This window comes from Chenopodium album, chromosome 25, assembly GCF_948465745.1.
Source record: "Chenopodium album chromosome 25, dcCheAlbu1.1, whole genome shotgun sequence".
In the NCBI taxonomy this organism is placed as follows: domain Eukaryota; kingdom Viridiplantae; phylum Streptophyta; class Magnoliopsida; order Caryophyllales; family Amaranthaceae; genus Chenopodium; species Chenopodium album.
In genome coordinates, this window is record NC_137858.1 from 20,510,675 (window position 1) to 20,635,833 (window position 125,159).

The 125,159-nt window shown below is 35.9% G+C and overlaps 7 protein-coding genes and 1 pseudogene across 7 annotated transcripts; 6 read left to right on the forward strand and 2 right to left on the reverse strand.

Moving 5' to 3' along the window:
- The first annotated feature begins 17,380 nt into the window (after positions 1-17,380).
- LOC145613858 (uncharacterized) lies at positions 17,381-18,100 on the forward strand. Its single transcript, XM_081668900.1, has 2 exons — positions 17,381-17,857; positions 17,927-18,100. Exons 1-2 carry the CDS (start codon positions 17,381-17,383, stop codon positions 18,098-18,100), a joined length of 651 nt encoding a protein of 216 aa, XP_081525026.1.
- A 19,824-nt stretch (positions 18,101-37,924) lies between these two features.
- On the forward strand, positions 37,925-38,377 carry LOC145613861 (putative mitochondrial protein AtMg00310). Its single transcript, XM_081668902.1, has one exon. The coding sequence runs from the start codon at positions 37,925-37,927 to the stop codon at positions 38,375-38,377; it is 453 nt and encodes a 150-aa protein (XP_081525028.1).
- Positions 38,378-38,518: 141 nt separating this feature from the next.
- Positions 38,519-39,478, forward strand: LOC145613862 (uncharacterized). Its single transcript, XM_081668903.1, has one exon. It carries the CDS (start codon positions 38,519-38,521, stop codon positions 39,476-39,478), a length of 960 nt encoding a protein of 319 aa, XP_081525029.1.
- Positions 39,479-39,579: 101 nt separating this feature from the next.
- LOC145613084 (isocitrate dehydrogenase [NADP]-like) lies at positions 39,580-52,327 on the forward strand. The gene is made up of 15 exons (XM_081668139.1): positions 39,580-39,862; positions 39,951-39,994; positions 40,145-40,254; positions 42,842-42,879; positions 47,358-47,435; positions 48,756-48,809; positions 48,894-48,995; positions 49,134-49,222; positions 49,330-49,433; positions 49,532-49,600; positions 49,688-49,803; positions 50,614-50,648; positions 50,731-50,873; positions 51,747-51,869; positions 52,069-52,327. Exons 1-15 carry the CDS (start codon positions 39,634-39,636, stop codon positions 52,157-52,159), a joined length of 1,425 nt encoding a protein of 474 aa, XP_081524265.1. The 5' UTR covers positions 39,580-39,633; the 3' UTR covers positions 52,160-52,327.
- Positions 52,328-62,026: 9,699 nt separating this feature from the next.
- On the forward strand, positions 62,027-79,421 carry LOC145615692 (kinesin-like protein KIN-4A). The gene is made up of 26 exons (XM_081670749.1): positions 62,027-62,601; positions 65,041-65,187; positions 65,280-65,429; positions 65,724-65,971; positions 67,659-67,846; positions 67,932-68,056; positions 68,730-68,766; positions 69,497-69,588; positions 69,741-69,851; positions 69,931-70,044; positions 70,226-70,316; positions 70,553-70,665; positions 72,164-72,262; positions 72,361-72,474; positions 72,568-72,684; positions 72,758-72,838; positions 73,050-73,121; positions 73,797-73,890; positions 74,297-74,328; positions 74,432-74,529; positions 74,622-74,720; positions 74,869-75,090; positions 75,607-75,769; positions 76,228-76,380; positions 76,468-76,763; positions 78,880-79,421. The coding sequence occupies exons 1-25, from the start codon at positions 62,467-62,469 to the stop codon at positions 76,678-76,680; spliced, it is 3,108 nt and encodes a 1,035-aa protein (XP_081526875.1). The 5' UTR covers positions 62,027-62,466; the 3' UTR covers positions 76,681-76,763; positions 78,880-79,421.
- A 164-nt stretch (positions 79,422-79,585) lies between these two features.
- On the reverse strand, positions 79,586-85,136 carry LOC145615693 (uncharacterized). Its single transcript, XM_081670750.1, has 2 exons — positions 84,787-85,136; positions 79,586-80,266 (listed from the first exon to the last, which is right to left on the reverse strand). The coding sequence occupies exons 1-2, from the start codon at positions 84,961-84,963 to the stop codon at positions 79,871-79,873; spliced, it is 573 nt and encodes a 190-aa protein (XP_081526876.1). The 5' UTR covers positions 84,964-85,136; the 3' UTR covers positions 79,586-79,870.
- Positions 85,137-99,803: 14,667 nt separating this feature from the next.
- LOC145614620 (putative inactive receptor kinase At5g67200) lies at positions 99,804-104,542 on the forward strand. Its single transcript, XM_081669684.1, has 2 exons — positions 99,804-101,448; positions 103,343-104,542. Exons 1-2 carry the CDS (start codon positions 100,041-100,043, stop codon positions 103,918-103,920), a joined length of 1,986 nt encoding a protein of 661 aa, XP_081525810.1. The 5' UTR covers positions 99,804-100,040; the 3' UTR covers positions 103,921-104,542.
- Positions 104,543-104,764: 222 nt separating this feature from the next.
- On the reverse strand, positions 104,765-106,358 carry LOC145615353 (uncharacterized protein At4g06744 pseudogene; annotated as a pseudogene).
- Positions 106,359-125,159: the final 18,801 nt, after the last annotated feature.

Consider the following 125,159-nt stretch of genomic DNA (forward strand, 5'->3'; position numbering starts at 1 on the left):
GAAACATGAATGCCAAGTGAGTGATAGACCGCATGATCGAGATTGCCCACACTTATAAAAAAAATGCGAATATGAAAAAATGCAAAAGCAAAAAAAGAAGAGCAAAAAAAAAAAAATAGAGCTCAAAAATGAGAAAACCTCAAGCATAAAAATAAAAAAAGATTCAAAAGCAAGGTTGCACACCTTGGGGGGCTTATTCAGGGTCTTGAGCCTTTATCCTCTTTTTCTCTAACCTTTAGCCTAACCACGTTACAACCCTTAAAAAAGACCTTTTTGAGGTATACACACACTTGTGCGAGGTTCGGCTAGAGCTACGTTTGGCCTAATTCCTAACGGATACGTAGGCAACCTCATATTGAGGTGCGGCCATAATAAAAATGCATTCATTTTCACATTCACACACTTACACCATGATCATATCAAGGGATTTCCAATGCTCATCCCTATTCACTTAGAGCTAGACTTGGGGGCTTGATCCTTACATCATTAGCCTACCTAGCCTAAGAGTCATCATTATTTGACTCTTATCAAATAATACTTTTCCATACACTTAGCCTTTGCAGCCTAGCTTTAGTGTCACTTTCACACACATCACAGATACATGACCAAATAGACTTCCAATTAGGAACCTTTTGTCATGAAATCTTAACATAACGTTGAAGCATGCTTTGTCATATCACACATCACTCATCACTTATAATCATCATTGTATCAAAGTATGAAGTGCTTAGCCTCTGTGCCTAAGTTACCTAAATGCTTTCATAATCGAGTTAACTAAAATAGTTTAGGATGAATTAATCCTTACACCTTGAGGGATAGTATCAAATGCATATACTTGACTAAGCTCATTCAACATGCACCATCAAACACTTTGATTCTTTTTCGGGAGAAAGTCGGTACCCTCCACAAAAATGACGGAAAATTTTTTCTTTTTTGCATTTCGAGTCGCACACTACACGAGTCATGTACATTGAGTCATGTCGTGTCAATTCACCTTGGGTCAACCTCAAATCAGTCATAAGCCTTAGGTTAACCCTAAGAAACACATCAAGCCTTAGGTCAATCCTAAGAAAAACACCAGCAAAGTCTTTTGGCAATTCTTTTGATTTTTACAGGATACAACCATTCAGCAAAGCTCCTGTTCGCAGCCAACCGAACGATCGCAACAAACATTCAAGCATCAAGCTCTTTTGTTCAGAGACGCGTGGATATATCATCAAGCTCTTTTGTTCAGAGACGCGTGGACATATCATCAAAGCTCTATTGTTCAGAGACGCGTGGACATATCATCAAGCTCTTTTGTTCAGAGACGCGTGGACATATCATCAAAGCTCTATAGTTCAGAGACGCGTGGACATCTCATTCTATCAAGCTCCATTGTTCAGAGACGAGTGAACATTCCTCAAAAAAGACTCCATTGTTCAGAGACGAGTGAACAATCCTCAAAAAAGACTCCATTGTTCAGAGACGAGTGAACATCAACAACAGCAAGATGGCGTTCTCTAGCTTGTAGAAGGTCGTCAAAAAGCAACAGAGATGGTTACCTTCAGAGACGTGTGCTCGACGGTGCAAGATACGCGTTTCTTAACTCTTTTATCTGTTTAACTAATGATTTGTTTTACAGGTATCGGCGTTATAAGAATGATTTGGAATCGCAGAACGTTTTGAATCATTCTCCGTCCCTATCGCTACTTTGACTTTCGTTTTCGAAACATAAGTTTCTCCAAACTCAGTCAAAGTGGGGGCTTCTGTAGACACCAAATTGTGTCTCCCCAAAACCAAACCCAGTGATGAATGCCTTGCGCGTTGTGTTATTATCGAATTAGGTGAAAGTGGTTCGAAAGTCAAGTGTTGCGGTTTAGTTTTAATTAAATTCTTTTCTCTCTGTTTTTGAAAATGACCTTATTTATTTGAAAACGTCCATTTCAGTTTATTTTGGTCCATAATAAGGATCCAATAATGGTGTAGATGGATGGGGCTTTAAAAGACCTTTCCAACGATATATTATAGGCCCGATTTCGATGAATATTGAGGAAGTTATGGCCAGAATACTAAACTGGGCCCGGTTATTTATTTTAATACGGCCCAATGATCTGGAGGAGGGCCCGATATTAATTATTATTCCTAAAATTATTAGGATTAATTATAGTTTTCTAGAAGTTTCTAGAAGTTTCTAGAAAGTTCCTTTTAATTCTAATATTGTTAGATTTAATAATTAATTATCTTTAAAAGATTTTTATTTGGAATAAAATATGGTTTTATCATCTTAAAAATATATTTTATCTTCTGTACGAATTCCGTAGATCAAGTTGATTAAAGATCGGATTCCGCGTGAAGAAAAACGCGCTAATACAGGCTGTCGCCAAACGACAACCCTGTCGCCGCGCGACAGACCCTGTCGCCGCGCGACAGAGTTAATTCCTGGCGACAGCGTGGAGTTTTATTCCTTATCAAATTCTATGATTTTCCGGATTATTTTCATTATAAATAGCGTCCGAATCCCTGTTTTCAAAATCATCAAAAAATCAACTTTCACAATCAATTCTCTCTATCAACTCTCATCCTCAATTCTCTCTATTCTCTATTCTCTCATCAAGAATTACTTAATTCTTTTCTTTCTCTCTCTTTCTAAACAACCTTTTTTCAAATAAAATATTCCGCATTCACAAGATCTTGAGTCTCTTAGCCAAGTTCGAAGTTGCCTTCGCCCTAGACGTGCAAGGTTGATAATTTCTGAGGGTTTGGTCCAAAACTAGTCAAAACTTTATTTAATTTGATTTCAATTTGATTCTTTAATTATTGTTTATTTTCATTGAAGTTTACTAACTTGTGTATTTTGTTATTAGAAAGAGGTACGAGGTTTCAAAGTAAGTAGATTAGCTTACTCCCTATTTCTTTCACAATGTAGATTGCATGCTTATTATTGTTTACGATTCCTAGTATCATGTTAGGATGCTTTTAATGCTTCCTAGTATCATGTTAGGATGCTTTTAATGCTTTCTAGTATCATGTTAGGATGTTTTTAATGCTTTCTAGAATCATGTTTAGGATGCCTTTACTCTTTCTAATATCATATTAGTACCATGTTAGGTTTAAAGCTTTGATCTTTATTGTTTAGTGACATGCTAGGATTTGTTATTAATCTTGTTAGTATCATGCCTAGAATCTTGCTATTATATTTAAGCTTTATTATGCCTTATCATGCTATTATCATCATTATTATATATTATTTATGTTGCTTGATTATATTTTGTTATTGCTTGATCACACCTTTTATGATTGTTAAAGGGAATTTGTACTTGAAATCACGCTTAATAAGATAATTATCAATTTGGTTTAGGCTAATGTGATTTTAACTCAAGTGATCGCCAATAATAGTTTTATTTGTGCATTAATATTCAACCAACATAGATAAACAGGGTAGGTTTAATATAATGTTTGTATGTTATTCGAAAAGCGCACATGAATACGAGCAGAACAAAGTAGAGGCCTATTTTATAGGGCGGGTCCTTTCTTTTGTAGATTGGATTCGTACCCTCATCCCCGGACCCTGTTTGGTTCAAGACCTTATGGAGTAGTTGATGGTCCTTTTGGATTGTCTTTTGGGTTTACAAGTTCCTAAAACTTGTTGGCGACTCTTTTTGCTCTTTGTCTTTCCCTTTGGAACGCCACCGTACTTTAGTGTATGATCACAGTGGGGTTCAAGTTTGGGGTTATCGTAATGCTTGAAATATTCCCTACAATAACGATCACCTTTCTTTCGAACAGTATGTGTAGGGAACATTTAAAGTAAATGACATAATTAATATTGTGTTATACAAAAAATAGGTTATGGATGCATTTGCAGTTTATACAAACAACGAAGACTCCAGTACTGCAGATTATGGATTTTATGTCTTTAGGCCATCATTTTTGGTAAGCAATTTGTGTTGTATATAACCAAATTCAAATACTAAGCTACTGTTTTATAGTTGGCTTATTTAACTTTTACATCATTGACTTATGTTTCCAGTGCAACCTACTGGAAGAGGATTCAAAACCTAAGCCTGTTGTAGAACAACTCTTGATCAATGAATCTGAATTGATCAACAACTATTTCTTGACTGGAGGGAGAAAATTCAAGGACAAGTGGAAGGTGTGTCTTTACTCCTAACTATATGTTAACATTAGAAAAGACAAACTGTGTTATTCATTGATCTTTCCAAACCCAAATTCTATAGATTGGTTGTGTATGCTAACTGGATCAGAACTTGTGGATTTGTGTTTCATATGGGACACAGGTGATTATGCCCATATTTGTCGATGGAGGATGGTGTGTGTACGTTGTCAATGTGGAAAGGAAAAAAGTATTTATAATTGATTTCCAAAACACGGCTGAAGAGGATGAGGATGAAGAAGACAAAAGGCATGAGGATAGGATATTGGTGTTGGTAAGCAGGCTAATTATGTGGTGAACCAGTTTCATGTAAAAAACATTGGATAATCTCCTAAGACCCAATATTGATTGCTAATTTGTTTTTTTTTTATTTTTTTTAATTCTATAAAAAAATTGAATAGGGAAAATACTTTAAGCAGCTTCTTGGACTGACAATCGATGCACTATTGGAAGGTCCGTCACCAGACGTTGAAACCTATAAGTTTGTCAAGTGTGAGGACATACCAACAGCAAAATCAGTCCATGAGACGGGCATGCTTTGTATCCTGTTCCTATTCAGTCAAACCCAGTCTGTTTTCTCATGGCTTCGTGTGAGTATTTTTTTCATTAAAATGTTTAGGTTTCTTATTTTTACTAACAAAATATTTACATAGAAATGTCGAAATGTTCCTCTTATTTGTAGATGTATGAAAACAATGATCTCCTGTTTCGAAAATTCATGATGTGGAGGATGCTAATGGCGACGTGCAATGAAGTCAGGAACAACCTAGATGGTCTACTTTTGTAGATTTGGGGTCATATGAAGTATGAACAATTTATTTTCTATGTTTCAAGTCAAATCGAACTAGGTAATTTCTTTAAGCAGAAACTTTGAACTTTATATTGGTTGTCGTTTTTTTTAAAACAAGGGAGTAGTCTAAACTATTTAACATTTCCTCCACTATCCTTTATTAAACAGCATCACTATGAATTTCAACAAAGCATAGTATTATATTTGGAGTCATATTTTCATTTGTAGAATCATATTATAAATCAGCATAATGTCACTTGGTTGCATAAGCAATACACAATGAAATGCATAAAATTACAATTACACACAGCCACCTATCAACAGTTGTTTTATCCATCATCTTGATTTGCAGGTCCATGTTTGCCTTTTCAATATTGAACAATTTGAGAACCAATGACTCGGAATCACTCTTCATCTCTAATATTTTCTCCCGCAACATGTTATTTTCTACCTTATACTTGTCTACCTCGCACTTCAACAACATGCATTATTCCTTTAGTTGTGTCAATTCACTCCTTAAATTATTAGATTCAACCTCGTTTGCTTCATCTTCCCAACAAAAATAGCCACAGTCATCATCCTATGCATGGGAATCAATTCAATTTTAGGCGTATACAAAATAACTGAATTTTTTAAGAAAAAAAAATTAGGGAAATAACCTAACCTTCCAATATGAACAGCGGTAAAATTTCCGTCCGGCGTTAGATGTTTTTTGCACACTAGTTTCTTGGCTGGTAGATTATGCTTGCATGAATGTAAGCCAGAGTCATCAAGGTGGTAAGAAGAAGTGTATGATTCATTATTGGAGGAAGTTTCTTCATTTAAAGTCATCTTAACATTCAATGTTTATATGTGTGTGATTGAAGCTTTGTCTTTAAGCCCTGATTATGTGAATGTCATTCAATTCTAGCAGAAGAGTAATTTATAGACAAGGCTGTTGACCGTTGATGATTCAAATATAACAAGTGACCGTTGGAAAAAAAATAATATTTTATTCCCATGATACATCAAATCAGATTCGTGTTTAAAGTATCATTCTATCATTTACAGTATACATACAACTAATACAATACATTAGTGTACACAGTTTTGATATAACGTATACAACAACAGAGCCTACAACTTTGAGGGTACACTATTGTGAGAACATATACCTACACATAACTAATGAAATTTGTCGTAATCAACATTGCGGAGTGTAATTCCCATATTTCGTTGGGTATGGCTTTCCATAAACAACACCTTCAACGCCCTGTGAAACCAATGGTGTATGGTTAATAATTTGTTAGCTGTCAAAACGAAACTAATTAACAACTTTATTTGGTAATATAACTAGGTTGCAATAATCTTGTAAATACCTTTGATTTTCCATAACGACCTTGGTGAATGTGGTCTGATTTTATTGCCTTATCAACACTGTCTTCACAAATCCTACATCCATTAGCTTTCCAGTCTACGATACTTGCATGCCTTATCCGGTCTAGGTAAATAATCCGCATCAAATAACAATAGGAAATCATCGGCTGTTTCTTGATTGAAGGATTAATTGCACAACATATCTTTCTTTGTTAAGGAAACTTACCACGAGTAAAAGTGCTCCGCAACCTAGCACCTCCCAATTATCACTGTACTTGGTAAGCCACTCCAACATGTACTTACCCCAATTATATTCATACGCATTACTAGCGTTATTCAGATAATATACATGGGAAGAACTTATCCAAGTTTTATTATCCATTGGACAAAGCAAGACGCCCAGTGTGTACAGCAGAAAGTGTTGCTTGAACATTGACTTGTTATGTTTCTCAGACCGTATTTTCTGATACACCTTAGAACGTTTTACGGCACCGCGCAGCGAATTCTCCTTGTAAATTTTTTTCAGTAGTTTGAATTCTTCGTAGTAAGCCTTCTCTGGATAAAAAAAGATGTCCCCACCATTGTCTCCTAAAACCCATCCCACCATTTCATTATCCACAACAGTTGTCAAGTCCTCCCTTATTTTAAGTGAATGGGTTACAGGATCAAACCTTGAAACAATCCATCTAATAAAGGATTGATCAATCTTTGTAACGGACAGATTAAGCAAGTTGCCAAAACCCATTTCCACGACCCAGTTTCTTTGATCCTCATTCAACTTCCCAATTAGTTTAACAAAAGAACTAAGGTTCTTGTAGACACCACCAGGCTGTCACAATAAGCATGTTTAATTATTTTAACGAACTAAAACTGTTGGTGAAATCAAAACATAATTTATATTCACAGGTGTCTATGATCAAAAATTATTGTTGGAATCAGATCAATAATAGCAATATGATATTAAGTTACACAGCAACAAAAATAATCTGTTAAAAAACCCCCTACGACATACACCAACATAAAAACTAAACTTTACAAATTACGGTCATGGCAATTACAAAAAATGTGTACCTTTGGTAATGTTGTGGCATCAATTTCTGATTGTTCTAGTATTTGATTAACTACCACATGTTTTACCCTTTTACGACAGGCCACATGCTTCTTCCTTCTTCGAACATCTGCCTTCAAAGGTTGTTTATGTATGATATATACATTAATCATTCGACTGGTGAATGCCACCTCTTTTAATTTGTTAAATCCGTCTCCATCCACCAGATCCAGCAATTCGTCATTCAAACATTTCGGAGGACCATATTTTATTCCATAAACATCATACCCAAACCCATCAATTAACGCCATCAATCTCTCGGCTGCGAACTCATTTTCGATAAATTCAACGGTGAAGGATTCACCATGTTTGTAACAAAGTTCAGGATAAAAAATAAGCTTGCCACCGTGGAAGACGTTAAACACTGCACTAGTAACTTCACCCATCTAAACTTGACGACGTATATGTTTCAATTCAATTAAAAAATTGGAGACTTAATTGAATACATGGTACTAAATAACCTAACCACCATTGTAATTGAAAGTATAAACAACTCAAAAAATGAAATAATTAAGTGGAAAACAGTGATGCAATGCATCCATGTAATTTGTCAGGGGAAGAACAAAAATATATTGTACAATATGAAATTCTCCATGAAATTTTCAATAATATAAACCAGTTGTTTGGGCCATCTAAGAAATACATGGTTTGAGCCCATTTATATTGATTTCGATTTAAAAAAAAATGAAACAGCTGTCCCAGCACCAGGAATCGAACCCTGGACGTGAGTAATTCAACAACATACATAACTATATTAGCTACGGGTATCAGCACGGTAATTGGACGTTCAAAATATGTATTAATGGCTATTAACGCTACAATGGTATAAATACTTGAAAAATGTCCTTGGGATGTAGGGATCGAACCGAGCACTACGGAAATGGAGAACGCTATCACTATCAATTTCGTAAAGGGTATCAGCACAAACATTTTCGTAAAACAAATCTATTTAACAACAAATAAAGTGTGGGTCGACTTTTCACATACGATAATAACAAAAATGATATTTTAAACTAAATTATAAAACTGAGATATTTTCCGCTGTGACGGTGCCTGTAAATATACAAGATACTCAACCAAATCAGAATTCATGGTTATAATGAACTCAAAATCAGTAATCACCTTGATATCCCCATCGCCGGCAACAGGATAATTACAAAACATGCACAAATCGATGACAGAGAACAAGCGACTATGGTTGTAAGTATTCCGGCCAACATCACAAACTTTTCCAGCGACTACTACGGTGGGGATTTGTTTGATGAAAAAAAAACAATTAATTGGTAGGTAGGAAGTTCAAGTTTAGTTTGAAATTTGAATTAAAACCCTTTCAAAATTTTCAGAAAATTTCATTTTAATTTGAATTGAAAAAATTTGGGCCCACAAAAAAAGATGCCATTTCACCCAATGAAAATGGAGTGTGCAAGATCCATTTACACACTGAGTGTGAATATACTGGCTCCCAAAAAATCGAGTAAAAAGTGTTGTACTCTATCCATTTCAGGATGATGTTCCTGTTTCGTAAATCAATGCAAATTTTTCTCCAACTTTGACTACAAATATCTTTAATCTCACATTAGCAAAAATTATAAAAGCTAGATATTAATAATCTACTCACCTAGACAAATCAAACTAGATCCCACATGACTATATATATTCTTATAGATTAAAAGAAATTTAGAAGATCCTCTCTTTCTTAAAAAAGTCAAAGATTTCAAACAAGAACATCATTGTGGAACGGAGGGAGTAATACGGATCGTATTGCGTATTATGAACGGGATACCGCCAAACATCACCGTTTAGCTTCCCGTGCAAGAGTAAATATTGCCGCTCAGAACATAATGCTCGATTAGACATTTCACTACATGTTTAATATATCGAGTAAACACTATTCATGCAAGGGTACTATAAATCCCCGCATAATTTGAAGGGAAACATACACAACAATTATCGGAGTATCTAAAAGATTTCTTTTGACCTCTTTGAAATCCTTTATTGTAAAACACGTTATCATCAGCACCAATTTGCTCAAATTACTCAAGAGGTAGTTTTATTGCTTTTTCAAATTTTAAATTTAAATCCAACTATCAAATTATTCATTACTCAAAATTGGTACGAACACCAATATTGTTATGGGTAAATTCTGTAAGTCAAAGTCAAGGATAGCCAACCAATGTCAACGACGGGATCAAGCTTTGACAAAGACGAAGACTTGAAGAAGAGAAGCCAGTTTCGACGCACGAAAGGTGCACCAACTGCTATCTTATTTTCTAGGAAGAGATAAACGTGGGAGACTAAGTCCCTACCCAACTAGACACAACCGTTAGTGGGCTGAACTGAAATAAAGATATTGAGCAGCTAACTCTGAAAATCAAGGAAGAAGATCTTATCACCTTGCAACGGCTAGGGATTAACCCTAAGCACCACCTATATGAAGGGAAGGCATCATCAAACAAAAGACACACTGCAACCTAGCTGTAAGGAGGGTGTTCCCAACATAGGGGATCCTTCTCCTTAAATGCCCATGGCCCTTTAAAAGCCTAAGAATTTACACTTGTTAGGGTGTATTAGGATTTGAATTCCTGAGCGTTTGGAGGACCTTGAATTAGAATTGATCATGTCATCACGCTTTTTTACAAGAAACAAGTAGGAGTCGCCAATGAGTTTTAGGGAAACTCATAAACCTCGTTCATGCCTTTTTCCCAAGTAGAGTTCAAGGGATAATTAGCACGAATCGTAAGTTTACCATGCCCAAATTGGTCTACATAAACCATAAATGAGTTCGGGATCGAAGGTACTAAAATAACGTTCCCTTTAGAGAAGAATCGCTATTCTAGGCCTAGTGCGGCCTCTACTAGCTCTTCCTTTTCCACAATTTCATCACCAAACAATACATGCAATGTGATACCTAAAACTAAGTTATTTGATTTTATTTACATGCATCAATCACGTAGGAATTACATCGCAAAGTCGTTATTCTTTATTTAATTCAAATTCGTGAAAGAAACAAAATAAACAAGATTTTCCTTGGCTTAGGTGATCAATCAACAATTAATTATTCAATTCTATTCTTTTTTAACGCAAGATACTATGTGGAATTGATTAATTAAAAATCCGTTTAAAGTGACCAAACAACACTAATTAATTGATTAAAGTTCTTTTAAACAATAAAAATAAATATGATTGATCTAAGTGCTCGGGATTTACCACTTCTCTTTGCTAGATCTCCGTTTAGAACACTTATGGACTCCTTCTTGTTCGGGAACTTCCACTGTAATAACAAGTATAAAAGGGGTGAGTTTTAGGACAAGAGGGTTTAGTAGCACACAAGTTCACAAAGTTTCTGCCAGAGTTTTAGGTTAATTTCTGTCTGTTTGAGCCTCGTATTAAACCTCTATTTATAGGGAATGGGTGCGATTAGGGTTTTGAACATTCTGCCGTAGCAAGTGTCGCGTGCATCTGGATGAGTTGCGCTCGGCATCCCAGCGCAAGTAATTTGGTTGCGCTGCTATAGGCAGCGCAACTGAATGTCTTGCGCGCGGCATTATGGTAAGATTCGAATCTTCCGCAAGCGCATCACTAGCAGTTGCATTGGGTGTCGCGCGCAACTGAATTAGTTGCGCGCGCCAGACCAGCGTGACTCATTGAGATGCACGCGGATTTTCCGCGGCAGCATTAATTTTTAACCTAGGCGCCTCTAAATCCGTCATTTTTAGGTCTTAAGCTCGAGCTTAAGCCTAATTATGATCGGGCTTAGTTAATTGGACCTTGTTGCATTTGTTTTGGGTTAGGCTAGTCATTTTTGTGTCTTTGGGATTTAATCAGTCATTCATAAGTATTCTTCACATTGATCTAACACGAAGATGGTTTTATTTATCGTCATTGCACTTCCTGTCGGGACAAGAGGCCAAAAGCAGATGTCTATAGTTAGCCCCCACTTTGATCGAGTCTAGAATAGACGAGGAACAAAGTAGTCAAGGAAATAAATCCGAGACTTAATCTGCAAAGTTCTTAAAGAGTAGAGAATCTTTCAGAAATGTTTAAGGTTGTCGAAACGATCCCTGATTCGCTAAGTGTTTGAGACAAGTAGCTATTAAGGCTAGAAAAAGTTATTTCTAGTCTTAACGCGCTAAAGAATCTAGATCGATCCTTTGTATTTGTCGAACACTTTTACAAGTAAAGGTGTAATAGGTGATGTTAAGTCATGAGAAGAGACTGGTTTAAAAAAGAGTAAAAGGGGATAATTTCCTCTCAATCATGTCATCGTTTGTCTAAAGTCTCTCGATATGTCATTGAAACTTTAGCTTGATTTTAACAAAGTATAAAGATGATAAAAGGGGTGTTCGGCTTTCGCAGCCTAACATTTGAATAAAGTTCTTGACAATTTGCTCATCAAAACGCAATACTCGGTGTCCACAAGATAGAAATACATGTCTCGGGCATATATCCAAATCCAGTGAGAGAGAAGAAAATCAGCAACTCTCTCAGCAGTTTTGTCCACAAGATGAGAACACGCGTCTCTGGGGGCACGTGCCTACATAGGTGCGTCATCGTTTTTTCACTCTTTATACAAGGGGTGGACGACACCCTAACTGTCCAACAAGCTAGTAAGCTCACTAACTGTCGTATTTGCTTTCTTTATACAGGGGGTGGACGACACCCTAACTGTTTGGTAAGCCACTAAGCTCACTAACTACCGTATTTGCTTCCAATCAATTAAGAAGTGTCTGTTCTCAAATGGTTTGGTGCGCCTGTCGACTCGTGAGCTAACACCTAAAGTAAAGTAAGGAAATTCTACCTTTTAGGTACGAGTGGTAGATCACGTAGAGTTGGGAAGAGGTGAAATTTTACGCAACACCTACGCCATACACTTTTACGCCGCATGAACGTCATCCTTTTTGCTGTGGACACCAAAAAGAAAGAAAAGAACGTGACATTTCTGAAGTCAGTACAGTAAAATGATAAACCTGTCTATGCGAGCTTTTACAAAAAGCACCACTACGGAACGTCTTAAGACACTCTTACGAAAAACGTCCAAAACGTATGCTTAAGGAAGGCCCAAAGCACGGTGTGCATGCGGGAAAATGCAAAAAAACTATCAAAGAAGAAAATAAACAATAAAATGCAAAGCATATTAAAGAGATTTTGATAATTTGCGTGCCATTACGTCTAACAACGAGCAAAAACTGTTGAAAATAATCAAACGGGTCAAAATCTGGATACCGGTCATTGCACTCGACATTTAAATCAGCAAAAAGAAATCGCTGAGCGCGATTTTCAGTTTGCATTCTCTCTCTTATTCCTTCACCATTTTCGACCCTTTCTCTTTCTAGAAAGCTTAGTTTTTTGCAATTTTGGAAGCCAAAGGAAGTAGATCTCGTCCTCTACTCATATTTTCCATAATGTAAGTTTTTTGCCAAAATTTGTTTGATTTTGAACTTAATTGGGACGATTTTCGAACCATAAAACCCCAAATTTCGAATTTGGGGGTTTTTTTATTCGGTCCATTTTCTTGAAATTGTTTGTTCCATATTGTTATGCTATATTGAAGGAGTTTTGCAACAAATTTCATGAAAAATGGTTAAGTATTGAACCTTGTATGAGCATTTCTTCGTTTAAGTGCGTTTTGCGACTTTTCTTCAAATTTGGTTCGATTTTTGTTGTTTTGCTTGCTCATTTTGGTTATACTTGCTAATTATGAAGTAAATTATAGTATTAGAACTAATTTTATCTTCATAAGTAATGTTTTAAATATTTTTAATCCGAAAAATTGGGTCGAAGTATACTCTTAGCTTATTCTTGCCATATTGGAACTTCAAGATTGTTTGGTAGACGATAATTGTGTTTATGTTACTATTGTTCGTCTAAGAGTAATTGATTCTTTGAGATTTAGGAATATAATTTCTTGAATGCTTAGTTGAAACTGGTATAGGATGGCTTTTGTGGGTACTAGAAGCCCCCATTTACTGAGTTTAACTGCAAGTATAGTAGCCCCCAAGTATAGGTAGCATTCGATTTTTGTGTTTTCTCCTATCGGCAGACGTTATGCTGTCGAAATGGGTCTAGAACAAGTATATCACCTTAGTTTAGTCTTTAGCAAGAAAAATAAACTAATAAGGAATTTTATCCGTTCGTAGCATGGATTCGCCTCCATTTGTTGATGCTGAGGAGGTTTTAAGAGGACCCGTACATGACAAGGTAATTTTCCCTCGAAAGAGAGTAACACGTCCTCGTGAGGAGGTTCGAGAGCGACACGTCGAAGTTGATCGACGTCGCTAGGAGGATGTGGTCTGGGAGGCTCCTCCCAACTGGGACTCTAGGGTCCTTAAGTGGGACCTATACCATCACGTTTCGATCAGGAGTTGGCGCGGCATAGTGAGTTCTTTTGCGTCTCCATTTTTTGTTTCTCTCCTTTACATAATCAAACCATAATAATAACTATTTAATAACAAAATTTAATAAAGATTAAAACTTGAAATAATATATAGAGAAAGAAAGAAGGAAAGAGAGCAGAAGAATATACAACACCCACGGCTGGCAGCAGGTGCGACGGTGGTGGTGGTTTCGGGCGGCAGGTGCAGCGGTGGTCGTGGTAGCAGAGTAGCGAAAACCTTTTTTTGTTCTTCCAAGTGTACATGAATGTATAGGGGAAGCAAGTAGAATTTGTTTTTTTATATATATAATACTATTTGTGAATCCGTAGGTAGTAGTAGTAATAGTAGTGTAGACACCTAAAAATGTCTCCCCAAAAACCAAACCCGATGATGAACAACCTTTCACCACCATTATTGGTCGGGTTGAGAATTTAATCTTTGGAGTGCTTAAATCCATGTTCATTCCCAATACATTTCATAAACCAATCCAATTCCTAGCCCATTTCCCAAATCATAACTTGTTTTTCTCTTTTCGTGCCTTTAAACCCAAAATAATTCATTTTGTGTCCTTTAAAATCATTCATTTCTTGTCCTTTTTATAAAAACGTTTAGATTAGTTTATTTTGGTCCATAATCTGGGTCCAATTACTGAATATTTGGATGGGGCTTGAAAAGAAAAGAGCTTTCTAATGATATACTATAAGCCCAAATCCGAGTTATAACGAATAAGTTATGGCTAAAATACTAAATTGAGTCCAAACCGAACCAAAGCCCCCCTTACCTACGATCCAATGATCATGTGGAGGGTCCAAAGGATTTAGGGCCTGTTCATATTTATTAAACTGAGCTGAACTGAACTGAACTGATTGGAGCTAAACTGAACTGGACTGAACTGAACTGAGCTGAACTGAAAAATTAAAATGCATAAAAATATATGAAAATGTTTATGAAAATTAATGATAACTCTGTATTTTAAATTATTATATTTTAAATTATTAAATTATTAAATTATTAAATTTTTGTTTATTATATTTTAAATATATATATATATATAAATAAAAAGAATTTTTTAATATTTTACTGTAGTCAATAGCATATGCTACGGTTTCTCAAACAAAAAAAAAACTTTCTTTAATTATAAAAAAATCGTTTCTTTAAATTTTCTCTTGAGTAACCAATTTCAGCGATCCCTCCTCTCAAGTCTCAACTATCAAGGAGCAAGGTTTCTTTCAAATTTCTCGAGCGAATTACTAAATTGTTCTGCTAAACAAGGTTTGATCTAATCCCTTTAATTTCCATGCCGAATTATGTTTTTGTGGTCTGAGTTTGTTGTGATTTGTTGTGGATTTTAACATTGAATTAACTTTAATTGTCGAATTTTGCTAAACCCATACCCAATGTCATTTTTTTGTTCTTGAATATTATGGAAGCCATGAAAAAATTATGAATGTAGCCATGAAAAAATAAGTATAGATCCATTAGTATTTGCATTTGGTGTTGTATTGCCATCGTTGCATGTTCCACCTAAAAATTCAATATGCTACTGTTGTGATTTGATATGCTTCCATAATTTCATATTTTAACATGGCTCAAAGAATTTGTTGTGATTTGATATGCTTCCATAATTTCATATTTTTACATGGCTCAAAGAATTTCTCATGAAGCAGAGCATCCAACCAAACGAAGACCCACCTGATTAAAATCAGCAAATAATAAGCCATCAAAAATTTAATAATTTGTGCAAAGCTGATTTGGTGTATTTATATTGAAGTCAATTGCATGTTATTTTTGTAGTCAATCGCATGTTATTTTTGTGCAAAGAACAACGATAATACAACATGTTAAAATCCAATATTTAATTAAACCATTAGCCATCAAAGTAAAATTTAATAATTAAAGAAAGACCCACCATAAATTAGAATTAGAAAAACAGAGTATTACTACAAGAGAGAGAAAGAGAAATGGAAAACAGAGTATTATAAGAGTGAGTGACTGAAAAAGAGTAATAAGAGTGAGTGAGTGAGCAGAGAGCAGTATACGAAAAGAAATTGTGAAAGAGAGTAATAAGAGTGAGTGAGTGAATGATAGTACCCACAATGCATTAATACGTATACTAATAATGTAGTATAGTAATATTAATTTCATGTGTTTCTCTACTTATAATATAATTGTAGTATAGTAATATTAATTGTAAGTACTTAAACTTGTATTTATAAAATTAGTATACCCTTAATTTTATTGCTAGTTAGTTATTTTAGAAGCGTTGGAGTTGTCATGCAGTTTGTGCTTTAATATATATTCTTTCACTTTGGATGTTGTTTAGCCATATCTTGTTTGCAATGAGTACCGAACGGGCATCTTTCACTTCGGATGTTGTGACCATACTTTTGGGAATTCTGCCGGACCATGTCTCCCCAGCTGGTGGGAAAACTGATTGGGATGTTGTTGCTAGAACTTTAAACACCCGAACTGGAAGAACTTTACACCCCTTTCTATTATGAATTGGTTCACGAATATGAAAAAGAAACACAAAGCTTGGAATGAATTAAAGAACTGGACTGGTATTGGATGGAGCAATAATAATTGCCCTGAAGTTGATGTTCATTCTGAAAAATGGCAAGCCTTTGTTAAGGTATTTGTTAACTATTCTTATTATTTAATTTGAATATTATAGACATATATTTTTCCCTTCAACTAATATACTTCTGTAAAACGTTATCTTTTTTCAGCGATATAGATCCATAGCAAATACTTTTCTTAAGATTCCATTAGAGAATGAGGCGGAATGGGATAACATTTTGATTAGTGGGTATGCAAAGGGTGATAGATCTTTTACACCAGCATCACTTGGGATAAAACTGAAACAGAAGGAAGTTTTGAGTGTTGAAGCTAAAGCATCTTGTGTGATAATGATCATGAAATTAGAACCCACAACAATGACATCCAGGCTTGTATCGTTCCTAGTGAAACAAAAAAGCGAAAAGACCTTGACAATCAGCCCTCTAGGATATCTAGTAAAAGGTCCAGGGAAGAGGATATTGATGCATGTCTTGATCAATTGAAGCGATCCTCTCTAAGTCAATCTTCTAAACCCAAAAACCCTTTTGATGAAGTTCTCAATATCTTGGAGTCTATGGGGATTGTTGAAAAGTATGGGGAAGCTTTTGTTGTGGATATTCTTGATAGCTTTCGTAGTATTCCCGGTGCTATCGATCTTTTCTCCTCTTTGCGTTCTGATGGAGGGAGACTTCATTTCTTAAGGAAGCATTGTAAACTTGAAGATGATGCGTATAAGCCAGACACTTCATTTACTTCATTGCTTGAGGAAGGATTCTATGAAAACTAGTATTTTAAGTTGAAATAATTGTGTAACTTTATGGCTAGTTTTATGTTTATGATCATATTTTCATTATGGATTTCAGTTACAACTTATGTTTGTGTAATATGATCGGATGATTTCGTCTAAATTATTTATATTATGTGTGTTTGTATTAACTTTTGTTACCATTATGAGTCCAAGTTATTTCTTTTGAATTCCTCGTTTTTTTAAGCTTGTCTAAAGCAATTTGCAATAAATGTTTTGTCAGTTGTGTAGAATGGATGATGATTTGGTGGAAGAAAGTTTGACACGTATAGAATTGCATGAGCTAAGGAGATTGACGTCCCTAGTTGAACGGGTACCTTTGCATGTTGGTGGGAAAACTGGAAGTCAATGGATACATAGGATGCTGACAGGCCATCATAATTTGTGCAAAGAACAACTTCGGCTTAGTAGAGAAATATTTATAAGTCTTGCTAATACTCTTAGAGAACAACAATTGTTGAGAGATGGTAATGGTAAACATGTAGGCATTGAGGAGCAACTGGGGATATGTTTGTACATGCTTGCCAAACCTGCTTCCGTTCGTGATGTTGCTGAAAGATTTCAACACAGTATAGCTACTATTTTGAAGTATTTCCACGAGGTATTAGAGGCATTGCAGACATTAACTCAAATAATTCGACCATATCAAAGTTTGAATGAAACACCTCCTGAAATTCAAAATAACAACAAATACTGGCCTTTCTTTAAGGTACTTATTCACATTAAATTTACCTACATGTATAATGTCCATGTAATGACCATATACTTTTGTTCGTAGGATTGTGTTGGTGCCATAGACGGTACCCTTATACATGCAGTTGTTGCTGATGCTGTAGGCAAGGCCTTTAGAGATCGAAAAGGGGGCAAATCATGGAATGTGATGGTTGTGTGTTCACATAACATGTTGTTTACTCACATCAATGTAGGTTATGAAGGCAGTGCACATGTGTAGACACATAAAAATGTCTCCCCAAAACCAAACCCGATGATGAACAACCTTTCACCGCCATTATTGGTCGGGTTCAGTATTTAATCCCGAGAGTGCTTAAAAAATCGTATTTTATGAAATTCGTATTTTCGAACAGTCCATGGATTAGTCTTGATGATTGCTAAAAGCATAGATTTAATGTCAGCCCAAACCTCTTTTTTTATTTTATTGTCTTATTATTTATTTTTGGCCCAAACCTTTTATTTATTTCTTTTACTTATTTTCTTATTTTAGCCCAAATAATAATAAATCAGAAAATGGCCCGAAATTATCAATCGGCACTTAAAATGCTGAACGAAATTAGGGTTAAAAAAAGAATTTAGACGGAAAAACGGACAAAAAAACCTCCTGCATCACGGCAACAATTAACCGTGACACGGGAAAATCTCCCGTCTAACGGTGGGATTTCCCGTGTCACGGGACATCTGCTGTGACACGGGGGCATTACGTGTCTTTTCTGCGTAATCCCTAACGCGTTTTCTTCCCCGTTTGCTAAAAACATCCCGCGTCACTCAAAAATTGCACCGTGTCACGGGAATGGTTCCCGTCTGACGGTGGAACTTCCCGTGTCACGGTACAGTTTACCGTGTCGCGGGATACTTTTTTAGGGTTTTTATCATTTTAGGGTTCCGTGTGTTCCCTCAGCACATTTTTTCTATAAATACCCCCTCATTTCTGATGTACGGGGCATCAATCACCTCTCTTATTTTCTCTTCTAGGTTCTAGCCTAAACACTAGCCTACCCTTCTCTCTCAAAATACCTTCCTTAACCACTCCAAGGAGTCCGTACTTTACCCGAGGTTCTATCCTTAAACCACGGCGTGAAAGGTAGAACTGTTTGAGGGTTTGGCCCCAAATCAATTCTATTTAATTTAATTTGATTCCATTTTAATTATTGTTTTATTAATTTTCCTTGAAGTTACTAACGCGTTTATTGTTTTTATAGTAACAAGCAAACAAAATCAAAGTAAGGAATCATGTTCCTTTTATTTCTATTATTTTTCTAACGGTTTTATATTGTTGGATTTATTGTTGAATTGCTTCCAATATTAATGTTGATTCTATTATTGTTATTATGATCACCATATTGCATGTTTAAAGGGAATATGTAATTGAATTTCACGCCTAATAAGATAATTTGGACAACCGGTTTAGGTTCCTTTTTAATCTTGTTGTTTAATCAAGTGATCACAATATTTTAGAATTATATGTTACATTAATATTCAACCAATTTAGTATAATAATAGTTTGGAGCGAATTGAATTTTGTTTGTATGCCTTTGAGATCGCAGGAATACTTTTCACAATAAGAATCGAGTAGAGGCCAATACGGGCGAATTTGACTCCATGGCTCACTTCGTACCATCATCCCCAATCCTCCTTTCGTGGTTCCGAACCATATGGAGTTAGTAATCTCATGGATTATGAATGGGGTGTAACCTTCACGGGTTAATCGTTTTTGCCTTTCGTTGTCCCTTTTCGTGGTTGCCTTATAATGATCCGTGAACTGTTTACAAGTTCCTTAAAAACTTGTTGGCGGCTCCCTACTTTGCTTTGTCCCTAACCGTTGTCCCTAATCGTAATGTCAATTCACACTTCCTATGAGTGCCAAGCATATTCACAACATGCTATAACGTAGGCGCACTTCAAACGACGCCTAAAATTTGGCGACTCCACTGGGGAGGATTCTTGGTTATTTATCGATTTGAGTGATCGGTATTTAATTGAGATGAGTGGATGAGACTTGAAAGATTCTTGAATTGTATTCCTGCGATTTAATTGGCATCGTCACATATGCATATGCATATTGGTTACCTATTTTTCCACAATAGTACGTATTCTACGTACGTGGCTAGCCCAGGGGATTTAAGCTCTATCAACCCAAAAACGCTCATGGCAATAAGGGTTCATCCGAGTTTTTAAATCCACCCAAACCATGGAGTCGAGTTCGATTTCATCACGAACTCGCGGAGCCGCCCGTTGGCATACACCCTCAAGGGAGGCTGCCTTGCTAACGCGTCCAAACTCTTAACCATGGTACCCTTTGACACCCAAATAAGCTTGACCACCGTGGAACATAGATCTTGACTTTAGGTTGTGAACTTCATTGCATCATTCGTGACAATGTGCTTATGTGTGAATATTTTTATTTTTTTTCTCTTTTTTTTTCTTATCTAACCCTCCCTTTTTTATTAGAGTCGAGTCATAGATTTTTTTTTTTTTTTAAAAAAAATTTTGAGTCTACCCGGATTTTTATTCCGGTATACTGCACAAGCGTCAACTTGTTTTGATCATAGCCGAAGTTCTAGAAAGAGTTACGTGTCGTGCAACCTATGGATCTGTAGCCCCGAGTTTTATCTGTCATTGGGCCTTAGTTTCGTCCCAATCAGAATCACAGATACAAAGTTATAACCGATATACTACAGCCTGTCCAATTTAGGTGTCTTTTTAGTGTGCAACCTTTTTATTTTTATTTTTTCTTTCATGTCAAGCTAGTCTTAGCCAAGTCCTTTAATCCGTGTCAACTCGTATAACATAGGATTATAGATTTTTATTTATTTATACCCATGAGTCCTAACTCTTCTAGAATTCCACTCGTCTTCCTAGTTTCTTGTGATTATTGTGCTAACCTTAACATGTGTTCTTTGTCTTTGATTGTGGTTGATCTTTATTTATGACTAACGATTGCCAATGGACTGTTTTCACTTAGTAAATAGCATAAAAATTAAAATTGGACAAAATTAATCAAGTTAATTTGTCTTTTAGTCTTCCATGCTATTTGGTCTTTGCGTCCTTCATTTTTTTTTCACTACGTCCTCATGTCTAGCCATGCGATCATACCACGAGTCTTAATAAACTCACCTAATCACACATGTTGAGTCGTTGCACACACTTTGTCTTCGAGTAATGCACTATATTGTTTATGATCATATACTATGACCATGCATGCGTCGTTTTCCGTCGTAATAGGAATGAGTTGAGTATTTCCCATTGGTTTTGAAAATTCTTTCATACACTCTTCCTTTCCAATCCGAGTATTGAGTCATTGCATTAAGTGAGCTCATTTTGTTCCATATATAGTACTCGAGTTCAAGAATCACTAGGCAAGAGTTGGATTAATAAGGGGAACGTTTCTTCTTTTCTTCTAATCAAAGCATCAGCAATAACAAATTTCTTGTCCTTCTTGGCGATAACAAGTAATTCATAAGCATCCATGAAGACGAAGCACAAGACAAGTTTCCCATACAAGATTTCATACTTTTTTTCTTCTTTTGTTTCAACCCTTTCCCCTAATGAGTCTGGCATAGGTTCCCCTTATCCATGTGTATTGTCTATGTGTCATGTTTCTTACCTTTTCCATCAATGAGCATTTCTTTCCTTTGCTTGATCATGTCATTCAGCAAAAAAAAAAAAAAAAAAAAAAAAAGAAACAATTGCCGAACTAAACACATCAAGGTACACCAATGATTTGAGGCACCTTTGCAACCCTGTCATTCCCCTTAAACCATTTCAATCACATATCCATTTCTTCATCAACCACTTTGAGCCTCATCTAACATTTGGCCTTTATTTCTTCAACCCACATTCACATAACCCTGGGATGGGAAGGTGTACAATTTGTGTAACATTCAAAAAGCAAGTTCAAATTAAAAAAAAATAAGTAAATAAAAAAAAACAATGTCTAAAGGCAAGTGTTCCAATGTCTTTCATATGAACACGTCTCGAATTGCGTCTCTCATCGAGTGCTTTGTACCGTGCCTGAGAAACATGAATGCTAAGTGAGTGATGGACCGCATGATCCGGGATTGCCTACATTGATTCAAATGACCAAAAAAAAAAAAAAAAAAAAAAAAAAAAAAAAAAAAAGAAGAAGAAGTTCAAAGCAAAAAAATATGTGAAAAATAAAACTTGCAAAGTTTTCAAATACACAATTACACATCTCGGGGGGTTTCTCTCGGGTCTTGAGCCTTTTACCCCTTTCTTCCTTAAACCATTAGCTTAAACACATTACAACCCTTGAAAGACCTCTTTGAGGTGTACACACACTTGTGCAAAGTTCGCTTAGAGCTACGTTCGGCCTGATTCCTAACGGATACGTAGGCAACCTTACATTGAGGTGCGGCCACATTCATATTCATATCCATGCATGATCAAGTCATATCCAATGCTTATCCTTACCCATATAAATCTAGACTTGGGGGCTTTAACCCACGTCGCTTAGCTTACCCAGCCTAAAGAGTCACCATCTTTGACTCCTCTCGTATCTTTCCATCACCATAACCTTTGCAGCCAGCCTTAGTATCACTTTCACACACATCACTCACACATACATGGCCATATCATCACCCTTCCCTTTAGGAACCCTTTTTCATGAAATCTTCTTTCAACACAGTGCATGTTTCATCATCTTTCAAGGCACCATTCACTGTAAGAAACATTGTATATGTGCTTAGCTTCCAGACCTAAGAAATATTCATTGTTTCATGTATAGCATATCGTGCTTAGCTTCCTCACCTAAGCGACATTTATTAAAGATCTGTAATCATATGAGGCATATCATGCTTAGCTCCTTGACCTAAGCAACTTTCGTTGTTTCATGCAATCACCAGGTATACGTGCTTAGCTTCCAGACCTAAGCGACGTTCAAGATCGTTTCTTTACACTATATATGATGTTTAGCTCCATGACCTAAGTTCATTCATCTATCGTGTCACATGATGTAATTGTCCTTAGCCTCCTAGCCTAAGAACATTCATCATGCATATATTATTATTAAGACAAGAAATTTAAGTTGACAAGAAGAAAATCCATGTGATTTATCTCACTTCGCTCAATGAGGAAGCTCAAAACTTTTTCCTTTTTTTCATGTCTTTTCTTTTGGGGAAGTTCAAAAACTTTTTCAAAATTTTCAAATCGAGGGAATTTAAAAAACAAAACTTTTTTTTCACGTCTTTCTTTTTCGGGAGAAAGTCAGTACCCTTCACTCGTCTCATGACAAAAATGATGGAAAATTTTTTCTTTTTGCATTGTTGATTGCTTGTGTTTGCTCATACATTTAAATCATACTTATAAACACACAATCACAAGTCATACACATGTCATGTCGTGTCAAGTCAAACTTGGTCAAGTTAGTTGGTCGAGTCAATCATAGTCTATACAAGTCCCTTGGCAAATTTTATTTTGCAGGTCTCATCTAAAGCCCACGTTCGGGGACAAGCGGACCATTTACAGCCCACGTCCGGGGACAAGCGGACCATTAACAGCCCACGTACGGGGACAAGCGGACCATCTACAGCCCACGTCCGGGGACAAGCGGACCATCTACAGCCCACGTCCGGGGACAAGCGGACCATCTATAGCCCACGTTCGGGGACAAGCGAACCAACTACAGCCCACGTTCGGGGACAATTGAACCATCATCAACCAACTACAGCCCACGTTCGGGGACAATTGAACCATCATCATTTTAGTGATCATCTCCCAAGCGAAGACGATTCACGGCACAAGGTTCTCGATACACAAAGACTTGCAATTTCATCATCAGACAAGTTTTTCCTCAAGCATGGAAAATGTCATCTCTCGACTTTCTTCAAGCATGGAAAGTATCTCAACCGGTGGGTTTCTTCAAGCATAGAAAACTACCAACATCATCTGTCGACTTTCCTCAAGCATGGAAAGTATCATCCGGTGGATTCCTTCAAGCATAGGAAGCTACCAAACTCATTTGTCACCGATACACTGGTGTCAGATACGTATTCTATCCCTTTACTCTTTTATCTGTGGAACTAAAATTTTTCTGCAGGTATCGGCGTATATAGAGTAATTTAGGATCGCAGAACGTCTTAAATCATTCTCCATCCCTATCGACTACTTTGACTATCGTTTTCGAAATTCACGTTTCTACAAACTCAGTCAAAGTGGGGGGCTTCTGTAGACACCTAAAAATGTCTCCCCAAAACCAAACCCGATGATGAACAACCTTTCACCGCCATTATTAGTCGGGTTCAATATTTAATCCCGAGAGTGCTTAAAAAATCGTATTTTATTAAATTCGTATTTTCGAACAGTCCATGGATTAGTCTTGATGATTGCTAAAAGCATAGTTTTAATGTCAGCCCAAACCTCTTTTTTATTTTATTGTCTTATTATTTATTTTTGGCCCAAACCTTTTATTTATTTCATTTACTTATTTTCTTATTTTAGCCTAAATAATAATAAATCAGAAAATGACCCGAAATTATCAATCGGCACTTAAAATGCTGAACGAAATTAGGGTTAAAAAAATGAATTTAGACGGAAAAACGGACAAAAAAACCTCCCGCGTCACGGCAACAGTTAACCGTGACACGGGAAAATCTCCTGTCTAACGGTGGGATTTACCGTGTCACGGGACACCTGCTGTGACACGGGGATATTACGTGTCTTTTCCGCGTAAACCCTAACGCGTTTTCTTCCCCGTTTGCTAAAAACATCCCGCGTCACTCAAAAATTGCACCGTGTCACGGGAATGGTTCCCGTCTGACGGTGGAACTTCCCGTGTCACGGTACAGTTTACCGTGTCGCGGGATACTTTTTTAGGGTTTTTATCATTTTAGGGTTCCGTGTGTTCCCTCAGCACTTTTTTTCTATAAATACCCCCTCATTTCTGATGTACGGGGCATCAATCAGCTCTCTCATTTTCTTTTCTAGGTTCTAGCCTAAACACTAGCCTACCCTTCTCTCTCAAAATACCTTCCTTAAGCACTCCCAAGAGTTTGTACTTTACCCGAGGTTCTATCCTTAAACCACGGCGTGAAAGGTAGAACTGTTTGAGGGTTTGGCCCCAAATCAATTCTATTTAATTTAATTTGATTCCATTTTAATTATTGTTTTATTAATTTTCCTTGAAGTTACAAACGCGTTTATTGTTTTTATAGTAACAAGCAAACAAAATCAAAGTAAGGAATCATGTTCCTTTTATTTCTATTATTTTTCTAACGGTTTTATATTGTTGGATTTATTGTTGAATTGCTTCCAATATTAATGTTGATTCTATTATTGTTATTATGATCACCATATTTCATGTTTAAAGGGAATATGTAATTGAATATCACGCCTAATAAGATAATTTGGACAACAGGTTTAGGTTCTTTTTTAATCTTGTTGTTTAATCAAGTGATCACAATATTTTAGAATTATATGTTGCATTAATATTCAACCAATTTAGTATAATAATAGTTTGGAGCAAATTGAATTTTGTTTGTATGCCTTTGAGATCGCAGGAATACTTTTCACAATAAGAATCGAGTAGAGGCCAATACGGGCAAATGTGACTCCATGACTCACTTCGTACCATCATCCTCGATCCTCCTTTCGTGGTTCCGAACCATATGGAGTTAGTAATCTCATGGATTATGAATGGGGTGTAACCTTCACGGGTCAATCATTGTTGCCTTTCGTTGTCCCTTTTCATGGTTGCCTTATAATGATCCGTGAATGGTTTACAAGTTCCTTAAAAACTTGTTGGCGGCTCCCTACTTTGCTTTGTCCCTAATCGTTGTCCCTAATCGTAATGTCAATTCACACTTCTTATGAGTGCCAAGCATATTCACAACATGCTTTTTACATAGGCGCACTTCATACGACGCCTACAACATGATACAACTGTTTGGAGGCGAAGTTTAGAAGATGCAATAATGGGAATCCCTCATCCACCGTCTGGTACAAACTAAGTTACACTGCGATGAATAAGATAGAAAAATGCATTACTTTGGTTAACTAACATTATGATTGTTGTACAGGAAAATACTATGTGGTCGATTCAGCGTATCCTAATACACTCGGGTACTTGAGTCCACATGGAGGACCTGATGTGAGGTATCATTTGCCTGATTTCAAGAGAACAGGTCCTCCACGAGGAAAGATTGAGCAATTCAATTACTTACACTCTTCTTGTCGAAATGTAATTGAGAGAATTTTTGCGGTTCTGAAAAATAGGTGGAAGGTTCTACAACCTAATTCGATGCCGCAAATGGACTTTTGTTATCAGTTGCTAATAATCGTTGCTTGTTGTACTCTACACAATTTTGTTCGTTTACATGAACTAGGGATTCCATTCACGCACCAAGTTGAAGTCATGGGACCAACAGTAGATCATACTATGTACGATGATAACAGAAAAGCAGCTATGGATATTGTACGAAACCAAATAACTGATCAAATATGGGAGTCAATTCAGAGGAATGCCGAGGTAATGGAGCAACTTAATGAAGAAGAAGAAGACGAAGAACTAACCGATTATGAAAGCTAGTAACTGTTGTGTAGTACTCTCATTTTGTCAATGAGTTCAACTATAAAAAAAAACATGTGACCATTTTGAACGACGAATATAATTTAAAATAATAATAATAATAATAATAATAATAACAACAACAACAACAATAATAATAATAATATTATTATTATTATTGTTGTTGTTGTTGTTGTTATTATTATTATTATTATTATTATTATTATTATTATTATTATTATTATTATTATTGTCGTTGTAATATGCTAAAACATCTAAAATAAAAAAATAAGAATTGAGCTGAACTGAACTGAACTGAACTGAACTGATTAGAGCTAAACTGAACTGAACTGAACTGATTGGAGCTGAACTGAACTGAACTGAAATAAACTGAACTGAACTGAACTGAGAATAAGTAAATATGAACAGGCCCTTAATCCCACTCCTAATCCAATTAGGATTAATTGGAAGCTTCTATAAGTTTCTAAAAGATCTTAATTATCCTTTTTGAAAAGATAAGATTGAAGAGTTTGAAATGGAATAAAACTTTTCTTTTTGAAAGTCCTAATTCTATTCGAATTGAAAGACGTTCAGAGATAGTCAGATGTTATTTTCGTTTTTCATAGTTTTTATCTAAATCTTACAGGGTTGGATTATCTTTCCAATGATATATTACAATATTAATTCCGAGCTATAACGAAAAAGATATGAATGAAATATGAAACTCTATCCAAAACTGACACCCTCTCACTATTTCGGTCATATCTTTTAGGAAAATTTCACATTTGGTACTAGGGAAAGGACTCTAATTCACATTTGCTACCCCTTTAATTTTTTATTTTATATTGCTACCACCTAAATCAGAGTATTTTAAAAATCACTACCACTTAACGGAATCCGTTAGGATTTCCGTTAAGTTAATTAAAGAAAAAAATTAAAAACATAAATTAAAAAATCAAAAAAAAAAAATTAAATACCACCTTCCCCCATCCCCTGCCACCCCTTCCCTCCCCCCTGTCGGCGGCCGTACTTGCAGCCCCGACCACCGGAATCCGCCCCCTCAGCCCCATTCCCCCCACCGAAATCGACCCCCTCCCCTTCCCCTATCGTTTTCGGCCTTCCCTAACCCCAAACCACTCGTCCACCACCCCCAAAACCACCCAAACCAAATTTAGGGTTTCGTTTCCGGCTCGATTCAGGCTGGGGTGGGGGAAATCGGTCGTTTTCGGCTCGATTTAGGTTGAGGAAAGGGGAAATCAGATTTGATTTTCGCTAATTTTTGGGTTTTCATGTTAATTTGTTTGATTTTTGGTTAATTTGGTTTACAGGTGGCTTTTGTGGTGGCTGATTTGGGTTTTCGTGGGAAAGGGGTGTGAATCCGGGGTGGGTTGGAGTTTTCGTGGTGGATGGAGTTGTTTTCAAGGAGATTCGGGGTGGCTGGAGGTGTTTTTGAGGTGGCTGAAGGTGATTCGGGGTGGCTGGTAGTATTTAGGGTGGGCGGTGGTGGTGGGTAAAGGTGAATAGGGTTAGCAGTGGTGGTGGGTTGGTGCCGTTTCCGGCTCGATTCCGGTTGGCTTGATGTTGGGGCTGGTGTTTAATGGTTGGGGGTGGCTGTTTTGGGTGGGGGAAGGGTGGTGTCGGGGCTGGTGTTTAAGGGTGGGGGTGGGGGCAGCGAGGAAGGGATAAGGGAAGGTGGTGGGGTTGTCACCGGCGCCGACAGGGGGTAGGGAGGTTGCTGGGTTTTTGAAAAAAAATCATGGTGGTCGAAGGTGGCAAACGGGGAGGTAGTGAGGGTGTCCGAGGAAGGAGGGGTGGCAGTGAGGGTGGTTGATGTCACTAACGGAAATTGTAACGGAAAGTGTTAAGTGGTAGCAAAATTAAAATTATGTGATTTTGTGTGGTAGTAATATAAAATAAAAATATTAAAGGGGTAGCAAATGTAAATTAGGGTCCTTTCCCTGGTAGCAAATGTGAAATTTTCCTATCTTTTATTCTACAAAATATTTTAATCTGATTCTAATTGGGTTAGAAAGTAGACTTCAAGAGCTTTCCAACGACATATTTTTGATCTTATTCCGATTTCTGAATCAAAAGATATGATAAAAATAAAAACCGCAAAAACTGTTGTCTATCGTAAGAGTTTTATTCCGATTCGAACTCTATCTTTTCTTGAATCCTCGACCCTCTTTTTTCGCTATAAATAGAGTTCATATCAGCCCTTTTTCAATCATCAACAAGCTTGATCACCAAATCATTCTCTTTTCCTCTCTTATACACCAAAAATCATTCTCTCTTCCTCTCTTCTACACCAAAAATCATTCTCTCTTCCTCTCTTCTACACCAAAAATCATTCTCTCCCTACACCAAAAATATTCTCTCCTCTCTCTCTTGCTCTAGCCTAAACCCTAGCCACCCTATTCTCTCATTTTATATCCCTTAAGCACTCTAAGGAGTCCATACAATACCGAAGTTCTATACTTAAACCAAGGGGTGAAAGGTATAATTAACTGAGGGTTTGGACCAAAATAACTCTACATTTTATTTAATTTAATTTCATTTGATTTATATTTTTATTGAAGTTACAAATTGTTTATTAATGATGTAGCAATTCAAGAAAACGCGGAAAGTGAGTAATTAATCACTAAATTACTCTTATTATTATTTCTTATTGCTAATATCATGATTAGGATTATTATTTGATTTGACTAACCATTTATTGTTGAATTGCTTCCAGTATTAATATTGATTTCTATTATATTGATCACCATATTGCATGTTTAAGGGGAATATGTAATTGAATATAATGCTTAATAAGATAATTTGGACATCCGGTTTAGGTTCCTTTTTAATCTTGTTATTTAATCAAGTGATCACTAATAATTAGAATTATGTGTTGTATTAATATTCAACCTATTTAGCATAATAATAGTTTGGAGCGAATATTTTGTTTGTATGCCTTTGAGATCACAGGAATGCTTTTCATTGTAAGAATCGAGTATAGGCCAATACGGGCGAATGTGACTCCATGACTCACTTCGTACCATCATCCCCGATCCTCCTTTCGTGTTCCGAACCATATGGAGTTAGTAATCTCATGGATTATGAATGGGGTGTAACCTTCACGGGTCAATCGTTGTTGCCTATCATTGTCCCTTAATCGTGGTTGCCTTAAATGATCCATGAACGATTTACAAGTTCCTTAAAAACTTGTTGGCGGCTCCCTACTTTCCTTGTCCCTAATCGTGTCCCTAATCGTAATGTCAATTCCCACTTCCTATGAGTGCCAAGCATATTCACAACATGCTTTAAGGTAGGTGCACTTCAAACGACGCTACAAGTAGTATTTAGAAGAAATCTTTGTGGGTTTTAGTGGGGAGTTAATGAATTGGTTTAAAGGCTTTAATGTTGTTAATGGGTTTTCTTAATCCTAGTAGGACTAGGATTCTTACTTGGGCTCATTAATAGGTTTTAGGACATAGGAATATTTAGTACAAATAGATTAGTAAAATTAAATTATTTCTCATTTCAGTATTTATCTTTAAATGTACATAAATAATTGCTTAAATAATATAAAACTAATTTACACATATTTATAAAAAATATATATATATTATCATAATTACAATAAAAATATAATTATTAATTTCACAAAATTGTGGGGGATTACAGGTTCCATATGCCTCATGGGTGCTATGAGAATGACAGCACATAAAGAAAAACTAGAAGTCCGCTACCTTTCAGCAATAAGAGTGAAGGAGCCAGAGAAGAAGGCAACATCGAAGAAACAAGCTCGCACCAGAAACTCAGAGAAGTGGGAGATGAAGCCCAATGAGTCGGCAACATCCCAGATACACCCCCGTCAAAACCAGAATCAGACACCCGGTTCGATGTAAAGAGCGACGAGCCCAGCGACACCAAAGGAGAACCTCCCAAGAGAGAGGCAAAACAGCGGTCGAGCAAACAACGCAGGTCACCTGCAAGGGATCACAAAGAAAATGGTCACCTAAGAGGCACCAACCACAACTTGAAGCTCTCAACCTCAGTCTCCATGAAGCAGCTCCACAACAGATGATCGAGGAAGCAGCTCTCCATCGGAAACAACAAGATTCAGCTCCCAGGAGCAAATTCATAGATGAAGTTCTCAACAAGTTGTTCAAGCAGAGTCACCCCAGAGACAAGCTCCTCGACAACAACGAAGATCCAGCTCCAGAGTCATGGAGATTCAAGAAGTCAGCCGCATCAACGGCACACCAAAGACACAAGATAGTTAGGATTTTCTTATTTTGACTAAGTCTGCAACCTTTATACCTATGAAAAACACTTGGTCTATGGATCAGTTGGGAAGGGCATATGTGAAGTTTGTGGTGAAGTATCATGGAGTGCCTACAGATATCATTTCAGATCGTGATTCGAGGTTCTATTCTAACTTTTGGAAAAGTTTACAAAAGGCCGTGGGAACAAAGCTACTGATGAGTACAGCTTTTCACCCTGCAACTGATGTTCAGACTGAACGGACCATACAGACCTTGGAGGACACGTTGAGAGCATGTGTATTGGAGTATCAAGGTTCATGGGAAGACCACTTAGACTTGATTGAGTTTTCATATAATAATAGCCATCATGCAAGCATTGGAATGGCCCCATTTGAGGCCTTGTATGGAAGGAAATGTAGGAGCCCAGTTTGTTGGAGTGACATAAGTGAAACTGTTGTACTTGGGCCTGAAATGATCGAGGAAACTGTTAAGCAAGTGAAGTTGATCCAGGAGAAAATCAAAGCAGCCCAAGATAGACAGAAAAGTTATGCTGATGAGAAGCGCAGAGATGTAGAGTTCCAAGTAGGAGAGAAGGTGTTGCTAAAGAAATCTCCTATGAAGGGGGTAATGAGATTTGGGAAGAGGGGGAAGTTGAGCCCAAAGTACATTGGGCCATACGAGATTCTTCAGAAAGTTGGTAAAGTAGCATATAAGTTGGATTTACCCAACGAGTTGGAAAGGGTGCACAATGTCTTTCATGTGAGTCAGATCCGCAAGTATGTTCCTGATGAGAGACAATTGAGCTAGATGAGAGTTTGACCTATGAAGAAAGACCGGTGAGGATTTTAGATAGTAAAGTTAGAAGCACCAGAAACAAGGATGTGAAGATTGCCAAGGTTCTATGGTCGAACCATAAGGTTGAGGAAGCAACTTGGGAGGCTGAGGCAGAAATGCGTAAAAAGTACCCTAACCTTTTTATGGTGAGTGGTTAAGTTACGGGGACGTAACTTCCTTTTAAGGGGGGCAGAATGCAATTGAGTTTCGCGCTTTCCTTTTATGTCTTTATTAAGTGAATCTTTTGATTCAAGTCCTTAGCTTGTGCATGAACTTACTAAATTTTAACTAACCCAAACTAATTCAGAATATTAAATTGAGGTATTATATGTTTCTAAGTTTCGGGACGAAACTTATTTTAAGGGGGGTAGACTGTAATACCCCAAAATTTTGAAAAACAATAATAAATAAATATTTTAATAATTTATTCAATTATTTGAATTAGGAGCCAAAATTAATTTTTGGCGCCAAAAATAAGTATCTAATTATTTATTTTAGTACTTTAAATCAATAATAATTAATTATTTTGGTTAGTTCATATTTAATGATGTACAACTATTTTAGTTTGATATTATATAATATATTTTTACTTCATTATCAAATCATTATCTTAAACCAAAAAAAAAAAAAAAAAAAAAAAAAAAAAAAAAACAATTTGGCCGTGAGTCAGTTAGTTAAAGCCAAATGAATTGCTTACTTATCTTTACCTTAAACCTCTTAAATTATCCTTCTTAACCAAATTAACATCTATCTTACTTCCGTCTCTAATCCTTTTCATTAGATTTTCCCATATGAATTAACTTAGACTAAATTGCACTCATATTTATTTAACTAACTTACATTTATCATGTTCCCATGCTAATCTCAATCCTCCTTTAACTCTATCTTACTACCCCTTAAACACTATAAATAGACCCTTAATTCTTCCCATTTATTCACACCAAATCAGAAATTAAATTCTCTTCTCTACTCTCTATCTCATCACATCCTCTTCTTACTCTATCTAGCTTAAATAAACTCTACAACCCGCAACCAAGTTGCTGCCACCGAACAACTACCCCTTCCGCCACCAACGACCACCCAACTAGCCTGCTACCAACCTTCTGTCGTGACTTGCTATCAAGGTGGTGCAGTGTCACGTTCCTTCCTTCACCCTTCTTTTTTTTTTTGCCACAAGTTTTGATTATTATACTATGATTATTATTACTAATATTATTCCTTTAAGAAGCTAATGAATTATTTACCACTTTGATACTAATAGCACTATTTTGATAAAGGTTAATTTTTAGGTAGTTCATGCACAATAGAATGGTGTTTTTGGTTTTGTGTTATTTTGTTAACCTGATATTAATTAAGGTTATTTTATTTGTGTAGGAGGAGTCTCTCGATCGTGGTCAAGTTTAGTAGTCGTACCTTTTTGTTCTCGTGATCAAGGTACGTATATGTGGCTAGGTCCTTGATCGATACAATGCGTGTTTTGGTAAATGTTTGTTTGGATGATTGTTTGAATAAACGTATGAATATTTAAGTTAACGATTTTCATGATAAGTTGAAATATATAATTTTACGATTTAACGGCTTAATCTTTAAAAGTGTTGATCGATTTAATAAAAGTTGTTGATTTATAAATCACTTAATTTAATTAATTTGCAGCTCATTATGAGCCTGAGTATTTGGTATTTTAATTGTCCCTCTACCCGGGACTGGTTAAGTAAGACCATGAGCTTTGTATGATCTGGTCTTTCCTCGAGTATAGTATAACTTGCTTGGGGGGTGTGCACACTTAGGTGAGGAAAATTGGTTTGGAATTATATTTTTAAAATTGGGAAATTTATAAACTGGAAATCTGTTGGTTTGGAAAGCTTTTATTGATGAACATTACTACCCTTGGAAGGTTTAAATTTTAGAAAGTCTAATTTCGAATGTGACTTGTGACAAGTTAAATTAAAATGGTTATTTCGAAAGCATGTTTGCCTAATAAAAGTATTTACATACCTTGCACTTATACGTACTTAGCGTTTTTGCTAATCTGTTTTCCTTTTTGTTTTGGTTCGCTAAGTATTTCGGTAAGCAGTCTTGATTTCAGGTGTGGAGCTGTTCGTGCGCATACTAGAGTCGGGATTGGGATCACATAGTTAGGAATTAATTTTATTTATGTATGGACAAGTTTTTATTGGTTTATTTTGAAATAGTTATTATGGTTATTCATATTATTAATAAAAGTTAGTTATTTTTTCGCTGCAATTTGAGTACTTAATTAAGCCTTACGTTTTCACGTGGCGGTAATACGCCCAAGTCTATCTCTACAGTATTTGTATATGTATAAATATAGTATTTACATAGAGGGAGATTTGGGGGTGTTATAAAGTGGTATCAGATTTCAGGGTCTAAGAATGATTAAAATTGAGAAATAAAACTTATGGGTTGAGTTAAGATGGGCATATAGGATAGATAGAGTTTCGCATTTTCGAAAGTAAAATTATTTTCTATAAAAACTATTTTCTTATTTGGAAAGATGATTGAAAAAAAAGGATGCTCGGGTTCTCTTTGGAGGCATATAATGGGTACGACTCTCTGTCTAGGAAAGGCTCTCCTCGACGCTGTAGGTAACTTTCCTGGGAGACGCGGGCTCGACCGTCCAATATCAAGAATCGAGTACATTATTATTTTCGAAAACAAAATGAATTGAAATTATTTGATTTTTGAAACAGCTAATGTGCATTAGTCTAAGTATAAATAGGGTCGTCTAGTTATTTGTGTGTTTATGGAATTTTAGTTCCACTGGTATTCATTTTGGATTTATCCTTGAGGAAATTTAAATTGCTTACTTAAATAGTTTGTATTATCTCAGATGATGGCCTGGAAACTGTTAGAGGACATTTCTTTGATCGAAGGCTAGTAAAATCGAATGTTATCTCTGTGCGTGACTTTATAACAAACATTGTTTGGCGTGCTACTAATATAAAAAGACACAGGAATATGAAATTTATGATTGAGGAACCATGGATCATCCTACTGGCCTTAGTTCACTTACCCAACACACCTAAATATGATATATTAATAAAAAAAAGTATAAGAATTTAATTTAACCTAATGGGTTGTGGAACATAGATGCCTATATGCATGAAGGAAAGTGGCCATGAACTTCAACCAATTTTAAGGCAGACTTACATTTTACTGAAGTTGAATGGAGCCAACCCCCAAGACCAGTAGTTGCTGAAATTCCGCTTCAACTTACACCTCGAGAAATACAAAACTTGAATAATCTAAACCATGATATGCCACCCTTACCACCTCCACGTTTGCACCTCGACTATACATCATCAGATGACTCAGAAATCCCTCACCCAAGTGACTTTGAATCCCCACCTCATTTCCCTGAACCCCTTATCCCAAGAGGTCAAGTATCTAGTCCAAACCACAGCACAAACTGTAAACCTAACCCCTATGTTAGCCCGAACCGTAATTCTAGCTATGGATCTTGCCGTAGCCCAACTTACAGTGAATATAATCCCACCTTTTTGCTTGAACCTAACCAAAATCCAACCCACATGGCTAAACTTTTAGATCCTGATTCCCCTCAACTTTCCACGGGAAACACAGGTGACGTGGCCAGAAAAGATGATCCAGCAAGCTAAGACCAAGAGTAGAACTTCAGAATAACAATTGATTGGTTTCTTCTATTAGTAGCAAGTTACGTTGTTTTGTTTTGTAAGCCAAATAGTGGCCCTTATGAATTCTTAGTGACAAGATTATTTGTTTTAATAAGCCTATGTGGCTAAGTATGAAGTTTCAATTATTAATAAGAATTCTATGGAATTTTCTTTATATAATAAAATGTGTATTTGTTGTTCAAAGTTATTCAGGATGTCTTTGTGAGCCGGAAATAGTAGACGCACTGGTTCCAAAATGAGCGCTACTCTTAGGAGGCTAACTACCATTGCTGAGAACATGAGCCAACTTGTGAGTCAAGTAACGACTTGGATCAGTTTGGGGAAGTTTTTAAGAGGGTGGCAGCTGCAAAGCCACCCACTTACCTTGGGAAGGAGGATCCTGCTAGTTTGGAGAATTGGATAAGGGAATTTGACAAGCTGTTTGATGTCATTAACTGTCTTGAAGAATTAAAGGTTAATAATGCTGTGTATTACTTGAGGGAAGAAGCTGATCTGTGGTGGAGTCAAAATAGGGCTAGGCTTTTGGAAACCCCTAACTTTGGAACACTGACCAAGTAATCTCTATAATATTGATCGAGTAACCCCTATAACACTGATCGAGTAACCCTATAACACTGAAGAAGTAACTCCGACCCAGTAACCCTTATAACACTAACGACGTAACCCCTATTACACTAACGACATAACCCCTATAATGGATAGTCACACATATAAAATTTTGTACTATCGATGACAAATAAGGTGAAGGGAACAAGATCCTTACGCTCTCGGATACCGAATATCCGAAACCTCAAAATAATTATGGAAAGGTTAGATCGGGCCTATTGTAACTTGTCCTTTAAAGACCTTTACTCGGAAGCGTTAGTATGGAACTTTCCTTTCTTTGTCTCTGATCATGGACCGATCCTATTTGATTCTCTGCCAAGGAAACTGGAACGTAAGAATAGGCCATATAGAGTGGAAGCCTGGGCATTAAACTACATTGAAGCATATCAATTAGTTACTGAGGCCTGGAAGGAAGAAGCAAGAGGATCGAGGATGTACTGCCTTCAACAAAAAATTAAAGCAACGAGGCGAAGCTTGAAATCCTGGTGTTTGAACTTCAGGGATGAACGCAAAGTGAACTGGGAAAAGATAAATGACTCTTTGGCAAAATTACAAGAATCGGACATGATAGAGGAGGAATGCATTCGGGAGAAGGATTTGAGAAGACATTTTAAGGAAGAGGTGAAGATTAAAAATTCTTTCTGGAAACAAAGAGCTCAGGGGAAATGGGAAAACCTAGGAGATAAACCAACTTCTTTTTTTTTTAGGGCTGTCAAGGGAAGGAAATTGAAGAATGAAATAAGAGTGCTGCAGCTTGATGATGATAATTGGTGTTCTGATCCTGATCAGATTAAACAGGAGTTTGTTAGGTTCTTTAAAACCATCTACTGTAAGGATGAAATGGAGGAGTCAAGGTCATTGGAGGGATTAAATGCATTATCTGGAGAATGGCTCCGTCACCTTCCTCAACTGTCAGATTCGCATATTGGCCACCTGAACAGAGACTTTTCAAGAGAGGAGGTAAAGAAGGCAGCGTTTGGTATGAAACCTTTGAAAGCCCCAGGTCCGGATGGATGCCCTCCAGTACTTTTCCAGAAATGCTGGGATATTATGGGGGAAGATTTATTTCAGGCGGTGAATAGCTTCTTCTCTGAGGGATATATTCTAAAAGAATGGAATAAGACGTTTATATGTCTAATCCCAAAAGAGGAGAATGCTAAGAAAGTGGATTTGTTCAGACCAATTGGGTTGTGCAACACAGTCTACAAGGTGATTGCGAAGTGCTTAGTTAATAGATTGAAGCCGATTTTGCAGGATTTAGTAGGAGAAAATCAGAATGCGTTTGTTCCAGGAAGGTTGATGAGCGATAGTGCACTAATAGGACATGAATTAATTCACTTTGTGAAAGGAAGGAAAAAGAAGGATGGGAATTTTGCAGGAGTAATGAAGGTGGATCTCAACAAAGCGTATGATAGGGTGAGCTGGGGCTTTATCATTGATGTTCTAAAAACCATGATGTTCCCAGAGAAATGGATAAAGTGGATAGAATAGTGTATTACAACTGTTAGTTACGCAGTCCTGGTGAATGGTGATCAGTCTGAGTGGTTCACTCCAAATGCAGGCTTGCGGCAGGGAGATCCTTTATCTCCTTACTTATTCATCCTTTGCATGGAAGTCCTTTCCCGAAGGCTATCCTGGCTCCAGCAGTAGGGAAGGATTAGTGGAATCAAGGCTGGCAGGAAGTGTCCAACTATTTCTCATCTTTTTTTCGCAGATGACGCCTTGATGTTCTTCAAGCTAAGTTTAGAAGTATGTGGAGAATTAAAATGCGCTCTGGACGAGTTCTGCGAGATCTCAGGTGAAATAGTTAGTGCAAAAAAATCCTTTGTTATGTTCAGCCCAAATACGCCATCAACCTTTGTGAAGATTTTTAGGAAATCACTTGGCATGTCGAGCAAAAGCTCTTTTGGAACATATCTGGGTTGCCCGATGGATGTGGATGGCAGGAACCTTTCCCAGTTTGATCAATTGGTAGAAAAATCTCAAAGAAATTACTCTCGTGGAAGTTCACATCGTTATCCCAAGCGGGAAGGTTATTACTGGTCAACTCAGTCTTAGTCGCCACGCTATGTCATATCTTGACCATTTTCTTGCTACCTAAAAAAATTCTGAGCAAAATTGGATCACTGTGTTTGAAATTCTTCTGGGCGGGGATGAAGGATAAAAGGCCAATATACTGGAAGCGAAGGGAGGTGCTGGAAAAGCATAAGGTGGAGGGGGGCTTAGGATTGAGGAATGTATTGAGGCTTAACCAGGCTATGATCCTTAAACAAGCATGGAGGGTACATAACAACAGGAGCAGCCTAGTAGGAAGACTCCTCACAGGAAGATATGGAGGTTCACCAATAGAAAGAGGAGTGGAGAATAGGGTTCCAAGTACATGCTCCTGGGCGTTTAGAGGAATGACAAAAACAGCAATTCTCATGAGGGAGGGCTTCTGGTACAAAATAGGGAAGGGTAACAGAGTGAGGCTTGAAGATCACAGGTGGACAAAAGCTGGATCTGTACATATGAAACCAAACGTTTCTGAGGCAGACATGAGAACTTTCAACAAAGTCTCTGACCTAATTTCTGAGAGAGGAGAATGGAAGATTGGGATTATCTAGAGACTCTTTCGTGCTGAGACAGTGAATCAAATCCTTTCCATTTCCCCGGCGTCGGGCTTGGAAGACAAGATTCTCTGGGGGGAAACACACAATGGAGGTTACACAGTTAAGTCGGGATACAGATGGCTACAGGGGCAGCACATGGAAGGGGGAGATGTCTGGTTCTGGAAAACTTACTGGAAACTAGGAGTCCCGCCAAAATGGTTACTGTTAGGATGGAAAATCATGAACAATGCGATCAGCTGTAGCGCAGAGCTTGCTAAAAGAGGAATAGGTGTCCCCACGAAATGCGTTCTGTGTGACAAAGAGCATGAAACATCAGATCACCTCTTCAGAGATTGTGAGACAGTTAAGAGGATTTGGGCTTGTAGTAGTCTGGGAATCAGGATTGATAAGGAGCTAATCGGAGTGGGTGCGTGGATGAAAAACTACCTAACCTATGCTTTCAAAAGAAAGGATGATATCCCACACTTCCCGGAAAGCTTCCTGGCCACCGTATGGTGTGTATGGAAACACAGGAATGAAGTCCTTTTCAAAAAGGACAGAGCTTCACCTGATCGGATCGTGAGTCTGATAGGAGATGCAATGGAAATATTATCAAGTGAAGCAAGGAAGAAAGTCCTGGTCAAAGACAACCACGACCCCCTGGAGCAGGATAATGGAGAGCTAAATTACTGGCATCGAGGCACGCCCATCCACCAGGAGGTTGCATTGGTTAAGGTTGATGGGGCATGGAAAAAGGCATCGGGGAGGCTTGACTCAGCAGGAATTGGGTGGGTCATCACAAGGGATGGTTCCCGGACTCAGAAAGGATGTAAGCGGGTGGTAAGTGGGTCGGCCTTGCAGAGTGAGCTACTAGCGATTAAAGAAGGAATAAGTAGAGCAAGCCTGCATTACAACCAAATCGAAATCAAAACGGACAACAAACTCTGTGTCGAAGTTATCAGGAAACCTTCACAAGCACCTAAAGAACTGCAGAGCTTGGCGTCGGATATCCAAAACATTTGCTCAAACCTCTCCTATTTTTGTTGTTGTTATGTTCCTAGGACTGCTACTTCTACAGCCCATGATCTGGCTATGCAGGCCAGGAAACAGGGCTAGATTTAGTAGTTAGGTTTCTCTTGTTTCCCAGCTGTCAAAAAAAAAATAAATAAATAAAAAGATTTGTAAGAACCCAAGGCCAGCCTCGTCTCGCTACTCACCCACCTTAGTTTATCTCTCCTGCTTTTTTACCATCGTATTTCCAGCCGACTAAAATGCTTCGACTTCGAATTAGCGCCACCCCTGGCACGGCGTTTCTGCAATCGTCTTCTATTTTTCACTCTTCTTCTTCCAATTCCAATTTATTCAACAAAGTAATCACTTCCAAAAACCTCCATTTTCGACGCTTCAATTTCTCTTCCCTTCGCTGCTTTTCTTCTTCGGCTATGGCTGCCACCCCTGTCGAACGTATCAAAGTTCAGAACCCTATTGTTGAAATGGATGGTAATTTTATTTATTTTTTTTTCAATCATGTTTTGTAATTGTAGATAATGATTACTTGATGATACTTGTTATTTTGATTGAATTTCAGGTGATGAAATGACGAGAATTATATGGAAATTGATCAAAGATAAGGTATGAAATCTCAATTTGCTGTCTTCTTACGGATATATGATTTTGCTGGCAGTTTCGTTTTGTTTACGTTGTTATTGAATTGACTTTCGCACTTTTTTCGGTTCATTTTTTCGTTCATGTATAATCTTAGAATTGTATTTCAATGAACAGCTTATTTTTCCATTTGTGGATTTGGATATTAAATACTATGATCTGGGAATTCTTAATCGCGACGCAACGGATGATAAGGTCACTGTGGAAAGTGCAGAAGCGACCCTCAAGTATGTGGCCATTGTTGTTGTAATTCTCGCAATCTCGAGTTTTTTAATGTCCAGGATGTATATGTTACTTGTATGGTTTTGACTGATGTTGCTGCTTGGGTGTAATTACAATACCCCCTCACTTTACACCATTAGGTTGAATGACTTGAAGCCATTGCTGAACATGCTTCTGACTTTAGAAATTTGTGTTTTGTGCTAAATTTGACTCAGAAAAAATGTACATTGAAATAATCCTATTATTATGAAATAAAATTGTTTTTAGTTCATATATTTCATAATAAACTAGTTTATAGAGTGTTGTTGGCCTTGTTGCTATTGGTATGTCAAATAAGATATTCATGTTAAATGATGTAGCATAAGAAAGAAGTTCGAGAATATAATCATGCCTATAGAAACAGAAAGATTAAGAAGATTCTGATAAGACTAATTAAGACATCATTTTGTACCTGAATAGTCAAACCATTGCTGAACATGCTTTTGACTTTGAAAATCTGTGTTTTGTGCTAAATTTGACTTGTTCGATATGGGAAGTGGTAAGACAAAATGTACATTGACATAATCCTATTAAGGCCTTGTTCACTTCACTTCATTTATTTTGAACTTAAATTGTTTTTATGTGTTAAACTAGATTAAACTATCAAATATTGTTTGCAACTGATTTTATTATTTTTGTTTTGACTTTGGCCTTGTTTGGTAAAGAGCTTTTTAAAGAGCTTTTAGCTTATTTTGCCCAGTTAGATGTTTGACAAATTAAAAAAGCTAATTTGGGTGTTTGGTAAATAGCTTATTAAAAAAGCTTTTTGAGCTTAAAAAACTCTTTTAGAAAAAGCTCATTATAAGATCTTTTAAAAATTAGCTTATTGAAAAATTAGCTTTTTGTCTCTTAAATACACTAAAACAGCTAACATTTAACAGCTATTTACCAAACACTTTTACACAATCGGCTAATTATAACTAGCTAGTCAAACCAACTAATACAATCAGCTATTCAAATCAACTAATACAATGAGCTATATCAATTAGCTACCATCAAATTACCAAAATAGGGCCTTTTTATGTTTGATTGAAGCTGAATTTTTCTGAATCATTTATGTATTTTGATTTATGAAGCTACTGATTCTTCTGATTGAATCTATTTTCTACTGATTTAAACTTATTTTTAATAGTCAAACTGATTTTTTTTCTTATTATTATTATTATTATTTACATATAATAACTTATTTTTACTGAATAATACTTTTTAAGGTGAAGTGAACAACGACTAACTGATATATGATATATGCTAATGGTTGGACCTCACAGAAGAACTTTTACGGGACTCGTTTTTTCGACCATGACACATCTCACCTACTCAGAGAAGGGGGGGGGGGGGGGGAGGGTGATGCAGGACAAGTAGGGATGGCAACGGGTCAGACTCTCGGAGCGGATTATGCTAAATCCGACTCCGATCCAACAGGAATTCGGAGGTTAAATCCGACTCCGACTCCGACTTCAATATCCGACCTCCGACTCCGATTCGACCCAACTCCGAGTTTTTTTTCATTATTCAATATACTTTGAGATGTTGGGCTATTTGGGCCTTTGCATCCCACACTCAATGCTACCATGACCCACACAAAAATCCACTATCTATTGGAGTCGGAGTCGGATAATCCGTCAAAGTCGGATATTTGTCGGAGTTGGATTTTTTTCTCGGATTTTTTGTAGGATCCGACTCCGTCCGACTCGGAGTCGGATTATTTTAATGGAGTCGAACTCGGATTACTTTTTTCTCGGACTCGGGGCGGATTATTTACCTCGGATCGGGGCAGAGTAGGGTCGGATCCGGATTGGATTGCCAGCCCTAAGGACAAGTGTGGAATATTATTCTGGGATTAGAGATATATACTTTCGTGCAACAGATATAGAGTAAGGCCCTGTTCTCTTCACCTTAAAAAAATAATATTAAATAAAAATAAGTTCAGTTCAGTAAAATCAATTTCAGTTAAAATAATTTTAGTTCAGTAAAAATAAGTTAAGTAAAATTCAGTTTTCTTAAAGAAGAATTATAATAGAAAATCAGTAAAAAAATAATTTCAGTTCAGTAAAATTAATTTCAGTTCAGTAAAAAATAATTTCAGTTCAGCAAAAATAATTTCAGTTCAGTAACCAAAAATTAAGGTGAAGAGAACGGGGCCTAATGTCCACAATGCAAAGAGGGAGGTTAAAGGTGAATGTGCCACCAAAAGATGTGTAATTATTATTAATTAGCCTTCTGGAAATGTTAGAAATAATGCTAGTTATACTAGTCATGCTCCATTTAATGCTCCACTATTAATCGACATCAAATTTATGATATTATGATTAAGTTCTGGTCATTTAAAGTTGACTTTCCTCGGCTTGAAATCAGATTTCAATCAGCTAATTTTTGTTGATAAATTGTTTCGAGATTTAGGGCTAAGTTTACTGTTCTTTGACATGGTTATTTTCTAAATATTTTAAACACTTTTTGTATATATATAGGAGGTTGAGGTTAATCTTATACATATCTCAAGGTCTGTGTGAAAGGCTGCTCATGTGTACCCCAATGACAATTTTATGTGTGCAGGTATAATGTTGCAATTAAATGTGCTACAATAACTCCTGGTTAGTTTTCTCATGGCTTTTGATTTTTCTGTCGCAAGGACATGTCACTCTGGGCTGTATATTTGTGATAAGATATGTGATAATTGTATTTCAGTAAGATTGATTATTAATTTCAGTGTTACTACAGCTTGTTTAAATGGTTTTCCTTGTTTCATGCAATCAAAGCGTTCACTTCCTGTGTCATTTAACTATGTAAGTAGTATATTGATTATTCCATGTTTGAAGCAATCATGTTTGGATCTAGTTGTAATGTTGTATGCTTGAACTATGAGCAGTTACATGTTGATGGTCCATAGATTCTTTTCTAGGAAGCTACGACACTTCTTTTATCAAAATGCATACTACTAAGACATTTATTAAAGGTTTCTTTGGAGCTTCATTGGTATAAAGGTAGGGACTTGAAGAAGTTCAGGATACCTCCCCTATGAACATACCAACTACAGAAATATAAAGATAAGAAATTCACAAACAAATTATGATTGGATGCTTGTAAAATTATAGTCATTAATATATGCCCTTTAGCACTTCTACTCGAGAATATTTTGTTACATCACTTTCTTGAAAATAACAATACTTCCTTCGTTCTCTAGTAATTGCAGCTTTTGGACTTTTACACCAATCACACTCCTCATTGGCCATCTTATCTGATTTATAAGTAAGAGCAATTGTAGTTGATATATACTTTCAAATTATCAATAATTTTACGGAAAGATAATCGTAATGTTATTGGTCATAGTTGTGCATTGGCAAGCGTGAAACTCCAAATACTACAATTATAAAAGAGTGGAGAATTTTTTTTTTTTTTTTCTTTATGAAATTTGTTATTTTTCAAATTCTGTAAAAATCGCTTTCTTTCTCCACATTCTTTCATGAATGCACATGATTCAAGAATTCAATAGAACTAACTACAGAAATATCAATACATAAGAAGATGAACTATGGTACAAGTCTTCTGGAGCTACATTACAGCGTCACTTCAAGTAATTTGAAGTTGATCAAAGATGACAGATCCAAGTAGGTGAATTACAAAATTTTTATAACCAAGCTAACAATCGCTCTTAGATTTCATTTACAACATCTCATCAACTCAACATCTCATTAACTTGGAGTCGAGTTATAAAGAAATTGCAATTGTCCATCTTAAGTGCTTTTAATAATTTGTTGCTTTTCCTATAAACAATACAAAGAAAGAGAAAAAAATAACCCTTGTGTTGTGGTTCTAACTGGCCCAAGCACACATAGACACTCTAGATGAAGAGTGAGATGTAGCATCCCATCTGCCATATAGGAAGAAATGATATGAGCTAAAAGTCTAGAATTTGATAAAACCTTCAATTACTTATGTGAACTTGCTTGAATTTGGAACCCTAAATCAATTGCCTGAATTCGATAAATCCCTAATTGCCGCATAGTGGGTACTACTAATATTCAATTCCTATCCCTGGCTTTATTGGCCATGGCCATTCTTGGTTAATTAACCCATTTTATCCTCGTTATTCCCACTTTTCCTCTGTGTTTTTTTTTTTTTTCCCCTTGCTGTTTCAATTTGCTCCAAACTGCCAATCATGCTCCTTATGATCTCTAATTTGTCTTTAGTTGTTCTTTCATTATAGGACTTTTTACTAAAGTGAAAATGGGATTTCTATTCTTCACCTATAAATGAAATGTTTTCAATATCCCTCCCACCTTGAAGAAATGTATAGGTAAGTACCATTTGCACTTTGAGATCCCTTTTCCATTCCTATCAGTAGTTAGTGTTGTTACCAGGATCTGTAATCATTACATCATTTACCGTGAGATCATCAAAATATTAATTGTATCACTTATCGGTATTTATAGAGTATTTACGAAGAATTTGCTGAAAATAATCATTTTGCAGTCTGCTTTAGAATATATATAATGATCTTGACTTTTGTTACCTAGATTTTTTTTCCCTTCACCTTAACTTCATAGAGATTTGCTGTACATGTATCCATCAAATAGTGTTCAATTCACGTTTTATTGATGTACTTTTAGAAGCTTCAAACAACCCAAATGGTGTCTTTTCTGTAGACAATTTCTTATGACAATCGACTTCAGATTATTGGAGTATAACCTTATGCTACAATTTTTCCTTTTTTATATTACTCCTATATATAAAATATATATATATATATATATATATATACATATACATATGTATATACATATATATATATACATATACATATGTATATACATATATATATATATATATGTATATGTATATGTGTATATATATATATATATATATATATATATATATGTATATATATATATATATATATATATATATATATATATATATATATATATATATATAATATTTAAAATGGATCAAACTTTGCTTTCAAAATTCATTCGACTCCTATGGCTTTCTTATGAGTACTATTATATGATTCCAATTTTGCTTTTCCCATTCGTTCTTACATATTCTTTCATGGTAGCTCTATATCTTTGAAGATTGTAAATTCAGTATAAATTATTCCTCCCCCCACTTCTTGACCCTATGTATATGCTTTATTTTCCTTTGTTGGTGCCCCTTATTTCATCTTGTTACGTCATTTTATCATTCATAATATACGTCCTATTATTTATCTTTTGACCAACTCTACTTAACCAAATACTATATATTGTGTAAAATGCACTAGGCATATACTTATAGTCGGATGGAGTAAGTGACATGATTTGTACATATTTGATTCTTTTGCTTTATAACAAGGGTGGCTTGTACAAAATGGACTGCATCCCTATTGAATTAGTTGCATTTTGAGTCTCTAGCGATGATGATTGTGTAATGTTTTACCTGGAGAATTTTAAGGTGGATTGGTGTATGAGCTGATTTGACTTCTCTTTCATGTTGTATAGAAGATGAGAAGCTGTCTTATTTTAGCAATAGTAGTAATTATCTCCTATTTTCTTAATTTGCATTCTAATTTAATGATGCATCTTCACTAAAAGCAAGTTTCTCGGTTTAAAGTTCATTTTAAAGCTCTTAAACCTCTGGACTAACACTATAGCATCTACCCTTCATATTCTATTTTAGCCTTTTCCACAAGGATTTAGGTTTTTCTTATTGGGTTAGTTTGTTTGTACTTTTCAAATACAAGTAATGTATAATTCCAACAACTTATCTTAATTTACTCTCATTGGTGGGAGGTTAGATAATTTTATGCTATTTCATGGGGACACTAAAATATACGTTGTCAAAGTTTCTCATTAACTCTAAACATTAAGATCACTTTAGATGCTTTGTTTTTTTTGAAACACTAAAACATCCAGCATCTTTCCCAAATTTGCTTTTTTGTTCTTTTTTATATAAAGTCTCTCTAGATCCTTAGTTCGCTTGCAAATCTTACATGGAACTATGGAAGCCATCTTTCTATCTTCACAGATAATGTGAATTAGGATGAGGTTACGTAATTTATGTCACATGTAGAAGATATTGTAGATGTTCAATTGTTTATGAGGCTATATGGCTAAGGAAAAGTCTTTTCAGACCTATGAGAATCTGCAATGAACCAGACTATCTAAGATATTAAAAGAATGAAACTCAAAGTAAATTGAGGGAAAGACAAGCTTTTGATTGATGATCAACTAAGGAATGATACAAAGTATCCAAAACAATGGCTTTAGGCCACAACTCTCCAAGTGCTCAATTACAAATTGCTCAATGCCCAAACTTTATCCTTAAGTTCCTATTAAATTACTACCCTTGATTGTTTACTGGCTATACAAGTACATGCCTTAATTGCTACATTTACTACTGCTTGTCTCTTTCCCTGGCTGCCAAATTAGTTGTTGCCTGCAACCCTCAAAGTGGTTGCTTGGTCTGGTGCTTCCTGCTTTTCTGGTAGTGGCTCAGCCCTTGTCTCTTATGGTTTCTTTGGGTTTGTCTCTTTTGGTGCCTGCACAGCCTGCAAGTGAAGGACAAGTGGCTTGCTGCTATTCATTACAGAATCTCAAGGAGAAGCTACTATATTTTGGGACAACAAATTAATAAATTCAGAAAAAGTCATTGCATTTATTTCAATTTGTACACTAAAAGGCTAAAATCAATCATATCTAAATTTAGTCTCTTAAGAGCCTTTCACCTAGGCTGTAGGATCCAATTGCTTCACAGCAAGTCATGCCTCAATGCCTCGTGTGTTCTCCTTTTGGTTAACTTAATTTTGTTTGTACATGATTTTGTACTGCTTGATCCCAGATTTATGATGGTTGTTTTTTAACAAGCTCTTAATTGGCTTTAGAAGAATATTTGGTTTTTTTTTTTTGGTGCTTTTATTATTAGTTGGAGGAGAAACTGGGAGGTGGGAGGGCTTGTGTTACATTTTTTTTTTTTAATTATTTTTTCCAATTTTAGAGGAAGTCACATTTCTGCTCTGCCAAAGGGCAAAATAAATATGATTGATATGAGAGAAAACCTTACTTCCAAATTATCTAACCAATTTGGCTTGCAGATGAAACCAGGGTCAAAGAATTTGGGCTGAAGTCCATGTGGAGAAGTCCCAATGGCACAATCAGAAACATATTGGATGGTCAGTAATCAAATTTATTACTAAATTTCTGCTACGTAGATATGCTGCAACTAGGCCTTGTTCTGTTGCAATGTAGATTTTGAGTTTGACTTTTGCTATTGCCTCCTATGTCAAATACTCTCATATGCCTCCTAGTTTTGAGTAGATGAAAAATTTTGTTGATGTAAAACATGCTTTGTTGTCTGTTGTTTGTTGCAACATTTGTCTTTTTTGTGATATGTTTTCCTTGACCTGGCAAACTGGTCATTCGGGTCTGGTTCGGGTCGGGTCAATTCAGGTCGGGTCAAGTTCGGGTCAGCAAATGTTTGGGTCGGTTTCGAGTCGATTCGGGTTTCGGGTCAGCACTTCGTGTCAAGTTCGGGTCAAGTCTGTTCGGGTTGGGTCAATATTTAGGGTCAATTTCGAGTTGGGTCAATTCGGGTCAAGTTTGTGTCGGGTCACCAAAATAAATTCACTTAAAAAAATAGTTGGAAAAATAAAGTAAAATGGTTAAAAAAAATTGAAAAAAAAATCGTGAGTACCTATTACTTAGAAAAGAAAGAAGCCCTAAAACAAGTAATTCATCATTTCATCCTATTCACTTATTATTCGGGTCAATTCGGGTTGGGTTGATTCGGGTCAATCAATTCGGGTTGAAATTGGGTCGGGTCACTTCGGGTTTCGGGTCATTTCGGGTCGGGTCATCGGGTCATGTTCGGGTCAACTCCATTCGGGTCGGGTTAGTACGGATCAATGATTTCGAGTCAACTTCGGGTTACGGGTCGGGTCAGGATTGCTAGGTCTGTTCTAGATAAATGTTACAAGTCTACCTATTTTGGTCAATGTTTAGTACTTAGAACATTAATTATTATTTACATACAGTATATTGATTTATATTTCACTAATAGTATTTTTAGATTTTTCTTAAAACTACATTCCACTTTCCTTGACTGCTTCTCTTGTTTTTCCAATCATGTTTGCCAAAGTTCCCTGTTTTGGCTACCTCTCTGAAAACTTCCCCGGCACCCTAGGTGGCAAATCTGAAACTGATTTGTTAGTGAGTTGGTGCTTGGCAAGGCAGTAGTCAGACTCAGCTTATTTATTGGGCCTCATGGGGGAGCTCCCTTTTCCCTATTTTTCTTTCTTTCCTGATCCTTTTCTTCTTTCTCTCTTCCCTTCTCTCTACACCCCCAGTTTCCTCTTTTCCCCCTTTTTCTTTCTTTCCTGATCCTTTTCTTCTTTCTCTCTACACCCCCAGTTTCCTTATTTAACCGCTCTTGTTTGTACATTTCTTTGGCATATGATTGGTTTTTAAGGCATTACTAACCATACTTTTTGTAGGGACTGTTTTCCGTGAGCCAATCTTGTGTAAGAACATTCCGAGGATTGTTTCTGGTATGTTTATTTGCCTTCCAAATCGTTCTTACCTCATGCTCTTTTGAATCATAACATTGTCATGTTCTTTGGCTTGTTTTGCAGGCTGGACAAAACCCATTTGTATTGGCAGACATGCTTTTGGTGATCAATATCGAGCCACTGATACACTCATCCCAGGCCCTGGAAAGCTTAAATTAGTATTTGGTATGAATTTAGACCCCTGTCTTCTCTTTAATTGTGTCTGCATTCTATAGTCAATTCTCAATAGGAAAGCAGCACAGGTGAATCACTGTCTACTGAATATACTATAATCCTTGATAAGTGGATTGTAATATCATGCAGTCCCAGAGGATGGAAAGAATAATGTGGAACTTGATGTGCACGACTTTAAAGGGCCTGGAGTCGCATTGGCAATGTATAACATTGATTCGGTATGTCTTATTTCTCTAGGCTTTACGTTGCACACAGAAAGAATGCAGTTCTACAAGTTACGTTTAACACTTTCTCCTTTGTTGTTTTCTTATTTTTGGTTTTTCAGTCAATTCGAGCTTTTGCTGATTCATCAATGGCGTTGGCCTTTGCAAAGAAGTGGCCACTTTACTTAAGTACCAAAAATACTATTCTCAAAAAGTATGATGGAAGGTAAAAAATAGCATACATACCTTTTCTTCTTGTATTTATAAATATTGATCTAAACATTGTGTAATGAAATATTTCTTAACTTTTTGGACTTTTAACAGGTTTAAAGATATATTTCAGGAGGTATATGAAGAGAAGTGGAAGCTGAAATTTGAAGAACACTCGATATGGTTAGTTGGAGTATGCAATGATTGTTAATTGTTTTGATTTTTTAATTTGTCTTGATGTCCGTTAAAGCATAAGTATTTCTCATCCAGGTATGAGCATCGCCTGATTGATGATATGGTTGCTTATGCATTAAAAAGTGAAGGTGGATATGTTTGGGCATGTAAGAACTATGATGGAGATGTCCAGAGTGATTTACTTGCACAAGGTGAGTATCCTGTATGTGAGGTAGATTTCTTATGACCTAAATGGTCTCGCGGGATATCTGATAATCAAGATTTCATCAAGAAACAAGCAGCTCTTTGTCTAGCCTCATGATTTGCTTGAGTGGCTTCGCTGAATATTTATAGATGTTAATATAACCTTATAAGTGTAATCTAGAAGCTGAACTCCTGAAACCTTAGCAGTGTACCTAACTCAATGTTGGAAATTGGGGTACAGGACCACAGTTTGCTACCTAGTTTTGTTAAGTTAAGCCAAAAATGTGCCTCACACGTATTAAATTGTCTTTATTTGGATTGCAGTTCATTAGTGAATTAGGAAACACTGAACCATAGGGTACAAGTACAAACTCCTTGTAGTGTAGACCTTTTTATTAGCATTTCTTTGAAAAGTCCCCCCCCCTCTCTCTCTCTCTCTCTCTCTCACACACACACACACACACACACAATAGACAGCATGCTAAAAAAGTTACAAGTTACTTGCTACAAAAGTGTATTGGATTGGAGTAAGAATTGGGTTCTTTAATTGTGAGATTTTAGCTGAACAACTGAGTTTTATCTGTAACCAACTCCGAGCCCCTGGCTTTATGGCAATCGTATTAACGTCACCTAACAGTAGAATGATTTTAATTGTTTTTATTCATACATATTTTTAATGTATGGAGGGCTTTGAGTTTTTGTGGATATTAGTTGCTGTTAGTAATCTTGGAATTCCATTTGAGTTGTTAATAAGATGTGATCTTTCACCAAATCAATTTCTAGATAATTTGATTGGCTTCATTTTTACCTGTTTGCAGGTTTCGGGTCTTTGGGTTTAATGACATCTGTACTGGTTGGTAAAATGTTGACCATTTTTATGTTCTGTATGTACCATGTATCCTGTTTGACAATTATTTTTCATGGCCACATTGCAGCTGTCTTCTGATGGTAAAACTTTAGAAGCAGAGGCTGCTCATGGGACCGTAACACGACACTTCCGGCTGCATCAGAAAGGTCAAGAAACAAGCACTAATAGTATTGCTTCTATATTTGCTTGGACACGTGGACTAGAGCATAGGTAAGCTATGTTTCCTCAGCTATATTTCCTAGTAAAATATGTTCAAAGATTTCAAACTCATACGAGTTAGTCTAGCATTCAAAAGGGAGCATTTGACTTCTAAGTTGTAGCCTTAAATTTCACTATATCTATGTTTTACCCTTGGGGTGTTTTAAATTGTGCTTCATTTTAAAAAAAAACTCTGTTTTTAAATCAACACCACCAATTGAACCCAACCACCGCCCCCTCCTTTGATGATTACCAATCCTTCCTTTTCATCTTTTCCCATCTCTCTCCACCGACCTCTCTAAATCTCTCTCTCTCCTTGTTTCCAATCACTTTTTGACGATCTAGGATCTACATTACTAACCGATGCGGGCATGCCCTTAACTGTTGTACAAATTTTCCCGCAATCAAGTAGATGGGAATGGGGGAAAGGAAGGGGCATTTGATTCAATGGAGAATGGGTAAAGTAGGGGAATCAGTTTTGGAGATCGGGAAAGGCAGGAGATTGCTATTTTCAACGGATGGAATAGAGGTAAGGAAAGGAGCTGCTGTTGTAGAAGAAAGGGTTAAAGGGAGAGAAAATGAGGGGCAAGATGACGGAAGAATGAGAGGCTGAGGGTGGGGTGTTGAAGATGAAAGAACTAGTGCTGGGTGATGTTTAGAGATTAAGTTCATTGGGTGGTGGTGCTGTTATGGTTAAAAAGCCTTGGCAGCCTTTTTCCAAATAAAACCAAATCTAACAACTAGCTTTACAGAAGGTTAATGGTGAGGATACAATTTAGACAACATGAAGGGTACAACTTGGAATTTGAAAAGGCTTGAGGGCAATAGGTAGAACAATTAGTAATTTTAATTTTACATTTATATTCTTTTGCATTCTCTTTACAGAGCAAAGCTTGATGAAAATCAGAATTTGCTGGACTTTGTTCAAAAATTGGAAAGGGCATGCATAGAGACCGTTGAATCAGGGAAAATGACCAAAGATCTGGCTTTGCTGGCTCATGGGCCAAAGTAAGTGCTGAATTATGTCCATCTAATTCCTGTTATGTTCTCTGCTGAAGTTCGTTTTTCCTGCAACTTCTTGTACATGCTTTCCTACATGGTGCAATGTCTGCTAAGTGCTAAACCTTCCATAATTTGGAGCCACTAGTGGCTGTTTACCTTCTCTTTAGACTAGTCAGCTCACTAGCTCGTGCCATTCTTTGTGCAGGGTTACTAGAGAAAACTACCTGAATACTGAAGACTTCATTGATGCAGTAGCGCAGAATCTTGTTGCAAATATTGGAGTATCATCACATTAGATAGTGCATTTTTGGTTGTGTGTAGCCGCTCATGCAATGAGGCCATAGCTGATCAGATTATGGTTCTTTGTGAAAACATTTAATTGCAACATGCTGTCATAATGTGAATTATAATTTTGGTTTTCTCCAAAAAAAAATTATAATTTTGGTTTAGTCATCCTCTTCTCTCATCTATCTTCTGATTGGCTGAAAGCCAACATAAAATGTAGAGAGAACTTTATATTAGATTCCTAGTATAGACCTAGTGTAATTCATCTTTGGAGAATATCATTTCTACTTGCTTGAGTCAAAAACACGAGGGAAGGGTATTCATGCATAGTTCAATCATATTGGGCTCTCAAAGAATGGGAACATAAGTAACAAAAACACCTAAGGTCTAACTGCTTAAGCTATACTTCATATCTTTCAGGGAACTTGATCGATACTGTTGAATAACATTGATAAGAACTAGATTACGATTGAACGGCATTGACAAGAACCAGATTATTACCTACAATTCCCAATAGTTGGATACGAAGCGATGCACAATATGGAATGTGGTAATTCTGGAAGATAAAAAATGAACCCAGAATATCATTATCAACTTTAACCAATTTTCCAGTTACATATGGGATAAGCCAATCCAATGGAGACTAGACAACCAAAATGGTGGTGGTGTACAACCATCCCGTCCAGCAGGAAACGTAAGAGCAGTAATGAACCCATTGAGGGCAGCATTCATGTTACAAAAGGACATCAAGTAAAAAGCCGTAACCGAAACTGAGCCTAGCAATTGTCAACCCAGGTGAAGTTAGCAGGTAAAGCCCTTTGAGAGTGTGGGGAAAGAGCAAACGAAATCTTACTGCTAGACCAAGTATTACTTGGAGGAAAATATATATATATATATATATATATGATTAGCAACCTCATTTTCTACTTACATTTCTTCTACGTAATACTCTGTATTTTGGTGACTAAAATAGTTATGTAGAATTGTATTTTGGAATTGGCTTCCTTTGTTCATGTTGCCAGAAATGCCAGTTTTATTTGATTTATTTAATTAGTTAAGGTATCCAATGTCAAAGAAAGCAAACAAAAAAGGTGGGAATGTGTTTTCTAATACAGTACGGAGTAATACAGTTTTGAGTTATATTCCTCTGAGTTTGCTGAACATTCCGTTGTCCGATTGTTTGTTTACTCGATATGTAATCTGCATGCTAAGCAATCTGCATGCTAAGCAATCTGCATTCTGCCGCCTCCCAGCTCTTATTCTTGCCAACTGTTTTCCCCTTTTCATATTAGACTTTACTCAATCAGACCGTTGTATTCTTGTCTCCAAAATAGAAATAATAATAATAAATATATATTGTGTTGCTTTATTCCTGGGTTAGAGGCCTTGATGTATGTGTTGACTTGACGGGGTCTTCACCTTTGACACTATCGGGGTTGTCTGACTTCATTCCTGGTTGTGTTGTGTTGGCGGCAGCTCAGCAGAAGCAGGACATTATGGGGCGCGTTGCAGGGCTATTGGCTATGGTTTTTTTTCCTTTTACCTTTTCCTCGTGGGGGAATTAGAGAAAGATGATATTGCGTTGCTGAAACGGGTTCAGGCGTTCGCTAAATCACAGGATATTGGTGCTCGTGCAGCTGCTCACATTTTCAGCAGGATCGGGTTCGCTATAGCGGCTAGAGGGGTGGGGGCTCAGATTGTATCTCAGCTCCCCACCAATTTCTTGTAAATTGATTGACTTTGTAGGTTTTTTATTTTGATAATAATAATATAAATACTCTATTAAATAATGGCTATATTTGCCTTGTACTGCACAAATTTAAAAAAAAAAAAGAAAAAGAAAGAAAGAATAAAAAAGCAGCCCCCTTATTTTTTTTAATGGTAAGGAGAAGGACAACCGAATCTCGACCCTCACGGTTTTTTTGATCCGATATTTGCGGATTAGACACTTTGAAAGTGAGGGTGAAAGGGTAAGGGATCCTACCCTCAAAATGCCTCTAGTAGGGATTGAACCCCCAACCTCAAGGTAAGCTTGGTATAAGCAGCCCCCTTATTACCTACTGAGTATGTAATGTGTGAAAAGCTTACTTCCTCAATTTATAAGTAATCTTTATATTATATTTTTGGGTAATTTCAAAACGATCTTTTTGTAACTTCATATACGGATTAATTTTACACTTAATTCATGTGAGGTAGACTCCATTATTTTTTTTTTTCAAATCTAATAAGAAGATTAGTTTTAACGTAACGGTGGTAGAGATTGAAAAAAATGTTACACTGTCGTTCAATTTTAATTACCTTGTAATTTAAAGAATTAATTTTAGAAGGCACATATTATTTTCTGTATTGTAACACATATGTAACATATCCCATCGCTTTCTGAAAGATTTTATTCATCTTTTATAATAAGATAGTCACGAGTATGACATATTTCTTAATTTGTAACCTAATTACTAATTTTGTAGATGTAGTACGAAATGAAGTAGAGAAAATGGGGAGATAAACAAATATGAAGATTTTACAAAAACTTTAGAAATCAGGAGAGTATCTTACCATTCAAAAGCACAGATTTTGAAAAAAAAAAAAAAAGAAAATACATGTTTGATTACCAAAATCTAACTTGTAATGACAAACCTTAAATTGGTGTTATTGCAACATTATGTTCGTTGAATGAAATGATTTTTGTTTGAGTGAACTTTGGTTTAGTTGAATGATACATGCATTTGACCTCAAATTAGCAGATGGGGCCACTTAATTATGGTATTGTTATCACTTGGTTAATGGGATAAACATGCTTTTTCATTGGATTGATCATGTTCATGTCTAATTAGTACATAATTTCTGTTGCAATTAGGTAGCATCTCTTTTCGAGCCTTGAATAAAGAAGACAAAAATTAAGTCAATGTGTCATGAGTTTTCTCACACAGAGGTAGCTTAATAATGACATTGGATTAAATTGTCTAATGAATCTTTTAGGGTTCTATACAATATACACTAATTATTTTCAAGTTTATATTCTCTTCGCCAAAAATGTGGGATGTCTGAATTTAGTTTTAACATTTTTCATTTGAACAAAGGGAGCTATCTCCCCGAATCAATAATGCTATATCATAATTCATAAATCAATTCTTTATGCATGACATGTGCTTTGGTTTAAAACTAATTCCGTGCATAGGGTTTAAGTGGACTCGGTTTTTAGCTTTATTTTTATTATAATCCTTGCAAGTATAAAACCGTTAATGGCGATGGAGATTTATCTTGAATAAAATCACTATTACCAATAGCAATTACATACATATAACATCGTCTGATAGCGTTAGTGATTCATATAAAACCTCTAGCTCTAATAGCGTTAGTGGTTCATATAAAACCTCTAGCTCTAATGGCATTAGCGGTTCTATATCTTGAAGAACCTCTAATTAAATGAATTAAGCTATGACTTTATTTTATATAAGCATTGTTTTATTGATTGAACCACTAATGACATTAGCGTGGTTTTTCAAATAATAAAACCGCTAATGTCATTTATATATGTATGTATGTATATATATATATATATATATATATACATACATATATGTATATGTATGTATATATGTATGTATGTATGTATATATAAATATATGTATATATGTATAAACGTGAGAAATTAATTTATATTTGGAAATCGCTTGAAGAAAGGTCAGGATTAAAAACTATATTACTAGCAACTCCATGCATCTTTCAAGAAATTTTTTTTTTATTTTTATTAATATATTTTTGCTGACATTAGTTGTATTGACATACATAGTAATTTGTATAATAAAGCAGAGTTTACAAAAATAAAGAAAATGAAAATCAGCACGATGTAGACCTTGACAACTACAACATTGCTTAGATATTGGAGGCCGGACCGCTGGAGGGAGTAATACATTGAGAATTTACTCCCTCCATCCCAAAAAGAACGACTCATTTAGTCAAAATTTTGTCCCAAAAAGAATGACCCATTTGCATTAAAACATCCACCAATTTGCTACAATATTTGTGCAAAATTAGCTTCCCCATATAAAAATTTGATTTTCCATGTTATTTTATTACTTTCTCTCTCTATTTTTTTACAAGCCCCATGTAAATTTATCTTTCCAATATACTTTTACTTCTTTTTACTTAACTTCCTTAATACTCGCGTAATCAACCCAAATGGGTCGTTCTTTTTGGGACGGAGGGAGTAATTTAACAAAACATGTTGATATTTTTAAATTTTTTTCCCCTTTATTTTGTTTGTTTTGTTAACGAGTAGAAAACTACGTAGTATATCCTATTTTTTTGAACGTTAAAAGGAGGGGTGATTAAATAATAATAATAATAATAGTTATTCGGCATTTACAATCATTCCTTAAGAAATCTAAACTCTCAATATAAGAATTAATCACCACTAAAGTAATGGCATCGCTTCTAAACTACTCCTTAATAATTTTAGATATCTTTGTATCGTTCTTGACGGAACTCCATTAATGTATAGTCGCAAAAGTGATAAAACTTGATTGGTCATCAAGATATGCAAATTTGCAAGGCGAGTCTTCTGAATCTGTACCCTATACCAACAGACCCGCAATTCCACAAATTTACAAGATAAATCTACCAAATTTGTAACCCTGCACACACTAAAAAAAAAAACAAATAATATTAAGCCCTACATGGATGGACTGACTATAATCACCACACTGATCATGATCTTTATTGGCTAAAAACATTAAGTTAAAGAAGAATTTGGGCTTACTATCAATAAAAATTGATGACAGCCCCTATGTTTTAATATGCTGGCTAAGTTTGAAGAGTGAGAACAGAGAAAATTTTATGGTTTTTGAAGAGAGAATATAAAACTATAGTATATAGGGAAAAATAGTTTCTTTTATTGTACAAAATCAGCGAAGCCAAATTTTCTTTTCTTTTCCCTACTTCCTTTTATATCTATCCTCACAATTTCACTTCGATCCTACTTTTAGGGTGCGTTCTATTCACCTGATTTTTATTTGAACTTATTTTAGTTATAAATTGAACTTGGGTAGCCTGATTAACCCTTATCTGAAATTATCTAAACTTATTTTTCCTGAATTTATCTTATCTGAACTTATTAACCCTGATAAGAAATTATCTGAACTTATTTTTCCTGAAATAAGTGAAAATAAGGTGAACAGAACAGAGCCTTAGTCTCTTTATAGTTTCTAAAGGAAAACTTTTTTTTTTTTGGTATTCTGCCCAATTTACCGTTGACCTAATTCAAATTCGGGGATTAATTCTGGATAGTTAGGTTCCACTTCCCTTTGATATTGTGATTTTTCTTTGAAATATTTATTTTTATATAAAAACTTTTTTTATTAAAAATATATTGTTTTGCATTAAACCAAATGGGACCTAAATGTTTACTTTTGTATCATGGAAAAGCTTTTGTAATGCAGTGGAGTATTTTCAGACTGTCAATTTAACAAAAAATGATTCTTTCGACTTTCATATTTACAACCAACAGAATTTTATTTCAACTGAAATGATCATATAAAGTATTTGGCCTTAAAGGTTTTTTTTTAATGGTAATTAGTCCTAAAATATACTTTGTATTTTGTAACAATACACTTGTTCGCGCTAGCTTTTAAGTAGCTTTTAATGGTGGAGGTAGCTTTTATGTGAGTGTTTGGCAAATTAGTGATTAGGGTAGCTTTTAATAGTGGAGGTAGATTCTATGAAAAGTTAGAAATATTAGCTATTAAAGTTCAGGTAGCTTTTGAGGTACCTGTTGAAAAATTAATCTATAATTTTAAAAATAATATATTGATTTTTATATGTAAAAACTAGTCAACTGCTACTTTACCGAATACTTATACCTAAATTATCTATCTTTACAGCTACCAACTTATTGATAGCTAACGGCTACTTACACAACTAACAACCACCTTCACAGGCTCACAGCTACAACTACAGCTACCTTCACACCTAAATTTTGCCGAACACGTTTCATGCTGCAATTAACTAATTATGACAATGCTATTTCTATTTTACCCAACATAAACTTTATCTATATGCATAGACTTTTTTTTTTTTTACATAATAGTGTACTCGTATGTATTGTATGTTCATTATACTATATCTTCCCGAGCAAACTAGGTTATTACTGATGCATGCAGTATATATACTCGTAAATTTCTTCAAAAAAAAATATACTCGATCGTAAATAAATGGAAAATCACATGCATGATCCAGTAATACAATCATAGGCAGTAGTATGATACTACTCCGTATAATTCATCAGCATGTACATAAATAATGTCAACCAAAACAACAAGCTTCTAAGAAGAATGAATGGCATAACCGAGGACAAATTCACCACAATAAAAAAAAAAGGAATAATTAAAGGACAAAAAAAAAGGTTACTAAATGGAATACTCTTGTTCTTCACGTAACACGTAGGAATAAAAGGCAAAAAAAATAATAAAAAAAAAAATAAAAAAAAATAAAATAAATAAATAAATAAAAGAGTTTGCTGTAGTGCACGAGAATAGAAAAGAACACAATCCCAGACACAAACACGCCCTCTTAAATCAGACATACGATTCCCATAATCACGTGGTCATGCGCTGTATTTCCCAACCAAAAAAAAAAAATGAAATGAAAATAAAAATGAGAATATAAACAAACTTTAGTTTAGCCAATTAAAACCGGGGGCCACAATGTGAGGGCAAAATGGTAAAAAGAGACATAAAACAGAGAAGTGAGCACATGGACATATCCAAAAGTGGAGTTGAGTGACATGAGGTGAGCTGTTAGAAAAGAAAGCCGTTGGCATGCACTTGTGTATAAAAAGATTGTGATGCTTGAGGTGAGAGAAAAGGGTAGTTTTGGAATAATAAAAATAGTGAACCAAAAGTTTTCTGTCCTTTTTTTTTACAATTTTTCGTGTAAACTTAAACTTAAGGGTTATGTTCAATTCGGCTTAATTTCAGTTCAATTCAGTTTAGTTAAGCTTCAACAGTTCAGTTTAGTTCAGTTCAGTTCAGTTAAGATCCAATTAGTTCAGTTTACTTCAATTTAGTTCCTAATTTCTTCTCTCATAAATAATTTATTTCAGCTCTATTCACTTCATTTCAGTTTAGTTCGCCCCAATCAGTTCAGTTCAATTATTTTGAATAAATCGGAACAAACCCTTAAGCTAAAACTATATAACCAAGTATTCTAAGCACATTTTGCTCAAGTTAGTAAGTTACTTCATATGTATTTTATTACTTGCTCCATGTATTCGGACACGGAATTTTATGAGAAATAATAGAAAATACTCTATATTAACTGGAATTTCCTCTTATTTTATAATGGAAGTTGGCTTGGTTGAAAATAAAAAATCAGAAAAGAGTATGTAAGAAAGTGTATAAAGTGGAGATGGGAGAGAATATGAAAAACATTAAAATATAATATGAGGAGACCATTAATGGGGAGGAATATAGTAAAATATTGGTCAAAGATTCCAAAAAAGGAAATAAAGCAAGTCATAAAATATATATGGCCGCAAGAAAAAAGTGGAACAAGTAATAAAATAAGGAGAGAGTATGTATTTTATTCAAGTCATGTTGATTGCAATAGTATAGAATTAACTAGCTAATTAATTAATTCATGTGTAAAACATGTTTTAAATATATGTAAAAAAAAATTAATAATTATATACTTTAATTTATTTCTCTGTTCTAATAATATTGCAACAATTGAACTTTTGTAATATTAATCACTCTTGTATGACAACATATTATATTTTATACATTAAGTAAAATACAGTCATGTGGGGGTCTTGTTAGATTCGTCTCGTAAAATACTTTCACAATATCAACTTTTTATGATTTTTATTCATATATGATTATAAATATTTAACAGATAAAACGTGCTTTGGGATGCGCAATTCCATCCTTATTGCAATACTACTACTACTAGAACGGAAGAAGTAGTACATTATTAAGGGGGGGCGCTTGGTTCATTAGATGGGAAAGGATTAGAATGAAATCTCATATAAGGAAGGTATGAGTTCTAAGAGTCTATTCACATTTACTGAACTGACTTAACTGATTGGAGCTGGACTGAAATGAGCTGAATTGATTAGAGTTGGACTGAACTGAAATGAGCTGAAATGAATATTTTATGAGAGAAGGAAATTAGGAGCTAAACTTAAACTAAACTGAACTAAAATTATTTTGAAGTGATCAGACCCTAAGCAACTAAAGTTTTTGATTTATTGTTAGTATGATTTTCAATTTTTATTAATGAAATGATGAATTGTGAATATTAGGGGTAAAATGAATATGGAATTTTAAGAGGCTGACGTAGATGCAGAAATCCTTTGGCATGAGGTTCTATAATTAAGAATTTGAATCAAACAATAAAATGAATGGAATGAACTCTAACTCAATTTCAACTCATTTAGGATGATCCAATCAAGGTGGACCTTAGTGAGATGAATTAATCAAAATCTTACAAGTATATGATGATATTTTTCAATTTAATGACCCATAATATACTATCAAACTTTTAAATTTTCCATACAAATTATGTGTCAATATGTTACTAAAATAGAATGACTGAACGAGGATAACGTAGAATGGTTACTTGAAAGCATAAGAGCTAAGACCCATCCAATATTATTATTTGTTATATTTGACTTGGAAAGTTTACATACTTTTGACCATTAAAATATATTTATTGTAAAGTTTGATATATCTTTTCAGTATTGTCATAAACAGTGATACAATATTTGTGAGCCATTTTTAATATATCATTCATCTCATTATATAGACATGATCGCTGTCTCGCTGATTTATGTATCATCGATCTCTCAAGACATTAACTAACTAAATAAGTTGATCATTCACATATAAAATAGTCGCATCACATATTAAATAATAAATCTACCAATCTACATATCCAACGCAACTCTTATTATATTGAAAATAAGACGTAGGACAAACCTTAAGGAAATGAAGAAGATTAATATACTTCGAAACAGAACTACGAACCAAGACAACATGTATATTTATATATGACAAAGTAGTTAAGTGATTTATAACACTTCTCCTTCTTCAAAAATAAGATATTGAAGATTGATTCATTAATGGTAAATACAAAAATCAAAGTGGGGTATGATGGATTAGATGTGAATAAAATAAAAAATGATAGTGGGATTTGATGGATAACAATTGAATAAATAAATTGATTAAGGATGATAACTTATTAAATCCGATTTATCATGATTTTCACCTTAAATTTACACCTAATTGGACTTGATCAGTCATAAAATCTTTATTTTTCCAAGATAAAAATAAAACTTTTATTTAAAGATGAAGGGAAAATACTCCTTCATCATAGAATAGTTGAGTATTTATATATTAACTTTGACCTTAAATTGTTAATAACAAAATTTATCATAAAATATGTTTTAAATAGGTATCCATATAAAATTTCGTGATACTCCATATCAACTTACTACCTCCATTATCTTTTAGTTGCAATTTTAGGGTATTATTTGTGAGATATAAAATATTCCAAAGTTGCAACTAAAAGTTTTTTTTTTTTTTGTTTTGAAAACAGTTGCAACTAAAAGTTAACGGAAGTATAGTATAATATTTCAAAGAAATATTTAATTTTCTACCCGTCTTATATTATTTGCAATAATTTGATACAAAGTGTGTAATACTTACAAATAATATGAAACGGGAATAATATACAAAATCAAATGAGTGCATTAATATACGTGTTATTATGTTGATAAACACACATTTTAGTATAAAGTGAAATACTCGTATTACAATTAGAACAGCAGTATACAACATGGAGTAAAAAGTGAGACACCCACAAGATCATTTACTTTCACAACAGGAGGATCACTCACTAACTTCACTGCACAACCCATACCATACCAAAGCACCAAAACAAAATACCCTTTTTTTCTCTCTCCTCTTCTTCTTCTGTAAGATTTTGGGTGTGTGCAGTAGCAGCAGCAGCAACAACAACAACATCAGAGGAGAGAGAAAGTAATGCACAACAATTACTAGTAGTAGTAGTGAACACCAAGGAAAGTCCTACTACTTGGTAGTTGTTGTCTTTGCAGTTACTCTCATCAACAACTTCAACTACAACTCATTTCTCTTTCCCTCTTTTTCCCTTTCCCTTTCCTAAGCATTCCTCTTCAATTTTGTTGCTGCATCCTTTTCCTCATTACCCCCTCCTTCATTTTGGTCATCTCTAATTTCTTTCCTGCTTCCGAATCGAAACCGATTTCATACGCTTGATTGATTGCTTGATTGATTGATTGATGATGGAAAGCGGAGGCGGTGCCGGAGGAGAAGAATGTTGTGTTAAAGTAGCTGTTCATATTAGACCATTGATTGGTGATGAAAAGCTTCAAGGATGTAAAGATTGTGTTACTGTTGTTCGTGGCAAACCTCAGGTATGATGCATTTTTTTTTTATTAGGATTTTAGGTGTTGTAATTGTAAATCTACTTATTGATGATTGATTTGCTTACATTTAATGTTGTTTTATGTCTGAATTATGGTTGGATTTGTGTGATCTAGATCTTATCAATGGTAGCTGTAATTTCAGTGTGAATTTTTTTTTGTTTCCTACCTTTTTCTTAGAGTAATCTAAGAATAGTTTCTTTTGAAGGGGTGTTTTTTGTATTTCATTGAATGTTTTTATTCAATCTATAACTAAATTCGGTACTAATAGTCACGTTGATAGTGTAATTTGACCTAGTAATGCGATGGGTAAATGCCGTAAATCTCTAAATCTGGCGGAGAGAGTATTTTTTTGGAATTGTATAATTGAATGGTATGATAAATAAAGTATTTCTCTTGTCAAACCCTTCAATTTTATAATTTTTTTTTTGATTTTGGGGTAAAATTCTATTTTGGGTTTAAAGCATCTTTTTCTTCCTCTTTGGGGTCCAAATTGTAACAAATAAATTTTGCATTGAAGTGCTTATTTCTGTCCAATAGATAAAAAAAGGTAGCCATGATTAATTTGTATGCTTGATCATGTTTGATTTGTTGCTTTAATCATGAAGTGTAATGTATGAATTCTAGCATAAGTATAGTAATGAAATTCTTTGCATGTGTTCAATGAGTCATAATCAGAACTCAAAAGCATTGTTCTTTATCGATATACGTAGTACATCGTTGTAGAATTGATGAGAATTTCATTTTTGGATAATGGAAGTTCTATTTTTGTCAATGTTCATTGGATGAGATACACTTCAGTTGACCTTACATTCGTACTTGTTCCCATGTTTGATGGTGATTATGTTTTAAACATGGGAACAGGTACAGATGTAAGGTTTATAAAATCTCTCCACTCTGGGCTATAGCACAATGTAAGCATAGCGTGTATATACACTAGAGACTAACAAACAGCAATGAGGGCAAAATATGACAACTACTACATCCAGCTTGCTGCATCCTAAGTTAAATAAAGCAGAAAGTAGATTTACATAATGCTGGCGAGAAGAACCATACTAAGCTTGTTGCATCCTAATTGAATCACAGCTTGCATACTCCTCTCCTATATGTTCAGCTGTATCATATCTAGTCCATAGATTCTAAGTAACATAAATTTTGGAGAATTTGGCCCCACCAGCCACCTGCTATTTTTAGACTAGTCCAGCCTCCATCCCTTGTGTTGTTAGAGTCTTTCTTATTCAAGAAATGCTTTGTTAACAAGTGTTACTCTTGCACTGAATTGTCATCTTTCTTCCCATTAAACTTACTAATGTTTTCCCACGTGTTTAACTGGTCATCTTTTCACACATTTTCCTTATATTTTCTCCTATTATTACCATCTGGGTCCACTATGATTTTGTCATTTGGATCTGTGAATTTTATCTTTTGTCCCTTTTTCTGTCCTACTGTGATATCTCCATATCAGAGAATAGTCTGCAGCATTGCAGCTTTGCTATGAGCTGTTGTTCAACTAGTCTTGTGACCAAGTTGTTAACGACCAAGAAATAGCTTCTTCAATTCATTTAGCAAAGTAAAGTGCTGTAAGACAAATATATGATAATCAGTTAGACAGTTACTGCTCTGACGGTCTGACCAGCTTACAATATTAAAAATGGAAGGTGTGGTAGATGTATGATTCCTTTAATTTTCTTGTTTCCTTTAATACCACTGTTAAAGTTAAGAATATATGACAACTAAATTTTTTAGAAGTATGTGGAAGATTACATGTGATATGTCTTTTAAATGAAATTAAAATTTACAGTTATCAGTGCTCTAACATTGGTTTGCAGAAATCAATTAGTTGACGAGCTTATCAATGTTTGAATGTAATCTACCCAATTTTCTCTGACTACAAATCAAAGTTTATGCATCTAACATGATGATAAAACCTATTTCCATCCATGTGTTGAAAAACAGTTTTTTTGGCACTATCATATTCGAAAGGCAGTCCTATACAATATATGTGTATACAAAGAACAGACTTTTATATCTAAAGATGTGGCTTGGGCATGCTTATGAAGGATGATAAGACCTAGACAATTTACCACTCCTCCTTTACACCTTAATCGGAACAAGTAAACCTTTCCCTTTGAAGATGTGAAAAAGGGCCTAGCCAGCCTATGAAAGATGAGGTCGAGGAAGTGAGAATATATATCTGTGCTCAAATGAGCTTTCATTCCGAAATCTGTTGGTATTGAAAGAAGTAACCCATTGGGCTTAAACATATCATTTTTTCTGTTAGATTTCACATGTTGGCATTTTCAGAGTTCAGAATCTCTATCAAATACCTCTAGTTATAGGCCTCGGCCTTAGTTCTTTTGGTATTTTGTTTCTATTTAAAAATGTTGGAAGTGATTGTTGTTGTTTCTTTTCTTCTTTTAATATTTTTAGGTGCAAATCGGGACACATTCCTTTACATTTGATCATGTCTATGGGAGTTCTGCTTCTCCATCTTCCTCTATGTTTGAAGAATGTGCTGCTCCACTTGTTGATGGTTTATTCCAGGGATACAATGCAACAGTCCTTGCCTATGGTCAAGTAAGTTTTACTTCAATTTGTGGTAATACATGACAGTGGTATCAATTTTCCTATTTCTATACAAAACAAGTGAATTTCCCATTACCTTGCAGACAGGATCAGGGAAAACCTACACCATGGGTACATCATTTCGCGAAGGTGGACATACAGGAATAATCCCTCAAGTTATGAATGCATTATATAGCAAAATTGAAAAGTTGAAAAATGAAACTGAATTCCAGTTGCACGTTTCTTTCATCGAGGTGGGCCCTTTTCTTAGAATCTCTTTTTTCTTTCATGGACATTTAGGTACTTCTATCTAAATTATATAAACAATTATGATCTTTATATTCTAGGCTACCTGTTTATAGATCTTTATTGGAACTTTCATGATGCTAACTCCTGATACATCTGATTTGGTAGAGTTTCTCACAACTTATTTCCATAAGATGTATGTTTGTTCTGTTTAAATGTGTCAAGCTATTTTATTGTTTTGATTTCATTATTCAAACCCACAGTAGGTGAACTGTATTGACTAGACTTTGTAATTTCTGCAGATTCATAAAGAGGAAGTGCGAGATTTACTGGATTCCTCCCTATCAACGAAATCAGAAACTGCTAATGCCGGGAAAGTAAATGTACCTGGAAAACCACCAATACAGATTCGTGAATCATCTAATGGTGTTATTACTCTAGCGGGATCTACAGAAGTAGAGGTCAGATCTTTGAAGGAAATGGCAGCATGCCTTGAACAAGGATCACTTTGCCGGGCTACCGGGAGTACAAACATGAACAACCAATCTAGGTGAGATTGTCGAAGTAACCTTTATATCTTCATGGGTTTTTTTTATTTTTTATTCAAGTCAATCATACACCACATGATTTTCTGCACATAATTAAGAAAGATAGGTTCATTAAGGAGTATACAAAATTCTATATTGGATTAATCATAAAACGTGGTTATAAGCAAATGGAAAGATACTGTATTGAAATTTGATTACTTATTGTGCCATAATATATCAATGATCTTTGTGGATTGACTCTATGTTGTATGGAGAAGCCTAATGGAACTATATTGTTGTTTCTGGGATGATGGAAAGAATTTACTGATAAGCTGAATTGTTCACTGTTGGGAGAATAATTCATTTTTAGATTGCAATTTATCAGAGGTGTCACAAGTTCACTTCAGCTTTTTGTTTATGGCGAAGTAGTAGCATCAAGGGCCTATCCTAATGCAAACACTAACTGTCCACTTTTCCTGTTAACTGATTATTTTGTGCTTTTGTCTGTATACATTGCTGAAGTAATGCTTGTCACGGTTGGCTTTGGTGTATTGTATATATTTTTTTTGAATTTGGGGTTAGGTGTAATCAATAATGAATAATTTTATAATGGGTTTTTATTAATTTTTAGAATTTGCCTTAATTAGCATGGAGAAGATAACACTTGGACTTTTAATTGCATAAAAGGACTATTGGGTTATTCTAAAAATTATTGTGATGCCAGCTGCTAAAGGGAAAATAACTGCAATGGAAGTTGCTTGTGAAGTAAGAGGTCTGAATTTAGGAAGAGCAGAAGAACACAGTACATTATGTCCCCTATGCAGAGATCCTCGACATTAAAAAAACACATATACATCAAATTCATTATTCGACGGATACAATGCTGTCAGTGGTGATTGGCAGACAAAGTTTAGGTCAGTTTTTGATTATTTGAGTGACTAGCTAGACAATTTTTGGAGAGAGGGAAAGGGTGAGGGAAGAGTGCTGTTTCTAAAACCTGTAATCGGAAAAGTCAATTCATTACCAGTCAGACCATTGTGCCAGTTTAAACTAGAGGAAAGTAAGTACGGACTACTAGTTCTAACAAGTTCAAATCAGAAAAGTCAAATCTGATACCGTTGGCTAGGTGCAAAGTAGCTCTGGTGTCTAAGTACTAGTTCTAATAAGTTCAAAAAAGTTCCAATAAATTCAGATAGGTTACAATTAGTTCAACATACAGCTACATTAAGTTCCAACTTCCAATAAGTTCAGACAAGTCAGTTGTATAGAATACATGCTAAAATTTGGTGAAATTGTGAGCTTGGCTGTAGGGGCATATGTAATGAGTCTTCAGTAGTTGAAAAAGAACAAGACTTAAAAAAATTGTGGCGGCATGAGCTTGTATGTAGCAGTGGCTTGTGACTTTTGAAGGCTGGAGTGGCAGCAGCATTTGGTAGCAGTGCCGACAGCTTGAATGCTGTGGAAAATGAAAGGTGTAAGAAAGTGGAGAAAGAGAAGAGAAAATTTAGATCAAAAGCATTTGTTCTCATTAGATTGCATTTAAGTACCAAGAGTTTAAGCTACTCAAGATTCTGGATTTACATCCTTATTATGTGCATAAAATATTTGCATATTTATATGCTTCATCTATCTGGAATACAAGGTGTTTACCTATGTGCAAAAAAGTTGACCATGTTGATTTCACATTTTATAACGCAATTTTGTTTGTAGTCGTTCACATGCTATCTTCACCATAACACTAGAGCAAATGCGCAAGCTAAGTCACACTGATCCTGAAGATGCCAATGCAAATGAAAGCATGAACGAAGAATACCTATCAGCTAAATTACACTTGGTAGATCTGGCTGGGTCTGAGCGTGCAAAAAGAACAGGTTCTGATGGCATGCGTTTTAAAGAAGGTAGCATATTATTCGCTTATTGCTTATTTTATTTTCCTTTTGTTCATAGCATGAAAAACAATTATCTAATGCTGCTTTTGAACAGGAGTTCATATTAACAAGGGTCTTCTAGCCCTTGGAAATGTCATCAGCGCTCTTGGTGATGAGAAAAAGAGGAAAGAAGGTGTACATGTACCCTATCGAGACAGTAAACTGACTCGATTATTGCAGGTTTGACATAACTTCAGTCATTAGTAGTTGGGTTTCACTTGGATTATGCTAATAGGGACCTGGATATTAATTTATAACCTCAATTAATCTAATGAGTGGTTCCATAATCTATGCCTATAATCTTGATGTGGACCATGTGGTATGTACTAAATTTGATTTGTTCAAAGTACAAGAAGATTTTATGTTGCTGAAAAGCACTCACCGGCTGTGAAACTTTCTTTATCCTAGCTGAAAATTTATTCAGGTTGTTGTTTGTTGGGTGATAGCTAATACGAAGTATAAGACTATATCTGAGTTAAATTAATCGATTAAAGTTTTGGTGAATAAACTAATCTGGTGAACCCTCTCATTTGAGGTAGGACATAAAGTCTTCTTGTTATGTGTGGAGGCCAAATTGATTTGGATTACACTTTATATTGCTCATATTTGAAGTTGAATATTTCTGCTCTTAAGGCTGTCTTAACTATTGTTGCGTGAACTTAGTAATCTTTTTCCGGTGTTTCCATGCCATGGTTTGGAAATCATTGTGTTATAATTATTTTATGTGCAAGGAATACTATTATTGTTGACATGTGATGATAGGCTGGAATAAAGTTCAGTAAACAGCCGAATTTTATGAACATATTGCTACTATAGCTTGCAGCATTTATCTAATGTTATGTTATATCTTCAGGATTCTCTTGGTGGCAACAGCAGGACTGTGATGATTGGTAATTTGTTTCTCTATGTCAATCTTAATATTTGAGAAAATTTGTGACTTTGTAATGTTATAGTAGCTGCATTTATTATCAAGTCTATGCTGTGCCCCTGTGCTAATCTTGAACTGCTGCCTACCAATATAGTATGAAGTATGATGGTTTTTGTCACATGGTAGTTGAAAGCTTATACTCGGTGTATGTCGTATATTATATTATTCATACTAATTTATGTCAACTCTTCAGCTTGAGTTTCACCCACTATCTATATGGGCTTGCATATTGTGGTTTTTTGTGTTCGTAATACCTTCAGACAGTTAGCTCAAGCATCTAAGGGAATTGGCATGTTTTTTGGTCAGTTGGTTAGTAGACTGAATTATCATATATTTATTGGCTAGATACTTTGCCTGTTGCTGCATGTGTTTCACTAATGACTTATTTGCCATTGCAAGCTGTTCAATATTTGCATGTTACTTTTGTGAAGCATTTTCTTGTTGGAATTCTTGACTTTTGCCATTTTTCAGCAACCTTTTTTTTTTCTCTCTAAACTTCCTCCAGAAATTACATTTAAATAGTGACTTGTTAGCTGCTTTAAACATTACTCTCTGATGTACAGCATCAACATAAAAATTGTGAGCACTTGCTTTGCTTTTAACCATATAGATTTTTCCTGCTCCCTTTCTTTTGTTCGATATCCTATGAAGCCCAATTTCAGTGCCAGTTATGTTGGACATCTGTTTTACAGCTTGCATCAGTCCGGCTGATATTAATGCTGAAGAGACGCTTAACACACTCAAGTATGCAAACCGTGCCCGTAACATTCAAAATAAGCCGGTGGTAAGCTTAAAATGTCCCTTCTACATGACTACAATTTTTTCTTTAATTTTTTTTTCTTTCCCCTTTGTTATGCATTGTATGAACTTTTGGCTTTGTGGCCTAATGGAGTTCATCTTATCGTTATGTTAAAGTTTAATTTTTTCTTGGAATAGATCAATAGAGATCCAATATCCAGTGAGATGATTAAAATGCGGCAACAGCTTGAGTTTTTACAAGCAGAACTTTGTGCAAGAGGTGGAGGGGCATCTTCGGATGATGTACAGGTATTGTGATTGTGTAGGTCTTTATGTTTTCTCTGCTTGGCAGCAATACTCTTTTCTATCAAATAACACAAATTTGCAGGCCTTTAAAGAGAGGATTTCTTGGCTGGAGTCAGCTAATGAAGATCTGCGGCGAGAGCTTAATAAGTACCGCAGTGGATATAATGTTGATGATCAGGGTGATACTATGTGCCAGGTAGGTGACATGATATTAAATTAGCTATTCTGGAGTCTGAATTCTTTCCATGACATTGGTCCTTAGCATGGAATTCATTATTATGTTATTTTCTAGCATTAGTATTTCATTTTCTAAAAGAAGAGACAATGTTCTCCTTGTATGGCATTGTATTGATAAGCTGGGGCATTATGACTGTCAGAGTGGAGAAATCGGTTCAGTGAAGAATGAGGGGCATAAGAGGCGCCAGAGTATGGATACATCTGATTATGCAATGGGTGAAATTGTTATGGGTATGGTTTCTTCTAGTCTTGAATTCAGAGATTTGGTTGTTGCTTTCAGAGTTTGTATTGCCAGTAGAATTGCCCTTTGATATCTAAAGAGCTCAAAAGCTGACAAAATAGGCTGTGCCCTTAGTTTCAAGATTAGTTCATCAATGTGAATTTGGTGGATTTCTGTATAGTCTCTAAGCTTCTTATGAATGAAGATTATTGAGGGTAATGTATGATATACTGTGAACTCTTAACAGGTGATTCCAAGGATATGGATGAAGAATCTGCAAAGGAATGGGAGCATAAGGTTCTTCAGACCACTATGGACAAAGAATTAAGTGAGTTGAATAAGCGTCTGCAGCAAAAAGAGGTATGGCAATTTCATGATAAATCTATTGTGTTTTACTACATACTGAGTTTATTGATCTTATATAACTTTGCATAAATCATAGATGTTGCCTCCAAGATTTAATTTTTGTCATTTTCTATGAGCTAGCTCATGTTATTGGCTGGGAGAAAGTTTTACATGTCATTCATTTCTTGGAAATCAAAATTGAATTCCATTATTACTTCCTCTGTGTTTAAACCTTGGAATGTATGATACTTGGTTGCACTGCTGTGAAAATTGACATAAATTGAGTGCTGTTGTAAATTTTGTCTCGCATTTCATGATGTATTACATATAACTTATTTATTCTATGTTAGTATACTCTCTAAAAGTCTCCATACTAACCTTTTGTTGTTGAAGGCACCCTCATAACCTTATAACTAATTTTAACTCCAGGAAACACAGAGTGACAAAGTTTTTAGGTTCCTTTAATTTATTCTGGGTTTTATTAGTGTTGGATCATACATCTTCACATCCCCTCTGGAAGACCTGTTGGAATAAGTGCATTCTTTAGTTGGATAAATTGTGCTACATTGTGGTCCTATTTTTCCATTCTAACTCAACTTCTCCTATTCGCTCTGAATTTCATCTGCTTTCCTACCACATATTCCATTTGATAAGTGATAGTGATCATTATTGGAATTATTAATTTTTGTTACGAAATCAAATATCATACTCCAGAAATTTTCGTTGAAAAACTCCTGGTTCATGAGAACCAAGTTCTCATCCTATCTGCATGGTCTCTTGTTGGATTTTCTCCGACCTCCTGATAGGCCTTCTTTATGATTTCACAGCATGGGGCACAGCTGCACAAGCTTTTGGCAGGGGTTAGGTTTTTTCCCCCCTTTTCCTCATCACCATATGTCTGTACAAGTGTTGTATTGTTTATTTGCTTTGGTATCAAAGCTTCATAGTCCATCTAAGAAGTGTCATAGAGCAACAGCAAAGAAATATTTTACTGTTGGCCTGTTGATTATTAGGGCTTTGTATATACTTGTTGAAATTTGTTGAGGAATGCTCAAACATAGATTGTTTTGTGTGGATGGGGAAGGGAGACTAGAATATTAGGTCACACTATTTTAGAGTACTAAATGAAAAGCATAATGGAGATGCAAGGTTTCTAGAACCTAGAACTGAAACCTATGAAGTCAATGTCAAAGTGGATATTCTCTGGCTTATAATTATCTTTCTTTCTCACACTCCATGGAATAGTACTTGGAGATATTAAGGATATGCTATATTGCTATTTATCACTTCAAAGTTCATCTTGTTAAATGCATTAAAATAACTACTTTCTAATTCTTGGAAACACAAAAGCACTTAGTTTTGGAGTCGTTATTATTCATATAACTGTGTTATTATGTACTTAGTTGATCATTTAAAGTTATTTCTTCTAATCTGATACACCAATTATATAACTGGTGTAGTGATAGGGTTACAAATTCTGCAACTTACTGAGTAATATTTATCTTCTTTGCAGTCCGAAATGAAGCTTTTTGGAGAAGCAGATACTGAGACTCTTAAGCAGCATTTTGGAAAAAAATTAATGGAACTTGAGGATGAGAAAAGAGCTGTCCAGGTTCAATTTGAGTTATAGACTTTATTATTTCCCAGTTGGAAAAGAAAGCTAATGCATGGTGACATTTTGTTAACTTGGGTCGTTTGCAATAATTGCAGCAAGAACGAGACCGGCTTTCAGCTGAAATAGAAAACCTTGCTGCTTCTTCTGATGGTCAAACACAGAAATTGCAAGATGTTCATTCTCAGAAATTGAAGGCACTTGAGGCTCAGGTAGAATGGACTGATATACATCAACTCCTCTATGTTATTGCTAACAGATAATGGGAAATGTTTTCTGATTGTTTCTTCAATGTACATCTGCAGATCTTGGATCTTAAAAAGAAACAAGAGAACCAAGTTCAGCTGTTGAAACAAAAGCAAAGAAGTGAGGAAGCAGCAAAACGCTTGCAAGAAGAAATACAATTCATAAAGGCGCAGAAGGTTGAATTTTTGTCACATTCTGTTTGTCCAATCACTTATGATTACTTTCTACTGACTCGTCCTCTAAAACTAGGTTCAATTGCAACATAAAATTAAGCAAGAGGCAGAACAATTTCGATTATGGAAAGCTTCTAGGGAGAAGGAGCTTTTACAGGTATTGTGCACTTTGCTCATTCTTGTTATGAGCCAGCCTTTTTCCACCTTTCTGCTCCTTTGCGCCTCCTATTCCTCCTCATCGAGCAGCCAAGCTTACTTTTTTCTCTGTTTCTTTCTTTTCTTTCCAGCAGATTGGCTTTAAAACATTACCATTATTTATTGAAACTTTTTTCTATTGTCTATTCATTAAATTTACTTTTTCAAAGCAGCTACGTAAGGAGGGTAGGAGGAATGAATACGAGAGGCACAAGCTACAAGCTCTAAATCAACGTCAGAAACAGGTAAAAGCTTCTGGCATCTATTTCATCTGTCATCCATGCTCATTTAAAATTAAAGATATTGCTACAGATATCTTGATCAAGTTTCATCCTCAATTGTACTGCCATAACTTCATTCATCCATTTGCTAATATAATGTGAGGGACGTTGGTTGCATGTTTCTAATTTTCAGGTTTAAGTTTGTGTTGTTGTTAATGATATCAATGCCATTGAGTATCCTAATAATGCCAATCACACTATCTACCCATTTTATGACTGCTGATTCACTTGGAAGTTGTAACCTGCACCATTGACTCTTATAATGAGTCTTGGTGTAGGATTTTCCTGTTCTCAACAAAGATTATAATGCTGAGGCATCTGTTCAGTAGATTATGAAGTTTATCCTGAGTGCAAGTAAATCTATTGAAGCCTGTCTCTCTTACACCAATTGTACTTTAATTTATTCTTATTTTGTATCAGACTTTGTTTTGTTGATTGTTTGATAGAGTGATGTGTGGATATTGCACTTCCTAAAAAGTAATGGTGTTCATCCATTACTGACAGAATCTATTGCATACATAATTAACAATAGCTACCTAGCTTATAACACTTTAAGTTGTGCGCATGAAATTCGTGAACCTGTCAATGCTTGTGACCACCTTCCAGTAAGATGCCATAAGTGCTTTCTCTGACTCTCAGGTTCTCCAAAGAAAAACAGAAGAGGCTGCCATGGCTACCAAGAGACTGAAGGAGTTGCTTGAAGCTCGTAAATCTTCAGCACGTGATAGCTCAGGTATCACTTTGTTGACAAATATTTTGTGGGTAAACGGCTTTAATTTTTTTATTTTTTATTTTTTAATTTTTAGTTTTATACAGGCTGCCTGGGTTTTCATTAATAAAATCAAGTGCACTAAATGCAGAAATTTTGTTGAAATATCCCATTATATTGTGATTTGTTTTATTCCAGTATCTACTATACACAAATATTTGACTGTAGGGAAACCTAAATATTATAGGGAATAATACACCCCAGTATTAGAAAAGCTCTGAAGTATCATCCAACTTTTATTCTTTTTAATTTTTGTTGTTATGCTATAGCTCTTGCCATATCAATAACTGGAGGATACTATATTTAGTATTTTATTTTGCTATATGACTTCTGGTGCTTGGATTCTTATCTGATCTTTGTAATTTTCCAGTTCTTGCTAATGGCAATGGAACAAATGGACAGGTAGTCACCCTTACTCATAGCTACTTTCTGTATTTTTAAATCTTTCCATCATGATATATATTTCTCTAGATATGTTTTGTTAATGGAGGCTTTTGTATGTTAGACCAATGAGAAAACATTGCAACGCTGGCTTGATCACGAGCTAGAAGTCATGGTAAACGTCCATGAAGTGCGTTATGAGTACGAGAAACAAACTCAAGTGTAAGTATACTGTTTATATTGGTGTTTGCATTAGTTGGCATGCATAAAATGATCCACAATTGTTCTTAAAAGATTATTTCTACCTTCTCCAGGCGTACTGCACTTGCTGAAGAGCTGTCTGTGTTGAAACAACTAGAAGAGCTTTCTTCAAAGGGATTAAGCACTCCTAAAGGAAAGAATGGTTTCTCAAGGTGCAATTCATTCAAATGTTTATTTAGGAGACTGCTGTTCCTGTTACTGCAAAAGTTTAAAGACTGTCTTAGCAATATAGGAAGGAGTTTCATTTCTGTTGCAATTTTTCCCTATGCAATTCTTGATTGTGATCAATATCGTATTTAGGTTATCCTCATTGTCACCAAATGCAAGAATGGCAAGAATTGCATCCCTTGAAAATATGTTGAGCATATCATCAAATTCACTAGTGGCCATGGCTTCACAACTTTCAGAAGCAGAAGAGAGAGAACGTGGATTTAGTAGTCGTGGTCGTTGGAATCAGTTGCGCTCAATGGGAGATGCCAAGTGTTTGCTACAATATATGTTCAATTCTCTTGCGGATACAAGGTTCATTTAATCATTGATTGCTCTGAAAGTTAATCCATCCTTGTATTTCTTATTTCAAACTCAGTTAATTCGTGTCACATACATGTGCAAAATGTATTAGAAATAACTTAAATATAACTTCTTTCAACAGTCATTGCTACATACTATGTGGATAAACATATGTTATTTGTTCTTGATTTCGCTTCTCTGCTTTCTTTCAGTGCCTTTAATTATCCTACTGATGTAAATAAAGTAAATTTTGCTTTCTGATTGGCACTGACATAATTAGATGATTTAAGGTTTTGAAGACTCTTTACAAAGTTTTAGAGATAAAGTAAATAATAATAAAATCACCATTATTTTCTGGAGTTCCAGTGTCATCTATGAAAATATGCTGTTGACTTTGAAATGAAGTATCAAAAGTTGGTTTTTGTTGTAATATGCATGAACTTTCTGATAGTGGTACCAATTTCGTAGATATCTGGCTGAAGGTTATGTTATGTGTTGGAACTCATATTAACTTTGTTTTTTGTACAGATGTCATTTATATGACAAGGAAACTGAAATGAAGGAAATGAAGGAGCAGCTGAAAGAACTGGTTGGTCTCTTGAGGCAGAGTGAAACACGGAGAAAAGAGGTGGAGAAGGAGCTCAAATTGAGAGAGCAATCAGCTGCCGTTGCACTTGCCACATCTGTATCGGTGAGATGAACATGTGTTTTTGTTTTTGTAGAGTTTTGTGTAAGATGAATATTCAGACACAAACAATTGAAGATTGTCTGATACTAAAGTTATCTGATAAATCACTCTGTTCTCTGTGAGGAATGCAAAAAGGCCTGAAGAACTTCAGGCCTGACAAAATATTTGATCCTGAATCGTTTTAAATCCATGAAAACTATCCTGTCTGGAGTAAAGTAAGTTGATTCGAGTAACCCCAATGTTCTAATAAAAAACTTTCTCTGAATGCAACTTGAAAAACTATAGGTGGCAAACTGCTTACATATTGTTATTTGGAATGACAATGCTTTGGATTCTTGAACAATTGTGCAATTATCTTTGCTCTAATCCCTATCGTTTTTGATGATTGTTGACCCCCTCCCCCTCACCCCCTTTTAATCTATCTCTCTGAAATCTGATTTAATCTTATTAACACTGAGCAGAATAATTCACCCGGATCACTAAAAAGCACACTTGACGACTTGAGTGGCCCATTGTCTCCAATAGCTGCACCTGCTCAAAAGCAGCTGAAATATTCTCCTGGTATTGCTAATGGACAAGTCAGGGAAGCAACAGCATACATTGATCCGAAAAAGGTTCATCTTCAGTTTCTTAGTTAGTCTTTAAGTGAGATGTTCTCCTATCTGTTCCTTTAATGAAAAAGGATCTCTTGCTGTATGCAGATGGTGCCGCTTGGACAGTTGTCAATGAAGAAATTAGCAGTTGCAGGACAGTCTAGTAAGCTATGGAGATGGAAGAGGAGTCATCACCAGTGGATTTTACAGTTCAAGTGGAAATGGCAAAAACCATGGAGATTGTCAGAATGGATTAAGCATTGTGATGAGACAATTGTGAAGACAAGGCCTCGGCCACATGCGTTGAAAGATATGATTTAACTTTCTTCATGAGGTGCTTGTATGATTTGACCTCCACGTACATCCACGCATACGTCAGAGTTAGACTAGCAATACCTATGTAGGTGAGTGTCTTCTTATCAATTCTGTTAGTAAGCATTATGTTAATCTGCCTGGAATAGAAAGTACTATGCTTATCATGTTCTTTGAACGTCTTATCACCATTTGCATGATACTTTTATCTATTCTGCTGGTAAGCTATAACATGCCAGTACTGTAACGTACTAATACTTGTCATGCCATTTGTAACAATCAACACCAATTACATGACACTTGTTCATCTAAGCCTTTAAAATGCGTGTGTAATGCAATCCTCCATGTATAATGGGGGGAGGGGGGGGGGGGGGTTGGTGCTCCTTCCAACTCTTCTTATTAAGCTTTACATTGTCTGTAAGTAATGTCTTATATAGTGCTGCACTTATGGTAAAGAGCTACTGAATTCCAGAAACCTTGTAATATAATTTTTGCTTAAATGTTATATCAAAGATTATTATCAGGGGTGTTTGGCTAACAAGAATCAAGGAAAGAAAATTGATACACTTATTGCCATTGGTTGTTATTTCAAGCAATTTATTTTCTCCTATCTCCAGTTAAAGGACACCCCAATTCCATGTTTGACGCATTGGCCCTCTCCTTGGGGATTGGGGAATCTTTGTATGCTTGAACACCTTAATCCCATGAGGACTTCCCAGGAGGTCACCCATCCTAATACTACTCTCAATCATTGGGGATTGGGGAATCAAGAAAAAAAAAATTGCTTCCTTTACTCCCCTAATATTGCAACAATTACTATTTTAGGACGTTTGACAAATATTGCAACATTTCCTTTTTTTGCACATGCTTTCTCTTTATCTCTCTCATCACATGGGTCTTTGTTTTTATTTCCCTCTACCTCTTTCCTGATCTTATAATCCGTGCATACATAACCACCACCCCCCCCCCCCCCCCCCCCCCCCCCCCCCCCCCCCCCCGCAATAGAAGTGTTTGAAATAAATTTCACCCATCTCACCTGCACCCAAGTGTGGAAGGCTTTCACAATCTATTTTGATTGGACTTGGGTATTGGTGTCAAACACTGCTATGTGTACATGGGTCAGACTTGCTATGTTATGAAACATTTCCATTTTGGTCCAAAATGAAGTGTCCTGCGTCCATATCCGTTATCCAATATGGATATTTGTGGTAAGATGAGGAGCCTGAGTAAAATAAGTAGTCACTAGACTCACAACCACCCAATCCAGTTGCCGTCATTGCTTTTGTTGATTAATCCAAGCGATAATTGGATGGAATCGAGATCTGTCAACTCTATTGTTCGAAGCAGAACCACCAGAAAGTAGAAATTATTTTTTCCCCTTGTATTAACTATCAAACAATGTAAAATAGGATCCCATTAATTCTCATCTGAACCAATTAAATTAAAAACTTATTTCCCCTTTTCCAATTCCCCCTCCTTTTGATTTCTTTTGCTTTTCCTTATTTGAATCAAATAGCACCTTGTATTTCTGTAGCTGATGAATTTGTATAGTTTGGAAGAATTTGGCTTCAAATTGTACTTGGGATGGATTTTTTGACAAGAAAATAGCTGGTTGAGTAGTTGGGTCAGGTTGAGTCATTTGTGAAGCTGATATGCTCTTTGAAAGTGCATCTGGTAACTGGCTCTTCATATGGTGTTTATCATAATCTTCATGATCTAGATGTTTCCTTCACCATTATCGTGACTTTTAGCCGTAAAGAGGCTTCTCCCATGGTGGGATGATGTATGCAAACCTAACCAATGTGTTATGTTCGCTGCAAACAAGTGGAGAATGAATTTGTGAGAAATGATGTCCAATTTGACTCAAAGCTAAGATATTGCCAATGCTCTTGTTTTTTGCATTTGAACCAATGAAATAGTGAAACTGAGTAATATAACTCTTATATCTTTTAGATACCAGCTGGTTCAACATGTCCTGAATCATAGTGATGGGTGGTTTATGTAAAAATAAAGTGGGTTAGTCTTGTTTTCAGCTGGTTTACAGCTTGCACTGGTTTCAATGTCACCATTATGTCTCATGTCCTTTCTTCTAGTCAAGGCAATTACTGTTAATTGTATGAGTTAAAATCATTGTGACCTGCAATTGTTATAAAAGACGCCCTTCCAGCACCGTACTACTGTTTAAAATTGTCCTTTCTTTTGTTTCAGATTAGAAGAATGCTATATACAGTGGCCCATTATGTATTTTAATGTATATCTTGGAGAAAGTTGGTATGCTGGTGAATTGGATGCATTGGTCTTCAATTCTGTAGAGGTGATTTGTTTGGCTCAAGGGAGCATCTTGTAAAGCTGTGATGATGCTACCAGTTGTATGCCAAAGCAGTCAAGGAAGAGCACGGAACTCAGAACTCTGATACTAAGTTGTCTTGTTCCATCTGATGGCTTCTAACGCTCGTTTCTTAAGGTTTTCCTTTGTGAATAAGAAGGATTTCTTTGATAATTGATAGGACATATGTAATGGGGATGAAGGGTGGTTTTTATTTCCCTTTATTGTTGTGGTTTTGGTCTTTAGGCAGTCTGTTATAGTCTGCAGTGTGTTTAATCACAGTATTAATTTTGTTAATATATTGAAAAGTTAGGACTTTGTATTTAGAGTGATTGATTAACTGTAATAGGCTTTTCAAGTTTGATGTATGTAGCACATTAATGATTGATTATATTAGAAGTGATTGATTACATGGCAGGTTTTCTACTTGATGTAAGATTTATCAAGATTTCATGTTACAACATAACTCAAAAATATTATACAAACTGTTGTAACAGATACTAGAATGATTAACTGAAAGATAACACCAATACTTTACAGTATGGCGCTATCTCAAGTTGAAGGTACCACAAATAGCGTCCTATAATATAAAACTATAAAAGGCAAAACTGGTTACTATAAGATCATCCCCATTATAATCACAAGAACTCCAACATACATTCCTCAACATAATCTACAAATGCATGTGTATGGCCTAGCCTAAGCCTGGAGTTCGAATGTATTTCCCTTTCAAAGCAGGTATATCATCGTTAACAGGGAAACAAAGCATTTGTAACAATAGTACATATTCAAGATGACAATTTTCAATCTCATGCTTTACAAAGCACCTGCATCTGTGAACACTCCACCCACCAAATGTTCTCTTAGGTGCATTTAAAACTGACACCAATAAGCATAATGTTCATCTTTACGATGGTTGCTAACAAGACCACCACACTTCAAACAGATGAAACTACTGCCGTCCGAGAAGGCATCTAACACAATCTGCTTTCTTCCGGTCTCTGCCAAAATTGAGGTTCCACAAGCGTCAGTCTCCATTTCACGGCCAGGAACAGTTGGTGGTGTTGCAGAGGAGAATAATGGTGATAGAGATGATGAGGGTTCACTTCCTGCGGGCTGAGCTTCAGCAATTACACACTCAGCAAATAAAGAGGCAAGCTGATCAGCTTCAGCACTAGCCTGTAGTTTTGATCTGTACAGATCACGTGCACGTTGCAAGATGTAGAAAACAGCCTCTTCTCCTCCTTTTGTTCTCATAGCCATAACTATCTGTTTGGGACAAGATATTCACCATATTAGTAAAAAAAAAAAACTTTAACCACCTCTAAGCTCTATGCAAACTGGATAAGTGGATAACTAGATACCCATGGCATATCATTAAAACAAAACAATCAATCCAATATGGTAGAGCATTAAGATACATTATGGGTTAAGTCCTATTATTTTATTTAGACCAGCGCACAATTTACTCCTGCTTCAGTTAAATCGACACAGAATCCGAGTCATGTCAAGATTAATTCCAAATTAGGCCATTGGTCTCAATGTAAAAATTACTGCTGTCGACACAGAATCCAAACATGTCAATATTACTTCCAAATTTTAACAGAGAAATATTCATTCACAAACCACAATAGGATTATGCATGCAGTCAGTGAGTCAGGCATATGAGTGAATCTTAATGAAATATTCATTCACAAACCACAATAGGATTATGCATGCAGTCAGGCATATGAGTGAATCTTTATTCTAACATTCTAAGGAAATTTAGAACACACTACAATAAGCACCAAAGCTTTAATAGTCCAAAGCAAAATGAATAGCAGAATTTTTTTTTTGTTTATTTAATTGTTTGCAATTTACGCATAAGATTGCAGAGTACAACCCTGTAATTGGAACATCTTTCTCATAACCTAAACTCAACTTAAGATTATGAGAGCAAGAGTAAGAGTATTAAGCAGTGGCCACTTATTAGTTTTCCTCCACACCTCTATGGCCCTACTCCTTCCTCACATGCACGTGTGCATGCAGACTTCACACATGCACCAACTTGAGATCATTCACACACAACCAACAAGTACAAAGATAAATTCTCCAGCCTATGTACTGTTAAAACATGAAAGATCCTCCCATACTCCTCTAACACTTAATATTCCACTACATATATATTACTAAGAATTAATGCATTAACATTAACACTCTTAGTACTTCCTCCGTTTTTTTTTTTATAGTTGCAACACTTCCCTAATATGGAAATGTCATAATAGTTGCAACACACTATAAAAGGAAGATTTTTATGGTGAAAATTGTATTATTATCTTTATTTAAAGCACATGGCCTACTTGATTATGCTCCCAACAACCTTTTAACTCCATTTTAAGTGTATTATAACATGAAAGGCACATTTACTTAAATACCGTGATAAAGTGTGTGTCGCAACTATAAAGAAATGGAGGAAGTATAGTATAACTATTAGTTTCAACCTAAAAAAGTACTGATATTGTGAGATATGCAAACAAACAATATTTCCTATTCAATTTTGATGTTTACTAGCATGCCAGCACAATATCGTAACACGTAGTAAGTGAGATTTGAGTAAACAATAACTAATATCCTACATTCACCGCGGTTGTCGAATAAATCAAGGTTATAAGTATCAACAGAGTAAAGCCATGACATTATCTATAGGATATTTGTAGAATAACGAAGTACATAATATGGACACACCAAAATCAAATGCAAAATTGTTACCAAAACGAGCATAGCAATACTGCAGGTTTTTTCTTTGCAGAGAGTAAGAACATTATTTCCAAGCAGAGTGCAATCAGACTCATTCACCTCTTGCTATTTGTAAAGGTTTCTCCCATATTAATATTCATTCTTCAACTTTCTTCAAACTTAATATCTTAACCTAAGCTCTAAGTTCTCCCTTTATTCACACTATTGCATCAAAAAGTAGTTCCCCAAATAATCACATAAACTTAGCCTAACCTTTTTTTAAACATCCAAATATCCATCAAGTGTGCCGCTAAAACTGTGAAAAATTATCCACTTACCATTTTATTGTTTAGGGCAGGGCCATAGAACCACTTTAAATAGGCCCTTACTGAAGTTTTACCATAGCTTTGGTAAACATATTTGCACACCAAAACCCTTACAAAAAGCTAATCATAGCAGAACATCATTGCAAAAGAAGACAAAAATTAATATTAGAGTCCTAACTTTTCCAACTTAAGAAGATTTTAAGGAAAATGGTGTTACCAGATATGGGAGTAAACTAGTAAAGTGGATACTCAAGAATTGCCGTCTTTTTAATTTTTGGGCTTGGATTATTTTACAGATTAAGATAAAAATGGATATTTTCATAAGGTATGGTTCGTCAAAAATCTCGGATCTAGGCATGCATATGGAAGCTCTACCATGTACATTGATAGTTACATTAATTTGTTAGATTCTCAAAACTAGATAAACGAAACTTAATTTTAGTGGCATGAAAGTCCAGCAAGAGTTTAAGATATCTTATAGCTAGCTTTAAATTATTTCAAGATATAATTTTATGTTAGTGTATTTTATATTTGTGATCTTTGTTTCATGAGTAAGATATGAATAATTAGTTTCTTTATCCTAATTTTTTAGTTTTAGGAATACTCTAGATTTAATAATTACGTAACGTCTATATATAGTGACCTTAGGTTGTAACTTTACTTCAGAGAGTTAAATGAATTGAATTTCTTTTGTTGATCTTTTGCTATCATGGGTTAGGGAGTTAAAAGTTAAACAAAACACAAAACCATGACTTGTGTGTATCTTGTTGACTGCGATGGTCCCAGGATCTGTCCTAGCTAGTCTTTTATATTAAGCATATAATGTAAAACTATTCCTTTATCATAATGAAAGCCAGCCAGTTATCATCCCAAAAATACACGCAAATGAATACACCCTAGGTCGGAAATAAATTGCCATTTATCATCCCAAAATCACACAAAGGGTAGTTCTTCTATAATATTTTTTATAGATATTTTGTATGGACACCTTAACCTCTTGTATTACTCTTTAAAAGGTTTAATAAAGCGTTTTTTTTTTTTTTTTTTTTTTTTTTTTTTTTTTTTTTTTTTCCTTCTAATTATTATTAATGTTTGTATATAACAAAATTAAGTAGTGTTGGTTCTGGACTTTTTCATCATCGTATCACTTAATTCAAGTAAAACAAAACAGAAAATATAATTTTACTATTTCGGGGCTAGGGGAGCAGGACTAAATGAAGTTTTATCATAGCTCTGGTACATATATTTTGCACACCAACTTTAGCACATTTAGTGCTTTCTTAAAGACTCCAAAGACAGACCTTGAGCTTGAGTGAACTGAATTTAGGCTAACAGATAACCACACAGACTGGTTAGTGTCGCAGAAGATGACAGATAACTGTAATTTGATTCCTAACCTTCCAGCTTAAGAAGATTGAGAGTACACCTCCTTATTATAACGACAGCCAGACATACAGTTCAAGTAAATTTATCACACCCTCACCCTGGAATACATTATCATATTATCCAAGAATACGTTGTCAAGCTTGTCATATTATCCCAACATCCCATAATCAAATCCTTCACAATGATTGTGAAAGTTCTTAATTCTACCCTTTACCCATTACATAATTTAAGTACGACATATCAGAAATTAATTACTATTACCATTTTGGAAAAGGTCATAACTTTTTCCGGACATCCTAAAATGACATAAACGATTTATATTTCCAAATGGAGGAAGTGCAACTGTGCAACATCTAAATTTTCTGACGATAGACAACAATTTGTAATCCTCTCATTCCTCAAGTAGGATATTGGTAATTATATTTGTATAACATGAAGAGAAAATCAAGAGAAACTTCACAAGACTCCACCATGTGTCACTCTCCTCCCAACTGTTAGGCTGCCATTCTTAGCATCTGACACAGATTAAATCTCGATCCATCCTCAAATCCCTCCTCAAATCCCTGATCGTTTGATACTAAACAAGCATCCCAAGTACCAAATTCTGAATAGATAATATTCTGTAAGTAGTTAGACCCAAAAAAAGACGTATTAGTTGGTGAAATTATGTATCTTCCTCAACAATTACATCCCTTAGTTCTTGCCAGTCACCTCGCACCTCATAGTACTCTGTATTCATTTACTCATTTCAATTTAATTTGTAACTATTTAATTTTCTATCACTAATTCCTGATATATAAGCTAAATGATAGGTGTAACTATAACTTCTCTTATCTATTGACATGACTTTGTAACCGAAAAACAAATGACAGTATTGAACTATTGATATTGTATGACAACATAATATGTCTGCTCACTTCATTCATGTTTAAGATGAAACACTGGTCTGATAATTTATATCAGAAACGAACATCAACTTCGAGTCCATGATTCAGTTCAAAACTACACCTTTGCAGTCCTGAAGCAGAAAGGCATACATCCATCCATCCAAATTTTAGACACACTGACAAACTCATAGAAATGTCATAAGCAACAATTGAAAAATTCAACAAATTCTAATCGCAATTGTATATGTGATAGGTAACACAAACAAGATTGAATAACACACTCTCAAATTCCCACTGTAACAATTCCTTGTTGTATCACATGCAACAACCCCGAGCGAGCCAATAATTAGTCACGGGTTCTATTATTTTAATACGGACCATGAACCAATAACCATTTCAATTATCATAAAAATACAACAATTCAGGGTGTAACCTAAACAGATAAACAAATTCAATAAAGAATTAAAAAACTTACCGCTTGAAGGGCTTGAGAAGGTTTGCCCTGATCGATGAGTTGACGGGCCAATGAAAGAAAGCCAGCAGCAGCGTCGGATTGAGGAGCGGCGACACCGGCATTGGTGGTCGGAGGAGGTGGTGGAAGCCGAGAGTCCTCCGTCACCTCGATCATATCCATGTCCGCTGTTTGATTCATGCTGTATTTTAGTGTATTCTAATTAACACATTTCACAAATAACACAAAACCTGATTCTTTTCATCTACTTATTTACTTATTTGTATCAGTGTTCTCGTGTTAAACCTTTTTTTTTCTGGGGTCACGTTTTTTTTTTTTTTTTTTTTTTTCACTAGACGTTTCCAGTTTTTTCTGGGATTGTCTAATTGTCTTCTTAAGGTTGCGAGAGGCTATTCTGTGCTTTCGTACTGTTGGGTACTTGGGTACCTTATTTTGTTAATTTTAGGTAGCTGGTTTTTTTTCTTTTTTTTTTTTTTTTTTTTTTTTTTTTTTTGGGACAACTATTTTCATATGTAGGGCCTGTTCATATTTACTGAATTGAGCTGAACTGAACTGATTGGAGCTGAACTGAACTGAACTGATTGGAACTGAACTGAACTGAGCTGAAATGAATATTTTATGTGAGAGGGAAATTAAGAGCTGAACTGAACTGAACTGAACTGATTGGAATTGAACTGAACTGAACTGATTGGAGCTGAACTGAACTGAATTGAAATTAAGTAAATGTGAACAGGCCCGTAGTCATTTTATAAAGGTAGCTTTAATTAATACGAATATGTAGAATAGATAGAGGCAATTTTACAAGATAGATGCTTTAAGTTGAATAATGTTTATAAAGGATAAAGAAAATGGAATACTAAAAATGTAGTAAAAGAGAGAATGAATTTAATAAAAGTTGTAAGAAACAATATCCACGACGTCATTAACTAATTGACCTAGATTTGTTACCCAATTTGTCACTCGATTCTCCTTATGATAGCTGTGTTAAATACATTAGGGAAAGCAAAGCTCTGATGTCAAAGATGATGTGCTCAACCTCTCGTGAAGTGGAACAATTTTACCTTGGACTAAATTAGAGGTGGCAATATCTGTCACGACATGGCAACATGATTGAAACCGGTACAACATGAACATGAAAATGAAAGTAATGAGAGAAAACACGAAGTCGACACAACACGACATGAAACAACTTGAATACGACATGTTTGATCAAAATGGTCAAATACGCCATTATCTTTTATTTTAGGAAAAATTGATGGCAATAATCCCACCTTTTGAGCATCAGAGATTAATAATCCCACATTTGGGATTCTTTTTAATAATCCCACCTTTGATATCAATCCGCTCAAAATAGTCCCGAGTGACCAGTAACCGGTTGAAGAGGTAAATTTTTTTTTTTGTTAAGTTAATTTTACACGTGTAACATTTTGATTCGTCCAAAATAATTATGAATTGATGGGCTCATCAGGTTGACGACCCGGTGAATTGAAACCCCACAGGTGAACAAAATTCATATATTATTTAAGTTCCTAGTCCGAGATCATTAAAGTGGACATAAATGATTTCAACAAATGGACTAGCATGTAAGATTGATTGGATAGCGCAGTTTCATGGACTATAGGGGCATAGTGATGCTCGGTCAATCACTTGGATATGCATGAATGATGCATGATCGAACTATTGAACTACTTTGAAGTTCAAGTATAGAGCTTCCGTATATATTAGTGGATTCCTTTGACATGAGTGGAACATAATTTCATTCAATGGATGTTATATATAGCTGTGGTACACTCAAACGTCTAGCCGTAACTGGAGATTATAAAGGGTGTTTCCTGGTTATTTCAGAAGTTGAGTGGGAGGCTTATTGCCACAATATTGGATAGAGTCTACCTATTAAATTAGGAATTGTGTCATGGCCGCTTGAAGAGGGAGAATTCAGAAAATACGTGGATGCGTTCAAATGCATTACACAGTAATCATTTGGTTTTGTAATTCTAACTCAGATTTCAAGGAACGATTTGTAGATTAGTATGATCTCGACATGTGATGCAATCATATTATCAAATCGACACATATATTGACTTAAGGAATTTGAATATTGCACCCTTGTCTCAGACAAGTGGGAGATTGAAGGAGTTATGTCTTTGTCGTGTGCAATTACTAGATATATAAATGGATCAAATTATGGAGATGATTAAGTCCGGACATTTGGGTCGTCGTTTTGCCATAGCTAGAGGTACTTACAATCTTTGGACTAGTAAAATAGGCCAAAGCCCAATTGGACAGATCCTATAAGGTCACACAAAGGGGCTAGATCGAGCATTAGAGGACGAGGTCGGCCATATGGAGGAATGAGCAGGGTTTTGGGCTTCGTGCCCTAGTCTAATTATAATGAGATTATAAATAGACTAGGTGCCTAGGTTTGCAAGCAAGAAGTTAATTGATCCTTTGATCAAACCCGAATTAGCAAACACGAAACTAAACCCCTCTCATACTCCTCTCTCTTACGGCTCTCTCCTCCTCGGTGCACGGTGGTGTCTCGTGGTGGTGGTGGTTCGTGCGGTGGTCGGTTGTCCGAAAAGGTGGTGATCGCGGTTTACCTCAATCACTCGACCAATCTAGTATTGGTGGACGGCTCACTTGAATCTCGTGGACTAAGTAGAGGAGCAACACTTGGGGCTCTATTCTCTCCCTGATTTGCCTGTCGAATAGCTTCGTGGAATTCACGCATCAAAGGTATGATCATGTGTCTTATGTGTGATGCATGCGATTCTTGGTTTAGGTGCTTTATGAATATGATTCATGTTTTTTCCGCTGCGTAGTACCTATAAATTCCTACATGAATGACAATGATATGGCTAACATTGGAAAAATAGAAGGCGTGAATTTAATTCAATTTATTGAACATTTCGTCGCCCCTAGTGACAACTTGACTAAACAACGTTTTAAGTGTCGTGCTTTATGTTATTGTCTTGTTGTCAATTGTTTACTTGGGACAGGTAAAGAGTACGGAGATTATTACATGGTGTCCATAGTATAGCAAATAGAGGGATGTCATTCACCCGCTCCTTTAGCTTTGACGGAAACCGTTCTATGCTTGAATCGCCTTAGAGGAGACCCTAACGAGAATGGTTTCACGGGAAGTCCACTCCTATTACACATACGTTTTGAGTCTTCTCCGATGCGCGCGGATGGCGCACACAACTAATTTTGATGCGCGCGCCACCTGCTTGTGTAATGTCAAAAATTAATTTTCTTCTCTTTTTTTAGATTTGGCTCACGGAGCGTTTGCGAATTGTTGATCAATCACAAAATCTTGAGGAACGGAGTAAGGACATTCCCTGGACGTCGAATTCTCTACAAGCACAAGAATGAAGAAGAATGGACGTCGTTTTTCTGTCATGGGGTTCCTAACATGGTGTTCCTAACATAAGCTTTGTGATTTCTTGGTGGAACATAAGTAGTATGGTTGGGAATAGTTTTAATTGTCTTTTAGGCCTATCGAGTACTACTTACATTTTTCCTTGCAGGGTGATGAGACATTATGGGATGAAACAAATTATTCCCCCTCAGGATTGTGATGCCCCTAAAGATGTGATCTATAAACCCGAACAAATTCCTCGTTGGATGGAATATTTGTCAAGTCTTCCTAGATGGTTAGTACAAAATCCTATTGCGAGTATTGTGTTATCTTCCTTCTACAAGGATTGGATGAACGCGGTAGAGAAGGGTGAACTAAACAAGGCTCGATCGCAACATCAAGCCGCCACAGCTTGCAATCCACCCAAGCCTTTAATGCATTCGGCCACCACTACTCCTCCTAGTGTCCAAAACAAAGGAGTTAGAAGAAAATTAGACTTCTCATCTCATAAGGCTCGTTCAAAGGAACCAAAGAGAAAGGCTCCTTCTAAACCCGCGCAACAAGGTGTGACAATTAATGAACCATCACCAAATACTTGCAAAAGGACCCCAACAAACGCTAAAGGAAAAGGAAAAAGAGTTAAAAGACCCCAATTCCTAAATTGAAGAACAATGTTTGGGTTAAGAAGGAGGGTGAAGGGAAGAGCTCTAAAGTTATTGAAACTGCTGCAATGGAAACTACTCCTCCGTCACCTGTGACAATTGAGGATATAGTAAAACCTTAGAGTGTTACACAATTTTTTTATTAGTTTAATTTGAATAAAGTGTAATCACTACTATGTTTTTTTTTAAAATTTATTATCAAGTTCAATAATGTCTCTTATTTTGAAATTTGAATGAAATAAAATGAGCTTTATTATTTGATATTACCGAATCATGAAGATTGCCTACGTATTCGTATTACGAAATCAGGTCTTTTGCGTAGTTCTTTGCAATGTTTATTTATTATTTATTTTTTTATTTTTCTGCAATCTCTTACGTAGAAATTAAATGAAAAATTAATCAAACTTCGTTTAGAAAAAACATAAATCAAAGTTTAATTATTATCTTCTGAGTATAAGTTATTTTCGATAAACACCCTCTTTCTATCGCAAGTAAAAGTTGTAACTTTATTCAGGCGTAAAAATTCTGGTTTCGCAGTTTGTCATCAGGTGGCGCGCGCAACGTCTAAGGTTGCGCAAGCCTATCGCGTGCAACTGGATTTGTTGCGCGTGACATCCGCGCGCAACTATTCTGGTTGCGCGCGATACCTGTACTACGAGTGTTAATTTTTTTTTTGCATTAATTACTCCCCCAAGTGTTATGGACTTTACCGTGTTATAAAAATCTGAACATTTAGAATGGTCTTATTATTTGTAAATTACCCCCCCAAGTGTTATGGACTTTACCGTGTTATTCGGTAAAGTGCGTAACACTTAAAATCTTTTAATTGAATGCTAAAGAAAATGATTAATTTAATGAATGAACGAGTTTATCCGGATTTCATATGTAATATTTTTTAAGTCGATCAACGTTTATTAATTGGCGAATTTCATCACCTCCAATATCCATTAATCTGACGGCTCCTCCTGATAGAATTTCAATTACTCGGTAGGGTCTTATCCAATTGAATTTCCCTCTTGGGTCGGTTGGGGGACCCCTAACCTCTTTAAGTACAAAGTCACCTTCTTTGATATTTCTGGGTCGTACCCTTTTGTTAAAGTGTCGCACAATGCGTCGTTGGTAGACTTGTACATGATGCAAAGCTCTCAATCGTTGTTCATCGAGGAATAAAAGCTCTTCATACCTCGCTCTTACCTATTCACCTTCCGGTAGCTTACTTTCGAGTATGATGTGTAAGGTTGGTATTTCCTCGAACTGCGTCCATTCCAAAAACTAAGGAGTATGGAGTTACTCCTATTGATGTTCGCATGGACGTTCTATAACCCCATAGTGCGAAGTGTAGTTTATTCGGCCAGTCTTTATAATTTTCTGCCATTTTCTTAATGATGACTATAATGTTTTTATTTGCCGATTCTACAGCTCCGTTTACTTGAGGTCTATATGGAGATGAGTGATGATGTTTTACTTTAGAACGAGTTAAGAGGGTCTCGACTTCAGCTTTGAATTGAGATCCCTGATCACTAATTAGTTCATGTGGAAAGTTTCATTCGAGAAACTTTGTGACATGCTTAGAAGTGATATTCACGTAAGAAGCAGCCTCAATTCACTTGGTAAAGTAATCGATGGCTACTAATATGCACTTGTGCCCTTCTGCTCCTGTTGGAGAAATTTTACCAATTATGTCAATTCCCCAAGTTGAAAAAAGCTAAGGGGAAGTGAGATCGTATAGTTCGGATGGTGGACGGGGACGCAGGTGCATGGAACTTAGTGGAAGAAGTGGAAGACGTGCCACGTGTCGCGACACGAAGTCGGGCCAAGCTCCTTGGAGGTCACCTCTCGGGATTAACCATCATCACACTTGAAGACAAGAAGAATTGAAGAGGTGCGGCCGAACTTCGAAAGTCCGACCGAACCACCTAGGTAGTTTCAAACGCGATTTTGTCAGTTTTGCAGTAGTGGTCAAACTCCAAAAGTTCAACCAACCCAGGAGCAAGACAGTTCGACCGAAATTACCCTGAGTTCGGCCGAACCTACCCACAAGTTCAACCAAACTTACCCTGAGTTCGGCCGAACCTTTTCCCGTTTTTCAGTCAGCTTTTCCAAACTATTTAAGTTGTTTTAAGACGTATTTGCATTTTAATTAATGTTGAACTTTGCTTGATTTTGTAATCAAAGAGACTTTCGCTCTCTACCATAATCTTTGTGATTATCTTGCTTTCTTTGTGAATGTATCTCTTGTAATCTTTGTGGTTACACCTTAATCCTAGCTTTACTTGGTGTTGGCTTTGATTAAGACCCCTATTTCATTTATCTTTGTGATTTTGAGATAGGTTTGCCTTATTTTTGTTGCGTTGAAAGTTGTGTTGGTTCAAAAGGTTTCCCCTTTTACTTGTCTTTCCTTGCTTATTTCATATCATTTGGTATCAAGAGCTTAGGTTATTAGCCTAGAAAGATCTTACCTTTTGAATTTCTCTTTCCCCCTCTCAAAAGATCTCAAGTTTTCCCACAAAATTTGAAATTTTTCTCTCAAAGATACAAGCTTTCTATCTAGAAACATGGGTGATAGATACTATTATGAAGATGAAGATGAAGAAAGTTACAATGAGCAATCTAGATTGGATGCTTTAGAAAGGAAATTTGATAGACTTCTTGAGGTCTTGGAGAATAGAATAAGTCCTAGAAAGAGGAGAAGCCCTAGTGAAGAAGATGATTCTCACTCTCCTCACCGGAGAAGGGAACGCCACCAACGGCACCGTGAGGACAACCGTGACCGAGACATCAAGTTGGAATTTCCGGAATTTGAAGGTAATCTTGATCCTAATGAATTTCTTGATTGGGTTAGCAATATGGAGAATGTGTTTGAATATAAGGGTTATAATGATGAAAAACGTTTCGAATTGGCCATCCTTAAACTAAAAAAACATGCTTCTTTGTGGTATGAGAACTTTAAGAATCGTAGGAAGAAAGATGGAAAATCACAAATCACATCTTGGGAGAAACTGAAGAAACATATGAACAAGGCTTTTGTGCCTAGAGATTATTTGCAAGATTCTTATCTTAAATTGAACTCTCTTAAGCAAGGAACTATGTTGGTAGAGAAGTATACTAGGGAGTTTGAAAAACTTTCAATCATGAGTGGAGTTGAGGAAGCACCGGAGCATAAGATTGCTAGGTATATTGGTGGTCTTGAAAGAAAGCTTGGGCAAAAGGTTGATGTGCATTCCCATGGAAGTTTTGATCAAGTGGTGCAAAAGGCTTTAAATTTTGAGAAGTATGACAAGGTGAGTAGTGCTAGTGGGCATCCTAAGCTTACCTTCAAGAATTCTTTTGCTCCAAAGGGTGAGACAAGCAAGCCCATTGCCAAGGATGACAAAGGCAAGGCTCCCATGCATTTTCCTAGCAAAGATGATCACAACAAGATGTGCAATCGGAAGACTTGCTACAAGCGTAGAGGCTATGGACATTTTGCTAATTAGTGTCCAAATAGTAGAGCTATGATGATTCGTGAAATGGATGATGATGGGTACGAAGATGAGAAGAGGGATTTTGGTGACCCTATGTATGATGAGGAGGATGAAATTGTAGTTGACGCAGATGAGGGTCAAATCCTTGTTGTGAGGAGAGAATTTCACTCCATTTCCACCCCTTTAGCGGAAGAGCAAAGGGAAAACATCTTCCAAACTCGATGCACCATCAAGGATCGGGTTTGCAATCTTGTCATTGATAGTGGCTCTTACACTAATGTGGCCTTAACAACATTGGTGAGCAAGCTCAATCTTGAAACGACCGATCATCCTACTCCCTACAAGCTTCAATGCCTTAACAATCACAATGAGGTGAAGGTAACGAAATAAACTCTTCTTTCTTTCTCAATTGGCAAGTTATATAAGGATGAGGTGATTTGTGATGTATTGCCTATGGATGCTTGTCATGTATTGCTTGGTAGACCTTAGCAATTTGATAGAGATGTGATTCATGATGGAAGAAAGAACACTTATTCATTCATGATGGATAAGAAAAAGATTGTACTCAACCCCTTATCCCCCACCATCAAACACAAAGAACCCTTGGGTACAGGAAACACAATCAAAGAGAACCTTCTCATTGGGGAAAATGAGATGGTGTAGACACCTAAAAATGTCTCCCCAAAACCAAACCCGATGATGAACAACCTTTCACCGCCACTATTGGTCGGGTTCAGTATTTAATCCCGAGAGTGCTTAAAAAAATCGTATTTAATTAAATTCAATTTCTGAATAGTCCATGGATCAGTCTTGATGTTTGGTCAAAGCATAGTTTTGATTTCAGCCCAAACTTATTTTATTGTTTTATTATTTATTTTTGGCCCAGACTTTTTATTTATTTTTAATTACTTATTTTGGCCCAAATAACAATAAAATCAGAAAATGGCCCGAAATTATCAATCGGCACTTAAAATGCTGAACAAAATTAGGGTTAAAAATGAATTTAGACGGAAAAACGGACAAAAAAATTCCTGCGTCACGGCAATAGTCCACCGTGTCACGCGAAACTGTCCCATCTGACTGTGGGGTTTCCCTTGACACGGGACACCTGCTGTGACATGGGGGGTTTTCATGTCCTTTCTGCGTAAACCCTTAACGCGTTTTCTTCCCCGTTCAGCATATATTTCCCGCGTCACACAAAAGTACACCGTGACACGGGAATGTTTCCCGTCTGACGGTGGGATTTCCCGTGTCACGGTACACTTTGCCGTGTCGTGGTATACTTTTTTAGGGTTTTATCTTTTTAGGGTTCCGTGTGTTCCCTCAACACATTTTTTTTCTATAAATACCCCGTTATTTATGATGTACGGGGCATCAACGAATTCTCTCATTCTCTCTTCTACGCTTTAGCCTAAACACTAGCCTACCCTATTCTCTCAAAATACCTTCCTTAAGCACTCCAAGGAGTCCGTACTTTACCCGAGGTTCTGTCCTTAAACCACGGCGTGAAAGGTAAAACTGTTTGAGGGTTTGGCCCCGAATCAATTCTATTTAATTTAATTTAATTTAATTTCATTTTAATTATTGTTTATTAATTTTCCTTGAAGTTACTAACGTGTTTATTGTTTTTATAGTAGCAAGCAAACAAAATCAAAGTAAGGAATCATGTTCCTTTTATTTCTATTATTTTTCTAACGATTTTATATTGTTGGATTTATTGCTATGTTGTTTCCAATATTAATGTTGATTCTATTATATTTTTTTATGATCACCATATTGCATGTTTAAAGGGAATATGTAACTGAAAATCACGCCTAATAAGATAATTTGGACAACCGGTTTAGGTTCCTTTAATCTTATTATTAAATCAAAGTGATCACCAATATTTTAGAATTATATGTTGCATTAATATTCAACCAATTTAGCTTAATAATAGTTTGGAGTGAATTGAATATTTGTTTGTGTGCCTTTGAGATCGCAGGAATACTTTTCACAATAAGAATCGAGTAGAGGCCAATACGGGCGAACGTGACTCCATGACTCACTTCGTACCATCATCCCCGATCCTTCTTTTGTGGTTCCGAACCATATGGAGTTAGTAATATCATGGATTATGAATGGGGTGTAACCTTCACGGGTCAATCGTTGTTGCCTTCGTTGTCCCTTAATCGTGGTTGCCTTAAATGATCCGTGAACGGTTTACAAGTTCCTTAATTAAAAACTTGTTGGCGGCTCCTTACTTTCTTTGTCCCTAATTGTATACGTCAATTCCGACTTCCTATGAGTGCCAAGCATATTCACAACATGCTTTACGTAGGCGCACTTCAAACGACGCCTATAGATGGGCAAGGAGATAAATCAAGGACACCTTGTCTTTGTTTGTCTTCTTAGGGAAACACAAGAGAGTGAACGAGAGAACCCAATCCACACCCTTGTCAAGGAAGTTTCGGTTGAGTACCATGATGTTATTCCCAATGATCTCCCACCCGGTTTGCCACCTATTAAGGGAATTGAACATCAAATTGATCTTATTCCCGAATCACAACTCCCTAATAGACCGGCGTATAGGTGTACCCCCGATGAAGCAAGAGAGCTTCAAAGACAAGTTGGTGAGTTGATTGAAAGAGGATTTGTGAGGGAAATCCTTAGCCCTTGTTCGGTTCTGGCTCTTTTGGTCCCGAAAAAGGATGGTACATGGAGGATGTGTGTGGATAGTAGGGCCATCAATAACATTACCATTAAGTATCGATTCCCTATTCCCCGACTTGATGATATGCTTGATGAGTTACATGGTTCCAAGGTGTTTTCGAAGATTGATTTGAGGATGGGGTACCATCAAATTCGTATGCGTGAAGGAGATGAGTTGAAGACCGCTTTCAAGACAAAGCAAGGCTTGTATGAGTGGCTAGTTATGCCATTTGGGCTCTCTAATGCTCCTAGCACTTTCATGAGACTCATGAACGAGGTACTTCGCCCTTTCATTGGTAAATTTGTTGTTGTTTATTTTGATGACATACTTGTTTATAGCAAATGTGAACTTGATCATGTTAAGCATTTGAGGCAAGTATTTGAAACATTGAGAAGTAGGCGGCTTTTTGCCAAGTTGGAAAAGTGTACTTTTATGGTGGATAGTATTGTTTTTCTTGGTTATGTGATTTCGAATGTAGGGATTTTAATGGACCCTAGAAAAGTGGAGGCCATTCAATCTTGGCCTACTCCTACCACTCTCACTCAAGTTAGGAGTTTCCATGGTCTAGCTTCCTTCTATCGGAGGTTTGTTAAGAATTTTAGCACTATTTTGGCCCCGGTGAACGAATTCATGAAGAAGGGTACTTTTGAGTGGACACCATCGGCTCAAAGGGCTTTTAAGACCCTCAAGAAGAAGTTGTGTGAGGCTCCAATCTTAGATCTTCCAAATTTTGATCAACCCTTTGAGGTTGATTATGATGCTAGTGGGGTTGGATTTGGAGCGGTTCTTGTGCAAGGAGGGAGGCCGGTTGTTTATTTTAGTGAGATGCTTGGTGGAGCAAGAATGAAATATAGTACCTATGACAAGGAGTTCTATGCTATTGTGAGGGCTCTTGTTCATTGGTCGCATTACTTGAGGCCTAGACCATTTGTGCTACACTCCGATCATGAATCTCTCAAGTACATCAATGGTTCTCATAAACTTAATGCAAGGCATGCCAAATGGGTTGAATTCCTCCAATCATTCACTTTCTCTTCTAAGTACAAAGAAGGGAAGAGCAATGTTGTGACCGATGCTCTTTCAAGGAGGCATTGTATGATCACTATTCTTGATGCGAAGTTTTTAAGGTTTGAGTTGCTTAAAGAGTTGTATAACGATGATGAGGATTTTGGTGGGTTGATGAAGAAGTGTGAGGAAGGGGTCGATGGCTCTTTCATGGTGCAAGAAGGTTTCCTTTTCAAGGGAAACAAACTTTGTGTTCCGAAATGCTCTCATCGACGGTTGCTTGTTAAAGAAGCTCATCAAGCAGGACTAGCCAGACACTTTGGGGTTGAAAAAACATATGACATTTTTCGAGAACATTTTTATTGGCCCAAGATGTTTGGTGATGTGCAAGATGTGATAGCTCGTTGTGGGGCTTGTCACAAGGCTAAGAGTCAATTCCGTGAGGGACTCTACTCTCCTCTTACGGTTCCTAGTCACCCTTGGGATGATCTTAGTATGGATTTTGTGGTTGCTCTCCCTCGCACCCAAATGAAAAATGATTCCTTGTTTGTTGAGCAAGATGACTCACTTCATTCCTTGCCACAAGACTGATGACGCTTCTCATGTGGCTACCTTGTTCTTTAGAGAAGTAGTGAAGCTTCATGGCATTCCAAAGAGTATTGTACTTTAGACTGATGACGCTTCTCATGTGGCTACTTTTGGAAGACTTTGTGGAAGTTAGTGGGAACCAAGCTCTTGTTTAGTACCTCTAGTCACCCTCAAACCGACGGCCAAACTAAGGTAACAAATCATACCATGTCCACCGTTCTCCGAGCTATCATTAGCAAACACATGAAAGATTGGGATCTTAAGCAACCTTAAGTTGAATTTGCTTACAACCGCTCTCATTGCATAGCTACCGGGAAAACACCATTTGAAGTAGTGTATGGTTTCAATCCCCGTCTACCACTTGACTTGTTGCCGAGTATCCCTCAAGAGGAGTTGAGCTTTGAGGCAAAAGATAGAGTTGAAATGATGAAAAAGCTTCATGAAGATGTCAAGAAGAGAATTGAGAAGGCAAATGAGAGTTACAAGGCAAGGGAAAACAAATTCAAGAAGCCAAGGGAATTCAATGTAGGTGATCTTGTGTGGCTTCATCTTTGGAAGGAAAGATTCCCGGCTAAGAGGAAGAATAAGCTCATGCCAAGATCTGAAGGGCCCTTTGAAGTTGTGGAGAGAGTTGGACCTAATGTTTACAAGCTCAAACTACCGGGACCCTTTGGAGTTCATGCTACCTTTAATGTTGGTGATCTTGCTCCTTTTCTTTATGAAGATGATGTTAGTGATGATGATCAGGAATTGAGGGCAAATCCTTTTGAAGAGGAGGGGATTGACGCGGGTGCATGGAACTTAGTGGAAGAAGTGGAAGACACGCCACGTGTCGTGACACGAAGTCGGGCCAAGCTCCTTGGAGGTCACCTCTCGGGGTTAACCATCATCACACTTGAAGACAAGAAGAATTGAAGAGGTGCGGTCGAACCTAGGATGTCCGACCGAACCACCTAGACAGTTTCAAACCCGATTTTGTCAGTTTTGAGGTCTATATGGAGATGAGTGATGATGTTTTACTTTATAACGAGTTAAGAGGGTCTCGACTTCAGCTTTGAATTGAGATCCTTGATCACTAATTAGTTCATGTGGAACTCCATATCTACAAAATATGTTTTGTTTGAGAAACTTTGCGACATGTTTAGAAGTGATATTCACGTAAGAAGCAGCCTCAATCCACTTGGTAAAGTAATCGATGGCTACTAATACGTACTCGTGCCCTCCTACTCCTATTGAATAAATTTTACCTATTATGTCAATTCCCCAAGTTGAAAAAGGCCAAGGAGAAGTGAGATTGTATAGTTCGGATGGTGGAAGGTGTTGTAAATTAGCAAACATTTGATACTCTAGAAATTTTTTGACATATTGTATGCAATCATGTTCCATAGTGAACCAATAGTACCCTTGTCGTGAAATTATTTTACCAAGCATTTTACCATTCATGTGAAGTCCACAAACACCTTTGTGAGTATTCTCCATAAGGCGTGTGGATTCGAGTTGGTCTATACACAATAAGCTTTGACCATTAGGTCCCTTTTTGCATAATTGACCATTTAATAGACTATATTGGGTCGCGAGTGTTCTCAAGGCTCGTTGGTCTTTTGATAAAGTATTTCAGGATATGTGTCATAGGTAATATATTGGAGGATATGATCATATATACCAAGGATGGTGTCCTTCAATGTCATTTATTTCCTCTATTGCGTTGCAATACGTTGGTTCTTCTCTTCTATCAACGCATAATGGCATCATATTTAAGTGATCTGGAATGTTGATCATTGAGGCTAATTTTGCTAGCGCATCGGCAAATTGGTTATCATCCCTTGGGAGATTTTTAAAATCAATATGTTCAGAATGCTCGATGAGTTTCTCTAGGTGTGCTTGGTATAATATCATTGTGGAGCTCTTTATTTTCCATTTTTTAAGTAAATGATTTATAATCAAATTTGTTTTGGGTGTTTTTAGTCCCTTGGGAGAGTTACGATTCCAAGATTGGTCTGACGCGGTCCGTACAAGCAAAACAACGGAAACTCCAGTTGGTAGGAGTTCCGCCTCCGACGATCAAGTTAGAATACGTAGCAGTGAGTAAAAAGTGCGGAAAAAGATAAAGGTGAGATCTTTACAGATCCCGAGGTCAGGTGTTTTCTCCGATGTGAGAGAAATGTAGGTGTAAGGTAATAAATGATTGAATGTGTCCCCATAAAGGGGGAATCTCTCCCTATTTAGCTCAACTAATTTCAACAAGTAAAAACACACGAAATAAAATCTTTTCCAAAACTAATTTTCTAAAAGATAAGCTTGACAAATAATAAAAAAATCTTTTAGCTTAAAAATAAATTTTAGCAAAAGATATATTTCCAAAATATTCCATAAATAAAATATCCAAGTTTAAGATAGGGAAAATAAAACTTATCATATAGATAGTATCCACTTTACTCCTAGTTAACATCAAAAGTACTTAACATGAACATAAGAAGACTAAAATAGAAAAATGATAATTTAGACTCCTTGAACACTCTTTGTGAGGCTTCGACCATGAAGCTTCAGTTTCTCCTTCAAGGAACTTGACTTCTGATTGTCTTCTTATCTTCATGAGTTATCTTCAAACATAGTTCTACGCTCTTTTCCTACTCCAAATTTTCATAGCATACAACTTAGTCTAACCAAGAACATGTCATCAATTACAACTTAAAATAGAAAGTTCAACCTATATGACTTTGCTTAGGTTCCTTTGAGTCATCATCAAAACTTAGGGTCAACAGAGAAGAACTCATTAAATTGTTTGTTGAATTCATTGATTTGTTTGCTTGGTCTTACCAGAATATGCCTAGCATAGACAGAGACATATCTCAACACAAAATTCCACTTATTCCTGGAATGAAACCTGTAAAATATAAAAGTTACGTTGCATGAAACCCGACTTAGCTCTTAAAATAAAAGGAGAAATCAAGAAACAATTAAGGTTTATATCGATGTCTATACGGAATAAGCAAATTTGGTTTATGTTAACCGACCCCATATATGAGATTAAGGTTTTAATTGATTGATCGATTGATTGATCGATTGATCGAATCTAAGGGATGTAATTAAGGTATTTCAAAGTTCAATCCTTACCATACGTACCTTGGATGTTGTTAACTCATATAATCCTCTCTTTCTCCGTCTCTAACCAAACGGTAACTTCACTTACCGAAATTCCAACAACAAACAAAGTAATCCCAAAACAAGTTTAACGTCTAGTGAAGAATTATTCTGAAAAATCTGAATGAGTTTAATAGAAAAGTCGAACCAAGTATGTCAGTAGTCCAGTCCTATAGCTCGCTTTTCCACCTCTTGCACGTGATACTCTGTCACACTGCTAGTACCACCCTACCATTACTCTCCTTCCTCCTTTCACCATTCATTCATTCACTCTCTTTTCATCCCTTTTGTCATTTCACTTCCATTTTACAATGCTTTTTCCTCTCTAATCTATCTTGTTCACAATAATGTTTTCCAAATCATTCTTCCTAGTTTTCTTCTCTATTTTTTCATTATCTTTCGTTAATTGCTCGCATCTTCCAGCAGATGCTCAAGCACTCTTAGACTTCAAAAGGGAAGCTGATTTGAACAATAAGCTCGAGTTTAACACCACTTCTTCGCATTGCAAATGGCAAGGTGTTCAATGTTATAAACACAGAGTTGTTCGACTCGTGATTGAAGGGTATAATCTTGGCGGCATATTCTCATCTCACTCACTAACTCGATTAGACCAACTCCGAGTTCTCAGTCTACAGAACAACTCGCTTGTTGGACTTATTCCAAATCTTTCTAGTCTCACTAATCTTAAGGCCTTATTTCTTCACCACAATCGTTTTTCTGGCTCTTTTCCGCCGTCAATTGTAACGCTCCATCGAATTAGGACCATTGATTTATCGTATAACAATCTCACCGGCGAGTTACCCACTTGGTTGGCTCGGTTAGACCGATTGTACTACCTCCGCCTCGAGTTTAACCGGTTTTCGGGACCAATTCCGGCACTCAATCAGTCTACATTGTCTGATTTCAATGTTTCAAGCAATAATCTCAAGGGTCCGATTCCGGTGACACTTGTGTTATCTAAATTTACCCCATCTTGTTATAATCATAACCCGGGTTTGTGCGGGAAGATTCTGCACAAGCAATGCAGTAGAATTCATTTTTTCGGCCCTGCCGCAGCTGACCCTGCGTCATCCGCGCCGCCAATGGAGGCGGCGGGAGGACTCGGGCAGCAGAGCTCGCAACTACGCGGGGTAGACTTATCGAAACCGAGTCGAAATAGTCATACTAGTAAGGCTCTAATATGGGGGTTCATTGTAGGAGTAACGGTACTAATAGGATCAATCACATGTTTTGCTCTGGCAGTAAGGAAGCAGAGGAAGGAGCGTCGTTTTGAAAGAACGACAATGGCATCAGACTATTCGGCGAATGCAGACGCAGCCGCGGTGATGAGGACAGAGGAGGAGATGGAGGAGAAAGTGAAGAGCGCGCAGCAAGAAGGCATGATCAAGGTAGCAGCGGCAGCGGCTGCGGTGGCGACAGTAGGGAAGAGTGGGAGTTTGGTGTTTTGTGCGGGTGAAAATGAGTTATATTCCTTGGAACAATTGATGACAGGATCAGCTGAATTGTTAGGAAGAGGGACGATTGGTACTACATATAAAGCCGTACTTGATAATCGTTTGATTGTTTGTGTGAAGAGATTGGATTCGAGTCGAATTGGGGTTGCAGGTAAACAGATGTTCCAGCAACATATGGAATCAGTTGGCGCGCTTAGACACCCTAATTTGGTGCCCTTAAGGTGTTATTTTGAGGCAAAAGAAGAGAGGCTGTTAGTGTATGATTATCAGCCTAATGGGAGCTTGTTTTCTCTCATACATGGTTAGTTTTCTCTCACTTTCATTTTTTTGTGTCATAGTAATCATCGCTCTTTAAATGTTCTATCTGAATCGACTAATTCTATGAGAGTATCACCAACCAAACATGAATAATGTTAAAGATTGGAGTAAGAAGTTACATATCATTGTTTTGCATTTCAACTTTAATTAATAGAATTCTTTATGTTATTATGTTGGTGCTAATTCACCAAAAAAATAAAAAAAATTATGTTGGTGCTAATAGTATTACGCATATTCGCTAATATAACGACGAAATCACACTTCTCCAACGGTAAGATATATGGTACTACGTAACAGTTTAAATTATTAATAGAGGTGCTATTTTTTTTTTTGAGGGAATAATAGAGGTGCTATTTAGTCACGAGAATTCAAGGCATAAGTGGGCAATGGCATATATATTTACAAGCATCTTGTTGTGGTATTAACTACATTTTTTTTTTTTTTTTTTTTTAATATGAGAAAACCCATGACTATTAAATAGCCTCTTTGCCACGGGACATTCGTGCCTAGAAACACAGTGAATTAACTCTTTGTAACTGGCATGACACTTGTTAATCCGTGGATCAATGGCTAGAAAACTTAAACTAATGAAGAAGAGTTTTCTATTTGCCTAAATTATGTTTAATACTTCGAATGATTTTACAGTTTGAACTATGGAGTATTTTATTACCTAACTTTGTAGATGCAGAAGTATTTCATTACCTATATATTGTGCCTGTTGATGTTAATGATAAACACATAAAGGAAAATAATTTTTTTTCACTTTTATGTGTTAGCCTTGTTAGAACAGATAATACTACGAGTATTGTTTAGTAAGTGTTGGATATGAGATATCGGAAATTATGTGTGTGATATCTCATATCAAGCAGTAAGCCTATCACATTATTGACATGACAAATATGAAGGGAAGTAGGTTATTCTTTGCCTCAGTGCCATTTTAAAGTTTGCTTAATGTGTTGTGGGAGTTGTGAAATCTAATGTAATAAAAAGGCTTAAATTAACTAAAGATACATCATCGCTCAGGTTTGATTGTTTAAGGATGCAATCATGCAAATAGGTATAACATTGAACTAACAGGAAGCTGTGCATGATGATGGAATGCGAAAATTGTCTGTTGTTTCTAATTTTTACCAGATTGGTGTGAATCAATATGCAATGACGATCGTAACTGTTAAGTACATAAGTACGTTCTTTGACTGCTCTTGGCACTCAGTATCTGTCTCACTTTTCAATTTAAAGAAGTCAAATTCGAGAAAATAATTAAGAAATAATGGGGCAATGGGCGGTATCGTTTTGGTAACACCTCACTTTTTGCATAAGATTGGTGTTATTAGTATTGATATGAGACAGTACTCTTCTGATTTTACAGCCAGGTCTTACTGTGTTCCATTGCATAATATTTTGGCTAATGGTTTATCTGGTACCTGTTTGAAATCATCCAAACATACGCTTGTTTTTAGTGTTAGCAATATAACTGTTTACTTACTCTTTAATCTGCATGTAGCTTTTTATTTTTGAGTTAGTACATAATAATACATAGTACACTCATTCTGTTGACTTGCTAAGTATCTTATTTTTCCTACTCTGATCATTAAATTAATTAGCACTTATTATTACAAAGAATGTTATTGAAGCATTGTAACAATGTTATGATTGTAATGGCATGATATTGATTTAGTTAATATCTTGGTACTGCAGTAGTGTCATGGTATGCAGATTTGATTTTTTTTTTTTTTTTTTTTTTTTCATTTCTCGAGTGGTATACTGTATATGGATTATCTGATATAAATTGGCTCTTTTTAAAGTTAAAAGGTCTGCATTTAGCTGATAAGTCTTCTATTATTGATGTTGAATTTCTCTACAATTCTAACCTGCAGGTTCCAAGTCAGCAAGGGCAAAGCCTCTACATTGGACTTCATGCTTGAAAATAGCAGAGGACATAGCACAAGGACTTTCGTATATTCATCAAGCTTGGAGATTAGTTCATGGCAACCTTAAATCCTCTAATGTCCTCCTTGGTTCTGACTTTGAGGCATGTATCACTGACTATTGCTTGAGTGTGTTAGCCGAGTCATCATTAACAGAGGATGATCCTATCTTGTGGGCATATAAAGCACCAGAATACCGTAAGTCTGATGCTGAAGCAACATCTAAATCTGATGTATATGCTTTTGGAGTGTTGCTACTTGAGCTCTTGACAGGAAAACCACCATCTGAACATCCATATCTTACTCCAAATGACATAGTACACTGGGTAAGATCTGCAAGGGATGTTGCAGATGGCGGCAGTGATGAGAATAGGCTCGTGATGCTTCTTGAGGTAGCCATAGCCTGTAGTGTCGCCTCCCCAGAGCAGAGGCCTAACATGTGGCAAGTTTTGAAAATGTTGCAAGAAATCAAAGAGGCCGCATTGATGGAAGAAGATGACTTGCACACTGGTGAAGAGGTGTCCTAGGCTACTGATATTGATCTACATATAGTAGTCCTTTCAAGTACTCGAATTATGGAAGCCTTTTTCCTATTTATAGTTTCTTCACAATTTTTGGATGACAAAAATGTGAAATAGAGAGTAACACCAAAAAGTGTCGTTGGGATGGGCATCAAAATCGACTGTTACAGGACAATTATAGCTCTAAGCCTCTGAGCATTTTGATTCAGCAAAGCTACTCACTGAAACAAAGAAGCATTGTGAAGCCAAAGCCTTACCCCTTACACTTTTGAAGTAATGGTGTGGGAAGTTGGAAGTAGAAACTAATTCGCGAATCAAATTGCTGGAGCTCAATATGAAATAAAGTGGTCGTTTGGTTAGAGGTAGGAAGCATCACTAATATGCTTTGTTTCCATTGAAATGCCGTCCTTTGGTTGAACTCGGAATTCTAATTTTATTGGAATAGTTATTTTTGAAGGCATTAGGTTAGCAAATTTTCTTTTTCCCACTTTGATTTAGGATGAACTTGTGAATGTATATATGTTAACTAAATGACCATTAAAAATGTTCTTGCAAGTCTTTTTTTTAGATTCGCATTACAATAATGGCTGGGTAGCGAACCATGTACTGTTCAACATCTTAGTTTCCTATCGACAGTAGAATGACCCGTACATATGTATGCTAGCTTCAGTTAATACTTTGATATGTATTCCAAACAGCAGACTTCCACCATTTCTTGGCCAAAAAAAAAAAAAAAAAAAAAAAAAAAAGCTGAGAATATAGTTTGATCTGCGGAGGTTTGTCACCAGAAACATAAGTGATAAAATGTCCCAAGATACACTAAATGAACAGAGATAAATAAAACTTTTTAGTAAAGACAGTAACTATATATGATCAAAATATGAAACATTTACATCAACAGAGATTTGACTGAGAATCCTTAATGTATGAAGTGAGGTTTACAAGGGATAATTTTATATGTTTCTGAGTAAGGGCAGATCCTAGGCACGGCGAAGAAATTAGTACAATCAAACACTGATCGTTGGGAAGGTAGACCGGGGATGCAATTGTTTGCCACATCCAAAATTCCCCTATCAATCAAGTTCCTACAAGATGGACCAACTTGGTTGAAATAATTATCAGACAGAGATAATTTAGCCAGATTTGGTAGCTGACAAATCATGTCTGGCACCATGCCATAGAGCAAATTCTCTGAGAAATCAAGCAGTGACGCCCTCTCCATACAGGCTAGTGAAAACGGCAGGGGACCAGTGAGCTTATTGTGGCTGATATCGAATGCAGTCACTTGGTTAAGGAAGCCAAGCTCGTAAGGTAAACAACCTGTTAGCTGGTTGTTCATTAGCAGTACTTCAGTTAATGCTGACAATGCTTTGGCTATGTCGCGTGGTAGTGGACCTGTGAACTTGTTGTTGGCTAAGGTGAGATACAATATATGTGAATTACCAAAAGATGCAGGCAAAGCTGACACGAAATTGTTGTCGTTAAGGAAGAGAACATTAAGATGTTGTGTGAAAATTGCAGGAGGGACCGACCCTGAGAATTGGTTGAATCGAATGTCTAAGAAACTTAGGCTCTCCATGCCCACCACAGCAAGAGGGAATGGACCTGTAAATTGATTGTTGCTAAGGTCTAGTTCGTAAAGATAAGGGAGATTGGCTATTTTTGATGAAAGGGTGCCACTAAAAGAGTTTGAGTTGGCATGGAAAAGGGCTAAATCAGGGAGTTGGTCTATGAAGCCGTCTAATGATGGAGCACTGAGGCCATAACCATTGAAGTCTATGGATGCAACTGCTGTAGCACTCGCGTTATTTGGTGGTGTATCACAGAAAAAACCTTTGTATCTACAAATGTCAGATCCTACCCATGTTTTCGTGATCCCTAAAGGATCCGAAGTGATTATATTTTTAAAGTTTTGGATGATAGGATAAACCACTGCAAGTCTGATGTCTGCGAAAATCAGGCCAGTTGGGATGTTTGGCAGTGGTGGAAGAGCAGGCAGAGATGATGGCGGCGGGAGTAATGGTATAGGTGGAATTGGCAGAGATGATGGCGGTGAGAGTAATGGTATAGGTGGAATAGGCAGAGATGATGGTGGAGGAGTGGATGCTGCAGGAGGTTGATCAGGTTGGCGACAACGAAACAAAGGCCAGATGCAGTATCTTCTCTGATCCCATGGCCAGAAGTTTTTTCTTTTGTTTACTAGATCTTTACCTCCTGTACCACCACGAAAAAGCCGAGCCTCCCCTGCGCTATCAGCGGCCACCAAACCTAATGTAAGGAGTAGGATGATCTTGAAGATCAATACTACAGATTCAGCAGCGAATTTCATTTTTCTGTGTAAAGTATTTTGCACCAAAAAGTGTTGCAGTAGTGTATTAAGCGTGCTACAAATGGGAGAAATTAAAGGGTGGTAGCAGTGCTTTAGTGTTGTTGATTGAAGAAAAAGCTAGAGGAATAAGAATAATGGTTTGGTTAATGGGAAAGCATTATGATATGTTATTTATGCACTATATATGAATTTTATCAGGCATATGATTTCTTTTTGGGTGTCTTTATTGTACAGTGCGTTAGGTGATCATGGACTTCATCAATGAGTACAAGGATTAGTGTTAAGGTACTACTTTTTCTTTGTATTATACATGTTGATTATTTGTATTCTAAAAGTTGATTCCAAGAAAACTTTTATTTTAAGTATCATACTTTGTAGTACTAAAATGTAATACTAGTTTTATGTCTTACTGTTTCGATTCATTTCGGTGCACTGGCCTGGGCAACCCCGTTCTATTCTCTAGTGTGTGCACTACAATTTCTTTATTTTCTTTGCAAAAATCAGTGGCGTGATTCGATCTCAAGTCTTAGGTATAGGTTACCCAACAACATTAATACACTAAATTTGTTCACATCCACGTGGTACTACCTTTATTTTGAGGGAAATCTACGTGGTACTACCTCATTAATGTGAAATTCCTATTTTTTTTTTTTGCTTTAAGTTTGAAATAATTTTTGTTTTTAGTTTGAAATAATTTTTATGATGACTACGATTTAATACTTCTAAAATGTTTATCTTAAATTATTCCCCCTTATTAATGTTAATTGCCTATTTTTTGAGCAGTTCCACTTACCTACCCACCCCCCCCCCCCCCCTTTTTTTTTTTTTTTTTTTTTTTTTTAATTTTTGAAAACTTACCTAGGTCCCCCTAGGTAATTAACTTCCTCCATTTTGTGGGATTTGGAACTTTCTAAGAATTTCTACTTCCCATGAATTTGTCAACCAAACAACACAAAAGAATTTTAATTCCTAGGAATTTCAACTTCCCATGTTTTTATTATCAGCCAAACAACACCTAAAAATATTTATGTACATAGTTTCTCTAATTAATGCTATCAATAAATCAATAATTATTAACTAAAAGACACGCCAGCAATGATGTGTCATCTTCTGCTGTGTCCTTAGTTATATTTTTTTTTTTTTAAAAATTATTAATTAAGGAAACTATATATTTACAAGAATAATATTATTTTATATACATATGCCATATTAATACGTAGTACGAAGTAATTATTATATTTAATATAAAAAGATTTCACAAATCTTTTTAAAAAAATTTGGAAGAGTATTAACCAAAAATCATATTTTAGAATAATTTGAGACCTGTTTTACAACAAGAAAAAATATGACTTAGCTTTTTATTTTTATTTTTATTTATTTTATTTTATTTATTTTATTAGTATTTTTTTTTTGTGTGTAGTAGAAGCTACAATTAAAAATATCAACATATAACATATTTTTATTATTCATTAACTAATTTATAATTATAATTCTTATCAATAATAATCCATAACTACATATAATTGTAGATCACCGTACATGGCACTGGACCTAACCTAGTTAACAACTAAAGTTATGACATGAGACCAAACAAAAAAAAAAACTACCGAATATGGATAATTATGACGTGAGCATTAGATGCCCTAGTTTTTAAATCTCTTTTATTATATCTACTCAAACCATTTTTTAAAAATAAAACATTTCTTGAAAACATAGGTCCATGCATGGTAAGGGAGCCAAACTTTTAATAACGTGGTTGCTTTTTTTTTTTTTTTTGACGGGAAACGCTCACAGCAATTTACTACTCGTCATAGGAGGCTAAATCAGCCATTACAAAATCAGAGATGCCCAAAGGAACCTCCTCGATCCATAATCTAAGTTCAGTAAAAGAAAAGCTAAGTTTGGCTAATTCATGAGCAACACAATTACCACTACGCTTCACAATAGAGAAGGAACACGAGAGACAACTACGAACAAGCTGTAGTACCAAACGATGTAGGAAGGCTGCTGTTCTTCTTCAGATGGCTATAAAGCTTGAGGCAGTCGGTTTAGAGACACACATTTCTGAAGCCTGACTCCAGAGAGATAGATAGATCATGTCTCAAGGCAAGAGCCTCTGCCACATTAGGGTTGAATTTACCTCACAAGCAGCAACATGTTGAGGCCACCACATCACCCACGACATCACGCTCAGCCAAGCCTACACTGTTGTTGTTGAAAATTGCAGCATCTGAGTTTATTTTAGTTACACCAGGCAGGGGTGGCTTCCATTTCGTCTCAAGAGGCTGAGCATTGCTGTTAATCACACATGAGATCTCTTGAGCTTGTTCATAGTCACCCACTAAGCTTAAAGCCTTATAAATAACTTCATTCACATCCTTCTTTCTTCCCTCAAAACACCACGCATGCCTACGAAGCCAAATCCCCAAAAATATAAGCAAGAAAAATGTTCCACCGATAGGAATCTTTATGATGTAGACTAAGGGAAATACATCATTCTCCAAAGGACACACCATGGTATTTGTCAACCCGCAGAGGCGAAAGGTACCAAATCAGTCTAGCATTCTCATAACTCACCAATGTGTGCATTATGCTTTTGATCTCTATACAACACATTGGGCAAATGGGATAAGAAATCATACCTCGAAGAAGCAAGCATTGTCTAACAACAGTAGCTCCTTTAATCGTACGCCAAACAAAATGTTTAGTTTTAGGAGGCACATCAGAATTCCATATGACATTCCAATCAAAATTGCTGCCCGGAAAAGAAGAGGATGGTTTGTTGTGTTTTTTCTCCATGGTTGGTAGGTTGTAGGCACTTCGCACCAAGTAACTTCCATCTTTTGTGAAGTGCCAAACCCACATATCTTTCCTATGGTAAAAAGGAACAGAAAGATTGCAAATTTGCTCAATTTCCACGGGGGAGAAGAGCTCGTTTAGTAGCTGCAAATTCCAGGCATTGTTAACCCACGGGTTACGCACATACACAGGTTGATCATCTCTCTACCCAGGGCTCGAAAAAATTTTAAAGGCAGAGGTTTAGCACCCAGGGGTCCTGCCAAATCTGAATTGACGAGCCATTGCCAACAGCCTTTCTAACTCCACTTTTAAGAACATCTCTGGCCCCAATATCGACCTCCAGGTGTAGCTCGAATTTGAGTTCACAGTAGTATCCAAAAAATTCGAATGAGGGAAATATTTTCTGTTGAGCACTCTATCCACGAGAGAATCACGATTTGCAAGAATTCGCCACCCTTGTTTTGCAAGACAGGCATCATAAAAGTTTTTCATATTTCGAAAGCCAAGGCCTCCCTCTTTCTTCGGAGTGTATAATTTCTCCCAAGCCACCCAACATATCTTCCTTTCCTCTCCTTTTTGTCCCCAAAAAAACTGCCTATAAAGCTTCTCAATGAAATTAAGAATGCTAATCGGAATCGCAAAACATTGCATTGCATAGGTGGGGATAGCTTGCGATATTGCCTTAATTAGTACTTATATGTAAGGAATTACATTCATTTGATCTTGTGAACTTTGTCTTAATTGGTAGTTTTAATTTAGATTAAAAAAAAAAATTATGTTTTAAATATCAAAATCTATAATATTAATCCAAATGGTAGTGCAATAGCAAGAATTATTAATGACTTTCAAATTAAAAAATAAATATAAAAAACATAGAATATATACAAAATGAAAAATAAATTAAATGTATAATAAATATTGTATATCAATGATAAAGTTTTCATAAAAAATAATGATTTTAACTCAATATACATTTTGTTATCGCAGCTTGCACCTTCAACTTTGGCAACACCACTGTTTTTGTTGCAGAAGCTACATCTCTTCAAAAAGGCACCCTTTTTGCTCTTCAACAAGGATTCAACATTTAGTCATCAAAGAGGATAATCTCCTAGTAATCAATGCATTCAAATAAAGTTTGGTCCATTCCATGGCAAATCAATCACATCAATGACATCCTCAATCTTCTTTAAAGGATTCAGCACTGGGATATTAACCATGTTTACGAAGAAGCAAACAAAGCAGCAGATTGAATCGCGAATGTAGGTCATCTTATTGACATAGATACTACTCTTTGTAGTTCTTCATCTTTGTATCCTATTATTTCCTCTAATGCATTAGGAATTCCCCTCGTGAGGAGGGGTTCCTAATGTTTTCTTTTTTCTTACCCTAACCAGAAAAAAAAAAAATCAATATACATACAATATGTTTAGGTTATTTTTTTTAGTAAGATACGGGGGTACCCCTCTTATCATAGGAGGGGTGGAGTCAGGATCGAACCCAGGTCATTCCTAGCCTCTTCAGGGAGATAGAGGGACAAACCATCCCTCTACTCCATGATCCTCACATATACTTAGGTTATATTGATAAAGTTACTCCTTATAAAGAATAATCAAGTCACTCTTTGAAATTAACTATGTCACCTTCATTAAACTTATCCAATAGTTCATTTACTTTAAAAGTATTCTAATATATTTTAAAAATTACTCTAAATCAACCAAATGATACTCTATATCATTTCGACTTACACTTTCCTTCTTCTTTTCCAAAATAATTGATGTTGGAAAGGTAATGCAATCGAATGAAGATTGCTAGGCGGTTATGATCCTCACTTATGCCCGGTCAAGCAAGCTGTATACGCCTAATCGGGCGGGTTAATGTTGTTTTGAAGGTGTAGTACCGCCCGATCAGGCAAATTGACTTACGGAAGCTGACTTTGCACCAATGTCGATACTCTTTATACAGTAATTGTTAGTGTAAATGACGGCCTGTCGGATTGGATATTGAATCAGCATTAACCAATAAGAATTGTAGAAAAGATGTTTTATGGTGGTATCATCATTATGTGAGGCATGAAGCACACCTACTTTAAAAGAACATTGAGTGATGCTTAGTACTCTGAATTTGCATACTGACGGGTGTGTTAACAGTAATACCACAACGCACTATGGCATTCATGATTAACTATGATAATTAAGTCAGCAATGCGTCTAATTTAATGTATTAAAGATGGTACATGTATTATATGTATATATGCCTAACGAGCAAAAAATTTGAAGTACTAATCTAATATTTAATAACGTAAACATTTATATTCGTCAATTCCTAGTCATAGTTATTCTTCTTATCTTGAAAAAAAAATTAGGGAAATTCTACATTATAATCCTATGATATTGACTTTTTCAAGTTGTGCCCCCTCCTTTTGAAAGTTACACATCGTAACTTTCAGCTTACAATTATGTATCAATAGTGACCTTATCGTTATCCTATTGTTAACAGTCACCGTTACTAAGACCACTTTACACCTATTAATTTTTTTCTCAATTTGCGTCCCAAAAGAAATATTCCATTAAGGATATTTGCAAAGGATCAAAATGAGCTACGATTGGCTAAAAATAACATAAAACCCCTATTTTGCCATTATTCTTTTAACTATAGAAACTTTTAGGTATTTTAAGTGGAATTTCATAAAACTTATTCATACGCACCTAAATAAGGATTACATGCATAACACACAAGAATCACATAATTATACCTTTAAAGCGTGAATTCCACGTAGCAAATTGACTAACAATAAGGGAGAGAATAGAGCCCAAAACGTGACTCCTCTACTTATTCCACGAAATTTGATCAAGCATCCACCATGCTAGATTGGTCGAGTGAAAGGGAAAACCGCGACCAACACCTTCCTTGGACAACCGGACACCACACGAATACCACCATAATGAGCACACACAACCGGAGGCTAGGGAAGAGAGAGCCATGAGAGAGAGGGAGTTTGAGAGGGCTAGGTCCGTGTTTGCTAATTAGGGTTGATTTCACTGATCATGAATTGTTATGTTCAACCCTAGGCACCTAATTTTTAATTTATAATCCTATTATAATCAGACTAAGGGATGAGGCCCATCATGGGCCTCGTCCTCTTATGCTTGATTTAGGCCACAACTTTATAGGATCTGTCCAATTGGAATTTGGCCTATTTTAGTAGACCAAATATCATTAATACCTCTAGGTCTGATATAACGACGATCCAAATGGACGAACTTAATTATCTCCATAATTTGATCCATTAATATCTAGTAATTGCACTTGACGAAGACATAAATCCTTCAATCTCTTACTTGTGTGAGACAAGTGTTCAATATTCAAATTCCTTAAGTCAATATGTGTCGATTTGATAACATAATTGTATCCCATGTCGAGATCATATTAATATTTGTTTCTTGAAATCTGAGTTAAAATTACAAAACCAAATGATTAGTGAGTAACACATTTGAACGCAGCCACGTATTTTTAGAATTCTCCCTCTTCAAGCTGCCATGACAGATTCCCTAATTAAATAGGTAGACTCAATCCAATCTTGCGGCAACCAAAGCTCCCACTAAACCTTTGAAGTAACCAGGTTATATAAAGTAGGAAATATTTTAATTTTTGGAGAGTAAGATATATAAATTAGGAAATATGTTATTTCGAACTAGAATTCAAAATTTGGAGAGGGTCCAATAAATCTAATGAAAGTTTGTTTTGAAAATAAAGAGAAGAAACTATTTTTAGTACGCAAAATACATAATCATGTTATTTTAGAAATTGTAACAGAAATGGAAAGAAAAGCGTAGCTCGTAATTGCATGTGACTTTTTTTGTCCAAAATTGATGAAGGTAAAGTTGTAATTTGCAACTTATTTCAACGAAGATATGAAAATGTGAGTAAATACTTGTATATCTAATCTTGTTATCTCTCCTTTTTTAGTGTTTATCATCATTGTCATTTTTTGCTAATAGGCACCGTAGTTTGATTATGAATATTATCAAATTTAGGTTTTATGGAGTGTTAGAATAGATTATAAAATCATTCGAATGAATCACTTTCCAAAATATGATCTCATTTCAAAACTAAAGTTGATGTGAGACCTATATTTGTATCCCCCAAGTGTAGACATAGGTGGCGTTGGAATTCATGTATACATATGCTAAAGAATGTTTTTCATGTTTATTTGAAACCCCAAGATTTGTATTTTCAAATTTTAGAATTTTTCATATGTGTTATCATGAATTGTTTGACCCGGTAGGAAGTAATGTTCTTCCCTTTGTCATTTGAAGTTATTAAGATGGTTCGTCATAAGCATTGCATAACATTGAGTTAGTACATAAATACCGTGTTAAAATCTATTAATAGAGAAAAGTGGGGATATCCTGGCTTTTTTATCCCCCGAGTTTGAGGCAAAGAACAATTTTTTTATTACCATTTTTAGTGTTTTTAGTTTCCAGTGGGAGGGTGTAATACCCCGTATTTTTAATGTATTTTATAAATTATTTATTTAATTATAAAATATATTTTGGGTCAAGCTATTTTAATTATTGGATTATAGATAAAGCAAGTATTTATATTTGGGTCAACAAGTATTTAATCCAAGTGTAGCCCATCTTTCTTATGAACCCAATCATCTTATTTTTACTTTTGGGCTACCTATTTCATCATTTAAAGTCCATTATTTTTTATGAAGCCCAAACTACCCTAACCTACTCTACACTATAAATACTCCATTTATCCTCAAAAATTTCCCACACAATAAGGTTAGTCTTATTTTCTATCTCCTCTTGTTTTAATTATTGTTCTAACAATTCATAATTTGGGTTTTTGATTTTAATTGTTTAAAAAAGATTAGTATGTTTGGTAATTGTATTTTAATGATTAAAGATTGTAAATTTTAAATAATAAAGTGTTTTATTTTCAGATTTCATAAAATTATAAGTTAGGGTTTTAAAATTATTAAAGACTTGATTTTTAGGGTTTTTATGAACAATTGATTTAGGGCTTTTATAGTAATGATATTTTGGAAATTTTGGTGATTATAACTACTAATTAGTTTAACTTAATTTCCAGATTATTTTGAACACGTAAATTCGTGTTTTAATTTTTAGATTTCCGTTCGTTAATATTAATCCCGTTTTAATCCCGATCAGGTTCTAACTCATCCGATTTTGACAAAAAAGTAGTGTTTTCCGTGTGGAAACAACGTTTTAAGAGATAATTTAATTTTTCTATGGATAACTTAAGTATAAAGAAATATTTTGATGAATTTTTAAAGTGGTTTTTGATTAGTTTAAAATGCTGGAATTTTATTTAAAGTAGTATAATTGTGATTTTAATAAAAGGGTGTGATTACCTATTAAAAAGGAGTTTAATTAGGGGTTTTAAAATAATTTTCATATTATTTTAAGTAGTCTAAAGTAAGTTTAAGTTGCTGGAAATTGTGTATACAAGGGTAATTAATTTAGTATTATTGTCCCTTTATGTAGGAGACTTGATTCGGAAATTGTTGTAGTATTTTCGGCCACTTTATGGGCTTAATTGAGGTACATTCGCGTACTTAGCATAATTATGTTGATGTAGTAGCATGCTAAATGTGTTTGATTGATTATAAGTAATATCATGCTAGGTTTGGAATGAAAATTATGATTTGGATGCTATTGGTGATTGAATTATGAAGCATGATTTATTTGTGATGGATTGTTGAATAGAAAATAATAGCTTGGAATATTATTTATGAACCACATATTTATTTATGGCATGATAGAGAGCATGTTTAATTAAACTAACTGTTTAATTTGGTTTGGAATATTAAAAAGGAATTTTATTATGGTTCATATAATTTTTATTGATGCTTTAAGCATGAGGAAGGAGCTATATAAGTGTCTATGTACACGAGGAATAAATTGTATGTTGGTGCCTTTGTGCACTTAAGGCGTTTTTCACACCGAGGGATAGGATTTTTGGCGCTTTATGCGTTTAAGGTGTCTTTGACACTGAGGTAGAATTAAAAAGGGTTCAACATTAAATATTATGTGATCACTAAATATTCAAGAATTAAATTGGTGTGTTTGTTGATTGAATAATTGTTGATGATTAAATTGTTATGCTTTGAGAGTCATCACCAAGTCTAATAATATGTAAATAACGTAAAGTGAAAGAGATTACGCACCAAAACTCTTGGAACGTATATACGTTGAGTATGAACATATGGGGGGAGTTATGTGACTTTATATTTGATCATAACTTCTAACGGAGTACAGGACGCTGTATATTCCTATTTATTATTATTATGCGCTGGAATTCCGCCACCTATGTGTGGCACAGGTTTGTCGCTGGCACGGTTAGCTCCCGTGTCAGTTAACCTCAATTTATTGGGGGAGGTATAGTTGGAAACCCGTTCGATGCGTAATCAACGCTAAATGAATTATTTAGTGTCTAGTTAAAGTGTCTTGTTGATTGTTGTGTGTGCTTGTAAACAGGTGCATTGAAGTAAGTGTGTGTTGATAGGTAAAAGCATGTTAGTGTGTTTATTTACGCTTATGTACTCAGCTTTGCTGATTGTGTGTGTTTGTGTGTTTGGCCATGTCTTTATCTTGGCCCTATGATGACCCATTTTTAATGGAGAGTAGTGGGGACAAGTAGAGATAATCTTTTCAGGTGTTGAAGCATATTCATGACGGGGCATGAGTGAAGAGCGAATCATGCTAGTTTCTATTAGTTGAGATGTGGTTTATTGCTTTCAAATATTATATTATGTTATGCTTACGAGACTAACGCAAAGGTTTTCGTAATCTAATTGGTTTTGATAAGGGCCTTCAATGGTTCCAAGTTGTAGGTTGATTTTATTTGACTTCGTTTGACTTTGGTTTTAACTTTACTTTCGTTTGGTTGACTTTTAAGTTGACTCGTTTTGAATGGTTTTGATTTAAGTCTTCCGCTGTGTGTCTTTGATAATTGCCTTAGCCGTTCTCACGGTGGCGGTAATGTCTTAGATATTCCTAAATCGTATTTTAAAGAGTAAAATAGGTATTTTTAAAGGAAGGAATTTCTAGGGTGTTACAGAGGGATCATCCCGAATTACCCCCCAAAAAAGAAATGAACAAAAAAGACGGATTTGCATAAAATGGAAAGAGAATCCAACTTTCCCATAAGAGAATTAAAAAAATAGAATTGGACATGTTTTCGAAAAGTAATGATTATTGACTTAATAGTTGAATCTTCGTAATGACTTAGCAACGAGGTATATGTGTAATAGCGATAACAATCATCTTTTTCATGTAGCGATCATGTTCAGTCAATGTTCCTCGCTTAGAGAGGATGAAGATGTCCCACGCAGCGACTAAATTAATTACTCATGATGAATTGGCTAATGCTCAACAGTTGCAAAAGACATCTAAGGTTGACGTCGAGGCTGTCGATATATTTAATCAATTTAATATATTAACTCGTTTTCTTTCTAGGCAATGTATATAGAACTTGAACCACCTTGATAATAAATATCCCTATTATTAAAAGAAAATAAGATGATTGTTTTTTAATGTGGTACTCATCTTATTTTTCTTGGAAAAAGATATGGAAAACATCGAATTTAGTCTGATTCGATTGCTTTACTAAAATGATGTAATCAAGCCAATGGCTATCAAATCATCCAAATTATTTGATTTTTTTTATATGATCGATTTTGTAATCATTACTCAACACTTCATGCATTTCATGTATGGGCATAACTACTCAATAGTAGGTCCATATGTGCAAAGGCCTATGGTGGGCCATATTTTCATATAATGCTGATTTTGTACATGATAAGTGTCATTTATGACAAATTTTAGGATGGTTTTCTCCCTTAATTTTAGCTGTATTTTGGTCTTTCTTGGTTATTTCTAGTCCTTTTAGTCTTGTTGTAGTTAATAAAGACTTATTTTATGTTTTTAGGCCTTAGTTATAAATAATGCGCTTTTTGCTCGGTTTCTAGCTTGATTAGCGTGCTTATCTATGTGATCTTTCACTATTTTCTCTCTTGGTCTATTTGTCAAGGTACTTGGCACTTTCCTCAAGGTAATGACTTGAGAGAAGACCGAAAATTACATTAGAAGAAGCCTTGAAGCTAAGCCAAGAAGCAAGCTGATAAGTAAATGTGGGTTAGGTCGTTGACTAACCTCCTAATATCAAACAATCTTTATAAAATCCTAACTAATTAACGGCTAAGCAAGCATAGGGGCAAGTCCGGAGTCGAACCATGAGGACTAAGTGTATCAATTTGGGCTAATTTAACTAGTAGGAAGGTTGTGAAATAGAGAGAGGAACAACTAAAACATTACTTAAAGCAATCAACAACATACTAGGGAAGGTGGAATCCAATTACATTAATGAATTCAGCAACAAATTGCAATTAGATGATCCTGATCTCAATTAGGAACAATCAATACACTTAACTCACTCCCGCGCAATTAAGTATGCTAATTATCCTACTAAGCTAATTCACTCCTATGCAACTAGCCAAACATAGGTAGTCTCTCAATCAACTCACTTCCACACAATTGATTGAAAGCACAATTTAGAAACCTAGAATAAATTATCTAGAAAGATTCTAAGCAATGTAAGCATCATCAACACACAAAAATAAAGAATCAATTGCATACTAATCACAATCAATCACTCAATTCATCAACATAACCTTCATCCATATTCGTAGAACAAAATCTAAGAAATCATAATGAAGAACAACATCGAAAACAAGTTAATACAAGAATTAAAGAAAGAATCAAACAAGTAAACTAATCATCTACTCTAATCAACAAACAAATAAGCAAAAATAAGAATTAAACAAAGCAATAAAGTTGAGAGAAAGTTAGAAAAACTCATTGAATAGTTGAGAAGAGAATCCACAAACTGCTCTCAAATCTTAATTGAAACCCCCAAGCTTTCTCTCTCTAAAACTAAGAACCCTAAAACTAAGCTAAAACCTAAGAGAGAGAAAAAGAGAGGCTAAAACTAATCTAATTTTTGGGTGTATAATACTCCCTCTGTTTTTAAATACTTGCTCCACTTTCCTTTTCCGGCCATTTTTAAATACTTGCTCCATTTCCTTATGAAAAACTTTTATAACATTTAATTAATTTCTCTCACCTAGTAGACCCATCATTAATCAAATTTTATTAATTTCATGTTCTCTCTCTCCAATATTGTCTCCACTACTTTTGCTTTTTACAGTATATTATTCTTCTACCTACCCTACTTCCTCTAGATTTATTACTTTCCCTAATTTCTCCTAAAATTCCGCGTATGGAGAAATGGATCAAGTATTTAAAAACAGAGGGAGTAGTTGATAGAGAGTATTAACCCCCAAAAGGGGTTTTTATATACAAGGTTAATAAATAAATAAGTAAATTAAAGAAATAAATAAAGAAAGAAAAAGGAATAAAAATAAAAGGAAAAAGAAAGAAGGAAAAATTGCTCCCATTAATCTGAACTTTGCCTCGTTCGCTGAAATTAATCCCAACTTTCGTTTATTATCCATCACTCCCAAGTTTAGGGGGTATTAATTTCTATTGAACCCAACAAGTCATCCAACCTGATGTAACAGGTTACCTAGACACGTGTCAACACGTGATAGGTCCAAAAAAACAATTAAAAAAAAAGAAAAAAAAAAAAAAAAAAAAACTCCCAAACCCAGCCACAACCCCCATTCCCGGAAAACACTGTATCACCACCCCACCCCGTTGGAAATTCGAGCCCGTCCCCGAAAACTCCTCCCCCGCCGCCGAAAACCGCCGCCCAGCCACCCCTTCCCTTCCCCCACCCCCGAAAACCCTCCCCAGCAGCCCAACCACCTCTTAAAACCCCTCCCCACCCCCGAAAACCCCTTTCCCAGCAGCGCCCAATCCTTACCCCTTCGACAATTAGCCACGAAATTGGCGACAAACTCCCGAAATCGGCCGGTTTATGGTATTCAACCCCAACATCGGCCAATTTCGGCCATTTGTGGCCAATTTACGTGGTCGATTTCAGGGAGGGGGTTGCGTTATGGCCACTTTTGGTGCCCAATTTTGGTGGGGAAACGGCCGTTTAGGCCTTTTATGGGTTTTTCGTTAGTAATGGCTAGGAAGGGAGTGCATCGGTGGTGGTAGTGTAGTGGTGAGCAGGGCGTCCGTCGCCGGTAGTGGTGTGGTAGTGGAGGTGCGGCAGCTGGGTTAGTTTTAGGATTTTTTTTTCATTTTTTTTTAATTTTCTCTACAACCAATTACATATTGACACGTGTGCAAAAAAAAAAAAAATTCAGAAATGTATACCTGATTAACCGGTTGCAAGTCATTTGGGTGCAATAGAAATTAATACCCCCTAAAGTTGGGAGTGATAGATAATAAACGAAAGTTAGGATTAATTTCGGCGGACTGGGCAAAGTTAAGAATAAAGGGAGCAATTTTTACAAGAAAGAAAGAGAAAAAGAAAATAAAATCCCCCAAAGCAAAACAATTAGATCATCTCCTTGGATCTTTTACCAAATGGCTAATTTGACAAAAGTATTTACCAAAAAAGCTAACTATAAATTTAATTCCCAAACTAGCTAATTTATTATTTTGAAAGGAATTAATTTATCTATTATTATTTTTCTTTGAACCGGTTTTGTTCAATTCAATTTATTGATTTTTTTATTTTCAAATTTTTGTTTTCTTTTGATTTATTTTAATTTTTTAAAGAATTTTTTTAAATAAAAATAAAAATTAAATAAAAAATTTATTAGCTATATATTTATCTTAGGAAAAATTGGCCGCAACAACACCAACTATGATAATGGCAAAAACCTTTTGAAATAATTATTCAATTTAATGGTAGAAATTGAATTGAATAGTGTTTAAAGTAAAACAATGGAAGAGAAGACTACTTAATTGTGTGAGATGGAAAATTAAGTAGAATATAATGAAATTAAACAAAAATATATTTAAACAAAAAAGCATTAAAAATATTTAAGATTTCACTTATGGAAGAAATCTAAGTTTTTCCAATATCATTTTTGTTGTTATGTGCACCCGAGTGCATAGTTTTTAATGTTAAGTGCACCCTAGAAAGGTTATGCTGTTACACGCACCTTTGTCATAGTTGGTGTTGTTATAGCTAATTTTTCCTTTTTCTTATTACTACGTATTTTAGAGGTATATGCATAATTATAATTACACTATTAGTTTGTATTTGCAGCTTGATTTGGGTGCCTTATCTTCAATATTTCAGAAGAGCTTTGATGTTCGCTGTTTTTGGAGCAAATAAAATGATTCTATGTTTAATAGTTGTATAACTCTAGTTATTTAAATTCGAGACTTGTTTGTTCCTACTTGCTTTCTAAATTTTAGGCTTTTATCTTATTCTAATACACCTTTTGCTCCCTGTAATTGCATTAGAAACTTTGGGCCTTTAGACCTTGATATATTTCTATCTTCATGTGTTGAAAAAAATGAGGTTTTTTATTATTATTATTTTTTTTTCTTTTTTGATCGGAAGTTTGTATCAATTTTTGAGTGATTGTTTATTTTGTGTAACTTTTTAAAATTGAGAATTGTCGCAAATATACTATGTTGAATGTGATTGTTCAAAATAATGGGATATTTTAAACTATGGCATTAGAATTTCCCAAAGAAAAACAAAAAACCAGAAAAAAAATATTTTTTAAAAAAAACCCAAAAAAAAAAAAAACCATAAAGTGAACAAAATCAGTTCAAAGGAATATAAGAAATAGTTAAATTCCTTCAATTGCAAGCCAAGTTAATAAATTAGCTAGCTTGGGATTTAAAATTTATTATTAGCCAATTTGGTAAATACTTTTGTAAAATTAGCCATTTTGGTAAAAGATCCCCTCCTCTTCATATTTTGGTAGTTGATCCCATTCACCATATCAGCGCATCATCATACTCAAATCTTCAATCACCAAATCAGAACCATGAACAATCATCAGCAAACAATCTTGACCGCACGATATTAATGAGCACCACCATTCATGTGAGAATTAAGAAAGATAAGACCTACAACGGAGCGGCCGTGCTAACCCATATGAGCGTTCGCTCAAGCTTTCTTCCTCCAATTGGTAGAAACTAAGACATAGAGGAGCGACTGATTCATATCTTAGAGCTCCCGCTCTAAAGGGTTTGCGAATTAGGCTGAATTGGGTAATCGATTGAAGCGGCTTCTCTGATTGGAGGCTACTGCTGTTAATTGGTACGATTATTGCGGCGGTCGGGAAGTCGCTGATGTTGTTGCACGTCTGCAGTTCAAGGGGTTTTACTGGTGGGTGGAAATGGGAGCAATTTGGCTGGTAGCGCAATAGCAGTTGCTGTGGCCTGTGGGAGCGGCTTGGTACCGATTGTGGCGGTGAGATGGAGGTCAGGTTGTAGTGATGCGGTTTGTGCTTCGGTGTTGTGAGGTGGCTGTGAGTTGACTTGGTGGAATAGGGAGCTGTCTTTGTGAGGTGAGGGAGTAGGGGAATGTTGAAGAAGATGCTGCTGTTTTGGTGTGGTGGAGGATATGGGGAGTGGTGATGGTTAATGGGCAGCAACAAGAGTAGCTAGCAAGTAGGAATTTTGTTGAATATAATTTACTCGGGTCCCGGACTTCCAATGCAAACCATTTGACCTTAAAATTCGTGCTTCAACCCGAATACATACCTACACACACCAAAAAAACCGAGGAGAGAAGTTGTTGGTTTTTGATGAGTTCGACTCACTGCGGAAATAAAACTCGAGCAAACTCACAATTACTATAATCAAAAGACATTATATAATTAACAAGAATAAGGAAAGACAAAATTACCCTTGTTGCATGCTTCGCTCATCCACCGATTTCTTACTTGAGAAAGCTTAAGTCTCATCACGGGCGATAACCTCCGACGTCGCAACACGACCCCGACTAGGTATATTATTTGGAGCTTAGCCAAGTCCGACCAAAAGACTACCCAAATAATTATGAGTTTAAGGGTTTTCTCTCAAGTGGAGATGCCTTTTCTAACTCTTACTCAAGTGAGTTTCCCCAAAATCCTTAGAGAGATATTTATAAGGAAACTCATGAGTGAAATCCTATCTCCCATCAATGTGGGAAAGTTGGTAAAATCAATATTCAATCAAAAATAAAATTAAATAGCGAAAAACTAATTAATCAACAAGTGGCGTTTCAAGAGGAGAGAAGAGGTTAGCTAAGGACCACAAGGGAAAAGTGGGGGGGGGGGGGTGGGACAATACTTGATCCCCATGGCTCCCAAGAGAATCGGTCAACACTCCCTACATGCCCAACCAACGCGCCAGCTATCGTTGCTAGACTTGCCAAGGCTGCCCAGTTGGCTGCCTGACCCCTTGGCCGGTCGTGCTAGCTGGGTGCACGGGCCAGCAAGCCTCACAATGATGCGGGCTGCTGCCTGGTCTTGCCGCGCCAGCTAGCAAGCATTGCTAGCACGCTAGCGCGCTGTTAGCTAGCTAGCGCTGCTAGCCCGATGCTGCTGCTCTCGCATGCTAGCAGCGATGGCGCACCATAGCTGCTGTTGCTATGTGCGTGCCTTGCTAGCTTGCTTGGCGCGCCATAGCAGCTGCTGCTATGTGCATGCCATACTAGCGATGATGCGCTAGCACGCACTAGCCAGCCTTGGCTAGGCTTGGTGTGCATGCTAGCCACCATGCTGGACTTTATGCCACTCGCACTCTGTTTGCTCGGGGCATTCCGATGCTAGGGGTATTTTGGCAACTTGTTGATTAATTATTGATTTTACCGTCTTGTCTTCTATTATTTCAAATCCACTTGCGACGCTCGGTTTTGACGCTCCTAGCTCGATTTCTGACGTCTAAAAATTAATTACTTGAGCGACTCATTAATTTCTTCCGAATTAATTCGTCGTGTTAGATCATTATTTGCTTGGGTGTGCCTCGAAGGGTTCTATCAAGATTAAGATGTAATATTAATTGTACGTTAATATTACTGATCGTAAGCGACCTCCACCTAGCCATTCCGATTGCTTGACCTCACTGAATAATTAGCTTTCTAATAATTCTAAACTCTCTATTGGAATAAAATATTTGTTCGAAGGACACTATTCCTTTCAATCTCTGTAGACACCTAATAATGTCTCCCCAAAACCAAACCCGATGATGAACCTAATACTTCTCTCTTCCTCTCTTTTCTACCAAAAATCATTCTCTTCTCTTTCTCTTATATTCTAAGCCTCAAACCTATATTCCTAATTACATCATTCTTCCCCTAAGCACTCCAAGGAGTCCATATTTAACCCGAGGTTCCGTCCTTAAACCAAGGCGTGAAAGGTATAATTAACTAAGGGTTTGGACCAAATCAACTCTACTTTTTAGTTTATTTAATTTCAATTTGATTTATTTTTTATTGAAGTTACTAACAATTTATTCATGATGTAGCAATTTAAAGGAACGCGCGGAATGTGAGTAATTAATTAATTTAATTACTTATTTTATTTTCTTATTGCTAGTATCATGATTAGGATTATTTTTATTTGACTTGGACTAACGCTATTATTGTGGAATTGCTTCCAATGTTAATGTTGATTCTATTATATATTATTATTTATGATCACCATATTGCATGTTTAAAGGGAATATGTAATTGAAAATCACGCCTAATAAGATAATTTGGACAACCGGTTTAGGTTCCTTTAATCTTATTATTAAATCTAAGTGATCACTAATATTTTAGAATTATATGTTGCATCAATATTCAACCAATTTAGCTTAATAATAGTTTGGAGCAAATTGAATGTTTGTTTTTATGCCTTTGAGATCACAGGAATACTTTTCACAATAAGAATCGAGTAGAGGCCAATACGGGCGAATGTGACTCCATGAATCACTTCGTACCATCATCCCCGATCCTACTTTCGTGGTTCCGAACCATATGGAGTTAGTAATCTCATGGATTATGAATGGGGTGTAACCTTCACGGGTCAATCGTTGTTGCCTTTCGTTGTCCCTTTTCGTGGTTGCCTTTTATGATCCGTGAACGGTTTACAAGTTCCTTAAAAACTTGTTGGCGGCTCCCTACTTTCCTTGTCCCTAATCGTGTCCCTAATCGTATATGTCAATTCCCACTTCCTATGAGTGCCAAGCATATTCACCACTATGCTTTTATGTAGGCGCACTTCAAAAGACGCTTACAATTTGGCGACTCCACTGGGGAGGATTCTTGGTTATTTATCGATTTGAATGATCGGTATCTAATTGAGATGAGTGGATAAGACTTTAAAGATTCTTGAATTGTATTCATGCGATTTAATTGACATTGTCACATATGCATATGCAATTATAGGTTACCTATATTTCCACAATAGTACGTGTTCTACGTACGTGGCTAGCTCGGGGGATTTAAGCTCTATCAACCCAAAAACGCTCATGGCAATAAGGGTTCATCCGAGTTTTTAAATCCACCCAAACCATGGAGTCGAGTTCGATTTCATCACGAACTCGCAGAGTCGCCCGTTGGCATACACCCTCAAGGGAGGCTGCCTTGCTAACGCGTCCAAACTCTTAACCATGGTACCCTTTGACACCCAAATAAGCTTGACCATAGTGGAACATAGATCTTGACTTTAGGTTGCGAACTTCATTGCATCATTCGTGCAATGTGCTTATGTGTGCATATTTGTATTTATTTTCTTTTTCTTTCTTCTCTCTCTTTTTTTTTCTTATCTAACCTTCCTTTTTTATTAGAGTCGAGTCATAGATTTTGATTTTTATTTTGAGTCAACCCGGATTTTTATTCCCGTATCCTGCACAAGCGTCAACTTGTTTTGGTCATAGCCGGAGTTCTAGAAAGAGTTACGTGTTGTGCCACCTATGGATATGTAGCCCCGAGTTTTATCTTTTATTTGGCGTTGGTTTTGCCACAATCAGAGTCACAAAACAAAAGTTATAACTGATATACTACAGTCTGTCCAGTTTTAGGTGTCTTTTTAGCGTCAACTTTCTTTCTTTTTAATTTTTTTTTTTCGTGTCAAGCTAGTCTTAGCCAAGCCCTTTTTGTCCGTGTCAACTCGTATAACATGGTATTATAGATTTTTATTTATTTATTTATTTATACCCATGAGTCTTAACTC

What these genes read in the sequence shown, in the direction of transcription:
- LOC145613858 (XM_081668900.1), top strand. Translation starts at nt 17,381, where the DNA reads ATGGATGATGATTTGGTGGAAGAAAGTTTGACACGTATAGAATTGCAT. An exon ending in AATACTGGCCTTTCTTTAAG is followed by an intron (nt 17,858 to 17,926) that starts GTACTTATTCAC and finishes TTTTGTTCGTAG; the next exon opens with GATTGTGTTGGTGCCATAGA.
- LOC145613861 (XM_081668902.1), top strand. Translation starts at nt 37,925, where the DNA reads ATGAAGGATAAAAGGCCAATATACTGGAAGCGAAGGGAGGTGCTGGAA.
- LOC145613862 (XM_081668903.1), top strand. Translation starts at nt 38,519, where the DNA reads ATGGAAGGGGGAGATGTCTGGTTCTGGAAAACTTACTGGAAACTAGGA.
- LOC145613084 (XM_081668139.1), top strand. Translation starts at nt 39,634, where the DNA reads ATGCTTCGACTTCGAATTAGCGCCACCCCTGGCACGGCGTTTCTGCAA. An exon ending in CTCAAAAAGTATGATGGAAG is followed by an intron (nt 49,434 to 49,531) that starts GTAAAAAATAGC and finishes GACTTTTAACAG; the next exon opens with GTTTAAAGATATATTTCAGG. An exon ending in GAGTGATTTACTTGCACAAG is followed by an intron (nt 49,804 to 50,613) that starts GTGAGTATCCTG and finishes ACCTGTTTGCAG; the next exon opens with GTTTCGGGTCTTTGGGTTTA.
- LOC145615692 (XM_081670749.1), top strand. Translation starts at nt 62,467, where the DNA reads ATGATGGAAAGCGGAGGCGGTGCCGGAGGAGAAGAATGTTGTGTTAAA. An exon ending in CAGTCCTTGCCTATGGTCAA is followed by an intron (nt 65,188 to 65,279) that starts GTAAGTTTTACT and finishes ATTACCTTGCAG; the next exon opens with ACAGGATCAGGGAAAACCTA. An exon ending in TACGAGAAACAAACTCAAGT is followed by an intron (nt 74,530 to 74,621) that starts GTAAGTATACTG and finishes TACCTTCTCCAG; the next exon opens with GCGTACTGCACTTGCTGAAG.
- LOC145615693 (XM_081670750.1), bottom strand. Translation starts at nt 84,963, where the DNA reads ATGAATCAAACAGCGGACATGGATATGATCGAGGTGACGGAGGACTCT. An exon ending in CTTCTCAAGCCCTTCAAGCG is followed by an intron (nt 80,267 to 84,786) that starts GTAAGTTTTTTA and finishes TGTCCCAAACAG; the next exon opens with ATAGTTATGGCTATGAGAAC.
- LOC145614620 (XM_081669684.1), top strand. Translation starts at nt 100,041, where the DNA reads ATGTTTTCCAAATCATTCTTCCTAGTTTTCTTCTCTATTTTTTCATTA. An exon ending in CTTGTTTTCTCTCATACATG is followed by an intron (nt 101,449 to 103,342) that starts GTTAGTTTTCTC and finishes TCTAACCTGCAG; the next exon opens with GTTCCAAGTCAGCAAGGGCA.